We start from the raw sequence: 143,162 nt of genomic DNA, 5'->3' as shown, positions 1-143,162 counted from the left end.
AGGACTTTCCCTTTGCCGATTGCTTTCCGAAATCCCTGGTGTGATGAGTGTTTCTTTCTGGGGATTTTCCTCCATATCAGTATTTAGCATCTGCCACGCTATTGAAATGTGATTTCATTTCTCATCTATGTGATCTGGACATTAGTATTCTGCTTCAGTGCTGAAAAGTTCAGAATAAGCCAAGAGGTTCCTGGAACCCAACAGTTAATGAGGAAAAGTTGTCTTGGCAAGATAAATGGTCTCATAGGCTGGTTCGAATATATTAAAGGTGAAATGTTTTGCAGTGGGGAGGATGCTCTTTCCAGCCCGAGCTTTTAAGGTTGAATTTCCTGATTTGCATTCTTTTGAAAGCATAGATAAAAGCTTGGAGTCATTTCTGCTTCCTTTGCTATTTTGCAAAGTCCAGGGGCTAATGTGTAGATCCTGAGGGGTATACTTGGCACAAACACACACACACACACAAAAAGAGAGAGACACAGGAGGAAATTAAGATTTTGGGAGATTTTGTTCCTTGGATTTGAAGGCTAGTGACTTGCCACCAGTGTGAACATGCTCTCCTGTCTAGGACCTGTGCAATGGCATCAGCTGCAATGTTTCATCAGGGAAACATGAAACAACTGTTCTGTTCAGACCAATTGATATCAGGGGAAGAAGGCACCCTAGTGAGCTCCTGTTCATCTTGAATATCTCTTGGCTGTCTCCCTTGATGCATTTCATCTTCTTTTCACATCGGGCTGGTGCAGAGGACAGCAGACTGCCCATGCCTCAGCAAGCTGGGCATCACATCTTCAACAGTCTGCTCCAGTTTTTAAAGGAGATTTACTAGTAGGGCAGTCACTACCAGAAGAAGCAGCACCGCTTTAAATTATGGCCATTTACCTTGCAGCGTGAGAGTCCCTCCTGCCCATTTTCACACATTCATGGGGAGCACGATAAGTCATAATCATGCTTTCAAGCTGGCCTGTTTGGCTCCCTTCTCTCGGAGCAGCCGCTTGGCTGCTGCTTGCCTTTGAAGTGTATCCGAGCCCCGAGTAGCTATAAGATGACACTGAAGTTACACCTCTCCCGCATTCTTATCTCTGTCAGCGGTCTTTGAGTGGCTGACATGTTGGCAGCCCCGTGGCCCTTCTGGTGAGCGGGTTGTCCCTTGTGTGACCTTTGGGTTTCTGAAGAAGACACCTGAAACCCCAAATGGAAGGGATCAGAGGAAAGGGGAATCCCACCTCTTCTTCATCAGCTGCCAAAGTGCTGTCTCCCCTTCCACAGGAAACAGCATCTGTCTTATCTCTTTATTTGTCTCCCTTTTTTAAACTTTTCTTTAAGACATAGGACCTTTTGAAATCGCTACTTGTTTTTCCTTCTTTCCCAAAGCGTCTTTGAACCCACTCTCTCCTCCAAGTAAGTGTTACAAAAGGGAGGGCTGCTAGAGGGAGAGAGGTTGTGCTGCTGCTAGTGGTGCAGAATAAAGATGAAACCCCAGAAAACCTCTGAGTTTTTGGTCAGCTGCAAGAATTTGGAGTACAAACCAAGCAGCACTGATGCAGCAGAAGGCAGGTTTCCCCTCTTATTTCATAGTTCCTTTCATATCGGTGTGAATACCACTAAAAAGGAGCAGCATGCTAATACTTCTGTATAATGATTAAAATAAAACTTTAAAAAAAATCCTGCTCTGCTTTGGATAATGCTGTTGAACATCAAAGAGTGTCTGCCTCTCCCCGTCTAAGTCTTCATCTACACTTGTTTCTCATTTTTATCCCTATCCCGTTAAACTGATAATAAATCTGGACTTCATGAGCATGTAAGTTAGTTATTTTGTGATGTTGTCCAATATGACTGGAGCAGTCCCAGAAACAGTGCCAAGCCTGGTACCTCCTGCCAGAAAATCCTGCTACAGTTACTCGTAGTGGGATAAGCTGAAGTGTTGGTCTGATGGTACCTGCAGGATTTTACTCCCCGCATCCCAGACGTGGATTTGCTGAGTACCAATGGCAGAAGGTCCCCTGAGCAGTGAGGGACATCATGGGGCTCCTGTATTTGTCAGATAGTCTTGGGCAGCATTGTGCAAACCCACTGCTCGAGGCTTTCCTTGGCTCTATTACATGGGCAGAAAACCAGGGAGGTCCTCGTTTCTCTTCAGATGACCAACACGCTGTTGAAAATCTGCTGCCGCCATCATTACCTCTTCTCAACTCCCTGTTTCTTCCTCCTGTGCTACAGAGCCACAACTCCATTTACATTTATGCTTTTCAGCCACGTAACGAAGACCAGAAGGGCTGCTGTGATGGACAGAACTAGTTCAGCTCTTGCTGGATTTTGATGAAAGGCAATTTGATTTCCACAGCCAAGTTATTTAATGAGCCTCTAAAATTACAGCCACAAATTATGCACATACAAAACTATGCATTTGTGCACTGAAGAGGCAGGATTTCCAAAACAGGAAGCTATTGGTCTGCACTAAAAGAAAAACCCTGCCTGCGTAGCTGGTTCCCCATATCAATGCTTATAATTATTCAGTCTGCCCAGCTAACGCAGTGGATTGAATGCACAATGGCTCTGTAGGTACCTACCCTGCCATTTTCACATTACAGATGTCGCCTGCTGTGTTTATACACCCATTTGCTGCAACGGTGCGTGCAAATTTATGTCTGGAGCAAGGAAGGACACAGCTCCCATCACACAAAAAGTGTGTGCAGCATTTACTGGTGCTGAGTAGGGGGTAATGTTACTTTGACCCAACTCCCCCCTTCTTGCACTCTCAGGGATTCAACACCTGCTTAACCAACTCTTTGCAAGATGTCTGAGATGTCTGTAAGTCTGCAAAAGACACCAGCTGCCTTTGCACCCCATGCAGCTGTATGGGAAGGAAATGCATCCATAAACCATGTAGTAATTCCTTCATTCATTTACTCACATTGCTGCAGTGCTCCACAAGAAAGAATTCTCCAAGTCCCGGTTTGGAGTCTGGTCATGATTTGTCGAGATGAGATGGCAGAGGGATGGGGTGCTCCAGTGTAACATGCAAGTCAGGCTGTAGAAAAGGCAGAAGAAGAGAGGTGCATGTCCTCCAAATGAAATACTTTCAATCAATAAACCTCGTCTTCCACTCTTCCTTAGCAGTTAACACACATCTGCCATCAAGGAGGGGTTTAATTGCTCCTTGTTTTATCTCTCCATCTACTCACTTTCTTTTCGCTCAGCTCTAGAGGTCTGATTGGCCCTTAATTATAACATATCCTTTTTATCCTCTCAGTTTAAGTGGTTTAGAATTGTATTCTTTCCTTGTTCTTTTTTTTCTTCTGAGATTATCACAGAAGTCCACTGAACACTGACCTATTATTTTAAGCCTGTTGGTAACCTCACATCAGATCATTTTCCATCATATCTTGTGGCCTTCTCTTGTTTCATCCTTCGCATTTCCCTGACAGCAGCAAAATTTCGCTAAACTAAAGCAAGACTCTTTTATGTTTTCTCAAATCTCAACTGTCTTTTCCTGCTCTCAAAGAAATAGATGTTGGAATAGCTGTTAGATTTTTTTTTCCTAATTCCACAGAGCTCAAGAAACTCTCTAGGAACAGTGGGAAAATGGATCAGTTTTCTGTTCTCAAAGTATTTTTTACATCAGAGAAAAGAGGTGCTCAACAGCCAGACCTACAGATGACAACTGTCTTCTCCAGAAACCATACAAAGCATGACAAATACTACAGAGCAGCATATATTAATATTATCCTTACACGGCGCTGTCTCCCGCACACGTGCTCCAGTTCAGTTTCCAGAAACTGCAGAACTCTGAACCTTGAGGGTTTTTTTAACTCTTGCAAAATTCTCTGCAGCTCTGTGGAAACTATGGGAAGCTGGAAGCCTGATCTGCCCTGTTTTCTTTTTATTTTTTTTTCTGGTTTTCTCTTTCTTGAAGCAAGACCATTTTTTTGCCAATTCCTCTTAAAATGAGCATAATCTCAATGTTCGCTTTTAAGGACTCACACGGTTGCCATCAGTGTCCAAAAGCCAACTGCATTAAAGTGATCTCAATGCATAGTCAACTGCGGCATTAATTTATTTTTATTTCCTTCTGAGACAAAATTCATGTCTTTGTTTTTCATCACATATTCCCTAATCCAACCTAAGCTGTTATTTAAGCACAGGGTTTTTTTATCTTGAATAAGTTATTTATACAACCTGACCATTTACCTAGCTCTTATAGAATCAAAATTCCCCAGAATATAATGACAACTCCCAAAAATTGGAACTCCTGGGAAAGCAAACGAGCTTCAGAAATAAGAAGAGTTTCCTGTGCAGCAGGAAATGCCAACATGCACCTCCCTGGGCAGAGCATTATTGGCAGACCAACCCGACAAGGAGGTAACAGCAAAGCTAGAAAGGCTTAACATGGCTTTTCCTAAACTTAGCAATGTACAGAAATCAGAAGGGGGCAGCCTCAGAATAAAGCCAAGGCTTTTCAATGTAGCTATAATCTCAGTAGTTAATATATGGGACTGTGAGAGCTGGCAAGTCACTGAAAGGTTAGACAGAAAACTAGATGCTTTCCAAAATTGAAAAAAAAAAAAAAAAAAGAGGAATATACTGCAAGGAGGTCAGAGTATGGAAAGATTTTATCACCAGCAAAGAGGTTTGAGAATTCATCCTCTTCCAGCTCTTCTCTGGGTATCTAAATATTTGCGGGGTATGTGCACTGGTTGAGACATAATTCCAGCAGAAAGCGCTAAAAACCTACTGGTAAAGTTTGAGTGAGCTGCAAGATAAATAACAAATGCTCTTGAACTGCAGGAAGGGAAAATAAGACCCTACAGCAGGAGGGGGACTTGAGCCACATACCACAAGCCTTAGCCAAGGGGGACACGGTCATCACAGCTTGAGAAATGGAGCCAGGAGGGAGAACGTCTTCATGGAGGCGATTTTTAACACCCAGTTTAGGAACCAGCTGCTATTGCAACACGTGACTCTTGCCAAGCTGGACACAACAACCCGCAGCTGAACCTTGGAAATGTACAGCTGAGTATCTCCAAGAGAAATCTTTTAAAAAAGCCCCAGCAAAAGAAGCAGTAGACTTGGTTTCAACAGCGTCAAGCTGATGGAAACCACCGCAAAGGATGGAGAGAAGTGGAAGGGACAAGTTTCCACCCTGCATGCCAGCATTGGCCCAGGGAACATGTAACATAATGTAAAAATAATATGCTATTAAACATAATAGACAGGCTGACCCAGATGAGTCAAAGGAAGAAAATAAAAATTAAATGTTTCTATGGCATTAAATTAAAATGACTTGCCATTATTAAAAAGCAGGGGGAAAGCCAATATTCTACATCTCACCTTTTTGGAAGTTGTAAATTTCTCCCAAATTCCTGCATTTTACATATAATTTAGACAACATTCCAGTGTGGGTGGAAAACTGCTCCATCAAAAACTATCAGCCAGCTGCACCCAAAAAATTGTTCTTATGAGAATGACTATCATTGATTTGAAATGGACTTCGGGTCAGCATCTTACAGAGCAAAAACATTGCACAAAAATGCCTACATCCTACTCTGTTGTATTAATTTCAGCAATAGCATCCTTCCAAATATTGCTTGCTTGCCAGTGTCAGTCCATATTTAAAGCCAATTTCAAGGCTATACTAGAATCCTCCAGTCCCTAGATGTCTTACTGTGCACCTGTGGAAGGGGAAGAGAACCCTGTGTAAGTGTTTTGAAAGAACAAGGTGGAGCAGAATGTGTATGCCATGTGGGATGGTTATGACTGCAATGGGAAAAAATAAATAAAAAAAAAATAATAAAATAATTTAAGAAGTAGTTAAGGTACTAGCTAGTAAGTGTCAAATATTTACCACTATGTAACAAGAATGGGAGCAGATTTTATTTTGAAGGATGTCTGAGGCCATATTGAATGTTTCTGTAAATACAGAGAACCCAGAGGTTCAAGTGCTTCAGGATGTATAAAATATGGATTTTCCTCTCGTATAGTTGCTGTTTATAATGTGTGTTTATGGCTGTACCATACAGTCTGTCCTTAATATGAGGAAGGAAGAAGGTTTCACTTATTTCCAGAAAACTTGCCAGTTCCTAACAACTTTCTATTTCTTTTAACACTGAACTGAGAAACAATGGCCTCCAATTAACAATAGAGTCCAATTAAAAACAGCACAAAGGAGCTGAAGTTTGAAATAAGTTGATCCTATGGAGTGCCAAAAGATCAGACTTCTCCATGTTTAGTTGACAGCCATGCAGGTCTTCTAAACCCCCATTTTCAGTTGTTTCACAGAGACAATATTTAGCATCTTTGTTGCAAATTGCATCGCCAGAGCACTTGGGCACACACGACCCGGCTTAACCCTGAAAACAGCCCAATGTGGTTTGTGCTGGAAATATTGAGATTTTTGTTGAACAAGATCTAGGTTCTCACCTGCAGGTCAGAAAAAGGTTGCTTTTGCCATTCCTGGAAATTCAAACAAGAATTTGGGGAGAAAGGAGATCATCGCTACGTATCTCCAAACAGGAAAAAAGAAAAAAAGCTTCACTCCCTTTCTCCTCCCACCAGGGTGTTTTCCATGCATATTTAATTGCCATGGGGATAACTGCTCTTGTTTTCTTCTCCTTTCATTTCTAATCCTGCTTTTGCTGAACTCGGGTCACCAGCTTCCCTCTTTAACATGTCCAAAATGAAAAATTGTGGATGTATCTCCAAACATCACCATGCTGAGGCAGCATTTTCAATGGCTGGAATAGCATCACAACTCCATCATCGAAACTTTCATCCTTAGTATTTTTATATTTTTCAGGATGCAGCAGTCCCAGTTCTTGCAGCCCCTGTGATAGAAGAGAATAAGGCTCTGTCACATTTCAGTCGTGTTGGTTGTTTTGTTTTGTTTTTTTTTTAATTCCCCAGCCAAGCAGGCAAAGAGGGGGAAAAAATTATGTGGGATCTTGGTACATACAAAACATCTGAAACCAACTTTTTTGGAACGTCTTGATCGCAAATAAAGAAAGAGGTGATTTGAGATTTTAATATTTGCTTGCATCTTTGAGGATGTTTTCGGTCTTTCATCCCATTTTGAAGGCATGTCACGTAATTATGACTCTTTCATCCCTCTATTCCCTAGTCAGAACATGCCAATCCCTTTTACAGCAATTGATTATGACTTGGAGGTTTCCACATTCCAGCCAGTTCAGAGAGCTGGGATATTTGTGAATACCTGAATAAACTCCTTTAATCCAAAAACAAACTCCACCTGAAAGCGGTGGTATAAAAAGGCCATTCATAGGGTGTTTTCAAACTTACTGGTTCATGGTTTCTTTGGATTTGACTCGACTTCCTGTACTAATGGTCTCTGAATGCATTCCCAATTGTGGCTTATTGGTCTATAAGGTACCCAGCATTTACAGAGAAGAGGAAAAGGAGTTACACAGCAACTGCTTACAAAGAAAACTCTGCCTGAAAGAGCAAAAAATGGACCTGAAGTTAAAAGGAAATATAAAGTGTGCAAATGGCCGGCCCCTTCTGCTAAAATTTTTTAAACAAATATTCCCTTGATGTTGCTACTTTGAAAAGATCTTGGCTTCTTGTAGATGAAAAATACTTTTAAAATTACCACTACAATTGTCATTCCCAAGTGTGAGAATTGACACTTTGCTGATTAAGCTAGGAACGTGTTTAAGTAATCTGGTAACATAAGTGCAAATGTGTCGATGATCTCACGGCGTGGGGGGGGACAGCGGTGGGAGATCTCTGCTCCCGATAGCTGGGGACACGGCAAGATCACTGGAATCACAGGGATCTCGCCTACTGCCGAGATTGGACCAACCAAAGGAGATTAAAGTTCACAAACACACAATAATCACCTACAAGTAATATTTTTGGAGGTTGTGAGAGGATTTAGAGAGGTAGCATTACACATCTGCACTATAACACATTTTCTTTTGTATCCTCTATGGACCACTGCCAGAAGCACGACTCTGCTCTAGATGCTTCGTTCAGGCCTGGTATGATCAGGTCATTTAATTTGGCATCAAATACTTCATCAACTGGTGAAGGCAAGTCCTCCCAAACAAACTTCCTCAGGCTTGTGAGTTCCTACAAAAGTCAGTTAAACCTCCTCAAGGGTGTTCATCAATTTGGAGATGAGGCCAGTTTCAGTTGTAAAGCTGCATATGGGTTTTGGTGGCTAAATATTGGGTCCTACCTTCAAAAAGTCAGGCACTGAATTACAGAAATGTGTTAGTCAAAGCGCTCCAGCCCCCTTGGGTGAGATGGGAGATGCTTTCCCTTTGCAGCAGTCCTACTGGCCCCACCCGACCCTCTTCTCGACATTAATACCATAACACTGAGACTCAGCACACTCCTGATGATGGACTTGCACCCAAGAGCCCTTTTTTAAAAAGCTAGTTGCTTTTAAAAAACTTTTTCTTAATTATTGCACTTACCACCTTGTAAAGTTTTACAAGAGAACATGAAAACACAGGACCCACAGATAGGCACTTGTGTTTGAATTTCCATTATTTAGTGGCCTGAACAGTTCACGAACACACAAGGCCTTGATTTCAGTATCCTGTGAAAGGCAGGATCTAATGAGGCAGAGGAAAGAAGTGACAGATTTTGGCTTCCTGCAGTCCATCCTCTGAGATGGAAACTCCCGGTGTTGACTGACTGGCTTGGCTGAGCGATAAGCCAAAATGAGTTTGGGCACCGGGCCAAGACAGGGGTGGTTACTCCTTCAGGATAAGATTTACGAGTTTTGGGAAGGGGGACAGAGATTCGGGACTCGTCTTATACCTGATTTCCCCCCTTACAGTGGTGACACGCGTCTCGCTAGCGTGGGGTCTTTGTATCGCTTGCTTGGTTGCCATCTGACTCTGGATTGCTCAAGACGTGCCAAAAAAGTTTGTTCCCTGTAAAACAGACATTCCAGCTGGGACAACTTGGCAGTTCTCCTCCACATACAATATCCTTGGTAAAGGAGACTTTTTTGGAACCTATAGCTAACGCTGCTTGCTGGTAGTGGCTGTTTGCCTACAAAATAAACAGGATCAGAAAATGCCTCACTGCAGTCACACAGTGGGTTTTATTTTTCTCTGACATTTCAGGAGGTGGTGCAGAAAATGAGACTCTCTCTCCAGGGTGATTCACGTGGTGGCCAAAGAGGTCTCTGTGGCTGGCAGTAAACTGTGTGACCTACCCATTTCCCAGTAAGGATCCAGCGCCCGGCGCCAGCACGGGACAACGGCAAAAGAGGGGAGGGAAAGGCTCTTGGAGAGAGGTTTGGGTTGGAAACATCTCTGGGTGAATTTTGAAGGAAAATAAAAAAAAAAAAAGGAAATGAAGGCAAAGTTTGAAAAACACCAAAACAACTGAAACTCCTCAAACTGAAGCCAAGCTTTGATTCCTTCTCTGAAATGACATCATCACATACCCAGTGCAGCCACAAAGCATGACAGCCATCATGGGTCTGCCTTGGGAAGGATATATCACTTCCCCTTGAGAAATACGGAAGGTATTGTCTGTAATCGCAGCCTGCCCTAGGCTGGGCAGGGGGGCTCTTTTTTTTTTTGCAATTAGATCCCTCTGCAGCCTTTTTTTTATTTTTCCCTTGGTCTTTCACACAAATTTGACAACTCCCAGAGGTCAGAATGCCCTCCACAGCGGTTGTGAGCATCCACAGACATTAAGCAAGGAGGTTGGAAAGGAATGGAGTTGGCCTGAGAAGCCTGATTCATGCGAATGTGGCTGCTTGCAACCCTGAGGTGACTGCAATGTCCCCTGGTGCCATCTGTTGCTGGTGGCATTTGCTACTGAATGCTTTGATGCTTAACTCCATGTTTGCCAAGCTGTAATCACCTTCTCTTCTCCTTCTTCAGTGCTGAACCAGGAGAAGCACAAAGGGTCTTGTTCTGCAAAAGATATGGTTGTGAGACAAGGTGGCAGGGCTTTGTTAGATGCAAGTAGATACATAGGGGCTGTATTTGCAGGAATCATCTTGTCTTGATGTCAAAGCAGGCCATCACCGAGAATGGAGAGCTAAATCCCCAGGAGCATAAGATGACTTTGGTCCCATTTTTGCCGCAATGCATACCATAGGCAACAAGAATTTAACTATCTGTGACTGGAAGGGGAGAAACGGAGACTGAGGTTCCCCAGAGACTTGCTTGTGAATGGTCAAATGGTCTCCAAGAGTGTGTATGCATCTGCCTTTCAGAAGTTAAAGCTGGGTCAGGAGATCATTCCCAAGGGAGAGAGATCAGGGCTCTGTTTTGCTCCACAGGCTGCAGTCTGGCAAAAAGATGGACAAATACCATAGGAATCTGAGAGATGTATTATTAGGATATGTGTAGCTCATATTTCACTCTTCCAAATGTCTAGCTACATTAATGAAACCCATGTTTCATTGTTTTAGAGAATTTTAAGGCCAAAGGGACCATTAGATCATCTGGTTTGACCTGGGTAACAGAGGCTAGAGAATTTCATCCACAGAGACACATAATGTGTGTTTGATTAAGTTCAGTTAACACAATGTTTCACCAAAACAATAGAAATGGATGCACTTTCATGATCCATATTTTTAGGAAAGATCTTACCATTTACATTTTCCCTTTGGGAATAGGAGCTCAACTTTTATTGTTCTTTTAAATGGCAGCACTGCCCACACTGGTGGCCTGGCCACACTCCCATCGAGGGGGAGGATGGGGAACGGAAGCCACAGCCACATCACAGGGGACTGCACACCATCCCATGCGGTGACAGTGGGGCTGGAGCCCCATGAGCTCCCCCTGGGTCAGGTTCATGGGGCTGGTGGGGTCCATCCACAACACACCTTGACCTGCGAAGTGAACCCAACTATAGATCCTCCCTCCCTCTCCCAAAACCAGTGCTCAGACTGAATACAAGCTGAGGACTCTTCTGCAATTTGCCTTTTTTATCATTATTATTAGCAGAAATGCAGTGGAAGATACTCAGACATTCTGGCCATGAGCAGAGAAAGCAGCTTTGAAATAAAATATCATTATTATGGCTGCATATTTCAGCTGGCACCAGATGAAGACTGTTGCAATGAGCACTGCACAAGGAATTGCTGGAAGACACCATGAACAAATGGCAGGAGAAGACTGACTAGTGGCGAGAAAACCGAAATATCTTCAGAACCACTGGAAATCATTGAAGCTTTGACAACATTCTTCATGGCATTCCTCTCCTCTTTCATCAGCTGGGGAAATGATCAGCATTTTTTCTCATTCAAATTTTGACAAAAAGCTGCCTTTTGCATCCCACAAAAGAACACCCCATGTTCTTATTTCCTTTTCGCAAATTATTGAGTGACAAATGGAAGCACAAGGAGACTTTCCCAAGGTCACACAGGAAGCCTATGGAAAGGACCAGGAATCGAACCCTGAATTTCCGAGTCTGAGTGCCTGATTGCATTCAATAGAGGAAATGATTATAAACTTTTTTATTTGCTCTGATATACAATGCACATTCCTTAGCCTAAATAACGTACATTTCAGACAAGGGATGATTATAAAGTTAGGAAGAGCTGCAGCTAGCTATGAAAGTTTCCCAGCTACTGCCAGTGCTTGTACAGTACTTCAAACAGTTTAAATGAGAGGGGAAAGATTTGTCACAGACTGCAATCACTGCCACTTTGCATTTTTCTGATGAAACCCATGCAAATGGTTGTGATCCTGAAAGAGAGGTACCTGTGGGCATCATTTTTCACAATACTTTCCACTACCAAACTGGTACAGCTTATTTGAATGGAGCCTTTTGGTAACAGAGCTTTTAAAAATGTTCATAGCACATAGTGGAAAACACTGACTCTATTGTCTTTCCTCCTTTCTTTTTTAAGACTACTTCTTTTTTTTTTCATCTTGTGGTCCACATTACTCATGGACTGCAAATGACTCCCCAGAAAGCCACAATCAGTGGATTCTCCCTCTGTCTGTGAAAACAAGACTGGATCCGACCTGTCGTGAGGTCACTGTTAGCAGCCTGTTTTTTTGGCTGGAACCAAATCCTGAGACTGATTCACACACGCATGGCCACCCCTTGCGAGGTTGTCATCGCAGAGGACTATTACTAGTGCTCCCACAGGTGAGGCAGGTGGTCCTGGTCAGAGAATCAGAACTTCTTCGGTCACCCTGGTACCTCCCACACCAGCAAGAATAGATGGGGATTATGCTTTTAAAACAACGTGTGGTCTAAAATAATGAGAGTACATCAGAGGACTAATTAGTGGCAGGCTGTGGGGTGCCAGAGCAGCATCACGAGGGGCTCAGCACCTCTCGTGGTGCTGAGCTGCTCAGATGTGGCCGAGATAGAGCGATGGAAAAGGTTTCTCAACCAACTGTGGGCAAAGCACCATGGCAGCCCGGGATTATCTGGTTTCCAGTCTGAAACATCACCGTGACCTCAGCTCCATTCCCTGCACACTGAACCCAGCAAAGCTAATTTAGCACCAGCATCCTGGTTGGCAAAGTCAGCAGGGAGGCCACATACTAAAGCTCTCCTCCTCTTCCTCCTCCTCCTCCTCCCATGGGTCCTCAATGGAGATCTGAGTCACAGAGAGGGCTGGGAGATGAGTGGAGGAGGCAGCAAAAGGTGTCACTGGAAACAATCATCGTTTGTGCTACCTGCCGCTGGACACAATGGGACTTTGTTCTTCCACCAGTTTGCACCATCATGGGAGTGCCTCCTTCACCAAGCACATGTGTCCCCTTCGCCAAAGAGCAGTCTGAAGAAATTAGCCCTCTACCACCAGAAGTGCCTTAAAAAGTGGCAGGTTTTAGCTGTTCATAACCACATTAGAGGGGGGAATTAATTCTAAGTTATCACAAAAGGTGTCAGAGTTGTCTTGCTTATGAACTGCTGCTGATTCTGTGTGTACTGATCTGTCGAGGAGAAAAGAGCCAGAAGCCTTTATTGGCTTCGCCATGCCTAGCGAAAGTGTCTGCCCTCTTCCAGAAGATAAGTTCAGCCTTGTTTATTTTCATTGTAGCTATTCAGAAAGCTCCGTTATGTGCCGCACCAGACAATATCCCTGTGCCTTTAAAAAGGAAAGGAAGTGTGGTCCTGGCAAACATAACCAGAGCAATAAAATATAAATCTTTGTAATTGTTGTGGAGACAGAAAGCAAAACAAACTGTACTTAAGTACATTGTAAGAAAATGTCAGAGATTTGAGGGAATGGTCATTAGCATACGAAATCATTTATCTCCCATGAGTGAGTTGGACCGAGACCAACCCATTTAATTTTCAGTATTTTTCCTTTTGGGATTTCTTGGAATGTCAAAACTACTATTTTTTTTCCCTGCAGAAAAGAAGATTGACTTCAAGGCTGATGTTCAGAGACCACAGAAACAAGTTGAACACAGTGTCAGCTCCTTCAGCCACCCCCTGTACACGTGTGTAGCCAAGTGCTCAGCCACAGGTGCCAGTGCCCATGTGCCCAAAGCTCTTGCACAGGTGCCCCGCCTGCAACATGAGACCCCAGGACATGTTCCTGGGCACTGTCTGGCATTGCCATCCAGCTCCCAAGAGGGGTCACTGACTGCCTTCTGTATCATCACCCCCACCCGTGAGGGTGTCCCCAGGGTGTTAAAATTGCTCAAATGAAAATTACAGTTTCCTGTAGGTCTGCAAGCCCCATACCCGCTGCACAAAACCATCCCAAGAGCAGGAAGATCATTTTAGCATCAACCTCAAACCACCTGCTGTCCCTTCCATACTGTGAAGCTTTCCTGGAAGCCACTTTTCCAGACAGCCACATCTTTGCCATGTTTGATTCAGTGTCACCCCACCAACATCACATCTCCTTTCTTTATTTGATTGAAAGCTAAATTATGGAGGGGGAAAGCTATTGGGAAAAAGGTGACATGAAGTGTCTCCACCCAGCTGGCATCAGGTGATGGGTGAGGCATCCCAGAACCCTTCAGCCCCCACAGATGGTCCCTCTCCCAGGAGACCCAAGGGACAGGGATCGGTTGAATCCAATGGGGAGCCCCATGCCGTCACACTTGGTTACACAGCTGCTGAGCTGAAAGGCACGAAGTTATTTGAGACAGTTATGGAAACATTTGGGTACCCTGAACTTCTCCCGGCTGGATTCTTGTCCCAGATGGGAAGAAAATGAAGTTCAGATCTTCTGGGATTAATATAATCAGAGAATCTGAGAGGAAAAATCGTGAGTCGTTTTTCTCCTTTCTTTGATGAGAGGGGTGTCTCCAAAGTTAATGAACTGCATCCCTCACAGTCGGCAAAATGATATCACACATGTTTCAGAGCAGAGCAAGCTCGGAGGTACCATGGAAAAGGTTTATTCTTTTAATTATAGAACAGGAAAATCATGTTTCACCTCCCTAGTAAGACCGTTTCTAGCAAGAAAGTACTGAACAGTACCAAATGCAAATATCTTGCCTTTTTTTTTTTTTTTTTCTTAATAAGGTAGTCAAAAGGTCTAAGGGGAAGCAGGGATTTTGGAAGTATGCACAAAGTCAACAGTGCAGTTAGCAATGGGATAGTAAGATTTCACAGCTCAGCTTTGATCAGTATTTCAGAAAAGTGAAGCCATAGTACAGAACGTCCTCTGAACTGAAACCAAGGCAGGCTTTGTCTTTTATCTCAAATATCAGCTAAGAAAATTAGAATGATATGAAAATGCTGAACTCATTAAATTTTATTCGTGGTTTTGCAAAACTGCTCCAGCAAGGCATATGGTTTCTTAATGAAGGTAAAAATTTCTGGGACACTCTAAATTCTTTGTAGGGTCTATGTGTGAGCCAAAGAAGTCATCATCTCCCAAAATGCTTCACAATTTTAAGTTGCAGTCACTTATTAACTGTCCTTGATTTTTGGAGCATGCTGATGGTTTCACTTTCTTTTTAGAAAACACTCTGATGGTATAGCCATTAAAAAGCCATGTAGGAAGGGATCGATTGATTTTGCATTTCAACCTAATTAATTGTTTTCTCCTTCCTCACAGCTTTTTTAGTCCTTCTTCACATTTTTTCATCAATTCAAAAGTCCTTAAGGTGTTTGTTTGGACTAACATGCAAGCAAACATACCCATCCATAATTTGAAGAAGATGTAGTCCCAATACCAAAAGCTTGGATTGTACCTGAAGTTGAGTTGTGGACCTCTCTTCAGAAAATAATTACAGATGGATTTGGGGACATCTGGAGTTTTGGTGATTTCAGTGGATTTGGATCAGGCCTATAGTTGTACAACAGATACTCATTTTCTTCCTGACATAAAATGATGTTCACCACCTGCATTTTCACAGATAAGTGGAGAATGTCCTAAGTGAAAGAGAATGTAAGCAAGGTGAACCAAGCAAGATGTTAAGAGTTTTTGCTAGCACTTTTCTACCAATTATCTTCATTCTAAAGCATTATCTCCCTCTAGAAATAGTACTTATTAATAAATAATGAATTAGACCTCAGAAATGTTCTTTGCTTTCGCCTTGTTCTTGTCAACATGTGATTTCAGGCAACAAAAACTCCTGCCAAGCATCTTCTTATCAAAACAACTGGAGAACTACGAGTGGCCCAGAATCAAGTGAGACAATGTCAGTCCATGCCCCGGTGCTGGTCCTGATCCAGACCTCTCAGATGTAACAGGAGATTGGATGGAGCTGGAGATCAGGGACTATTTGTGTAATTATCCCATGTCTGTTGTTCTTAGCAAAACCACAAGACCTCACCAAAGCAGCCTCACCCAGGATGCTTCTAGCCTGCGGGGGTAACACAACAGAGTGAAGAGTTGTGTGAAATTTTGTTTTCTTTAAAGCAAGCAGAGACTTTTAAATCTTTTCTGAATTTCAGGCTCAGCATCATGTCGGTTTTTTTCTTTCCCAAACTGATCTGCAGATGAGCGACAAAACCAAAGCCACTCTGCGGGTTCAGCCTGTCTGTGGGGTGGGATGCAGGTGGCGAAGAAGGTCAGGACCATCTCCAACAATGGTACAGATAAAGCCAGGGAAAGAGTGTGCTCCTTCGTGCAATTTGGTTTTTAATTTGTAACTTTTATCAATACTTCTTCACATCAGTACTAGACCACACAATTAACAAGCACACTGTGGAAAATAAGAAATGAAGTAGAAGCAAACCAAATGTTGCTGTCCCAAGGATGAGGAGTTCTTCTTCCACATGACATGAAGAAACAAGGGAAGCGGTACTGGAAGTGATGTGGAATGGCAATGCCAGAGACCTTTGGCAAGTCTGAAGCAGGAGTGAAGCTTCATACATGGGTGACACCATCACTCTGAGTTTCCAGGGCTGCTCTGCTGTCACAAACAACAGCCTTGCTTTGAATTTCGCTGGAGAAAATGTCCATGGGGTGATGGCGTCTACATTACATCAGCACATTTTCAGAGAAATAAAATCGTTTGCTCTTAAGTGCAACTATTCACTCCAGAAATGCCGTACATTCATCCAGTTGAGCAACATGAACAGCTCCACTGTGCTTATCTGTCTGCAATCAGGATGCTCAGCAAAATACCTGAAGAAGTATTTCACCTAGTCTGCTCCAATGCATTTTGAGAGCATAGTAATTGGCCTTGCAATATTCCTGAACAGAAAAAGAGGTTAAAACTGTCCTATAAAAAAGAGCTGTTGGCAGTTGTTCACTGGTCTCTTGATAAGGTACATCCCCATGGAGAGGAGCAGGAGGTAGGCTGGTACAGGATGGGGCAGCAGGAATTCAAGAGCTGGTTTGCTCTATGCTATTCTCAGATACAACCTCAGGTCGTGGTCTTTTCTTCCACAGACCTTCCCCAGCTCTCCTGATCGAAGTGAGCTGTGGTTGCTCTCACAAATTGCCCACATCTTTCCTAGCATGGATTTTTCCAAGAGTTCCTAATTGACTTAAGGTCTTACTTTTAACTCCAAAACAAATCCTAGGGGGCCCCAGGGAGGTTGTTCCAGTCTGTCGCTGCACACGGGGTAGGACTGACAAACCAAGGAACAAAAAACACATCCATGTTTATTTTGGGATGCTCCGTTTGCTGGTGACTAACATCGTTAAACCTTCAGCTCCAGGATGCAGCTTGGCTCGGTTTTGATTTTTTGCAAGCTGGCAGGTGATGCTGCAGCACCACAACCCCCCTTTTCCCACTCCAGGACCTTTTTGTGCTGACACACATCACCACCCCACGGGGCTGGATGCTTGGTCAGCATGGAAAACCAGCTGTTCCCAGCCCCTGGCAGCACCTTGGTGGCTCCAGGTCCTGCCAAGGCACTAGTTCCACACTGCACATTTCCAGACATATCTCGGGACATGAGGCTTCTGGGACACCTTTGCCCGTGCTTCTTATTTAGGAGCTTCCTGCTGTATTTAAGGACTATTTCTACTCTTCACGTTCCTGATGTAATGAAGAGGCAACATCAGCTAGAATGAGGCTTTAAAGACCAAGACTCCTGACCACAGATGAAAGTTTTACAAAAATTGCTTTCTTTGGTTGGTGCCCCACCCTCAGTAGGCAAGCTATCAATGAAATCAGTGATCACTAAGGAACCATGTCATTTATTCAAATGTTAGTAAAATTGTGCATTGCTGTGCTCCTCTCTGGTGCAAATCCATGTGTTGATTCCCCATTCACAAGAGTCTAGCATTTTCTCTAGTCCAAACTAACTCTTGAAAATTTACTTCACTGTCATCAGTTTTTGTAAGGAAAAAAAAATAATTTAAAAAAAATTAAAGAGAGGGGGAAAATTCCCATGCAACAAAAAGTCCATGACAGCAGAATCCAGACAAACAAATAATAAAAAAATACCTCCTTTAGTTTTTGTTTGGTGCCATGGCTTTCCTGGCTTGGTTAAATTAGCTGAGAGCGAGAGTCCCCATGCAGTCCCATCCCGTTCCAGCCCATACAAACAGAGGAAGTGGTTTCCTGGGAACAAAACCCACATGAAAGTTTTGCTGATGGTGCTTCACTTCCCCTCATTTCCTCCTCTCTTCACATTTCACACGTAAACCCGATTGTAGGACAGAGCACCTGGTATCAGATTTATTGCCTCAGGCGAAAGAAGAAGGACACAACTCATCATCCATGCTGAGCAAATCCAGTCCCACCATGGTTCAGTTCAGTGCCTCCTAAAATGACAGAATGTTGTCACAGTTTTGCTCTGAACGGGTTCCATCATAGTGATTATTGGTGGGACAAGAAGAGCTAAAAATGGTTTTCTGCAGTCCATTATCTCCAATATGTATCTTTGTCATGACACCATGGCCATGTGGTCCTCAGGTCATATGGATGTTGTTTCTGCCCCTATTTCAAGTAATGGTGTTGCCATGGTTACTCTCATTTAAGAATTAAAAGGTGGTAATCTTAAGTTCATAATGCTTGAATTTAAAAACAAACAAACATCAATGGTGTTCAACTCATTTCTGTGGTCTCACCTGGCTGTAACCAAGGATCATGCAGATCCAATGGATGATACCCTATTTACAGTCTCTTGACCTACCCAATTCTTGCTGTATGATTAAGTATATTTAAGACCGTAGAAGGATTAAAGCCTGGTCCCTTCCAGAAGCACATTTCCCAAGTCACAGCAAAGATTAAAAGACTTTAACAGATTGAAACAGCTTTCTCTGGGGTCAGGATTTCATCCAGAATATTGACCGGACTGTCTCTTGAATGTGGCACAAACCACACAGAGCAGGGATGTGCCTTGTTTTTGAGGAATGGTGCATAAGTATGTGCTGTTTGTGAAACCGCGGGACATATAACGGAGAGAGGAATATAACGTGATAAGATGGACAAAGTAATCAGGCAGCTCACAGTCAAAAAAGTTCTGTTTCCAAATCAAAGCAATAATGGCTTTCATTGTAAAAATGAGATATTTTGTTATTTTGTTAATTACTTCATGTTAAATATTGAAAGTTTGCATTTTGTGGAACCATGAAGAACAAAACTAGGAAAGGTACTCTGCTGAACACCTTAAATGTTAACTATCTGCTGGTCTTACAGTGGTTTATGTCTTGAAAGTTAAGCCTTTAACATATGTTTCAAGATTCAAGCTTCAGCTGTTTCTGTTAATTAGAAGGCTTAAAAAATGCAGCTTAATGAATTCAGTACTTGTTTATGTTAAACTGTCAAGGAGTTAAGCAATGAAAAAGTGTGACTTGGGGAACATCTGATTGCAGCCCATGTGGAATTACATATGTCAGAGAAGCTGGAAAGCATTTTATTGAACCATTGTCTAGAATGTGAATCGATTTCCTACTAGTTCATAAAAAAATTTCTTAGTAGGGTTGACAAAGGATTTATCATAATTATTGCTCTGGCCTGGATCACGATTATAAATGATGCGTGGGTGTATTTTGTTTATAAAATTTGCAATTAAAACCACATATAATTTGCTCTTTCCCTGCTTTCACATCAGCGGCTGATCTAAAAATCTATCATTTGTTTTCAAAATTTATACCTGTCAAACTTTTCTTTTGCTCCATAGTGCCAGGAAAAGTGAAAAATAAGAAATATTTGAAAGATTTTAATAGAACAGGATTGGTACCAAGCTGGTATAGAATAATGATGCTTCAAATTTGTTATGACGAAAGCTGCAACCACTTTTCCATGTGTAGCTGTTTCACTACTCAAGAGCCAAATCAAACACCCTTAATTATGTCAAGTACTAGCAGTTGGTTTGATTTTAATGAAATCACTTCTGAGGTTCCTGAACTTGGTTTTTCTCTAAATTATCACTGAAAGTGTTTGTATGACTTTTTGTTGTAGGTGTGGACGTCACATGCAAGAAACGAATGTGTTAAATTAACAGGATTTAATGTACTTCTCCAGGAGGTGTTTGGATGCATTTCCAGTCGAGGAGAAGAAGCAGCATCACAGGATCTACCTGGCCAATATGTCTTGGTTGGTGAATATTGAGCAGTCATGCAGCATCAAGTAAAAATAACATGGTTGTATTAGGACATGAGTAGGTGAAGATAATCTGCTGTCCTGGCATGTTGTCCTGGGGAAACTACCAAGTTGCGTAGATGATCCTTCAAACCATGACGCTGTGTGCTCCAGTAATAAACATATACTAATCTAATCCAATCTGGGCACCTTGAGTCCTCTGTCTTTCCTCCTCTTTATGTCCATTGCCTGGGAGATTTCTTTTATATCCCAAAAGCTTGACCCAGTCTTTTCAGATGTGCAAGAGACTGGGTGAGGAACTGATTGATTTCAGATGCATCAGATCGATGTCTTTGGTTTTACAGCATTGCTGTTATTACTAAATCAGCTCATCTTTTAAATGTGGAAAACACTATTCTGAGTCTATCAAAATACTGACGGTAAAAGGAGTGACCTGAGTGTGGCTGAAAAGAAAATTTAGATAAAATTTAACCCTAAGTCATATTTTGAATACCAAAAAATAAATTTAAGCTCATATTTTCATTTTCTTAACAGTTTACAGTAGCTTTAAGTATTTTAAATCTACTTTTTTCGCTTTGATACCACCTATAAGGTTGCAACTAGAACCACAGCCACCCTGGGTTTCTTGACTGCTGTGAGAATAAACAATTCTGCAGACATCATCAAGCCTACCAGCCACTTCTGTCCCTTACGATTTGTATGAACCCACGGTCCACTCTCTTCTAAATTTTGTCTTAAATGTCGCTGCAAACACCGGTGGTATTGGATATACCCAAAGCCAATAGATGGTCCATTAAACATAGTAACTGCCTATGCAAAAGCTTTTTTCCCTCCCAGTAAATCAAGTTCCCGTTTTCCATTCACAAAACTTGTGTGTCTGTGTGTTGGTTTTGAAGTTGACTGTTTTGGATGATGTTCAAACATCAATACATTTTTATCACTTTTTTTTTTTCATATGAAAGTTGAAAGCCTAATGGGATCACTGCACAGAGACGGAATAGTTCCAGGGGAGGAAGTAATATATGATAAAAAGAAGGGTGTTTGATTTCAAAGACTTCTAATAGAAAGTTTCAGAAAATCATGAATGGAAAACACTTACACTAATACTGCCAGTCTACGTTATGTATATCAAATAAAAATTTAAAATTTAAAAAAAAAAAAAAGTTGTTTCTTTTTTTAACTCTTGGGGAAAATTAACATACTTGTACAGTAGAATATGCAATCTAAGTGAATGTTTTGTTTATGTTTAATACAATACAGGGAAAGTGCTTTTGAATTCACCAGAGCAAATCAAGCTGGATGTATTTTGGTGCCCTGGACTGAACATTGCAATGAACCCTGTGCTGGACTTTATCCTGAGCTTAGTCTGGGTGCCACCACACCGATTTCCCTAACTAATATCACCAGGGCATCAGACAAAACTCAGACGTTAAGTAAACCCCTTTTCATAATCTTAAATCTGTTTCATTTCATCTCACTCCTTTTTCGTGTTTGATGTGAAGTTTTCCAGTGTGTTTTTCCTTGGTTGGGTTCCTAATTTTTCCCCTGGGCACAGGATTGCATCCATCTTCCTGCGAACATTTCTTGCCAGTTCTCTATTTGTCCCAGTTCCATAAACACGTGAGTTCATAAACCTATTTTCAAAAGGCCAAGTTTTCTCTGAAAATATTTTTTTTTTACATATGATGAAAGTGATAAATAATAGCTATGTATGTGTAATGCAAGGTTTATGGAAGCTTTATCCAGCTACTGGAAGCCATGGAAATGTAAAATGGAGCTCTCAGTTTTATTTCTGCTTGATGACATGAGTAGGAACGCTTGGACCATCTGAACATGAGACCAATCTTTACCCTCGGTGCAAGCATCCCACAATGAAAGTCCGCTTCTGAATTCAGCCCAGAAAAGGTTTAGCAAATCTTGGTTCAACTCGTGATGCCAGCTTGCAGGCAAGCTTCAGAAATGCACTGATTCATTTTTCTTTTTTGCATTTCTTTCTGCGGGCAGTTCAGACACACAGGATGTTCTGCTGCACCACCGAGTTATCACAGAGCAGCATCAGCCACCCTGGGCATCGCAAGGTGAAAAGAAGGAAAGATGTGACTGGGTCCCAGAAAGCAGGATTTGTCCCTCATTCCATGGGAAGTGGAAGGACATTCATTTCAGCACATCCTACACACACATCCTAGCAAAGTGTATTCACAAACGTGCTTGCTGACTCTAATCTGCAGCTGGATTCAAGTATGTAAAACGGCTTTTCTTCACCATTTTTCTGCTAACAATGTTTGGTCAGTATTTATTTGTTTGAGTGTTTGAAGAGGACTTTTATTCATGTGAATATAGGTATTCATCATGTAAATGAATGTATTTATTCTGTAAAGGCTCACCCTGCCTCTGCTACACTCATGCAGTTACTTGATAGGAATGTGACAAGAGGAAATGGAATATAAAGTCTACTGGACAGCCTATAAATCAGGCTTATATCTTTCTCTCTACCTCAGACAGGAAGGAACCCAGCTATTTTTAAATCTATGATCCTTATAACTAACCAGAGCTATTTCTTCTGTTAGGAAAAAAAAAAAAAAAAAAAAAAAAAAAACCACTAACAAGATTTTAAATGTCCTACAATTCCTTAGATTTGCCTGTCTGTCCCCCAAGAGTTTTGCCTTCCCTTTCCCGAGGCTCACAACACGCTCACGGCACAGCCAAAATCCCTTCAAGGACCCAATGTCAAACCCAACATAAGGCGTATTCATCAGTCCTAACCAAGAGCTGGCTAAAAAATATATCAATAAAAATAGTTCTCGGACCGCTGCCAACACCGTGAGCCCAGGTCACGGTTCTGGAGCCATCCTGTCCCAGTCCTCTCTGCCAAGCAGGCTGTGGCACAGGTCTTTTCCAGTCAAATTTCTCCAGCTCAGAGCATTTTTGAGTCTGCAGAGCCGGTTACACACACATGACCTCCCAGGGCTGCCGGGTAGGAGTGATTCATTCCAAGCAATCCCCCAGTGTGAATCTTTGCTGATTAACATTTTCATTTGTCTTCCTTTAACAAGCAAGTTACTGCTGATGAGGAGATGAGGGATTCTTAAGTTTCCTAGAACTAAATTAACTATTCCTACTTGATTCACTCTGGCTGAACTTATATTATATTGCCCTCCAGGCTGCTAATTTGAAAAATGCTTTTGGATTTTTTTATTCTTTTTTTTTTTTTTTCAGTGTTCCTGATAGGAATCCAAGTGCTAATAAGGAGTTAAGTTACATTTCTTGGTAAGATTTCTTAATTGCCAATGCTGACTGAAACTTGAACAGTTCAGAGATTCTGTTGATTATGTCGGCCTGAATATTATTACATTGAAATCCCTTCAGAATAACTGCAGCTTTTGTTGTATCCATTGCATCATTTTCCTAATGTTGTTCAAACCCAGCACTATAGTAATTTTGTGAATTGGAAGGAAATTAACTGCATCCATAATGCTGTGCCTCTCAAATAAGCACTGCATTGTAACTGTCTTGTAAAAGTTTTTTGTTCGTGTTTGCTCCACCACCTGGGTGAATCTCCACAAGGATTTGAAGGAAATATTCATGAGTCTGTAATTCTTCACTCACATGGCTCAAATATTTTAGGACAGTATGGGAGAAGCTCCTGTGTCCATGAGCTCAGAAACAAGGGCTCCAGGAGAGTTAAAATTCACATTTGCTCCAGGGACACCCAATATGGGAAGGCAGGTCTGGTCTAATGGAGATGCCCAGGGCTGGGGAGATGGACACGTGGAGTGAGTCCATCCAAAAATAGATACTGAAGTACTTCTGCACAGATGCCAGTGACAGGACAAGAGGAAATGGACTCAGGTTGCTCCAGGGAAGGTTTAAATTGGATCTTGGGAACAGCTTCTTCCTGGAAAGGGCTGTTGGGCATTGGAACAGGCTGCCCAGGGCAGTGGTGGAGTCACCAACCCTGGGAGATGAGGTTCTCAGGAACATGGGTTAGTACCAGGGTTGGGTTAACGATTGGACTTGATGGTCTCCTCCAACCAAAATTATTCTATGATGCTATGACATGTCCCCAGACACGAAGTGATGCTCATCCCAAGGCAAGACATGAGAATCAGCCAGGACAGCAGCTCAACCTGTCTGCACAAGGTCCACAGTGCCTCAGCCATGTACCATTAAAGCTCATTTAAAAATATGCCATTTCTACACATGCACCTAAAAAAAAAAGCCTTCAGACATATCATCTGTTACTCCGAGTTGCCAGCAGCTTCAGAGGCCATTTGTTCAGTTTGAAAAATCACGTCTCTGAAGGTACAATATGAGCTTTAAGCTGCAGCTATCACTGTCTCATCCATCAGCTCATTAAGAACACGGCTCATCTCTTGGGGGCCGATGCAGAAGATAAGAGACATCAAGAATCAGCCCGTGACAGGAGCAGCACTGACCAGGATGATGAGACTCAGCTGTCCTTTCCTCCCCATCCCCAGCTCCAGGAGGAATTCACAGCTATAGCTTCTTATCATGGTTGCTTTTAGATCACTCTCACTCAAGTCACAGTGAGACTTCTTGTTTATTTTTTTATTCTCTTTTCAGGAAATGCATCATTTTCTTCCTCGCTGCTTGTAAAAATTGGCGTGCTCACAATGTGCCCTCTGCAAATTCAAATCCTTGTTCCACTGAGGAAATGTGTTTCTCGTTTTCCTGGTGTCATTTTCTCAGAAGTAATTTCTGTATAAACTTTCCACCCTTCTTCTCCTGCTGTTTTCTGTCTTGTGTTCAAAAGGCATTAAAACATGTCCATTTTCTGTTTCCTCCTATGGTACAACAATCTTTTTAGTAAATATGATAAGCATCTCTGTTGAAGATGCAAAAATAATCCACTGCTGTTGGCTGTATATTTTCCTCATGTTGGGAAGGCAGCAGGAATAAGCAGAAGATTACTTACAATCCACAAAGTCTGACTGGATGACTGACATGAATACAAACACTAGAAAAATATAATGAATGTCATTACAAATTTTCATTTATTCTGTATTTATATGTACTTGGTTATTTGCAGTATTTCGTAAACCCAGGAGGAATGGCACAAAACTTATGCTAAATGGAAACTTTACAGGTAATGAACACGAGCAGGATTAATAAGATATTTAAGAGTCTTGGGAATTTTTCTTCTGTAAAATTTGCTGTGGTTTCTTATGACCCCACTCCAAGAGGAAAAGTAGTTGTTGATGTTTCAAAGCACAAGAGCAGGGATGATTTTGTCACCCAGATTAATGAAATCAAGTTTTCAGCCATGGTTTCTGAACGCTGCCGCTGACTCACTGTATGGCCTTGGTTGAGTCATTTAATCTCCGCATCATCCGTTTTCCCATCCAACAATGAACTTGGGATGGTGTCACTGTTGCAACAAGAAGTAGGTTGAGACCACAACTAAGAAAAGATATGAAGCTGCAAGATATGAAAATGCTAATCTTTATTTGTTCTGCTAAATTTTGGTGGAAAAAACAAAAAACAAAACAAAACAAAAAACCCACACAAAACAAAACAAAACAAAACAGAGGAAGGAATTTTCCATGCAGGGAAAAGGAGAATTGTTTGCTATCCTGGTTATCCAGTACATTCACCATTTCATCCTCCAGCACATGGACTTTGCGATGTTCAGACCCTGCACCACAGTGCTCCCTCTGCTCAGGTGATGCTCTCACCTGAACAGCACATCTGTGCAACACAGTTTTCTCTTAAAGTGTGAACAGGTTCTTGCGAGGTGAAAAGTTCAGATCTAAATCCAAGCCCAACCTCCCTTCTATCAAAACTGATTGCCAGATTCCTATTGATATAAGTGAAAGCAGAATCAGCGCTCGCATAACAGCGAGCTTTGTTTTTTCATGGTTTATTATTACTACCAGTGACTCCTGTGTTACTGAGGGCTTATTCATGCTGGATATCTCTCTCTTCTCATATTCATTTTTCACTTCTTTGCAGTGTTCCTGGATGGGTGAATAAGATCACGGACCTGGCAGTGTTGTTTTTGGATGGACTCTTACCTTATCAGATGGGATCAGAGTGTCCCATCTATTTGATGCAGCTGCATAGCTGGTGAACTCTGTGTTTTGTAGCAGCTCAGTTATCAAAAACGGTGGGTTTTTTTACTGACATGAGCATCTATTTGGTGAGAAAGGCCCTGGTGAGCCCCATCTCCCCAGGGCTGGTTGGGGCAGCACCCTGGGAAGCAGCTCCAACACACTGGGTGAGAAACCCAGGAAATGGGGCAGAAAAAACAGCCGACCCTGAGAGCAAATGTGGCAGTAACTTCAGGGCGATGTTCTTCAGTCATCTGCTTTGCCATTCCCAAATGCTGTAAACTAGAGCTGCCCAGAAAAACAAGGCGAAAGAGCTTCTCTCTCTTTTTTTTACTTTTTCCATTTGGTCAGGATTGGAAATGTTAAGAAATCTTTTGCTGACTCTTCAAGTAATGCTTGATTCGCTGCTGTTCCCATATAAATGGGAGAATTTGGGAAAGTATCATATAACCCCGCAACTTCTTAAAACAAAACTCTTCTGAAGAATGAGAACCAAATAATTTCCCCCTTCCCTTGCCTTAAAAAAGATCACAACCCTCCAATGTGGACTGCATTTCAGCTTCCAGTGCAGTGCTTCGCAGAATGAAAGAGTCTATGGTGAGTGCTAAACAAATTTATTAGCACTAGGGCTGAGGAAACCGGGATAAGTATTTGGGAAGAGAGAAAGGAAAATGCAGGATAGTATAGAGGAAGATAGAAATCACAAAAAAATAAATGATTGTGACTGAACTTTTCATACCCTTTCATTGATGAGCACATTTTTTGGCAGTCTTCTGGCATCACATCCCACCTCAAGGGCTAAGCTTCCCTTGGGCTCACAAGCCAAATTTTCAATGGCACAAGCCTGTTTGGGGTCCTAATCTCCAGTTCAGGATCCACAACTGGGAAGGATACTCCAGGCAGATAAACAGCCTTTAATGCACACACAGACCCAAAATTTCCGTATATCAATGGGTAAAAATGGCAAGAGCTGATGTCAGTACCTACAAATTTTATTTCACTTAGCAAGGGAAACTTTTATCAGGTGAGAAGGTTTTGTGGCATTTCTGAAAACAGACAAGCTTTGAGTTCACCTGACACTCACCAGAAGCAAAGCTGATTTACTAGGAACAGCATGTCAAGGGATCAGCGAGGCAATGTGCTTAATCCCATCACTTCACCCAGCACCTCCAACTGGCATCACACCAAAAGGATTCAGCATTCAAAACATTCCTTTGTTTTTGTTTGGGATTTTTTTCATGCAATTTCTGCACTTCTGAAGTCCCAACCAAGAAGAGAAGAGCCATCAGAGAAGACAATTCACTCTCCACCAGCAACAAGGGGAGGAGATAATCAGAACACATTTTCAAACCAGATAAACCAGTTCCTAATATTTATCTTCTGTGATGCATCAGTTTCATTTTTGCTAAGTGAATAGCTCCTTCTTTCTTCAAAATCCACTTGCCAGAAAGAAGGCTGATTACATGAAGGAAAATCGAATATCGCCAGAGCCATTATCTAGTTAGCAGATGAACTATTGTCAATGGAAGGAAGCTAGAGGATGATTTCTAAGTCAGACCTTTACACAGAGAAAAAGAGGAGGGGCCGGGGAAGGTGGGGAATAGAGTTGATTTGTTTAGGAAAACTATCACATGAAGTGGTTGATTGTGCTTGGAGAAAATTTGTCTTTTCAATCCCTATTTTTTCCTCTCTACCAGCTGTGTAAAACACCCCTGCCATTTTCAGCACGATCTGCACCTTTTAAAGTAAAGCCTAAAACTTTCTCCAAAGAGACGTGATTTGTTTTTCATGTTGAAGCTTGCAAAAAACATGAACACATGCAAAATCAGGGATCCCATGATTTTTTCATGCACTATGCATGAAAACCAAGGCGTGTATAAATGAACAGCTCATGATTGCACCAGCCTCTCTCCTCAGAGGAGACTGAGGTTCCAGCTACACTGGGATGTAAATCTACTAAGGCAGACGTTATTGGCATGCCATGAGATAGTAGCCTGAGGAATTAATTGCCTATCTCTGGTTTCTTCTCTAGTATGTTGGTTTCTCAAGTGGAAGCAAAACATTTATAACCTTTAATATCCTCTTCTATTAAGGCAGGGAGGAAGAAATATGGGCACTGATGCTTCAGCTGCTGGTGGGGTCTCAGTTCCAAGCTTCAGTCACTCAGAAAAATCAGACTAAAATGATAATCCCTTAACTAAGTGTGAGCAAGAAGAGATGTATCGCTTCCAAGCATGGGGTCAGGGAAGCAGAAAACTGCTTTGAGTCCACAAGAGCATCCCTCTGCAAGCTGGATGAAGAGGGATGCAGGAGACCCCGCTCTTGGCCACTGAGTCAGACAGAGAGAGGAGCTCCAGCACACAAGTGCTGCAAGTCTAAAAGACCAAAGCAACCAAATCCAACATTGATTTATTTGCCTGACTTTCACAGGCACTAGATGAGCCTGGATCCAGCCCGTCCAGTCTGAGGACACAGATGTGCGGTCTCTGTTTTACCCACTGTCACCAAGAGAGGGATCCTTTTGCCTGTCCCTGGAGGCTCGCCTGACATTTCTTTTAAAAATTAAGAAAACAAAGCCGTGTGAGTTGAGTGAAAGTGCAATTGCACAACACTTTGAAGTGCCTTGCTAATCCTCTTGCTCCCCCGGGACATGAGGCACAGGTTTGCAGTGTGACAGCCACATCTCTTCATCCAAATGTTGATGCTGGCTCACAGCAAAGGCGGTGGAGAAACTGCTGCCTCAGGACAATGCCTGTGCACGTGGACATAAAGTGGCCCAAAAACCCTGTCTGGACAGGCAGTCTTTTGCTTCTACCATGAACAGAGAAGGAGGAGAAATCCCAGCAGAAGTTATAACCCCAGTGTGTGCAGATGTAGCCAGTACTGGTGATAATTATAAAATGATGCCAATCTAACCTCTTGAGGATGAAACCGAAGATGACTGTGCTAGGAATGCGGTCTCTATGCTATTTTAGGATACCTCGACACAGCCCTAAGGATGCTCTGCAGATGAAGTAAGGTCAGGTGGGGCTGGTGTGGACCCTGTCCTGCCTGTTGTCTTCTTCTTCACCCTGACACAGCTCCGAAAGGAGATTTGGTTTTACCTCCTGCCCTCCCAGCACCTCCTTCTGCGAGCCAAGAGATGCCCCAGCTGCAAAAAGAGCAGCAACCATTCCCACCTGCCCCCAGCACATTGGCAGAGACCTTTGCCTGGATCTATTTACACAGCGTTTAATGCTCTTGATGTCAGTGTGCAGATGTGTTAATAACACAATTAAACCATTCATCCAGCTGTGTCAAATCCGATCGCTTGAGGAAGGCTTGTGTGTTTTGCTTTGTAATTCTTGTACCACGTTACAGCATGCAGAAAGTAATGCCCTTGTGGCTGACACCTACCCCCAGCTCCTCATCGACACGATCGCATGCAATATTAGGCAGTGAAGTGTTAACATCTGAAGTTATCTGGTAGGAACAGCACCTGGACTAGCTGACCACTTCATCCCTGTCATGAGGATGGAGGCAAAGGCACGTAAGCACATGAGACCAAGCATGAAATTGGGCCGAAGGTGCTCAGGAGCAGTTTGTGGCCTTCTGAGATAGGAAAGAGCAATGCAAGACCTTGGCACGTGAGCTGCAAAGGGGACGGACTAAATACCAATGGCAAGGACATAGCATTGATGGCAGGAAAACCCAGCAGCTGTCACTGGCTGGTCACGGTATAGGGCATACGTGGCACTTACCATGTCAGCTGTGGCTCCGTGCAGGCAGCAGGATGAGGGCTCAGGTCTGCCCGAACATGCCCACGCACGACTGACACAACCATGTCTCTGCTTCCCCATACAGCAAAGGAAGGCAGGAATGTTTCCCTGCCCCACTCCATTGCTTGGGAGGTTCCAGCCGCTCCAGTCTGAAGGGCTCACAAGTCCAAGGCACTGTTTTGCTCAGGTGTTTGCCAGAAAAGACTGCCTATTGATGTCCCTCTACAATTATCCTTGACTGTCACCCTCTGGATGTGAATTACCTGTGAAGCACAACACGTGCAGGTATGTATGTGTCCCTATATATCCATATATGCAATAGATCTATGTATATATCTCAGTGTACAAATCACTCAACATTTGAGTGATGTGTTTTTTATTTCCTTTAGACTGATCTGACTTCCCTCTCTACTGATCCTAATCTGTGAGCTCTGAACGTCCTCAACACTGTCCCCTCAACTGCAAATTTAATAGAAGCTCTTCCTGAAGCAAAACAATTGAAAACTGTGTTATTTGGTCCCACTAGAAGAAAACATCTTCCCTCCAGACAATTCTTAAGCGTATACTTAACTGTAGGCATGTTTAACGCCAGCTGGTATCCACAGAGCTGAAAAATGCATCAATAAAGCTCAACAATTCACTTAAGGGCTGTTCTGAACAGGGACTGACTTAAGCATGTGCTTAAATATTTTCTTGACTCTAAGCCTGTATTAGTGGAAAAATCATTGTTCCGTACTAGATTTTTATATGTCTGTGACTTTAGGATAGTTTTAGTATTCTCAATAGATTGCTTCTTTGGATGGATTCCTCCACTCATCATTAATATTTGGCGTCAACTGTCTTTTTTTCTCATCCATTCCCAGAGACAAGGAAAAATTTTCCCTTCTTTCCACAGATGTATTTATGTTCCCCATGGAAATTCTTCTCTATGATATATGAGCTATTTTCAGAGAAGTTTAACAAAGCCTAAATCACAAAGGGGAAGAAAACCTCCTTGGCTTGAGTTCATAAGGGGAAAAGTTGGGATTGCAATGACCTATAGTGTGAATTTTTTCTTGAGTTTAATTGCTATTTCCATTCAAATCCCTTATATCCTTAACCATAAATAAGACTCCTGAACAATCCTTAATTTTTGCCCCCATATCTGCCTCCTGTAAAATTAGGAGAGAATATTTAGGGTCTGTCAAGATGACAAAGTGTCCTTTATGGTGGCCGAATAAAAGGAAGAATATAACTTTGGGAGAAAGCAACATGCTTTTCTTCAGCGTAGGATTTCCTCCACAGAGACATCATCACAGACTGTCAGAAGCTGGGCAACTCTCCAAAGGTTAGAGACAGGGCCAAAACTTATAATTTCTGCTTTACAGAGGACCATTTCTGTCTCTGAGATTTTAAATACTGTCTCACCGCAGCTGTGAAATTCAGAGCTCACAGATTGCAGCTAGCACAAGGCGTTCGCTCGCCAGCCTGGGATATTTCACATCTAAGGCTGTACAGGCTGTTTCTAGTAAACTGGCTGGAAATTAGTTTTAAAGTGTGAATGCCAGGACAGACGCAGCCTGATCTTGCAATCGCTGCAACCACCATGGGAAAGCTGAGCTCCATTGTCCTCCACCTCCCTCTCTCCACTGTGAGACACATGGACCTCTCCATGGAGTGCCCACACCAAACCACCCTCAAACCCACTTTCCCAAATAAAATAACCTCCACTCACCCTCTCCTTGCAGAGCCCAGTGTGGTCCGCTCACTAGGGAGGTACCTCCGTGATGGGGGAGCTGAGTCACCTAATTGTTGTTGGGGTGTTGTGCGCAGCCTGGGACACAGGACCCTTTGTGTGAGAGCTGTGTGGAGACACAGGAAGATGTGCGGTCTTGAATGTTTTACAATATGAAGTTTCCGTGGTCCATAAGGTCACCCTCTGGACTGGACATCAACTTGAGGCTCAACTCCTACGCCTGCCACTGTACCCAAGCCAGAGAGAGCTGATGAAGAGGAGTCAGGCTGTTCTCAGGCCACCCAGGAGAGATGCACCACTTACGGGACACAAACGATTCTCTCGTTAGCTAACGATGGGGACAGGAGGTAGTTGCCCTTGACTGAAGGTGTGGTGACTTCACCTTCAATGCCAGAGCAAGAATCCCTCTCAAAAGCAGGGGTCATCATTTGAATATATGGTCTTCACTGTATAAGACTAAATCTCTGTATCACATACTGTAGAGAGGGGTCTATGCAGCCATGACCTCAGTTTTGCATCTGAGCAGATTTCAATCAAAGTGACACAATCCAGTAAAAAGCTGAGCCTGGAAAAGGTCTTTGCAACCCTGCCCATCTCCCAGTGTCATCCTTTGGCCAAAACAGAGCTGCTGGTCTTGCTCTCATTGGGGCAAAGTGAGCCAGGATTTAGGGGTTCACAGATGCTTCGCACACAAAAATACGCACTCAGCAACCCCCAGTTTGTCAGCTTACAGATCCTAACAGATGCTAACAGCTGACCTGCTGTTTCCTGTTGATGCTCAAGCCATAAGTAAAATACCTTTGAAATAAGGTAAAAAAATAAAACTGGTCAATCAAAGGTTTTAAGAGATCCATCACACCAAAAGGAGTGCAGAGCAGCTAGGTGCCCTGGTTTAAGCTTTAACTTAGTCTGTTACTATTTAGTCTCATTAAACCCAGAGTAATCTGGCTTAATTTGGTTTGCCAGGAATTCACTTGAGTATAATTTAGAGTAAGATCACAGTCACCAGGTTTTTTTCCCCACCTTTTAGGACAGAAGATAATAATAGGGGAATTTTTTTTTCTGTGAAAGCATATGCAATTTCCATTATAGCCATCCAAAACAAATAATCAGGAGATTTCCCCATGTTTATAATGGGGCTTTCTACCAACCCTCCCTGCAGAGCACTTTAGGAGAAATCAATGAAAAATACTACATAAGAAGTGTTTCACAATTGCTGTTATTGTTACTTAGAATTCATGTAAGGTCTAATCTGAAACCAGACACAACAATTAAGGGCTTGTCTTTGTCCTTTTCATAGCAAAGCAATTATATTTAACAGTAGGTACAATTAAATTCGAATAAATCCAGTTTGTACACAGAGAAATTTCATGTTTATTAATAATCATTGTGTCCACAGTGTTTAGGTCAATTCCCAATTTAAAAATATATAAAATATAAATATAACTTTTTTCTCATCGGCATAATTGTGTCAACATGACTGACTTGGCTCTCCGACTTCTTTGAACACAACTGTAATTACATCAGTGCAAAACTGGACACATGAGCCTCAATTTGTAGCAAAGCAAAGGCAGACAAAAGCGAGGGTGGTGCTTTCAGATCTCCTGAGGAAAGAGATTTATTTGTCCCATAATTCAATGAGTCTTTGCAAATGTATTTCTCTCGTACCTCTGCTTGGAGAAGCAACTACTAGGCTACATTTAAGTCACATCACTAGTGGTCCATTTGGGAGTCCCTGCTCTAAATCCTTGTAGAAGGAAAGCAGTGATGTCTTACCTCCACTGCAACAAAAGAATGGAAAATAAAGGAGTAAAAAAAACCAAAAGGAACCTTTTGGGTGAGTTTTGAGAGGCTGTTGTTTAGGAAAAAAAATGCATTAGCCAAGGAAAAAGATTGTCCTTGTTCTGGAAAGCACAGACCTTATCCAGGCCTTCCATATATAATCAAAGGGTGATTTCACCCACCTTAAAGCTTGTATCACAGGTGGTTGGAAGCTCAGCCCTCCGAAGGTGTTTTTTGTCTTGGCAGATTCTGGAGATCATTTGGATGACCAGCTTAGACCAGGTATGGAGTTGTTAGATGACAAGTGTTGATTGAGATGAATCCCAGTCAAAGTGCCCTGCCCAGCTTTGCATGAATAGTGGTAGAGATGTAAAGAGATTTCTGGGAAACAGTATCCTCACCTCTGTGCTTTGATGTTTGGGAACCTGATTATGATATTTTTACACAATGTATACTGGGAGTTTGAGATCCACATTGCCTTCAGGACTCAGATGATTGTGATGGAAGCAAATAGGTCTACCTGAAGAGCTCATAAAAAACCCTGCTTGAGGATGCTGTCACATGACAGCACCTGGCAGATCACCCAGTCCCTGTTCCTGCAAAGACCTCCACGAAGATCCCACTCATGTGGAGTTTTTAGTGAGACAATGACAAAAAGGAGAGAGATTATTTTTCCAGTTATGGTTAATTGCTATGATATAAATTAAATGGGTTGAGACCTAATGTGACTCCTAACATGCCTTCTAGAAAAGAGACTTGGTCTGTTCTGTGAGGTGCTGGTACAGGAAAGCTCAACACTAAATCCCTCCTGTATTTAAGTTTCTACAGAACTAACCCTGTTATTACCATCAAAGCCGCTGCTGCACAGTTCAAAAGTACAGAGGAAGGTACAATAGGAAATAAGATACAACAAGGATGATGAAATATAACCTTTTGCTATTCTGTATATCTACCTTTAGGGAGGTGGATGCTGTTGGTTGTCTGCTTAGCATCTCACTGGTTTGGTCTCTGCTGCGCTGTTGGGTTTGTGTACGAGCAGCTGAGACAAGTGGAAAGACAACACCAGCTTTTGCAAGAGATGAAGAGCTCCTTACGCACTGCGAGATCGCAAATCCATCACATGAAGTCTAATGAGGCGGCTGAGCCAGTACAAATACAACAGTTTAACAGTTTGTTTTAACCATCCAATGAGAATGAAATAACTTAAAAGGCTTCACATTGCCAACAATCTTTTTTTTTTTTTCCCCTCCTCCCCTTCTTGCGTGGTATTTGTTAGAAATCAGGATTTTCCTTAACTGAATGTCTTGTGGTCTCCTTAGCTTTGTTTCTTAACAGGGTTGTCTTTATGTTAGTTTTCTTTGGCTTCCCAATAGAAGAGTAACAGATTTCTTTTGAAGTTTTTATTGATGAATGAGCTCCTATAAATAACTCTCTGTGGCAGCAGCTTGATCTCAGAGTTTACTCTGGAATAATAGTAGCAATGGGAATGGAGGAAATTTATGGCAGCATGACATGAAATAGTTTAATGGGCTTCATACTGTTTAACTTAATCTTTACAGATGTAAAAACAGAAATACAATTATTTTAACAACTATTATTACATATTGCTTTTCTAATGAAAACAGTGACTTAGTAAGCAATTGAAGATAGGTAGTGAAGAATTAAGGAGTCCACCCCACTGCAGATGCAGGAATTAGCATGTTGGGCTGGTGGATTTGCAAACCTTCATCTGCAGAGCCGAGGGGGATCCAAGGTGGCTGGGGAGGATGGTTCTACAGGTGTGACCTGGTGCTTGAGCGTAAAGCTGAGTCACAGCACTTTGGATCAGGCTGTAGATGTTTAAAGCTGCCTAAAACTGGCAGAAGCAGTGCATCCCTGTCTTTTGAAAAAAATGATAATAATAAAAAAATACCCTCAGTGTTTTCTTCTGTGCCTCCTTATTTCACCTGTCTGCTTGGTGAGAAGTTGACCCCAATGCCACCAAAGTGGGGGGACACTTGGCCACATCCCTTTTGTCTTGTAGCCCCATGAGCGGTACGGCTGTAATTTTCCCACCTCTAGGAGCAGAAACAGATATTACATTACACTGGCACCAACCAAGGCATGGAAAAGATGGCGGGAAATGATGAAAACCGAGCATTATCTCCAGGCTTCATCCCTCTGATACTGACCCAATAAAAGAGAATTTAGTTGCTTAGCATCACAAGTCTGCTCACCTTGGCTTGTTTCTCTAAGGCAAAGTTACTTAACATAAAAATGACCAAGATATGTCTCTTTTACTTGCATAAACTCAGGAAGGCGATGCTGAAAGAAAGGAAAAACTTAAAATCAAGTGTCTAAATGCTCAACTGGCAGGTGGGCTGGCACTGAATCCAGCTGAGGATCCGGCAACCAACATGCGAGATGTGGGTGTAAAATCCAGCATCATAATTGCTAGGAAGAGCACAGGACCTAATTCAAATGGAAGATTTCCTCTGTAGGGGTTTGTATGTGGCTTGTAGCCAACCCCAGCTCCGCTGCACTTTTTGGTGCTTTGCAAAAGAGCTCGAGTAAATATTGAAACATGTTGATGCGCTGCGTAAATTCTGTAACAATAGCTGACTGTTAATAGTGTTGTTTCCTCCTTAAGGGAGCATTATTTGAAATGAAATTGCAATGAAAGTTATTAGCATTGTGTTTTCAACTGTCTGTTTAGTGGGAAATTTGCATTACTCATAGTGCTTTCCAATCCACAGAAATCGCCCATGCAAGTAATAACTTGCAAATTCTTACTCGATTTCCAAAAATGTGGGAAAGTTTATTTATTTCTCTATGCATTCCTGATTTGCAATGTGCTCTCTAAAAATGTCTCTAAGATTTAGACTAACCAAGCTCATGCTAAATTTAGCAACTATATTTTAAATAAACATTCTTTATGCTTTACTGAACTGGCTTTGAAGCTGGCTTAAAACAGCTTGCCTTCACATGAACATTAACAACGTTTTACTTTGGACTAAGTGAACATCTGAATAAGTAATAATACATTATTCAGTATAATCTGAAAATGAGATTCAAGAGATCTTATTTAACCAATTTAGGAAAGATTTCTAGAAAAAATACAGAATCAGACCTGTATTTATTTCTGGGAGCGTCCATTCTGCTCTCCTTGACCACACAGAACTTTCTTCTGGTATCTTATTAAACACTGGAAGCTCCGAGCCGCGGTGAAATCAGCTGTGACTTAGCACGCATTGCGTTTGAGGAATCTGGCCCATTTTAAAGCACTTAACGATTTGTCTGGATAAAGCACTAAAAATATACTGTGGGGAGCAATTATGCGATGTCCAGACTGATGGATTGCGTAACCTCATAGACCTTTTCCATCTGTAACTTCTCTAATTCTGTGATCTTGTCTTCTCGCTCTTTCACTTAAAATCAAATATGTGATCTGTTTAATATCCAAAATGCTGTCTCCCAGGAGACCTATTTTCTGGGTGTGCAGCGCTATGAATCAAGTAATGAAGCAGATCCTTCTCCCTCTCTCGTTTCAGGAATTGGCTGCTCTCATGTGTTTAGGAGCAAATAGCAGGAGGCCAGTGGATTTTGGTGTGAAAAGGGATGCTCTCTCCATTATGTATCTTCCTTGATAAAGGATGGAAATAGAATTAACTATTAACGGCAAGAGGGGGAGTTCAAGCAATTAAAAAGTCCCTTTAATTATGTCACCTTGAATTTAGACATGGGCAGCCATGCACTTTGAGTGACAAGTCCTGCAAGTGGCTTCTGATCATGTGTAAATGCTTGATTATTTTTTTATATGCAATGGGACCAGCTTGAAGAGAGCACATACTGAGCATATTTAAAGACTGGAAGCTTCATTTATGAGAAATTTAATTCCCCAATTATTTTAATATGCCAAATTTTCAGTTCCTCTCATAGGAAACCTGTGTTTGGAGCAAAGCTGCTCCACAAACTGAAGGACTCTGCCGTGAGCCTATTCCACTATGTGCTCCTCTCTGCTCCTACGAGTTAAAATTGGCTGCAGACCTTGGAGACGTGAAACCTTGCTTGGTTGGGAGAGGTCATTCCTCTCCAGTGGAACGGAAAGGCATATATATCGCCCACACAAGAAGTATGCTGTTTATACTGCATCGTAGGCTATTTTCTACATTTCTTCGCAGTATTTCAGACTGGTGTTTATAGCCAAGCCCAAGAGGTTGGGAAAGCCAGGAGGGGGAAGATTCCAGGGATGAGTCAAATACCGGGTGGCAGTTTTGTGTTTGGCAGCTGCTTTTTTTGGGTTGTGAAACAGGTGTGAAACGATTGACATCCATTATTTGCAGCTTGTCAAGTCCTTTCTATTTGTACAATGTATTGTCTGTTTTGTACTGCACAGCACCAGAATTCACATGATGTATAGAGGGTTAAAGGATGCTCAGCTACATCCAAATGGCAGGTATGGGTATATTGACATACACACTTATTTCTCTGCACACTAAACTGCTTTTTTTTTTGTTGTACCATTACTACTTCTCCTCTCTATATAAACAGATTACGTACAAAAGCCGTGTGCTATTAGTCATTCTGCATGTTGGCAATAAGACCCTTTTTCTCGGTATGCATCCCCTGCAAGTTACAGCAATGGTACAATCAAATCCAAATTCCCACTTATAACTATTCACTCAGTTCTGATTTCATTCGAGTTAGTGTCATCTTTGTGCAGAGCATGTTAAGTTTACTAATTTTACTCTCTCAAGTGAAACCAAAATGGAGCCCAGTGCAGCTTTGAAACACTGCAGCTGTATTTTGTCCCACTCCACTATAACAAAACAAAAATAAAATCAAATGGCATCATGAGCAAAGCTTCACAAAAAAAAAAAAAAAAATTCCCATTCCGTAGAAAAAGTTCAATCTCCAAAAAATGTGTCTGTGATACAAATATACATTGTGATGTATCAAACTGCAATCCTAATGTGAGACTTATTGCTTCAGATTTTTTTTTTGACCAGGACTTGCCACTGAAAACTGCCCTTGTACAGAAAGGGCCCTGGGGTAGAGGGCAAGGAGGAAAGGAATAGAAGTCCCATTTGCAGGTCAAAAAAGGTACTTCGGGAGCTGGAATAGGAGCTGAGAGGTGCCAGAACTTGGGGGGCCACAGCTGGAGTGTCAAGTTTGGAGAAAGGGAAGCAGAGGACCCCAAAGACACAGGGCTGGATTTAGTGGATTTTCCTTTGTGTGGGGCTGTCCTCACACTCTGTGCATACAGAAGCAAGTGCTCACCCTCGCAGTCAGCAGCTGTTTTCCAGCACAGACACATGCAGACACCCAAGGGTGGGGATGCTGCTGAGTGCTGGTCCAAGCCCCGCACAGCTCTGCCCATGCCTGGTGGGGATGTACACAGGTCTCTCAGGGGAGTCTTTTCAAAGAAGCGAAAAAGGTTTTTCTAGGAATAAACCACCTTGTGACTGAGACCATAAATAATGACTTTCTGAGTGCAAAACGCTTCAGTGGGCCAGGTTGCAGTGAAAGCAGGGATGCAGGATCCCCACTTGTGGGATCCAGCTCTAGGACTTGATGGAGACCCAACTTCGCCCATCCTTGGGGACAGTGTTAAGCTCCCATTTTAAATATGTGCTCAGTTCTGGGCACCTGCAAGCAGCTGCTGCTGGAGGGATGATCTGGGGTCTCTGCTGGGCAAGAACTAAGCTGGTATTTTATTTAAATAAAGTCTGTTTTGCACATCTATATAAAAATCCCCTTCTCCTTTTTTATTCTCTTTTTTTTTGCACAGCGAGAAGCTGTAGCTCTGCCTATCCAGGGATCTGCCTGTGAGCATCTTTCTTTTGGAAACTCAACATCAGTTCCCACCTCTCAGAGGTTTTCTGTACTTCCCCATGTGCGAGCTCTTTACCTTGTGTTGAAAGAAGCCCCCCTGAGCTCCTCGTCCCAATGTCAAGGCAGTCTGATGCCAGCCATCCTCTGCAAAAGCTGAATTACAACTCACCTGAGAAATCCAGATTTCCAATAGTTCAGGCGCTACTTTAAGGACAGACTTTGCTGGTGAGATGAGGTGGTTGAACAGAGGGAAGAGAAAGAAAAACAGAATAATTTTGGGAATCATTATCTCAGCTGTGAGGAATGGGTAATGTCCCAGACCCCTATTTTCAGCCTTTGCCGCCTTTTCCCTCCTCCTGGCAGTGAGAGCATCATGCCATCACCAGGATATTTGCACCAGAGCTCACTGCAAGAGCCTGGCGGGGTTTACAACGCATCAGCCACAGTCCTGAACAAAATACTTTTATTGGATATAGGTTTGGTTTCATAATGAAAATCGAGAATATAAATCTTTTTATTCTAAAACGACGTTTATCCACTAATATACAGAAAGCCTCTATTTAGCATCAAAAAAAAAAAAAAAAAAGAAAGAAAGAAAAAATATTCCTGATTTCTTGTAATGTGTCTGGATTCTTCCTTCTTTAAGAAAAAAGAGAACGTTAGAAACACAGCTGATGTCTTTTTTTTTTCCTGGTAGTTGTCCGGGTTATTAACACAGCTCCTTCAAAAAAACAAGACCAGCCTCCACAACTCTGCCTCAGTCTTTTTTGGTCAGAAGCAACTGATCCCAGCAAGACATGGAAATCGGCCACATCTCCACATTCACAGCGTGTTTGCTTGTCCATCCCCCTCTTTCTGACCACATCAGTGAGACAGAAACACTATCGCGATACATGAGAAGCACAAGTGTGAGGCAGGAAAGTAGCTTGCGTTAATGTCATGAGTTATACATGGTGCTGAGTCAAAGCAAGGAGGATTGTGCAGAATTGAGGCTGGAGTCTTATTTCAGTGCCATTACTTGTCTTTTACCCACTCGGAGGACTGGGCCACAGAGCAATATCAGGAGTTATTATGTGCAGGCACCCGTGGGTATTAATGGCAAAACAAGTCTCAGACTCCTCCCCAAGCATGGAAGGGGCCTTTTGGTTTTCAAAATAAAATTAAATTAAAAAAAAAAAAAAAGGAGAAAACTGAACACCCGAAGGGCTTGGCAGAAACCAGGTCTAAGAAACATGAGGGATGCAAAGACTGAAGGTGCAGAACAAACCCGATGATGCTTGGAGGCCAGTGTGGGACCCCCTCGCTGCCTCTGTGCCTCGTCCAACCAGGGGAAAAGAAAACCGTTTTACCTTTAAAAGTCGATCTGGCAGGGGAAGTGGGAGGCAACCTCTAACGAGAGCTCCGCAGCAAGATGTGCCTTGAAAATGCCCTGAAATCCTGAGTCACCTTTAACATCGTATTTTTCGGTTTGGTTTTTTTTTGTCTTTACCCGCTTGGTGAGTTCTGAGTCCGGTCTCTCCCTCCCATCGCACCCCCCGGAGCAGCGACCGGAGGCGGGGGGGGGGGGGCAAGAGGAGGGATATATTATAATTATGGGGCAACTACTGAAAATTAAATACCGCCTCGGAGAAGTGGAGAGGGAAGCAGGAGAGGAAGGGGATGCCGATGTGGTAAAGCCTCCCGTGCACCTGAGAGTCGAGCATCAGGGAGGCATTGAGAGCCGGGCCGAAGCCACCGCTGGCGACTAAGGAGCCACCGAGGCAACCGACCGGGGTCTCCCGGGCCGCTTTGGGGGCTGTCCCGGGGGACTGCTGCCTTAGCCCCTGGGCGAGGATGCTCTCGATGCTGAAGCTGCGGCCCCTCGGGCCGCTCTTGTGCGGCGGGGCGGCGGCGGGGGCGGGCGGCCGGGGGACGGCGAGGGCCGGGGCGCCGCCGCAGCGGGGGGGACCCCCGGGAGGAGCCGCTTCCCCTCCACCCGGCCTAGGGATCCCCTCGTCGGCCGAGTCCGCCTCTGCGCTCCCTTTGGCCCTTTTGGGTTCGTCGGGGCGAGCGGCCGGCCCCGGCTGTTCGCCGTCCGGGGGGGCCGCGTCGCCCTTCGCCTCCGGTGGCCCCGGGGCTTTGGGCTTCCTCTTCCTCCGGCGGTAGTTGCCGTTCTCGAACATGTCCAAGCACCGGGGGTCCAGGGTCCAGTAGCTGCCCTTGCCCGGCCGTCCCTTCTCCCGCGGCACCTTGACGAAGCAGTCGTTGAGGGATAGGTTGTGGCGGATGCTGTTCTGCCATCCCTGCTTGTTGTCGTGATAGAAGGGGAAACGGTCCATGATGAACTGGTAGATGCCGCTGAGGGTCACCTTCTGCTCCGGAGCTTCTTTGATGGCCATGGCGATGAGGGCGATGTAGCTGTAGGGGGGTTTCTGCGGGGGGTCCTGCCGGGAGATCGCACCGCTGGGGGCGAAGCCCAGGGCGGCGGGGAGGTAGACCATGGAGGGGCTGCCCAGGGGGGAGAGGTGGCTGCCGTAGATGTGGCTCATCGCCGGTGGGCTCTTAGCTCCGGTTCTTCCCCCTCGGAGCCGTACGAAGGGACGGGGAAGAGCAGGAACTTGTGACGAGTCCACCGGGGAGCTATTTGTGCGAGCTCAGATCCCAACCCTGCCTGAAGGAGCTCGCTCTGCCTCTGTCCCTGCTTCATAGCTCTTAAAAAAAAAAAAAAAAAAAAAAGAAAAAAAAAAGTTAAATAATTGTTGTAAGTTTGCTATTATATGTTGACTTAGCACTGGAAAATAAATTGTCTCTGATAAACAGTCGTTTGTGTTCTCAGCCCACCCACATTAATTAAAATTTCATTGCTACAAAACTCCAAGCTCGCTCCACGTGTCTTGCTGGTACCAGCCAATGGTCTCCGGGTTATTCCTTCATTTGTTTATAGAATTAATCTGTTGATAAGTCTGCCCACCCAAGTCGAATCAAGCTGTGTTTATTTGGAAAAATTTCCGGGCACCCAATATATAAACGCACTGATCTGATGTTTGAAATATCACGTCCACCCTTTGACGCTGTAAGCACACACAGCAGAGCAGGATGTACACTGCTGGAGCTCGGGGAGGAGCGGGCAAGGATCCCCGCAGGAAAACTGGGGCATCCAACCACCAAAAAAATGACAAAAACTAAAAAAAGAAAGGAAGAAAAAGGGATGGGTGAGAGGAGAAGGCAGCGCTGCGACGGGGAGAGAGGGAAAGGGATTGTCTGGGATCCAGGTGTGGTGGGGTTCCTGCACCTCCCCATGCGGGGACCCGGCTCGAAGTGGTGGCCGGATCCGATCCTGTCCCCGCCGACTCTCCCGAGTCGTGACGGGCCACCCGGGAACGGATGGAGGAACCCCCGGACTCAGCCCCGGGCGGGCAGGGGGACACGGCCGGGGGCTGCAGCGAGCGAGCTTCATAAAAGGGGAATTTGGCAGGCATGGGGAGGAGGGTCAGTATTTGTGAATGCAGGCCTGTTGCTTTATATTATGTACTTTCCTGTTTATAACAAGGAGGGGGATTATAACAACTTTACAAGTGCACACAGCTGGCCGGTGCTTACATTAGGAATTTGTGATGCTCTTTTTCTGTATAAACGTCCAGGTTTGGGGTTGTGTTTTCTGTTGCTGGATTTTTTTATTTTATTTTTTTTTAAATTTACTGATGTAACTGCTTTAATCCCAGGCCCTGAGGGATTCCGATGCAGTTGGAGGTGTCGGCTGTCTCCCGAGCCTCCTCCCCACGGCTCAACTCCCGGGGAGACCCTGTTCCGTGGAGCATCATTTCTCCGGGGGAGGGAAGAGGAGGCCTGAAGAGAATCCCTTCCTCCCCCAGAGAGAAAGATCCAATCAGTGCAGATCCCACGACCGTGGTGGGACTTTCACTTGGCAGGGCAAGAGCAAAATCCCGGCCCAAGTGATGCCCCCCACCCCGGACCTTCCTGCAAGCTCCTCTTCATCTGTGGGGTTTCTCGCCCATTTCTGCTCCAATTCTGCTGTTCCCCCAGCAAATCATGGAGCGAATGGGCTTCATCCCCGAGGTAAAAACCAGTGCGATGGCTATAGAGCCTCAGATGAGCCCTAAAGGCTGCAAGTCGCCATTGCGAGCCTGCGAAATCCAGCCGCGGTGCGGAGGGAGGTGGCTTCTCGGGCAGTGGTGGGGGGAATCTCCTCGCTTACTGGCTGGTCCCACGCAGAGGAAGGGAAACCTTCCCCTCTAACACCTCCCTTGCGGAGAATGTCGCGTCTCTCCTCCGCGGTGCACACGCCCGCCACCCCCCGGGAGCGGCAGGACCCATCCAACGTGCCATAAATGCGATAAACTCCCAAATAAATAAAGAAGGGGAGGCAGAAGAAGGGTTTGGGGAGAGGGGGGATCCCTGCCCTCGACAGTGGGGACCACCCTCCCCGGTAGCATCCTTGCCGGGGAGGGATGGGGCAGAGCCCAGCTGCTCTCACCCTCCCGACGCATCCTCAGGGCAGTCTGTCGAGGACGAGGGTCCCCCCAACCCCCTCCTCTGCCCGCCTCGGGGAGTCCCCCGCTCCTTGGGACACTCCAATCACGGATTATTATTATAAAACAATAAATACTCGCGTGTACGGCAGGAATACAGGCACACGGTCTCATTCCCCGAGCTCCCTCCCCCAGTAAAATTCTTCCTTCCTCCGCGTTTTCCCAGTAGGAAATCCTTGGAGGCGGGGATGCGGCTTTTCTCTCTGCTCCTTCTTCCCAGCTCACGGTACTGCCTGCCGTCCCCCTTCTGCTCGCTCCGTCCTGCCGGCGGCATCCCTGGGGCTCCCTGCGTTATCCGCCCGGGAGCGTCTCCGACGGCTGCGGGGGGGTGCTGGGGAAGAGAGTGGCGCGGCGGAGAGGGGTTTTTTGTTGATGTTGTTATCGTCGCTCTTTCCCTGAACAGGGGGAAAAAAAAAAAAAAAAAAGAAAAAAACGCGAGCCGGCGATGGAGGCGCTCCTGGCCGTGTTTCCCCTCCTCTACAGCTGACAAGCCCCTTTTAAAGCAGCAGCGAGGAGTGCTCCCTTTCCGGGCCCCCTGGGGAGCGGGGCATAAATCAGTGCTCCCCACTCCTTGCTGTATCTCGGCCCGGGAGGAGCAAGGGGGGATAAATCAGTACTCCCCACTCCTTGCTGTACCCGGGTCTGGGGGGAGCAGGGGTGTAAACCCAGGCTCACCACTTCTGCTGCACTTCTGGACTGGGTTTCCTTAGACACAACTTCCTGGAGGGGTCCAGCAACCCCTGCCCACCCCTCACCATGCAGGGTGCTGTACAGTTGCAAGGTCACTCAATATTGACCCTGGGCTGGGGGTGTATTTCTTCCTCTCCCAGCCTTTCAGCCCCTGCTATGGACTTTCTGTAAAGTCCCCTCCAAAGGGACAGAAGAGCTAGTGACCCTCCCTGAAAACTCTCCTGTCCAGCATTTTCTCAAGGTGCATTGACGACCTCCATGGGAAGTGGGGTAGCTTGAGTGGGACCAGACAGCTCTGTGCCCAGGCTGTGCAGAGGCCTGGGTGGCTTCCTAAATGGAACGTGTTTTACCCAGGTCCTGCAGCACCAGGGAAACGCTCCCCCAGCTTGGCTGCAGGGCACCTTTGCGCAGGGACTTTCATGGCGGGGACAAGCTGGAAAACCTGTTCCTTCCCCTTCCAAAATTCGGAGCTGTTTGGGCTTTTGCACAATTTGCAAACCCACAGGTTAAAGGCAGTGCAGCAAGAAATAAATTAAAAAAAAAATCAAAAAAATCCCATCCACCAACTTCATCTGCTGTCCAAAACAGCGCTGGGCCCCAACACAGTGCAACTGGTCATGCAGCATCTTCAGCCACCCCCCTGGGGCCAAACTTGGCCCTCCTGATCTGGGACAGGGGAGGTTTATACTGGTCCTTCAGCTGTGAGGGCCTGAAGGGCCCAATCCAGCTGCTGCTGTCTGCAGGATCTACCCTGGGCCTTCCTCCTTCCTTCCTCTCCCTCTGCCTCTGCCGGGCTGAGGTCACCTGTCACGACAGACACCTATTGCATTCTCGACCCCACATCTCAGCTTTAAATAGGCTCCCGAAAAGGTCCCTTTGGTCTCACCTCGCTTGTGAAACCAGCCCACCAAAAGAACGCTCCCATCAGAAAGCCAGAGGGCACTGGGGCTTGAGGGATGGGGGCAAATGGGGACTGATACCCCCTCATGCCCCAGGATTGGGCACAGCAGAGGGACAATGTTCTCAGCCCCCAGACCCTACTCCCAAAATCCTGAAATTCTGCCACCTCCGAAGCTGAGGCACAGCAGGGTGGGGAGGGGGAGAGTGTCCCACCAGGACGGGGTGGTAAAACAAATATCAACGAGGGGTTGTGGGGGAAGAAGGGTCTCCTTAGCCCGGCTCAAGCCACGGCTCCCCCAGGAACTGTCCAGCAGCAGTGGGGGGATGGCAGAGCCCTGGGGGAACACCCCAGCCCCCAGTATCCCTGCCCACTGGTGAGGAGAAGGGTCCCCGTGTACCCAGTCGGCGTGGGTAGATGTGGGAGCAACAGTGACTCCGGGATTTCACGAAGCGTGTGGGAAAACCCACAGCGGCCACCTGACTTCAGGCACCTCCAAGAGGGGACAAGATCCACGAGGAAGGTGCCTGGGCCGGGTAAAGAATTCTTCCCACTTCATTTCTTTTTACCCTCGTACCCTACTTTTTTCTTTTTACCTTTCATCCTATTTATTTTCTCTCTTTAGAACAGCACCTTTGGGTTTGCTGCATTTAAAAAAAAACAAAAAGAAAAAAAAAAAAAGAAAACACACCCTCTGAGAGCCAGGAAAAAAGGCAAGAGTTTTACGAGAAGTTCCTTAAAATAAGGATCAAGTGAGGCTCAGACATTTTTTCTCATTTCAATCGAGAGTTTCAGTACCTGTTGCCAGCTTTGTAGCGCATGCAAAATGTACCCGAACAAAACCAGATTAATATAATCAATTTTAACAGTCTGCTACGGGTGTAACCGCTCCCTAGCCCTGCCAGGGCTACGAGGGGAATTGGGGGAGGCTGCAGGAGGTCGAAGTGGGGGCCACGGCCGGGAAATGTCTCGGGGAAATATTGGAGCCTCTGCGGCGCCTGGGAAGCTGGGAAAGAAGCGGGGCTCCAGCAAGCTGAGCTTAAGAAGTCCCAAAGAGCCTTCCTAAAGTCTGCTTCAGGCTTTACCGGCATTTCCATGCCTTTAGCACTGCAACCCCCCGCAATTCTGAGCTTAGCAAAGCCGCTTTAACAGGTTAAGGTTGATTTGGGGAAAAGGCGCAACATCCGTCAGTACCCGGCATTGCGAATAGGAAATCAAATAGGGATTTTTTTCTCTAAAGGTTAAAAATCAGCCAGATCTTCGCACGGCTGAGGATTTTAAAGCTTAAAATTATTCCGAAATGAACTTTCCGCCTTCTTCCGGACTCCGCAGTGAATCCGGGTTTAAACGATCGCTCTTATCACCCGCACCCACTCGTAGCCTTTCGAGCTTCCTTTAAAAATAAAAGGGGATGGGGTGTGGAATTTTATTTGTTTTCTGTGGTGGAAAGAGCCGGTTCCGGGAGCTCGGACCCGCGAACACCGCACAAGGCCCGCGCTTGCAGGGACGGGGCAGGGGACACAAAATTCCTCCTCCTTTTTCCCCCCCCGCCAACCCGTTCTCTCCATTAGAGGCCTGGAAATTTTCCCCAAATTTCAAGCTAGTCAAGGATTTGGGATTGAGGGAGAGAATCAATGCTAACACCCGGCCCCCCCACCGTGCCTTATTCGTTTCCCCCCGCAGTTGTATAAATTCGAGCTCTCCACGTGAACTAAACCTTTTATCAAACAAAATAATCATGATAAGAAACCTTCAGGCTTCAATAAAACGACTTTGTTTTAAAAACAAACAATTTCCTGCATGAAGGAAAGGTGAAGGGAGGAAAAAAAAACTGCAAAAAACACATATATACACAGACAAGCGCCAGACTTGGAGCAGAAAAAAACAGCATGGATTTATTTTAAGGTAAGTACAACAATTAGGACCACATAAGACAAACGAACTTTGAAGCAGGTTAAAGCAAATAGTCCTTAGGAATGGTCAAGATAAAATCTATTTTACAGAACATCACACGTCGTAAATAATAATAAAAAAGTATCAGATACTTTGTCTTTTTTTTTTTCTTTCAAAAAAAAAAATCCACCAGCAAAAAATAAATTATTTTCTCGTCTTGCGAAAAGAACAGCTCTAAAATGAAAGAAACTCTATTGCATAATTGTACACAGAAGAAGAAATCACTTGTCATTAATTTGGAAGTTAGGAATCGTTGGGCGAGACAAAAATAATCCAGTGAACTCAACTTTAAATATTATATTAATGGCTCTGAAAATCAGCCTGATTAGAAATCCACACATTTTTTACAGCACAACAGAGAACTTAAAAATACCCAGGACATATATTTATATATATATATATATACTTTTTTTTTTCTTTTAAAACGTATAGATGGTCGTTGTGATATTGGTCCATAACTTATTTTTCTGAGACCCCCTATACTTTAGCATATAAAATTTGCCACTTTAAGATAGACATATATATAGAGAGAGAATTATTGATTTTTTCATTATTTTTAATTTTTTTGTTTGATTGTTTTTAGGAGAGATCCCCTTTTTCAAGTAGAATTTACTCGCCTGGAATTTAAGAAAGCCAAAAACGAGGCTTGGGATCTACAAACTCTGTGGCTCCCAGGTCTATGGGGAAACTGTCAACTTTTTTTATTATTTTTCCTCCGTCTGAAGTGTTTGGTGTGTTTTTAATTCTCCTGATTTTTTTAATAATAATTATTATTAATAATTTTATATTTTTTTGGCAGATGGCCCTGGGCGGGAGTTTGGGGGGGTGGGGGTCGCGGCTACTCAATACTTAGTGCAGTCGTAGGAGTAGGGGGCGGCGTGGCGATATAGGGAGGGCGCGGATCTGTAGGGGATCTGACAGGCGGAGTTGCTGCTCACCTGATGCTCGCTGAGCGAAGCGCTCTCCATCCCCAGCCGGTGCGAGGTGAACATTTCCCGAACGTTGGGAAAAGTCTGCTGTTGGGACCCGAAAGCGTGGCCGGGCAGGTGGCTCAGCTCAGCCCCGTGGTTGAGGTACCAGGAGGCCGTGGGCTGCCCCCCCGCCGCCCCTCCGCCGTGGGGATGATGCCCGGTCCCCAGCGCACCCTCCTGCCCCGAGGGCAGGCTCAGGGTACCGAGGGGCGATGGGGCACCGGTGGGATGCTCGGGCAGCCCCTCCTCCAGCGCTGCGGGGGTCACGCACATGTGGCCCGGCCTCTCGCCGCTGTACAGGCTCATGGCCCGCATGCTGCAGTGGTAGCTCCCACTAGTGTCCAGGGCTTGGCTACACGCCGCGCTGTAGCCCGACGGTTGCCCTGGTGGGTAGCCCAGGGCCATCCCGGCACCCGTCCTGCCCGAGGCGGCACTCACCGGGCTGAGATCCCCCGCGGGGGAAGTCCGCAGGGTCATGATGCTCTCCACGCTGAAGCCCGGGAGCCCGTTCCCGGCGGGGTGATGCTCAGGCAGGGAACCCTCGGGGGAGGCGGCCGCGGGGGGTGAGGCGGCGCTGCGGGGGCTGTCCCGCATCGCCCCGCCGCTGGCCGGGCTCAGCGTCTCCACCTTGGTGATCACTGGCAGCTCGGGAGATGCCGTCTCGCTCTTGATCACCACCTTCTTCTCGGAGGCCGGCGCCGAGGCGGAGGAAGAGGAAGAGGAGGAGGAAGCTTCCTTGGGAAGGTCGGCGCCGGGCAGCCCGGGGGGCTTGGGCTGCTCCTTCAGCAGCCGTTCCCGGGCCTCCTCCTTCTCCTTGGAGACATCCTTCTTCTTGAAGCGTCTCCGGCGGCGCAGGAAGCTCCCGTTCTCGAACATGTTGTAGGAATCTGGGTCCAGGGTCCAGTAGCTGCCCTTGCCCGGCTTCTTGTCGTCACGGGGCACCTTGACGAAGCACTCGTTGAGGGACAGGTTGTGACGGATGCTGTTCTGCCAGCCCTGCTTGTTCTCGCGGTAGAAAGGGAAACGGTCCATGATGAACTGGTAAATCCCATTGAGCGTGATCTTCTTGTCGGGGGCGTTCTGGATGGCCATGGTGATGAGGGCGATGTAGCTGTAAGGTGGCTTCACCAGGTCCTTGGGGGCAGCGGGTTGATGGGGGTGGTAAGGTCCGTAGGAGCGCCCCATCCCCGCCGCGTATTGCTCGGCGTGGCCCGAATAAACGCTCATGGGGTTGCCCATGCCGCCGTACGTCCCCGCCGTCCGGTAGTAGTTCTGCTCGCTTAAATACGGCACCACTCCCAGAGCGTTAGGGTCCGAGACGGAGTAGCGAGCCTGCATCATGGAGAGGGGCTTCCCGCGGCCGGGGAGGAGAGGAAGAGGAGGAGGAATAGGGTGGAAGGGCTTCACCCCCGTCCGGGACCCCTCTGAGGAGGAGGAAGAGAGGAGAGAGCGGGAGAAGAGAGAGTCTCAAAGAGGAGCTAAATCCCAGCGTATCCTCTAGCAGCGGCACCGCAGCATCATCCTTCGGGTCGCCGGGGGCAGGGTGGTCTCTGGCGGCCTCTCCCTCCCTCTTTATGACTGTGATTCTTATATACACACCGCTCTCGCGGAGCGGGAGGTGAGGAGCGGGAACGGGGGGGGGAAGGCCTGTTCTCGCAGGAAAAGGGAATTATTGAAAAAAAAAAAAAAAAAGATAGTAATTGAAAAAAAAAAAAAAAAAAGCAGCCTTGCGGAAACCCAGTCCTTGTCACAATAACCGCTGGAAATCTTCTGGGGCCCCGCCGGCTCCTGGCGAGGGGTGCGCGGGGGTGCGCGGAGCCGCCGAGCTCCTCGGCCGCGTCCGCGGAGCTTCAAAACTCGCCCCGCGCCGCCGCCGCTCTTTTACTCCCCGCTGGCCCCGCCCTCTGCCGCCGCCCCCCGCCAATGGCGGAACGCGCACCCGCTACCGCAGCCAATAGGAGGGCGGCGGCGCCGGTGAGTGACACATGCAGGCACACGCCACACACACACGCCAGCGCTTTGCCTGGCTCTGAAATTATAGATACACACATAAAAAAATTATACCCATTCCTCCCCTCTATAATTTTAACGTTTTGGCCCCAAAAAAGAGCCGGCGCTGAACGGCTCTGGCCGGGGGCTCCGCTCACCCGCGACACCTTCCCTCACGCTTCATTAAAAAAGTGAAGTTTTAAGCATTTTTTTGTATTTTTTAAAAACCAGGTTGATCTCAAGGACGGCGGGAGTCGCGACACAGCGCTCGTACCCGCATCGCCCTGCGGTGCCGACATAACGGGTGCCCCTGTGCCGGGCAGGTCCTTTTTTTCCTCCTTTTCTAAATATATTTATTTTAAATCAAACGTTCCGGGGGTTCCTCCCCTGACTCCGGGAAAGGCCACCGGGTCCCAGCCCACGTTGCTCGCCCCGTGACGAGTGACATCCTGCCCCGCTTTGCCCCACGCACGCTGGGGGGCTGAGAGGTTTCTCTACCACTTTGGGGGGCTTTAAGGGTATTTAATTATTTTTATTTTTAAAAAAAGAAAACAATGATCGCACTTAAGGAACCTTTTTTTTTTTTTCGTTCCGGCCATCGAGGCGGATTTTCTTGTGCATGTGAAATCCGCCCCTCTGCTTTTTCTCTAATGATTTCATTAGAGGCAATCAGAGCGGGACAATTAGGGACGCATGGTGACCAAGTGTAAACCCAGGTATCAAGGAAAACTGCTGCGAACTGCCCTGCCGCAGACGGGAGAAGCGCCGATCTGCCCAGCGAAGAAATGAAGGTGGGAAACAGCGAATTCCCCCCATCCCCGCCGCGGAAAAAAAAAAAAAAAAGTCACCGCAAAATCGATTCGAGCCCGAAAAGATCAAGATAAGATCGAAATGAATTAGCTGTCACTTCGGCAGGGCTCCTTCCCGCCGCCTCCCCCAAACCCGGCTGCTCCTACTCCGATTTCTCAGCGGTGATTTTTTGGTTTCTTACACTGTAATTCTGCCTTTTCCTCCTTGCAATTTGTGGGGTTTCATAAGGCTTTAAATAAAGACTTTCCCCCTCCCTTTCCCCCCGAAGTCAGATTGTGATTCAGATTGTGATTTTTGCTGGCTGCTGGTACGAAGGATCCTTTTCCCTGTGCCCAGCCGGGGACCGCAAGCAGCTCCGGCCGTGGGAACTCGGCGGTGCTATTAATTACCGGAGATTTTCTTAATAAGAAAGGAAACAATTTTATGCGATAGTCGGGGAAAAAATTATAATAAAAAAGAGGCAGCTCCTCTACAATGAGGTATGGTTAAAAATCATCTGCAATGGGAAATTTGATTGAAAAGTTTCGCCGGACGCTTCGAAATTTTTATTTAATTTTGATGGAAATAAATGCAAACGTTCGGGGGGGGGTTTCATCAACCGAGAAAACGTCCGGTGGATTTTTTATGAAAACAAATAATAAATTCTCCGAGGACTGCTGATACTTTTCACGTAAATGCACAGCTATCGAGAAAACATTTTTTTCTTGAATAAATTGGGAACGACTTCACATTTTTATCTTCGGTTTTCAGAGAAATCACATTTCACATGAAAACTAGGGCGTTTTCTTAGCGTACATAAGCACACAGGATTTATTAAACGATATGTTTTAAAAGGCAGGAATTTTTTAATGGAAAAGTTTGACCGAAGCCACCCGTGCGGAGTCCTAGAGCTGTCGCTTCCTAGAAGCCTGGTATGCTCTCGAGAAACAACCTTGACTGAATCTTACCTCTGAAACTTTACCGAGATGAATTTCTACAGAAAAACCAAGAAGCAGCACTAGATCTTTGCTTGCTGCAGCTGGGGACTTAGCAGGGACAAAACCAACGGGCTCGGAAAAGCTCGAACTTCAAATTGCAGGAAGGAAAAAAAAATCGTAATTATGAAAAATAACCAGCTTCCAAACGGGCGACGGTAAAGAGAGGAGCCCGCACAAGGCGCGGAGGAACCGCGCTCTCCTCCCGGGCATCCCGAGTTTCCCTCTCGCTTCCCCCGCCGGGCTCCGGGAGCGGCGTTTGCCCGAGTTCCCGGTCACCCCCGGGCGGGGAGGCGGCGGTTTTCCCCCCCGCAGTTATTATTTGCCTTTCCCGAACACCATCCCGAAGGTTTCTCCTCCCCAGGGGATCCCCCCAAGCTGGTTCCCCGGGGCACCGGGCGGGCGGGTGTTCGGTGCAGCCGGTCCTGGTGCCCGGTGGCGGGTGCAGCGCTCACCTGCCCGGCCCGGGGGTTCCGTGCGGCGTGTGCTGCCCCCCAGGGGACACCGGGGGGTTTGCACCGGCCCACCGGCACCGCACCGGCAGCGGGGCCCCGGTTGTGCGAGAGGAGAGTGGGACAGGGCAAGGGAGAAGGAGAGATGGGGAGAAAGGAGGTGAGGTGAAAAATTAAAACGGGACAGAGGGTTAAAGGACAAGAGAGAGAGTGAGTGAGCAGGGAAGAAAGAGCACGAATTATGTGAAAGGGAAGGAGAACGGGGACGAGAGAAAGAGATCATGAGCGGCAGAAAGAGAGAGAGAGAAATAGAGAAAGGAAGAAAGAGAGAGAAAAAGAGGGAATGATAGAAGGAGAGAGAAAGAGGGAAAGAGAGAGTAGAAGAAAGAAGGAGAAACAGAGTAAGAAAGGGGGGAAGACAAGAAAGAACGAGGGAAAGAGAAGAGGAGGGGGGAGGGAAGGGAAGGGAAGGGAAGGGAAGGGAAGGGAAGGGAAGGGAAGGGAAGGGAAGGGAAGGGAAGGGAAGGGAAGGGAAGGGAAGGGAAGGGAAGGGAAGGGAAGGGAAGAAAGAAGAAAGAGAGGGAGGGAGGGAGGGAGGGAGGGAGGGAGGGAGGGAGGGAAGGAAGGAAGGAAGGAAGGAAGGAAGGAAGGAAGGAAGGAAGGAAGGAAGGAAGGAAGGAAGGAAGGAAGGAAGGAAGGAAGGAAGGAAGGAAGGAAGGAAGGAAGGAAGGAAGGCTACATCTTGGCAATGCGAATTGTGGCATCAGCCCAATAAAGATCCACCAACACACACAGTTTCTGCTTGTTCACCAGTCTAGCATTTGCACTGGTGACTGACCAAGGGCACCCACTGCTGGGGGCTGACACAAACCCCACACCCATTTCCCAAGTGGCAGGCGATGTTCTTGGGCTCAAACAGGTCAGCCCAAGCCAGCCCCACCTGCCCTAACGCGCCTCCTTTGCTGGGTTATTTTGTAAGCACAAGAATTTGGTCCAACATGGTTTACTAACACATGGAAATGCACTTCATCGTGTTCAGAAAGATGAGTTTCTAGCACCCAGCTAATACGCTGTATGAATGAAAACCTCGTTAAAAAATTGTTGTTTTTACAATTTGTAGCCTAGTTTTAATTTTCAATACCAAAAACCAAGCAGAGCGACCTCACTAGCTTAGCGCTCCTTCTTGTGTGCATTCCCTTTGTTTTCCATGGTTGTCCTCATGTGTTCAGCCTGCACTTCGGAAAAATTATTCCGGTAGCACAAGGAGTTTCCTTCTGTGTTGTTCACAGGGTCTGTACTAACCTGGCAGTCCATTTTTCTAGGTGTTTTCACAAAATGTGGATGTTTCAAGCAAGAGCTGCATTTTGTCTTCTGTATGAAATGCCAGGAACCTCTTTTAACCTCTTTCACTAGAGTATTTTATTCAGTTTGGTTCAGTTTATTCAGAAATTACTCAGGCACCTCTAACAGACTAATTGCATTTACAAGGGTGTTGGTGGCCCTGTCTGCTTCCCAATGAAAAAAGACATTTGCCAGGGGCATCTGTACCAGCCACATCAGGCTACTACAGCTAATGTAAAGGCTGTAGTATGCATGAACAGAAGAGACCCCAAAAAAGTAATTTGAAGCAAATTTCAGACCTGTAGAATCAAAGCAGAGAATTGAACGAGCAGATGAGATGCTACCTATTTGCAAATTCCTCATTAGCTTAAGGCAAAGCACCCAGATTTCTAAAAAGCCAGCTCAGGTCCTCTTCTTTTGGAAGCCAAATCCACGTAAGGAACAGCTTTACTGAGCATCTTGCATGGAGGTTGGAGGGAGTTGTAGGTGGTCTGGTAGGATTTCAGCCCCTCTTGACTGTTAATGTATTAATTAATGGCACTGTTGCTACCTCACTTGCTTTCCAGTCCTCACAGGAGAGGAGGAAGAGGGTGCGTTGGAGCAGAAATGAGCCCCACAAGCTGCAATGTGGTGATTTGGGGTGACAGCGGACAGACAGACAGTGCCGGAGCTCACGGCCCGAGAGCGCAAATCGCAACACTGAATTACATAGAGGTCATAAATTGTTCACTAAAGGCCCGATCCTGAACTCCCCGCAGAGATATCAAAGTCGCTGGGAGTTTTCCGTGAGTAGGAAGCGGAGGAATGAGCTTCAAACATTTAGGTCCAGCTCCACATGGGTGGTCTATTATGCCTGGACGGATTCCCACTGGCTCCAGCAGCAGTGAGGTAGCGAAAAGGCTCTTACTAAACGCACCCTGTTGCAGAACCTGGGTCTAAGTACTTTCTTTGAACGCTTACGAGGGGCTTTGGTGGAAAGGTGAATCTTCAGGCTCACCGCAGCATTTAGCCCCATATGTTGATATTAATCTGAGTTTGAAAAACACACAAAGTTGGAGGAAGAAAGACTCCTGAGCCCAGCGGAGACCTGGCCTTTGATTTGCACTATGAGAAAAAAAAAAAAAAAGGCAGCCAGTTCAGCAATCAACAGCAGCAGCAGAGAGAAAAGGCGTTTGCATCTGCCCAGCTACATCTGTAACTATTCAGAGAAGAGCATCCGAATTTGTTCCGCTTTTTGGTTGGCAGAGCAACAGTCGGCTCTGACGGTGGATGTGTATCGGTAGCATCCAAGCCAAGCAGCTTAGAAACCAAATTCAAAAGCCGTTCCCCCCCCCTCCTCTTCCCTGACACACTTTAAAATAAACCTCTGTTTCATTGTTCCCATGACCCCTCCATCCCACTCTGCTCAGGAATGTTGGGATTCTCAACGTCCTCTCTCTTCTTGGGGTAATCATCAAATACATTAATTCTATAAATAATAAATCATGCAAACAAATCATTGACTATCCTATTAAATGCAAATGAGAAACTTACTTGCTGAAAACTGGCAGACCTGAAAACCCACATAAAGGCTGAATAATGCTTTGTTCATGACCAATTTTAAATGGAAAAATAATTAATTTGGGAATTTTATTTGATTTAAAGTGGGGTGGATTCTCCTCCTCGCCCCCAGCTCTAACACACAATGAAAAGACCATGGTATTTCCCTAACCTCAGGGGGCAGTCTCATTTTTCAAACAGAACTTCTCGCTTTTGACATTCACGGTATGGCATATCACTTTGTATGTTTAAATCAAGCAAGAAAAGTGACACTGTGGCAGATTTGGGGGCTGCAGCCTCTCATATGTCTCATCCAGAGCCCAGTCGCAGAATCACAGACGGTTTGGGTTGAAGGGGTGTTCCCAGCTCCCCCAGTGCCACCCCTGCCATGAGCAGGGACATCTTCACCAGCTCAGGTTGCTCAGAGCCCCATCCAGCCTGGCCTGGGATGTCTCCAGGGATGGTTCATCCACCACCTCTATGGGCAACCTGGGCCAGGCTCTCACCACCCTCACTGTAAACAATTTCTTCCTCATGTCTAGTCTGAATCTCTCCTCCTTTAGTCTGAAACCATGACCCCTTAAACTGCCCCAGACTTGCAGTGGCCTTTGTAAAAAACAGGAGGAATTTCTGCACATCTCCTGGTTTTCCTGCAAGCCTCCTGGACAGGCTGTGCTGGTGATGTCTGGGAACATCCTGACACCGGGGCTGTGCCTGCATCCCGGGTACCCATCCCGAGTACCCATCCTTGCACTCCGGGTATCCATCCCTGCACCTCGCTGGCCCCAGGCAGCTCTGGTGAACAAGTGAGTGCAGCTGCGCCGAGTTTTAGTGGGTTTTTGGCAACTGGGGACCCCCTTCCCCAGAAGCTCTTCTCGGGCCAGCGGACATGGGCCAAGGACGACCTTTTTCCGCGGCTAAGAGACGCCCCCATAGCCGACATGCCCACTTCTCACCCTTCTCTTCGCCTTCGAGGTTTTTGACCCCTCCGCGCCACCGTAGTCACGTGCGGGAGAGGGGCGGAGCCAACGCGGAGGCTCTCTCCCGGTGGCGCCGCCATGGAGGGGGGCGTGCGGCTGCGCGCGGGTGAGCGGGCGGGGTCGTCTGTGGGGTGGACGGGGTGGCGGCGGCGGTGGCGGCGGCGGCGGTGGCGGTCGTGGTCGTTAGGGCGCGACCGTTGGCGTGAGGGGAGCGCGATGGCGGCGCCTGGCCCGGCGGTCGCGGCACTTCCCCCGTGAGGCGCCGGGCCGGCCCCTCAGCTCTACGCTCCCGCAGGTGCCACCAAGTGGGACGTCCGGCAGAAGGTATGGGACCACCTGGAGGCCAGCGGCCTGGCCGATTTCCCGCGGCCGGTGCACCGCCGCATCCCCAACTTCAAGGTACGGCGACCCAGTTGTGGGTCTGGGCCGCGGCCTTTTTCTTCCCCCCACAACCTCGGGCTCTGTAGCCCTGAGAGGCAGCGCCCCCCCTGCAGCTCCCCCGGTCGTGCCAGCCCTCAGCTGCGAACCGCATACTCCTGCGGTTGGTGAGCGACGGTAGAGGGTGGTAGAGCTCTGAGAAACACCATACAAACAGCACACGTGTATAATCTACAGCGAGTAAAGAAGCGCAGGTATCTGCACATGACAAGATGTGCCAGGTGCATGTTGTCTTTTAATCAATGGATACAAAACTTCTAGGGAGGTGAACGTCCCCCTGTACTTGGTGCTTGTGAGGCTGCATCTCAAATCCTGGGGTCAGTTTTGGGCCTCTCACATCAAGAAAGCGCTTAAGGTGCTGGAGTGAGTTGAGAGAAGGGAACAGAGCTGGGGAAGGGGCTGGAGCACAAGTGTGATGGGAGCAGCCGAGGGGCCTTGGGGGTTCAGCCTGGAGAACAGGAACTGAGGGGAGACCTTCTGATCTCTGAACTGCCTGAAAGGAGCTTGGAGCCAGGGGGGGTCGGGCTCTGCTTCCAAGGAACAAGCACCAGGACGAGAGGAAACAGCCTCAAGTTGCACCAGGGGAGGTTGAGGTTGGATCTTGGGAACAATTTCTTCCCCAAAGGGCCATCGGACATTGGAACAGGCTGCCCAGGGCAGTGGTGGAGTCACCATTCCTAGAGAGGTTTAAAGCACATATAGATGAGGCTCTTAGGGACATGGTTTAGTGCTAGATTTAGGTTATATTTGGACTTGATGATCTTAAGAGTCTCTTCCAACCGAAATAATTCTGTGATCCTATGGAAACCACCTTGTGAATGAGGTAGATGTATTTACGGGTGGGGAAACTGAGGCACGTAGAAGTGGATTTCATTCCCTAGGGCATTCAGCACATCCATTGGGATGGAAAGCTGAGGTCACACATCTTGTAGGACTTAGCCGAGGAACATACAGTGTGCTGCTAAAATGTGACTGGTGACCAAGTGATTGCTGACAAAGTGTTTGTGGGAGAACGCTTCCTCCTGCTCTGGCTTTGTTGTGTCCTTAGTTTGATGGGTGGGAGGAAGAAGTAAGAGGACTTTCAAGTATTGAGGCCACCACTTTATCATCTGCCTGTTTTAATCCAAGCTTAAGGTGTGCAGCCATGTATCTGCCATGTATTGAAGAAATTATGACCAAAGTAGCGTGGGGATGTGCTGAGTGTTTTAGCCCATGAGCAGCATTAGGAGATGGACTCTGATGCTTTTGCTCAAGGGACTGGCAGAAACATTCTGCCTTAGTTTGACACTGAAGCAGGTAGAGGAAGCCTGAGACTCTATCGTGCCTTTAAAAAAGGGGATATCAGAAGTGAAATTACAAGGGGAGTGTGTACTCTGCTGAGGTTGAGCACCTTAGTTGAGAAGTGAATCTTCTGAGTTCAGTGTAGTCTCTGTAAAGGAGAGCCTGGTCCAGATAGTTTTCATCTGAAAGAGTCTCTGACCATGGCTTGTGTTTAAAGGAATCTATTTGTATTCATTGACAAAAAAGGGAAATTGGTCTCTGGCTTTCAGATAGATATGAATGAGGGTGAAGACAGGTAAAGTGAGTGTACTTGGATCCCCTCTTTTTCTGAGGCCTGCAAGATGTTAGTCAGTCTCTCAGGATCTGTTGATATGTGAGGGTTTCCCATAGGGAATATCGCAAAATTATTAATATGTCACTCACTTTTAAAATCTGGATAAATCAGCCTCTCTACAGGATGAAAGATTGTAAATTGCCCATTTCTACTGTGAACTCCTTGGTGATTCACTGATATCTTACAAAAACAGGGTTCCTCCCATGCTGCGACAAGGCTTCTGGGTTTACAGGAGTTCAAAGCTGCCAATACTGTAAAAATAAATCCCGATGCTCCCCAGAAGAACGCTCGCTTTCTAACACTGGAAGTAAGTCAATGTATTCTCTTCTTGATTCCTTTCTTCACGCAGGGGTCTCACCAAACTTGCTGCTCTATTAAAGAGCTGGATGTGTTCAACAGAGCACGTGAGATTAAAGTGGATCCTGACAAACCTCTAGAAGGTGTTCGGCTGGCTGCACTGCAGGTAACGGCACCTTTGCACCCCTGAGGAGGAGGGTGGGACAGCAGTGCAGCGCTCGATGGCATCTTATGTCAGCACCTGCCGTTTCTCTGGCGGGAACCTTGTGAGGCCTCTTGTATAACGATGTCTTTGCCTTTTTGGCTCTGTAGCAAGTAAGACAATTGATCACACAGAGACCTGTGAAACAGTAAAAATAATTCATTAATAGCCTACCTCCTCCTAATGTGATCACTTATTTTGTCACACAGGCAAGGAAGACTTTGTTGGTTCCTACACCACGTCTGAGAACTGGACTGTTCAATAAGATCATTCCACCTCCAGGTGCAACTAAGGAGATCCTGCGAATATGTGCTACATCTCAAGTAGGAATGAAAAATGGGGGAGGTCTGAATTAACTTGTAGAGGAGTGTGGTGTTATGATAGTCCTAGAAGGTGAAAAATCAGATGCTACCTGAAATACCGTTCTGCTGGGATGTTATTCCTGGTTTTGTGCACACATACACCATTAATATTTTTTTGTTTGTACTTAAATAACAAAGAAATTTAATGTTTTCACGGTAATTAATGAAATTGTATCACTACTTTCTGAATGCTTTTTGGAACGTTTTGAGTAGCTTTCATAGGTAAGTTAGATCTTTAGGTTTCTAATGCGTAGTCGTATAGTCTTCTGCAGTTTTGAGCTAATGAACCCTATGAGGAATATTTTAGTGTTTACAGTTTTTGCATAATCTGGTCGATAGAATAGTAGGTGTTACTAAATGGGAAAGATCAGTTCTTTTAGAATCCTAAATCTAAAGAAACATTAATTCTGTCATTTGCATCAACTGAGCTACAAGAGTGTGTAACGTTTTCCTTCGAAGAGTGGTATGTTGCTGCCCTCTGGTGTTAAAATATCATATTGTACTGCTAAAGTCATATGGCAGAGAAACCTACGTTATTTACATGCATCTTTACTTGACATGAAAACTTGTATGAAATGAATAGACGAGCTATATATGTTTTATTTCTTTTTTTATATTCCACGAAAGGCGATAAAGTTTTACAGTAATCCTCTATATAACGGCGGGTTGTAAATGGACAGTAATTAGTAGCGTCTTTGTTTGTTGGAACTTGTATTAAAGTCATTAACTAATTAAGCTTTTCAGGGTTGAAGAGCACTTTTAAAGGAGACCTTTCTCTTGACCTGCTTCAGGCCTCATATCTGATCTCTGATTTTATCACCGTATGTCTGGTTTTTCCCCCAACCAGGCATACGAATAAATAAATACTATTAGCAGTTTATGTTTACAAAGCACTGTGCAAACAATTCTTACCACACTGCTGTGAAGTGGATAATGAGCGTTATTACTGATACTCACAAATGACCCATGTTTTTGGTTTTGTGCTCTACACGTCAAATAATTGGCTTTTTATTGTGAGGATTAACTTAGCACAAAGTTGAACTGGTGTGATTTACGTTATGCTGTACATATGTATTAAGGATGAATGAATCATAAGATATCTTTCTAAAAGTTTTAAACCTCTGATGTTTGAAAGCCCAAGTAAACACCAGTTTTAATTTCTGCAGCTCTGTACAGCATTTTATTAGGATATGTTCTTTACAGAGGAGCCTGAAAAGGGATTGGTGGAACTGAGAGGGGAGGGAGGGGAAGGAAAAAAGGGTTATAGAACTGTGCAAGGTTTTTCTTCTCACTTGTCAGGAACAATGAGTTTTTCTGTTCATTAGTATCTTAGATAAAACATTTCAGTCAAGATAGCTTAATTTGGCAGTGGCACATCCTGAGTGATGATCGCACAGCAAGATGTTGAGGAATGTAGGCAGCTTTGGAAGATATTTAAAGATAGAGGTGTGGAGTAGCTGGCAGTGCAGGGATTGTGGTGTGAAATGGAGTGTGATCCAGCTTGGGTACCTGATTGTGCTTCAGTAAAGCATTTTGTGTGACTCAGACAAGCAGCTTAACATCTTTATGCTATAGCTGTCTGTATCTAACTTTGAGAATTAATTGAAGAATTCATAGCACTCTGATATTTCTCATGGGTATTAAATTTACATATCATGACTTTAAGGTACTAGTAGTGTAGGAAGTGTCATTTGACCTCATTTTTAGAAAGAGATGCCCAATAAAGGGTTTAAAAAAAAAAGAATTTTTGATCCTAAATAAGTAACCTTGCTTAGTAAAGTGTCTACCTCCCTTAGCTCTCCTTGAAGTGTGCCAAAATTCTTGTCGCTGTAGTAGGGAATATATTCTAGGATCCCCTAGAGGATAGCTTTCCAGACATGTACAGCTTGGCTATACATGGAAGAAACACTTGGAAACGTGGGGAGTTACTTGGATTTATCAAAACATTCTGGATTCCTTACTTGCTGGTTGGAAGAGTCTGCACTCTGCAAACCTAAAATTATGTTTTTCTTACAGGGTATAAAAGAATACAGTGTGCCTGTAGGTCTCGATGGGAAAGCACGAGTGGACTTGGTTGTTGTAGGATCAGTGGCTGTCTCTGAAAAAGGTAAGATAAAGCCATGTAAGCTTTTCAGAAGGATTCTAAGTCACGATTCACAATCTCACTGAGCTACACTACGTGTTCCTTTTGGCAGATATGAATGTGTCTTTGGAACTGAATTACGGGCTTGAGTTCTGTCTCTTCTTTGTGACAAGTCACTGGTCCCAATTCAACTAGGAAGAATCAACTCCTGCTTTGCGACAATGCTGCCAGGACTTAGTGGGTAGACAGCACTGTGGTTTAGAGCATGGGGGCCAGTGTTTTGACCATCAGTAGAACTATTCAGACAAGAAATTTTTTATTTTGTTTCTTTATTTTAAAAGCATCAGAGGGCTCCCTGTTCTCACAGTGTGCGAAAGGACATGTGTTACAGCTGTTGATTCTGTACCTATTCAGGAATCAGATTTTGCATTTTACACTATTTTGAAGACCTGCTGGTGGTGTAACATTTTCTGCTGATTTTATCCCTTGCCTAAAAATAACATGCTCTTTGTGTGTGACCCAGACTTTCCGAAGTTTGACATGAGTAGAGGGTTCATAATTACAATGGATAAATAGGCTTCTACATTACTGGACCAAATTTGATTCACTCTGAATGAGAGGCTTCTGGGATCCTTGAGGTATTAATTGAAACTAACGTTTTATTTTAATTTCAGTGCTGATTCCAAGGAAAGTTGCATTCTCTGAGAGAAACTGATCTGAATTTTTCCCAAGTGAAAACTCTCTGCTTGGTTTATCTGTTGCAGGCTGCTTAGTTTAATTGCATGTTTTTCACAGTTACCAGCACTTCCACTCTGCTGTTTCTGTGTTTACTGTCACCATTTGCTTGTGTGTATTTTAGGATGGAGAATTGGAAAAGGAGAAGGTTATGCAGACATGGAATATGCAATGATGGTGTCAATGGGTGCAGTGCAGGAGGATACACCTGTAGTTACTATTGTACATGACTGTCAGGTAAGTTAAAATATCCATTCTGAAGCAGTGAGTCAGAACTGTGTGATACTGAATGTTCTGTCTGGAGAAGAGACTTGGAATGATGTTAGTGCAGCATCCTTACTTCATTTCCACTGTCACTGACAGACTTGCACATGTTGCGAGACATCAGGAACAGTGCATCTTTTTGGTGAGTTTGCTTTTACTATTTACCTAATCTCTTGTTCCTTGTAGGTGCTTGACATAGCAGAAGAGCTTCTTGATGATCATGATGTAACTGTGGATTATATACTCACTCCAACTAGAACTATCAAGACTGATTGCAAACGACCAAAACCGCAGGGGATATTATGGCATAAGGTAAGTTACCTGTGTTAACAGTGGCTTATTGGTACCTACATTCTGTTGATAAGTCCCCCATTTTTACATATAAACACATTTGTTGTCTTAAAAACACATTTTGTTTGTTTTTTGGGTGTTTGTTTTTTGGATGAAACAAAACAACAATATATGTGTGTGTGTGTGTTCTGTGTTTTTAAAGTGATGATGGTGAGGAGGAGAAATACATTAGTGAAACTGCAGTTGCTGTTTAAGATGGATTATATAGTGAGAATCACTGGAAACATTTGTGAATTTTTAAGATAGATGTTGTAGTTCTTGGCTGTATAACAGTCATGTAAGTCGACAGGCTTCTCCACCTTCAGTGTTTTATTTCTCGGTGCTCATTGAAATGGTCTCTTCCTTTTCTGGAGGCAGCACCACAGAGAGAACTTTATGGCCTTAGACTGCGTGGAATGGGCGGAATATGTGCTGTTCTGGTTGTGAAAAAAATGTGACCTAATGGCTGGTACGTTGCTTTTTACATAGTGGATGTATGGGATTAGTTTCAAAGGGCAGATGAATTTGTGCCTGTAACTTGTTTTCAGGTGAGGAGTAGTGACTTTCTACTGTTTTAAGTAATGAATCATTATTGATAATCATTGTTGTATGAGTTTGGCTCACACCACCCCAAAATTGCCAAAAACTTTAGCAGCTTCACAGATAGTTTCAGAAAAGCATTTACTGAATTGTTTTAATGGAAATTCGTGCTGGGAAAACTTTGTCTCATTAGATTTTCATTCCTAAAATCATCCAGTTAGGGAGCAGACACAATCCCGCATGACTGAATAACAGTAGGAACCCTGAAATGAGGAATAGCATACCAATGTCTTGCAGAAACCACGGAGGAATTAATTCCTAGTGAATACTTCTAGGGAAATCAAGAGTTGTTTGTTGACCACTTTCCAGCCAGCAAAAAGCATTAAATTTGTTAAGGTGATGTATCTACAACAAACAATTCTAGCCATTGCTATTTTTATTCCTATAGTGGGAGAGTATTTTACCCTGCCTGTGGTTGAGGATTTGGGGTTATAAATAAATAAAAGCTCTGTCTGTACTGGTGCATTTTTTCCATTGAATTATTTTTGAAACATAATTTTTTTAGGATATTATTGAATGTAATTGTTTTGAAGGCCTACCCCTTGTGGTCCATCCATCTTGCCAGCATACTTTTGATCACAGTCTGTCTTAGTGTCAGACTTCAGGCTCAGTAAGTGGCCTTGCTAACACTTTTTTCTGCCTGATTCCCATTTTTCTGTCTGATTCCCTTTAGCAGTGACATTTTTCAAAGGTCTGAGGAATGCAGCCTCTTAGAGGGGCTGTTGAATTTTTGTGGAACTTTTGCCACTCATGAAAAATCAGTCGGTCCCAAACGATGTATCAAATTTGATGTTGCCTCTGCAGTTCTTTGCTTTCCAGAGGGAAAAAAAAAATCAAGATCCGTATTATAATTTATGCCTCATAAACTAATCAAGTGTCTGGCACAACTGCATTAGTGGTGTTGCCTGAAAAATGCAACTCTCACTGAATTTTCTACAACTTTCACTGAGAATGGAGCACATCACATGATTGAGCCTTTATTTGAATATTTAGATGTTGTTTTAACACTAAAGCTGCTTTTGTCTGTTCTTCAGAGCGTATGTTTATTAAATAAGAATAATGGGGGATAATGGGATAATACTAGTCAGAGCAGGGATGATCATTACGTTTCAATTGTTTTGGGACAAGAACAAAATGTCCTGTCTATATGAAGAAGAAAGAAATTAGCACTATTCTTTCACAGGGAGCTGAACCACTCGTGTATGTTTTGTTTGTGGTGGCAACTGTACGATGAGCTGTTGTACAGAGAGAGTCTTGGAGGTGGGAGGTCTAGTTGACCAACAGGGTGTTTAAAAATGCAGGATTTGATACAGGTTATTTAAGTGTTTATCCTTTGACTTGTCCTGGCTGCTTCTACATCCTTTTCTCTACATTCTTTTCTCCTTCAAATCCTGGCTTTACTGGTGCATTGCCATTCCTCAGAGCAAAACTAAATGAACCAAGAGGGAGTGAGTAAATAAATAACCCACTTCCAGATAGGGTGTTTTGTCAACAGAAGGTAGCTTAACTGTATTGTTAAGATGTGTAATGCGTAAAATACCTTGCAAAAGAGTTTGCCCTCAGGAACATGGCTGGATCAAGCAAAGATGCTGATTTAGGAGCTTGAATTAAAGGTGTTTGCAAACATGGAATTACAGCTAAGCATTGTTGTAAAGGGTGTGTTTTTCTGAAGCTGTTAGGATAAATAGCCATAATACACACACTCTGTTTGCAGCTCCAAACATTCTGTTTCAGCTCCAAAGAGGTAAGAAGGTACTTAAGCAGCAAACAAAATTCATGTCTCTGGGCTAGATTTCTGTGCTCAAAGAGGTGCTGCATTTTCCTGGAACATTTTTGTTTGTTCTGTGCTGTGTAGGAAGGAAATGGTGTGTCAGATACAGGGTAAATAGGTGTTCCTCTGTGAGTAAATGATTCGTATCTTGAAGTAATTGGCATGACTTGCTCTCAGTTGTCTCCTATCAGTTCTTCTCAGTGCAGAATTTCCAGCTGAGCTAGTTCTTGCTGTCAAGGTAGTATGTTTTTCCAAACAGGAAAAACGTGAATTACTTGCTGGGACTTACGTCACAGAAATGCTGATTTAAAGCCTTCCAAGAAAGTATAAGTTCTAGAATATTATTAATACCAAAAAGCAATATCAACATCGGTGCTAGGTGCTCTAGAAATCCTTCTAAATACACAGACAGTGCTGGAGTGTGTTTATGGGTAAGTTTTCTGCATCTGAATTCAGGGTTTTGAAAAATCAGTTATGTGCTCTTGGAGGACAGCAAGAGCTGCTCAGAGTGCTCTGGAAAACTTTATTTGGATGCCAGTGGAGCATTATTTGGCTTCATCTGTCTTGAAAATCTAACCCATTGTTTCTGGGAACTCTAAATTCACGAAACAAGTTATTTCTCATTTAGTATTTTGTATGGGTAGCTGTGATCTTTATCTGTGACACTGGCTATTATATTTGTCACAATTACGAAGTTATTTGTGCTGTGCTTATTTTAAATTGAAACTATACAGACCAATTAAAATACTTGGGGTCATGAAGAGGGAAATGAGAAGAGCTGGTGGAAAAATCACTAGATTTTTACCAAGCATTTCCTTCTGTTTCTTTAATATTTTTTTTTTCTGAGAATTTTGTAGATGTGGGAAAAGTTTTTTCCCAAAATGAAATGAACTGAAGGGAATCCCTGGGTCTGGTGTTGAATGAGCAGTGGCAGAGATGGAAGCTTTTGGTTTGGGTCTGTGATAGAGAATTTCAAAAGTAAAATGAGGTTTTAAAGCTCAAAAATTTCACACATTCAAGCTAGCAAAACCTTTAGCAGGGACACAGCATTGCCATCAGAAGAAGGCTGCTGTTAGTTTAGCCAGGGTTTGGTTTTGTTTTGTTTTTTTGGAGGGATAGTGTGAGCAGGGCATGCTTCCACACATGGTTAAATGTCTCAACACCTTTGCAAATCTGACCCTTGCTGCAGAGTCCGTGTAATCAGTTTTTGCTGATGGATTCCAAATGTGGGTTGCATAAGTTTCTCCTGAGGGACACTAGCAGACTTTGTGGGCTGCCAGCTCCCAGAAATATGCCCTCAGATTGCGTGCACATATTTGGACATTTTGTGCAAATGAATGATAAAATGTTCAACTGTGCTGGCCTGTCCTAGCTGTTCTGGCTTTGTCTGTGCTTTAAACCCCTGTGAGCTCAGTGCTCCTTGAAACAAGCAACCAATTAAGGAGACAAGAAGTAGGCTCAGTCCTGGAGGCCTTTATGAGGAGTCTGGGATCAGACAACCCTCAGGGTGGGCAAAGACAAATCTTTCAAACACCTTCTGCCTATCAGCCTCGGTACTGGAAAGGGCTGGTGAATTTCCTCTACTAAGGAGTGTTTGATCTTGCTCACAGCTTTCTAGGGCAGCAGCATCTGTCTCCATCTTGAGCCACATCAGTTGATGTGCAAAGCAGAATTAAATAGCAGACGTAGCATGCTCTCCAATCTATAGCTGTCCTTCCCTCGTCTGCCGTACATCAGAACTGCACCGCCTCCACTGCCAGGGAAATCAAAGTGATGTTTGGCTTGGCCCGCACTGTATCAGGGGTCAGCATTACTCATTCTGTCACAGAACAAACACATCTTTCATTTTCCCGAGCATAATATTGAAAGTGGCTATGTTCACTGTTCTGGAATAACAGAGGTTGAAGAGGGCTCTGATGTTGCAGCAGAGACATTGCAGAATCCATCTGCTGGTACGTTGTTTGGGGACCAAACCAGGTGTCATAAGAGTGGACGCTCAGGGTTAAGTGCTGTAAGGTTTGTATTGGCAATCGGCGGTCAGGACTGTTTTCTTCAAGTTTTGGTCAGAAAGGGGCCACATTTCCCTTCTCAGCTCCTTTCCCATAGCCTGGTCATTGTGTGCCAGAAGAATTCATCTACCCTGCTGTCCTCTTTCCCCAAGGCTCTCCCAGGCATGGCAGGGAGTAGGAAGGATTGTTAAATGATTAATTGCCTTTGGTGGAGTTATTTTTAACCTGAATCGCTTCAGCTACTGAGTTTATAGACCCATAAGCACTTCTGTTGGCCAACCCCAGAGGGCTGAAGTATGGAACTGGCCTGAGAATTGGTCAAGGGATAATAGGAAACTTCTCAGCTGGCTTCACTGCCAAAGCCAATCCTTCAGCTAAATCCCAACACTCAAGACAAAGTTTACAAACATCAATAAATGGTTTGGCCTTGACTTTATAGTGATGAGAGAAGCAAGGGAAGAAGCTTCTGGCACTGGCTTTGCCCAGGTCCGCATAACTGGGTCAACTAGACTTGGAGTAGAACACAAGTCCCTGCATCCTGGCTTAGTGTAAAGCAGTAGGCCAGGCTGGGGAGGAGTGACCAGCCAGCACAGGACCAAGAAACGTGCAGCTTGTTTGAAGGAGAGGAGGAGTATCTCTGGCCTCTCTCCACATGGAAATAAATCACTGCAGTCCTCCACAGCTCACAACACAAAAGAAACTTTTTGCATGATCATAATTAGCAACACATTGTACTACCACAGAGTTCTTTTGTTTGCTATTTTGCAAGAGCAGAGCAAGATCTTTCGTCTTTTCTGCCACCCACTGCCCCCTTTGCCCCTTTGGCTCTCACCCCCTGCACCCCAAAAAAGGTAACAAGTTGGTTTGTTGAATTGAAACTCTGAAATCTCAAACTGAGTTTCTGCCTTTCCTTGATATGAAAGTGGGGAAAAATAGGGAAGGATTTGAAAGCTTTGGTCCAGCTGAAAGATTCTCCTAGACCCCAGGGAAAACAGCCCTGAAGGTAAATCCTGTCTCTCTTTTGTGGCAGAAGGATGTCAGTTGACAGTGTCAGAACTTGTCTAATGTAGAGTTTTTACAGTATGTTTTCAATTACAAACAAATCTGAGTGTCAAATCAACTGCCTTTGTTGCTTCTGTACTGTTATCATTACCTTACATTCAGCCCTCTGTAGAGATAAGTTTCCCTTGTGGGGTGGTGGTTGATGATCAGAACTTCAGCTTTTATAGAAAACTAGTTTGTAGCCCTTATGAAGATACCTGTGCTGTTGTAACTGCATCTTCCTGAGTTTGCACGGAGCCTGAAACGGTAGCTCAAAGAGCTCTGGTCAGATGCCAAAAACCACTCGTCGCTCAAGTGAGAATTGAAGTCTCTTAGAGAATTTGCTGGTCCTTGGATCATCAAAATCCTCTCCTTGATTTGTCCTTGAATGATTCTGAGTTCCAGAGCTCATCCTCTCCATGCCCAACTCTTTGATTCCCTTAAGCTACAAAACAATGAGGGTTTGCCCTTGGTAGCATTGATCTTTCTAACTAAACATTCAGTCCGTGCCTTGGGAAACTGCATTTAATTTCAGTGTGAACGGAACTGTACATACACTTGGTAATAGGTTGAGGTTGTGCTTTGGGCTCAGGAGTGATTAGTTGCATGAGAACAGAAAAATGTTTTTCCTGTTTGGTTTAATTAGCATAGAGCTTAAATTTCACATAGAAATTTGACAGGGGAAAACAAATATTCCTAATTGTTGGCCAGTAAAAATAAAGTAAGATGGCTTCAGCCATCGTTTTGATGTTGTATTGCCTAGGGAAGGGGAGTTTGCTGTCAAACACAACAATCTGAGTTCTTGGCTGAGAAAAACAAATCAGTCCAAGAACTCACAGAGCAATAATTCCTTAAAATCTGAAAATGGCATGTACCTTTCAGAGCATGGAGGCTCCCAGAGCCCCAGAGGAAATCCTTCCCTCCCTGTGCTGGTTGCCAGATCGGACCAGATTTGTTCAGAAATTGTTCAAAGGGCCTTATCCCAAACACCTTGATTCTGAGTCTGCAGTGTGGCAGAATGGAGGTGACTTCCGCCCATACTGGGTAGTCCTATTCTGCTTTTTGATATTATACTATATTAACAAGGTAGAGCTAGGACAGGTTTTATGTAAATTATATTTTTATTTAGTTTTGGCCTGAAATAAAACTTGCTTGTTGGCTCCTCAGAAGAGGAGTCCTATGAACATTTAAGAGACTTCTGTTGACCAGCTTTCATGTACCTAAGCCTAACCTTGTTCCCACCCTGCCTTTTTTTTCCACTCGAGTCACTTCAGGGCTGTGCTACTCTCCCTACAGATAGGTACATTTTAGACTTTATGTGGCCAAATCCAGACCTACTGTGACTGTAATTGTAGAAGAAGGAATTCTCTGAGATGAGAGAGATCTGAGCTGGGTGATCTGCAGGCATATTTGAGCCAGGATATGCTGGTGCTAGTCTAGTAAAGCCTGCTGAGTGGCTCTTAAGCTTGGGCTCAGTACCCTGCTACAGTGGCTTGCTCACACTGTGTGGGCTACTAGTTTGGGTCTCTGCTCACTCAGACATCGCTTCCCTAGGCTCTGTTTTGCTCCCTAAATTTAAGAATTGAATCTTGTGTTGATGGATGTTCTGCTTGTCCAGCAGCCAAGTATGAATTATTCCTCCTCCCAAGTGCAGTCTGCAAGCCAAGAGCCAGACCACATGAGCTGGGGAACCACTGGGTTTCCTGCCAGTCACTGAGTGCAGCCTGGGGCATTTCATGCCTGAGATGGATACGGTTCAGCTGTGGGGAGGAAAAGCCCTTCCAGAAAAACTGCTTGTGAACTGGGAGTGGATGTAGGGGGTAAAGGCTTCACAGTTTTGAAGTGCAGCATCCGGGTGCCTTTCTGTTCTGTGATCCAACCCAGCAGACCAATGTGGGATCTGATGAGTAGCTGTGGGTGGTGTATGAGGTTGGATGACAAGAGGGAGGTTGTGGTGATGGGCCACAACCAGAGAACGTGCCTCCAGCTGGGCCCACACTTGGAGGAGCCCTGCTACAAGGCACGCTCCCCAGCTGCAAACCTAACACTGCCGTCCCTCCCCATTGTGGGACCCAGCCTACAGGATATCCTGTTTTGGGGGAAAAAGAGCACAAGGAGGTCTGCAGAATGAAAGTCCCTGATGGTCTGATGAGCTGTAGGCATGTGACATTCTGCCAGAGCAGGAGCACAAGCCCTCGGTCAAAGCAAATATTAAGGGATAACAATAAAGATGTGAATCTGAAAGCACCCTGATAAATAAGTGTCAAATCTAATAGTTCTGAGTTTGGTTTTGATTTTCCTGCTGGATCTACATTGTGCTGCTTGCTTGAAGAGTACCTAATGCTTATTTTTGTCTTGCAATGTGTATTTAGGGAGCAACTTCAGAATCGGGCCAGCAATTAGTAACATTTTGAATGCTCTGGCACTCTGAATGGTAGCAATATAATAAGGTTCCTCTCTTTTTATGGCACAAATGGGTCCTGATGGTCTTCTCCTTTTTCTGGGAGGAGAGAAATCTCATGATTGTATCTGTTTTCCTCCTTTTTAGGTCAGCTATGAGATGCTGGAAAAAATCCCCATCCTAAAAAGTCTTCGATACAGAGAGAAGCAGGCTGGCAAGGATGTTACCCTCCAAGACGAACATTCGGATTTGGCAAATGCCAACACACCAGCAGTATCAAATGAGAAGGCGACAGCTGAAAGCACAATACCAAAGACTGCAATAGTCTTAGCTCAAACAGGACAACATCATGTTGAAAGTGATTCTTTAAGTCCCAGATTAGAGGAATCTAACATGATTACTACTGTGTATGTGGGGAACATACCTCCCAGCGTAAGAGTGAGCGAGCTGAAATGTGCTTTAAGGGAATTCCAGGCAACTCCTTTACGACTGAATTGGCAAGGAGCACAGCACAAGGCTTTTCTCGAGTACAAGGATAAAGCGACCGCAGAGAGCGCCGTATCTTCTTTGAAAGGCTTGAGCCTTGGGGGTAAGATGTTGCGAGTTGAGCTGGCCAAGAATCAGAGAAGCAAAGGGTATGGAGAAATCAAAAGTCATAAACTAATATGAATAGAGAGGGGAAAAAGAGAAGCCAACCTAAGTTTTCGAGGATGTTAGCATATCCTCTGATTTCTGCAGGCTAAACAAGGAAATTCAAGGCCAACTTTGAGTAAATGAGGCGTACATCTCACAGCTGACTTCCCTGCCTCATTCCTGCAGTTGTGCAAGCCAAGTGGATTTGTCCAGACAGATGACAGAGGGGCCTTTTCTCTAAAGGGTAATCCATGAAGTACTCACGCTCTGTTTTTTTTGTTTTTCATTGGGTTGGTTTGCTCTTTGGTGTGTACATTTGTTGGGCCTGGATCAAAAATCTGCCCTTTGGTAGCTGTGTGCGAGGTGGTTGTGTTCTGTCATCTAAAGGTTGTACCTGCAAATTGGTACTTGTGAGATTAAAAGCCAGCTGCAGAAAATCTGTCTTAAGGGTTACAGTTCTGTTTACTAAAAAAAATGGGGTTTTCCTGTTGGGAGTTTTCAACATGTTTTTCATAAAAGTGGCTGAAGGGAGAGATTGCTCTTTTTGTTTTGTGCTCTTGAAGAACAGCTGTGGAAATGCTGGCTCAGCCACCAAGTTCTAGTAATAGCTGTTAACATCAGGTGTAAGGGATGGTAGCCCCTTTCTCAGCTTTCTTTTGTTAATTCAGCCCTTTGTAAACCTTGTATTTTTTATTTCTATCTAGCAGAGGAGAGATGAGTTTTCTCCTCTGCTTTTTCCCCAAAACACTTCAGGTGCCTTTTTCATGGATGCAGGTAATTATAAAACAGATGTTTTTTGCTATTATCTTGTCTCTTATAATTTGGTGTGATTCCATTGTCTCTGTGCAATTACATTAATATTAATCATTGTAGTGGGAACGAAAAGCAGACAGACCACAGTCAAAACTTGTGGGTGACTGGTCTGGTGTGGAGTTTTTGGAAGAGTTGCTGGACATTGTAGCACAGCCTGTTCCTCCTGTGCCTTTGTCAGCACCAGTGTGGTCTTCCTGCACCTACAACATCAGGCAGTGCTGAGGGTCAGACAACTTTTCATTGTGAAAGTGTTGTCAAGTACTAGCTTGAACAGTAAGAATTGCACACACATGAACACTCAGTTACAGTGTAAAAGAGAATGATGATTTATTTGGTATGGCTTTTATTACATTTTTTTCCCCTTTGGTTTCCTATTCCTGAAAAACAAGTTGAATTTTGGCTGAACCATCCTTTCTAAACAGAAGCACTTTTGCCATTGATGCTGGGCACATAGTCAAAGTAAGCAGCTAAATGGATATTTTTTTAGGTATGAGGTGGAAACTTTTTTTAGCCAGAGGGTGCTGTTAAGTATATTTTAAGCACATAATTCTGCCTCAAGGGTCAGACATTTCATACAGTATTAAGTAAAAAGTTCTCATAATTATCATGTTCTCTGTACAGAGGTGCTCAAGAAGAGCATTGCTTCAACTTCTTGTAAGGTAAGCAAAGAAAAGTTTCTGGAAAAAAATTAGTGCTGAGCTCTAAAATGCTCTCTTTTTCTCCAGCTCAAAGTTATTTTCCATATCACTTAGTCTGAATTAAAACATAAGCACTACAAACTCCTCTGCATCTTATTTCAGTAGCTGTGCACTTCAAGGGTAAGAGTCAGGAGTTATGTTACTACTTAAACGTACTCATTACATCATGAGCTTAGAAAGCAGAGGAAAGGAAAGAAAAAAAAAATTATACATTACTGCCTTCCACTCCCAAATAACAGTAAGTTAAGTAACATGATCATTTGATGTTCTTTTTGACTCTTGCAATACTGCTTGCTGTGCTGAAGATGCCCAAGTGACCTTAGCAGTTAAAAAGCAGTTATTCTGCCAATGAAAACTTCCAGCATTGAAAATTATTGCATAAGAGATGGAAACAGGGTTTTTTGGTCAAATTGGTAGGAGTTTCATCCTCTACCATCTTTCCCTTCTTAACATCTGAAGTTTCGGTGCAGACACATTTCTATGTTATGTGACACATAAATGTTTGCTTGCTTTGCTCTCAGCCCTGTGTGCAGTCAGTGTCTGGTGAGGGTTTTTTTGATAAACACATCTAGATATTTTTTTGTTTGTAGCTGTGGTTTTGAGTGTAATCCCTGGGGTGAGCTGGGCAGATTGCTGCAGTTCTCTTTGAGCCTGTTGCTTTTTTCCTGTCGTGTATTGTGAGGTCTCATTTCGCCACACTACCTAATATCTCATTACCTTCCAATAGGCAATTAACAATGCAACTGCACTGTGGAGAAGCTGTTAACTAGACCAAGGTATGAAACTGTAGTTAGGCTCAGAGAAGAAAAATAATTACTGTAAGCTTAAGTAAGCATTTTGAATGGACTGGAGTAATAATGTTTATGCTATGATAACTGTATTTCCAGCTTCAGTATTAATTTTTGATCCAGGTTATTAATAAACAGCAGGGTATTTTGGGCCTTGCTATCTTAAAGTCATCAAAGAGGGTTTTTAATTCCAGGTAGCAGCAGCTCCACATGGGTTTGCAACAAGCTGCCAAACTCTCACCAGCAGCTTCAGCAGATCAGTAGCAACTGAAGTGCAGGTAGAAGTGTCATTTGTGCCATCTCTGCTTCAAGAGCAACAACCTGGGGGAAAGGAATGAGTCCAGGCAGCTCTTGAAATTGGAGCCTGAAGCTGCAGAAGGCTCACCAGGGTTCAGAGCTGCTGCAGAGATTTAGTAGTTAGAGGTTAGATAGAGGCAAAACAAAGTCCTCAGAAATCACCTTTGTATTGCTGTAGGATTCTCACAGGGAAAACAAGAGCTTGTGTATTTAGGTTCTGGGGAAAAAAAAAAATTCTCCATGACTTGCAGGAAAGCTGTTCTATAAGCTTACCTGTGCAGAGAAGGCTTTCTGAAATGTGTCATGTAGCAACACAGCAGGAGTTGGAGCCTCTGGACTCTGAAATGGATGCAATTTCTGTCTTGGACAGCACAGGAGGCAGTGACGAGGATGGAGTCCTTGCTGCTGCTTGGGAAGATGCTCATCTTCAGCTCAAAGATGTTTCAATGTAAGATGCTAAATTGCTATTTAATTAAATAACGCAAGACTGCCCAAGGCACACGCCTACATGGCCTTCTGGTGTCTTTAGCTGTATGATGTGGATTTTTTCTTGTGGGCTGACCAAGTTCCTACTTGAGGAAACAGCAGATTTTGAAGAAAAAGTGAATGGGACAGCCTGGATCTCTTAGATCTATTGTTCCAGGCTCTCTGCATGCTCAAGAAGACTTCAGTTACAGATGAGTCACTTCTGACTTTTCCCTAAATCCACAAAACTCTGAAATGGAATACATTTTAGTGAATCCTTGGGCTCTGATCTCAATGAAATCCAAGGAACTGCAGCCTGCTTATGTTGTACTTCAGCTCAGACCAAGAGTATGCAAGATATCTTACTGACAATCAAACCACAAAGTCTGGGCCCTGAAGAATTTACAGTCTGAATGACCAGGCTTTAAAGATGAGAACCTTTACTCAAGCAATAATTCATGTTGTACCTGTTGTAGTTGTAGCCTTGCTGTTAGCACATAGGTTGATTTAGGTTACCTCTATGTAGATGTGCCTCATTTTGGGTGGATACCAGCCCTTGCATCCCCTCTTTATTGCTGCGACTGAAGCACCAGTCCAGGACTCCAAAGTCCTGAATCTTCAAGCCTGTCCTCTGTAATAACATTTTTATGCCCAGAACAATGGGGAGAAGATGTCTTTAAGCACATAACTCCCATTTTCTTTCTGTAGGGACAGGAGGACATCCTTGCTTCATAAGACTCTCATGATAAAAACATCCACAATGCCAAAGTGCCTGGATGCTGCAGAAAAGTTTGAAATGCTGGTGATGGATGGGTAGTCTGCTTTTAATAGGAAATGAAGTGATCCCTAACACAGTCTTGATTTTCCTTCACTTGCAGCAGCAGAGGAGCCAGCATCTCACTGCTGTGCGATGAGAAGAAAAGTTCAGCAGTACAATGGGAACTTTACTGAGCCAACTTTGTTCAGAATTAATTAAAAATGAAGTCTTTCTATTCTCTGTGCAGCCCGATGTCCTTGCTTGTCATGTGGTTCAGTGCATTCTTTCCAGCTCCTTTCATGGCACAAACAAGTTGGGATGTTGTTCCTGCACGCCTCTCTTTTGGAGGGTTCGGTGGGGAAAGACGCTGAACAACTCTGGAGACTGGTCAGTGTGAGCAAACCCAGCTCCGCTCTGATGGCAGCTGAGAGGGTGTGGGATCCAGCAGTGACCACCCGAGGTGCTACATCATGGACTTGAACTTCCCAGGGTGATTCTCCTGCTCTTCCCATCCTCGCTTGGGGGAGAGATGCAGAGAAAAAAAAACAGGATCGGATGAATGAAGCCTCTACCAGATCCATTCGGCTGGAGAACACGAGTCATTTCGGAGGGGATTTTCTTTTGTTGAATGATATTAGTCACAGCGTGGTGTGTGGCATAGCAGCGAGGCAACATTGCGATCTGCTAACAATAAAAGCGAGGTGGCTAACTGCCACTCGGCGCTGAAAACTATACAATTCGTCGGGTTTTCCTCCAGACAGCTCTGTCCATGCGTTGCCTGGAATGAGGACAAGGCCACACAGCTTCAATCCACTGAAAACAGCCAGTAAACAAGCCATGTTGCTATGTAGTCTTACTCTCTGACTCTTGTCACACAGAGATTTGTTTCTATCGAGAGAAAAAGGAAATTATATTTAATAAAAAAAAAAAAAAAAACAACCACCTCACTATCAGTGTGGGAAGGGAGTAAATTCCTCTCCTGCATCCCACAACCAGGTCCTCATCCAGCCCTCTGGCATCTCTGCACATCAGTCCCCGGCCCCTTCCCAGAAGCCAATCTGGCTTTAGTTCAGTATCATTGGAGACTAATAAAATATCTCAGAAAATGGATGGTTAAATACTGTCTTCAAATCATGCCTTTTTTTTGTAATTTCATCCTCTTCTACTGCTCCAAAGAGACGAACATTTTTAAGGGAATGTTTCCATTGAAAAAAAAAATCTACTACTGGGCCTTAGTTTTTCTCCACAACTGCAGCAAGGGATGAGGAGAGGGAGGAAGAGCGTGTGCTGGGATTTCTCTCATTCCGGTTCCTCAGAAGGAACAGCCCTGTGCAGCAGTTCTGGCTCTGGAGGAAACATCTGTGACTGTGGCCACATTACTCGGGCAAACACACCCCTTAGTGAGGTAGCCTGTTGTGTACAAATGCTTTTATTTCCTCATTGCCATCTATTAAAGATTATCTCCCTCCAAGAAAAGGGCACCATTTCCCATGTTTTCGTGTATAATGTCCGTGATGTCTGCTATAAACATCATGAAGCGTTTCCCCGCCCCTACACTGACATAGGTAGAAAAGCCACTGCTTTTCATCTTTGAAAGGGCTGCAGAAATGTTTAGGGTCATGTATCCTGCCATTGTTCTGGGCTGAGCATCCCACTGAAGTCACGGGGAGAAATGAGTTCAGGATACGGACCTATCTAGTCAAATCTTTACAGTGGCCCCAGCAACATCCCCATTTTACGAGTGGGAAAATGAGGAATGCAGAGGTGGCTCCTGATAGACGAGATGCGACTGGTAATTCCTACCACTTTGGAAAACAACTGGAGAGAACAGACTAGAAACTCATCAAAAGCTCTCTCTCTGAAACAAAAAAACCACAGTGTGATAGCCTTTGCACTTTTCTATGTGATGGGTACCTGATGTCCCAGATGGGCATCTTGTTGCCTCCCAAGGAAGAGCTGCCATGTCGCGGTCCCTGGTTCCATGTTCCTGCCAGAGCCACCGGCCAGCCCTGCTGTACGATCCTCCTGCTCCAGGTACCCAACACCAGCCTCTCTTCAGACCAGGGACAAACCACAGCTCTCTTGCCCTGTGACAAATGAGACAGAAATCAATATCCTTTTCCCCAAAACGTCCCTCCTCCAAAGGTCTAGCAAGTCACAGAAGTGTGTTACAGTCCACACACCCCATGCAGGAGCACACAGAACTAAACCAGGGTGATTATTCTTTCTTTGAGGACTAAGGCAAACACACAGGACTGTTAGATGGGAAAGGGAAAAAAAAAAAAAGGCAGGGAAAATAAGGGAAACATTCATGAAATGCTGCAAAAGCTTCTACATTTCTAGTCATTAGTGTATCCATTGCTGCCACTCCTTAGTATTTTTGAGTGAATAATTGTTCAGACAAGCAATACTTGCAGTTTTTCCAGAGGGATATCATGTTTTCAGAGTGTTTCCAGGCACCTGCGCTGCTCAGACTCCAAAGCATGGCGTTTCCATCTCTCTGAAGGAGGCGATCACTCCGCAGTGATTTTTCTTCACCACCACAGAGCAACACAATTGCTGTAGCAACTTCTGTTCCAAGTGAACTTTGGTACCATAAGTCCCTGCAAAACTTTCCAGGTCCTGTCATCTTGCTTTCCCAGGTGTGTTTGCTTATTTTTTTAGTAATTAGCCTGAAGCTGAGCTGAGCCTCAGAATTGCACTTTCTGTACCATTCTGGGTCTTTCAACTTCTGCTGCTTTAAATAAACAACTACGTTTAGGCCCATGTATTTATTAATACACCAGTGTAAGAACTGCTGAAGGAACGCAGCACTGCCAGCATCCCCACATCTCTTCCCATGATTAAATAGAGATGGTTTGATCTCTAAGACTGTCACTTGCTGTCTGATGCTTGTACCAGGCTCCTTGGCATCACTTGGAGGACTTGTGAGAACTGTCCAAGCAGACGAAATTCATGATTACAACACAATGATCCACCTCTAGTGAATTTTTCTGAAGGATCTGTGTTTCCCTTACAAACGTTTAGCTCATTTTAAGAGTGGCTTTAAAACATTAATCAGAAGTTTGATGAATCAGAGCAACCCGTGATAACTGGAACTGGTTTCAAAAAACCTGTGCAGATAGACAGGTCTCCAGCCCAGGTGCTAAATAACAGTAAGGTTCACTCCTGTTATCTTTCCTTAATAATATTCTGATTTTTAGTTCCTTACCAAGCAAGATGAACACTGGCAGTGAAAATTATTTAGAAAAATCAACTGAGCCACATGCCTTTCCTCACTTGTTGAGCTGATCTGACAACTTTCTATGAATAACATCAGTTCATGATTGCAGAGCTGCTGCTGACACTTGGGGACATCTGCTCATCAGGGGGTCTCATCAGCCAAACACACACTCGCCTGCATCAGGTATTTCGTTCCTGAGGACAACTCCCAGTGGCAAAGATTTCGTGGCAGGGATCTGCAAATGTGCAGCCCGCGGGAGCACCCGAGCACTGTCTTTTCCTGCAGAGCAGCAGCCGTGCTTGTAAATATGCAAGGGAACAAATGTTCAGGTGTGCTCTTGCAAAAAGCATTTCAGTGACACAGAAATCAAAGTCTCCTCTTCTAGAGTGACAAGAACTGTGGCTCAAATCCCCCAAGGTCCCAAACTTCTGGGTTTCAAGGGAGAAATCAGGAACAGAATTGTTCTGATGGATCTGAGCCTTTACCTGCTGACAAGTTGGTACCAAACTCAGAACTTTGCCTTCCAAATACCTGTTTAAGATTCAAGATTCTCACCAGTAAAGTCTCCAACGTACCCAGTTTTTTGCTAGTCTGGGTCATCAGCCCCATCCGAGAACATCATGTGCTGAGTTTCTGTATTCATGGGCTACTTCATGATATCTCATGCCAAGTATCGCCATCTCTCCCATCTGGGCACAGAACAGGCCTGGTCCAGAAGTGACCCAGAAACGAGTTTCACCTGGCAAGTTCAACCACTAACATTGTGATGCTAAATCTGAAATAAAAGGGACATTTTCCTTCAGAGCTCTAGATACCAGAAAGAAAAAAGGAGGGGAAAAAAAAAAAAAAAAAAAAAAAAGCAGCAAGCGTTTTACACTCACCCCCGTGGAGAAAATGTCAGAAGCCGCCGGAACCAGCGGGTTTTAAACCGAATTTGGGGAAAATCGCGTCAGGGGCGAGGCGCGGGTGGTGCCGGTTCGCTGCCAGCAGGTGGCGCTGCCGCCACGGGAACGGCGCCGGCCGCCCCTGTCACCCCTCGATACTCCCCAGAACCTCCCGGCTTCCCCCCTCAACCGGCACCGCAACCCTCGGCAGGAATCCATCCAAATCCACCCATTCACCGAAACGCTCCTCATCGGCATCCCTGTCACCTGCCACCCCCCTGCAAAGAACGACAGGTCACTCCGAGGGTCCCCCACTAAATGTGGGTGTCCCCCACTAAATGTGGGTGTCCCCCACTAAATGTGGGTGTCCCCCACGGGGGACCCAGCCTCACGTCCCCTTTTGCAGGGGCTCCACAATGCGAGTCGCCGCTTTGGGATCCCTGCGTGAACCCACCCTCACTCAAGCTGTGCCACACATGGGACCATGCGCCCCCCATAAGCACCCCAGGGGACACATGGGCCAGGTGACAGCAGTAAAAGTGGCTCCATGGTGGCCCTACAAGGATGGTGGGAAGCACAAAGAAGCATCGAGGCTGTCAACTCGCCTCACCATCCTAATCCTTGTTGTGGCAGCACACAGGCCTGGGGGGTGGCTCACCCGGGGACCCCCCTAGATCTCCTGAGCCAGGGGTACATCTTGTGCCAAACCCAGGTGGAGACACCAAGGCCTGTTTCTCATCATGCTCCAAAATTTCAGCCCTGTATAAAGCTCATGGGCCTGCACAGGGTATCTGCAATAAGAAACTCTTTCCTATAGCAGAAATAAAAATGAAAGAAAGAAAGAAAGAAAGACAGAAAGAAAGAAAGACAGACAGAAAGAAAGAAAGACAGACAGAAAGAAAGAAAGACAGACAGAAAGAAAGAAAGACAGACAGAAAGAAAGAAAGACAGACAGAAAGAAAGAAAGACAGACAGAAAGAAAGAAAGACAGACAGAAAGAAAGAAAGACAGACAGAAAGAAAGACAGAAAGAAAGAAAGAAAGACAGAAAGAAAGAAAGAAAGACAGAAAGAAAGAAAGAAAGACAGAAAGAAAGAAAGACAGAGAAAGACAGAGAAAGACAGAGAAAGACAGAAAGACAGAAAGACAGAAAGACAGAAAGACAGAAAGACAGAAAGACAGAAAGACAGAAAGACAGAAAGACAGAAAACTGTGTTGTTTTATCCCATACAAGTTGTACAAGTTGGGAAGCGGGTGACGAGGAGCAGCAGGCAGATCACTGATACCAAACCACGATCAGATCTGGGCCCTTACGTGAGCAAATACCACATTTCTGAGCAAGCCTATGTCTCATCTGCTCCTACAAGGCTCCAACAGAGTTTCTGAGCAAACTTCTTTCTCCTCACCTCCTACCAGCTCCCAAACGATCCTGCAAACATACAAGCAGAGCTTGTACAAATGGAATACTTGTGATAGCAGCTAGATTTTTTTTTTCTCTCCGTTCCCCTGGGACAATAAGCGTGGGGGAAAAGGCATGTGTATCTTGTGCAGAAGAAGGGCTGTGGGGTTTCATCCTCTCCTCCCTGCTGTAGGTGTCTGAGATGGAGACCTGTCTGTTTAGACTGTGCTCAGTGGCTTGAGGAATATGTGGCGTCCACGGAATGTGGTGGTTCTGTTTTTCCAGGTTGGAAAACCGGCGGGAGGGAGAAAAGTAAATCATGTAAACCTTTGTTGGGGACCAGATATCAAATCCCTTTCAAGCTGGACCTGAGGCTTGCAAGGTTCCAGCCTGCCAAGCTGTGAAGGCATCAGCACCGCAGGCAAAGAAGAAAGTCCAAAATTAATCTGAAGGACGAAAATGAATCTTAGAAGTGACAGTGAGATTTCAAGGAAGGAAGAATCACTTGGCAGAGACCAAACTCCTAACCCTGGGCCTTTATCTCAGCCACACCTAGCAGAGATATGTGCTTCAGGAGCAAAAAAAACCCTCAGTTTTCAGCTTGTATATAAAAAAGATGAGAACAACGCGACTCACCTCCAACAGGGATGGGCAGCGGTGCAGACTGTGGATGGAAAGATCACCCCAGAAAAGCATAATAATAGGGAAACCCCAATAAATGCTGTGGGTTGCTTGCTCTTAACTTAAACAGATCTGCTCACAAAAAGAAGAAAACAACTCCCCCCACCCAAAAAAAACTCTTAGGGAAAAAAAAAAAAAAACCACAAAACAAAACTAAACCCAAACAACAAACCTTCTTCCTAAGAAAGGCCTCCACCAACTCTAATAAAGCCTTTCCCACCTGCCTTAATTAAAAGAATAATTAAGCTTTTTCTTTTTTTTTTTTTTTTGTTAACAGCTAACTTTGCTTTTAATTAAGCTGATTACCCACAGCTTGGCTAATTAGTATTCAGTAACTTAATTTCCCTGTATAAGGACAGAAACACACAACCAATAATCAGATCAGTTCGCATGCACCTATTTTTTAATGTGTGTCTATATTCCTGCTATGAGCGTTGATATAGACATATTGCCCCACAGATTAAAGCAAAATTTTCTGGATATGCTAGTATTCTCAATTAGACCAAATAAACCCCAGCTTCACAGAAAAAGACCTCTTAATGCAGATGAGCCGGGCTTGTGTTACCTCGCTGCGGATTTAGCGCAGGATGGTGGTGGTACGGGAGTTCATCTGCTTTATTTTTATTATTAATATTTTTTCTCCCACTTTTTCACGCGAGAACTTTTAGCGTATTTCTCGCCGTCCCCAGCGGAGGCTCCGGCTGCCCCAGAAATGCCCGTGTGTCCCTCCCGGGGTGGAGGAGGAGAGAAAAGGAGCCGCGGGTGCATCCCTGAGTTGTCTCCGAGCGAGAGGCAACGAGCTGTCAAACACCGCCTTTCACCTTCTCCTTGGGATAATAATAATAATAATAATAATAGTAATAATAATAGTAATAATAATAATACCTCAGGATTTCCTCCCTCCTCGTTTCATTATCCGTATTTTAAATATGTCTGCACAGCGAAAGAGGGGGACCCGTGAGCCCTCGGAAGCCGCAGCCAAACCCCAAAAAGGCCCTTTCGAGATGGGGAATTTTTGCACGAAACGTATGAAGATTTGCAGCGACCGGACCGGGCGCTCCGCGGCCTTTCCGCCCACTGCGGAGCGCTCCGCGGAGCCCGGCGGAAGCCACAGACTCCTCAGATATAATTAGGCGTGCTACACCGCGTGCTCGTTTATTTGCTGCTCATACAATCGTGAAGCCCATGTACAAATAACATACGTGTTTTATTTGGGTTCGATTTTTTTTTTTTCTTTAGGGGACAAAACGTACACAAAAGGGCAAGGCGAAAAAAAAAATAAACCAACAATGACAACACATAATTACAATTTTATACAGTGCAGAAAGAATTAAAATAGGTGTCACCGAACTGTACAAAGTCAGGGCGAAAAAAAAATATAGAGGGGGAGGGAGGGGAATAATCCTTCATTATATATATATTTCTATAAAAACATATGGAGGATTGTCTTTACACAGAGACCATGATCGGTTTAAAATTTACAAAGGTTAACTAAAAAACAAAAAATCTATATGGCAAATATTGCCAACAGAGATTCACCGATTTAATACTGATCAGCTGAGACTACTCGTGTCTCGATTATTAGCAACAACAACAAGTAGAATAAATAACAGAATGAGCATGGCTGTCTCTTTTCAAAGTGCCTTATTCTCTCTGCATAGGGTCTGATCCTGCAGGCAAAAAAACCCAAAAAATAGCTAAAATTTAAAAAAAAAAATCCCTCTGAGAGATTTTTTTTTTTGCCCGCTGGGTATTGGCCGAAACGAAGGAAAAAAAAAAAAAAGTAAAAAAAAAGTATCTGAAAAAGGGTCTCGAAGTGACACGGGACCGAAGGGGCTGGGGCGGGGGGACCCGGGCAGTGACTCCGCTGCTCCCCGCGGTGCAGCGCGGAGGGGCCGCGGGATGCGCTGGCTTTAAAGTCCGGTCCTTTCCAACCACCTCAGCCCGATCCGACTCTGCGTCTGCCAGCCGGGATGGTGGCATCGCTCAATGCCAATTACAAACTGAATTAGTAATTTTTTAAATATTTTTTTTAAGAAGCATCATAACCTCATTTGTCAAACCCTCAACCCAAACTCGCAGTCGGGTTTTTTTAGGGGGGAGGAAGGAGGACTGTTTTTCGCTTTCCTCTCAACCCAACCCCAAGCGCAGAAGCAGAAGAAGGCAGAGACCGTCGGTGATTAAAGACCCGCGTTGGAGGCCGGGTCGGGCCGATGCTCCGGTGCTCCTGTTTATCCCTCCTGAACAAAGCCAGTCTGCAGAGATCCCCCCCTTCCACCGAGAGGGTCCTGGGGGTGGGGGGCTTGATGGCCTGGTCAGGCCTCGCCCTCCCCAGGAGGTGGTTTTTTTCCGCCCCGTATCACATAACGCACGGCTTGATGTCCTGGTATGTCACTTGTTGGTGGTAATAGGAGCCGCTGCCCGCTGAATGCATGGAGGAGGAGGCCATGGCGTTGAAAGAGAAGACGAATTCCTTTCTGTCGCACATGCTCGGAGACTGAGAGTGATACCGCGGGATGCCTGCGGGATGGAGAGGGAGAAAGATTGTCAACCATCGGAATTATATTTAGTAGAGGAGGTTGAGCGCGAGGGGGGAAAGACGCCGTCTGGGACTAACAAAATTTTTAAAAGACAAAAAAGCCCACCAGACTCTCCACAGCCCCCGGGTGTCAGCTCGAAATTGGGGGTATTTTTGCATGCACACAAATACACGGGCAGTTTCGGTGCTCCGCGGGCGCGGACAGGTGCGGCGGAGGAAACCTCCGCGGGCCTGGGACAGTGTGGCCCAAAGACGATTCGAGGAAATGTGATTTACTTAGGGGTGGGTTTAGTTTTTTTCCCCCATTTTGCCTCCTTGAAGGCGCGGGGTGATTTTCCCATCTCCTCCTCCTGTGCGGAATGTCCGTGGGGTGCGGAGCGGGGACAACATATTCACCCAGCGGGGCCGGTGGCAGAGACCGGGCAGAGAGGCCGAAAGCGAAACGCCACCGAAAGCCGGGCTGTTCCTGCCCTTTCTGCCTCTACTTCGGGATAAAAAAACGCCCTGTGAATTTGGGGTGCTCTGGGGAGAAGCGCCCGGCCGGGGCCCCCGCTCCCCGTAGCTGTTAATTTGGGTGTTAATTCGGAGCGTTTCCGTTAAGGCCGCGGGAAGGCCCGGTGGCTCCTCGGGACGGATTTTTGCTGTTTTCCAGCGGATCCGGGTGCGCTCACCCCGAGCGGGGACCGATCCGGGTGCCCGCAGGCGGGCGCTGCTCCCGGCACGGTGCTGTGCCCGGGCTCGGCCACTCCGTACCGGCCCGGTTGATGTTTTTTTCCCCGCTTTGCTTCGTGTTTCTGACTCGCTAATGCTCTTTTTCACACCCATTTCTGCCAGGGACTTCCCCCTCCCCCGAAGGCCCCCCCAAAACTTGCCCCTTCACTCGACCACGGCTCTCAAGACTCCCCCGTGCCCCAAAAGGCCAATCCCAACCCCGAGGTGAATTTGGGCCGCATGATGAAGCCCAGCGCTGGTCCCGTCCCTCCCAAGGCCTCTTCCCAGCCAAAATATCATCTTCCCCCCTTCCCCAGGAGTGAGGGCAGATCTAGCCCCGGCAGCTCCATCCTGAGGCCGGGGCGAGGCCTGGCCGGGGCTGCGGGGAGCGGGGGACCCGAGCCACCGACTTCCGCATGGGCGGAGGAGCGGAGGGAGGCGATGGGCCTGGAAAACACAACCCCGAGAGGAGCTGATAGCTGGGGACGGGAGGGGGGAGGATGGTGGACACGTCGGTGGAGAAATCCCCCATTTTTTCCCTCCGCAGACCTCTAGGTCTCGATGGAGGCGGAAGACCCTTCGGGTTCATCCCCGACGTTGCATTCCCGCAGCTCCCTGCCTGCCTGCGCCCATCGGTTCTAGGCCTGGGGTGGCAGAGCAGCCGCCCGGGGGAGCGGAGCCTTGGCCCGGCGGCTCCCAATCCCGTAGAGCGGGTCCCACATCGGGGCGAGCCCCGACGGCTGCCCGGTTACCCCTGGGAAGGGAAGGCGAGGAGCGGGGGGGACGACAGTCTCCTCCCCAGCATTAACACTGTCCATGAAGCTCGGAATTCACGCGTGGCTGCGGAGCGCTCCCGCACCACCGGCATCCCCCGTGTCTCTCCCATACATGTCCGAGCCTTACCTTGCAACTCGGCGGTATTGTGGCTGTTTTGGTGCAGGTAGGACTGGTCGAGGGAGTGCGTGGAAAGGCTGGAGGAGAGCGGGTTTGCCGTGGGGTTGCAGGGCGAGAGGGGCTGCTGCTTGATGTAGGATGTGCCGGTGTTCAGGGCCGCCGAGGCGGACGGTGCCCACGCTGAGGCCGAGCTGGAATAAACCGAGTGGGGTTCCATCACTCCCCCGCCGGCGAGCAGCGGGGAGGCGGGCACGGAGCTCTCGTGGTGCGGGTAATCCCCCGCCGAGGAGCCGGTACAGCTGCCCATGTAGGAGTGCCCACCGTTAGCGGGCAGGTGGGGCACGGAGTGTCCGGCGAGGCCCATCCCCTCCACGTTGCTGGACAAATGCCCGTTCATCATCCCCAAGCCCCCTTCGAGGGAAAGGCTGTTGGGGGGGCAGGACAGCCCACCGGCCGAGCCCTGGAAGCCGTAGCTCTCGGGGAGGTGGTTGAAGCTGAGCCCGTTCATCATGCTGTACATGGGCTTCAGCGCCTGGCATTTCCTCCTAAAACCGCGGGGTCGGCGGCGAAACGAGCCCTCCTCGAACATGAACTCGCTGGCCGGGTCGATGGTCCAGTAGTGGCCCTTGCCCGGGCGTCCGAGCCCCTTGGGCAGCTTGATAAAGCACTCGTTGAGCGAGAGGTTGTGGCGCACCGAGTTTTTCCAGCCCTGGTAGGAGCCTCGGAAGAAAGGGAAGCGGCTCTGTAAGAACTGGTAGATCTCGCTGAGGGTCAGGCGTTTGGAGGGTGAGCTCTGGATGGCCATGACGATGAGGGCGATGTAGGAATAAGGCGGTTTCTCCGGCCGCCGGATCCCCGCGTTGGTTTTCTTCGCCTTAGGACCGCCGCTGCCCGGGTTGCCGCCGCTGCCCGGAGCGCTGCCGGTCGCCCCGCCGGGCGCCGCGGAGGCGGCGTCCATGGCCGAGCTCTGCGGCTGCTTCTCGGCCACGGAGGACATGGGGCCGTAGCTGCTCTGCACCGGAGGAGGAGGGGGCTGAGAGGACAGAGCTTGCTGCGCTTCTGCAGTCATCTACGGCCAGGTCCGCGGCGGCCAGCCCCGGCCCTCCTCCGCCACCCTCCCCTACGCGCCCCCCCAAAAAAAGGCCACGCTGCTGGGGGCTCCGCCGCCACTCACTCCCCCACCCCCGGCCTCCTCCCGGCCCGCCGGCGGGGTTTCTTTCCACCGGGAGACTTCACCCCTCCGTGGATAAACAAATGGAAGCGACGACACGACACCCCCCCTCCTCCTCTCCCTCCTCCTCCCACTTTATCCCTAAATCCGAGCCCGGCTGCAGAAGGCGAGCGAGAGGCGGAGGGTCGGGGGGGCCGCAGGGAGGCGGGATGGGGGGGCGGGTGGAAGCTATCGGAGCTCGGCTGCTGCGAGAAAAGAAGCCGGTGGCCGCCGCCTCCGCCTGCCCCGCTGTCCTTCGGCGGGCCGGGCTCCCGGGGCCGCCGCCGTCCCTCCCTCGCCCAGGCTCTAGCTGGGCCGGTGCTGCGTGGAGCTGCTTCCCATCGCGGTGGCTGTCAAGTCTGCCCCCGGCCCCGCCGCTCGCCTTTTACTTTATCTCTTGCAGCGGCGTCTGCTGCTTCTTGACAGACGTAAGAGCAGAGAGGAGATCCCCGCCCCGACCCTCTCCCCCACGCCCTCCCGGGCGGCCCTCTCTGCCGTCCTGTCCCGGCCCCCCTACGCTCCCCGTTCCCAGCTGGTGGGCAGTTTTTAAAGAGCCATTTCCACGCCGCCCTACCCGACCCGGGGGTTCCGCGACGCATCCCTGCCCACCCCGGGTGTGCCGCATGTATGGGGGGGGTGAAGTGGGGCGGGTTGTGCCACGCGTGTTCGCGGCGCTTGCGTGGGGCGGTGTCATCTTCCCCCCCTCCCCCCCCCCCCCATTCCGTTCTACCCTCCTCCCCTCTGCTGGAAATCACGGGAGAGGGTGGGAAGCGCCCCACGCGGGCCGTGGAAGGGGCCGAGGCGCGTCAGCTCGGGCCTGCCGGGCAGCGCGGAGCTTTCGCGGGCAGCGGAGGCGCTACTGAACCGCGGCCTCCGCGCAGCGCGGAGCTTCACCCACTTTAAACCCCCTCTTCGTGCTCTCTTTTAAGCCCGGCGGGCCCGGGCAGGATGTTTATACTGCGCAATGTAAACACGGGATCGGGGGTGCTTTAATAAAAAGAAATCGACGAAAACTTTTGCTGCCTCTCGAAATGCCCTTTTCTGCCTCCGCCGTCGGTCCGGGCTTCGGACCCGCCGGCTGCTCCGAGGCTGCTTTAGGGATAAGGGTGTGTTTTATATATATATATACTTTTTTTTTTTTTTTTTTTTTGAGGTGTGTGCGGGGGGGTGTTTAAATCTGTGCTGAACGTTTGCAGTGAAATGCCAGGAGCCTGATGCTCCGCTCCGGCGGATGCCACGGGCACACACAAGGGGTGGGGGGACGCAGAATAGGAAGGAAGGGGGTCAGAGACCCCTTTTTCTCGCCCACTCCCCAAAGAAAAAAACCCTTCGAGCATCGCTCCACCAGGAGACCTGTCACTCACTCATCAGGGTAAGTCACTTGAAAACTTTTGTCACATTCTTGCGCACTCCTCGTGAAAACCTGCGCTGCGGTGGGAGCGGGGGTGGCAGGAGCCTGGGCTCCCAGGGCTGCTGGCTGGGAGCGGAGCAGATGTGCTGGCTGCTGCAGCGTGCTCGCTTTCAAGATTGGGGAAAGGAAGAGAGAAAGGAAAGGGAAAAAAAAAATTAAAAAGAAGAAAAAAACTTCCCGAATTTGCAGGCCGCACCGCAGTGCTGTGGGTCTATCCCTCTGCACAGAGAGAGAGGGACCCCCCTCCCCCACAGGCCCCCATCTTCCATATTCGTTTTTAAAGCTTTTAATGATAATTTAATACCTTTTAAAATAAAGAGAGATACCGATCGGGTTCCCAAACTCTCCCCGCGTTATTCGCGAGCAGTTGTGAGCAGCCTTCGGGGCGCCTGTCACATCTGTGATACAACCAAGAGGGATTTCACATCAGGGGCTTTTCTTCTTTCCTTTTTTTTTTTTCACTTTCCCTCCCGTCTCTTCTTCCCCTTCCATCGTCTGCCCCCTTTACGAAAAATAAATCCTCTCGTAGAAAACACCGGCCCTCCTGTTCCCGGGGGGAAAGGGAGAGCTTCGGGGACAGGTAGGGAGAGCCCTAGGCAAACCCCAGGCTGGGGACAGGTACCCGGGGAGCGGATGCGAGCGGTGAACAGTTATTTTTGGAGCTTTTCCCTTCAGGAGGAGGAGAAGGGTCCGCTCCGGCTGCCCGGGGAGGCGGCGGACGCTCTTTCCTCCCGTCTGGGGCGACCCGGAGCGACAGCTCCGGGAGGGGGAAAAAAACCATCCCCAAAATCCATTTTTCGGGAAGCGATCACCTTCTCCGGGTATTTACAGCCCCGGGACGGATGGTGCAGAATAAACTATTCTCGCTTCTCGCTGCATTTATTTTTATTTTTGCGGGGGAACCGCATCGTTGACTCTGAGCTTTGCTCCGCATCGAGTGTCCCCGCCTCGGGCCGCAAAAAGGTTGGTTTTCTTTACTTTTACATCTCTCTGCGACTGAATCTTCCCCACCTGCCCATAGAACACACGGGAACTGAGCTCGAAAAGCAACACAAAGAGCTCGTGTAAAACTCACGCTCAAAACCGTCACACCAGCAGCGTTTCCACTAGGAAATAAAATATATCCCGGGAAAAAAAAAAAAAAACAAAAAACAACAAACCCACAACAACAAACCAAACCAAACCAAAAAACAAACAAACAAAAACCTTCCAAAAATCAATCCATTCCCCTTAAAATAATATCAGTGTCTCCACGAGCACCCTTTCTCCCTCTCGCAGTATCTTTTCTGGGTGCAAAGATTTGGTTTCCGATGTATTTATTGCAAACAGCGAATGTTAAAAACGGAAATAAATCGCCCCGAGTTTTATGGGCCTCTCCGTGGGAACAGCAGAAACGTTGGAAGGTTTTAAACCGAGAACTGGGGAAAGAAGAGTTTTGGGGAGGAAAAGCCGAGTCTGATGTACGAGGGGGATGATGGTGTCCGGGGCTGGAGGGACCGTGCCGGCCTTGGAGGGATGGAGGGGAGAGGAACTCGGATAGGGGTTGGTGGTGACGCTTTATTGCTAATAAAAGCTCCGCACAGGTCCCAGAAGCACTTTCAGATTCAAGATGGGCCTCGGATGAATGTTTGGCGGGGAGAGGACGGGAAAATTTCTGGGTTGAAGAGGAGAATTTGCCCCCGCGGATGATCGGGGCTCTCTTTTGCTTTTGTTTGTTGCTGGTTTGGGTGTTTTAATCAGGTTTACCCACAGGCTCTGACGGGGGATAGATACAGGGAAGAGGAAAAAGTACATAAGAAAAAAAAAATCTAGAGCAATTAGCCCTGCTAATCCCGGCACTGTTCGGGGCCCGTTTTGCTGTCCCAGCCCCGCATATTCTCCGCGAACACCCCCGGCCCCGCTGCGCTTCCCAACCGGCTCCTGCCCAAACCCTCTCCCCTTCCCTCCCCCGTCCCGAAACTCGGCAGTGTTTTGTGTAAAAACAGACAAATCCGAGCATTCTTCCTTTTCCTGCGCCGAAGGTATTTTTACTAGCTAATTGCTTAAGTGAAGTCAACTTTGCAACCAGGCCGGGTGTAATCCGAGTATGGAAATGTATATAGGTGGTATTGTTATAGGCGGGCTGGGTGCTGCTCGGAGAGGGGCCGGGGTGTTCCTGCGAGCCCGGACCACCCAGGGCGAGGGGAGTGACCGCCTCGTGTCCCCCTCCCCGCTGCCCCTGCTTTGCATTAACACCACCCGCAGGACTCCCCTTCCCCCCCGCCTTTTCCTCAGCACCAGCCCTTTTCCCTCGGCTGTTTAATTTTTTTTATTATTTTTTTTTCCAGTCGTGGCCATCCCCGTGGCCGCTGGCCCCAAATCCGCGGCAAATTGATCCCTAAACGTTTATTTAAGACCGAGAGGGTGCGTTGTAAACGAGGGGCTTAAGGCTGGGGATAAGGAGAGAGGACCTGGGCTCGAGGGAAAGGTGGTATTTGGGTGGACACACGCACCCCCTCCAACCATTTTTGCGGGTCCATCACACGGCAAAGCTTTGCCTCACGCGTGTGTGTGTACCTTGTTGTGGACCGGGCCCTTTCTCGGTGGCACCCAGAGCCCGGCCCCTCGCATCCCCGGGACTCAATGCGGGCACAGCCCCGTCTTCAGGACCAAGCGGGACCCGGAGGAGGTTTTGGGAAGGAAAAAGCCGAAATTGCGAGTGGGTGCGAAGCGGAGCGCCTAAGGCGGCTGCGGGCTGCCTGGCAGCCGCTGCGTCTCAGGCAGAAGTTCAGGTTTTGGTCAGAAAATGAAAAAAAAAAAAAAAAGAAAATCTTACACTTCCCCACTTTCGTCTCCCTTTTCACCCCTCTGCCAGTCACGACCCGCTCCCCCCCGCCAAGCCCACATTTTCCATGACGTCCTTCGATGAAATATTGCAGCACAGGAATTTACAGCCTGCTTCAGCGCAGAATTTTTTAGTTTTCTGGCAGGACCCAGTCCCCGCAATACAAATCGGTTCCAGCGATAACAAGCTCCAAGCGCTACCACTTAGACACAATCGCTTCCCACAGAGATCTTCAAAATATCTCCGGGTATTTATATCCATGCTGAGGGACGGATAGCTAGAATACTTTCCCGGAGAGATTATGCTTTTTGGCTGGCTGGGATTCAGAACCGAAGACCTGGGTACCGAGAGAAAAAGCGGGGCTGAGCTGGGACCTGGCGAGCGGTGCTCCCGGCCACCCCTCGGCAAAAAAGTTCGTCCTTAAAAGCGACCCGAATTGTAAATCCAGGTGTAAATCCAGGCTGGCGTTGTTGAGACATTCCTACTTTATCTGACAAATTTTCTTCCCTGGGGGAGCTCTTCTAGCGATGGGCTCCGGTGCTGGGATTGTCCCCAAACCAAACAGGACCCTCTGGAAGGGATGCCCCCCCTCTACCAGCTCCTTGTCAGAGCAGACAAAATGGGGAACCAGTTGCAGGTTTCCTAGCCCAAAATTGCGGCGACTTAGTGGTAAAATGGGGACAGCGGTGCCGGAGAAACGTTACGATCCGCTCAGCTATTGGGGTCGTGAACCGCCTCCAGCTCCCGATATTATGAGAGAAAAGTCCGGCCGGGCCGGGAACTCCCCACCAAATGGGGAGGACAAGGGGCTTCCCAGGGGCTCAGCCTTGTTTCCAAGCTTATTGAATTATTTTCGTTGCTTTCACCCCAACTTTAAACCCAAACCAAGTCTAAATCACACCGGTGAGCCGGTGCTGGCGGAGGGGGGACATTTTTAGAGTCAGGCGAGTGAGCACCATCAGTCCCTCGTTTCGGGGTATCACACAAAATCCGTCTGCACGAAGAACTGAGAGAAGTTACAACGGAATAGCACAAATCAAGGAAGAAAGAATTATTTTCTTGCGCGGGTACTGAAAGCCGCGGGGACGGTTTATTGTCAGGCTAAGTCACAGTGAAGCTGGCGGCCTCGTCTATGCTGAAATACTGAGAGATGCAGAAAACAAACCCGACGGGTTTTGAGAGGTATCGACCTCCCTGTGCTGCCCTTCGGTGCGCACTGCCTGGGGCAGCAGCGCCTGGTCCCCTGCGCTGGGAGTGCGGGTTCCTAAGTGGAAAACTCGGGGAAAATTGGGGGGCTCGAATCGGTCCGCGGTGCTACGGGTCCGGGTGCACTCCTGGGGGGAGAAAGGTCTCTGTGCATCATGATCCTTCCTGGGACCACCGAGGCAGGAAGCACCAAAATCCGGGCGCTCTCCAGGGTAAATATCCTTGGAGTCTCCAGCATCGGGGTCCCCCGACAGCCACCACCCGTTGTCACCTGTCGAGCAGGAAGAGGGGTTGTGGAAGCAGAACCATCCACGCAGGATGTGGCTGTCGCCCGTGGGGAGGGATGCGACAAAAATAGCGGCTGCCAGCGGAGAATGCTGAGGGTAGAGCGGGGACAGCCTGGCACCATCTCCGGGTGGGGACAGCGACCTGCCGGGAGGTACCGACCTCCGCAGGTATCTGGAAAGCCCCCGGTGTGCAAGAGAGTCCCTGGTGCAGCAGAGGGGCTTTGTCCCTCTGGTCTCTGCCCACGGAGATGCCACATTGTCTTGGGACCAACCAAGCACCACACCCCCGCCTTTTTACAAAAGCGACTTTTGCTGGAGGGAGCCCCGGAGCATCCCTGTGGTGGGATAAACACCCGTGGGCCGTTTCTCCAGGTTCTTTGCTGCAGGGAGAGGGACTGGGCTGCAGAGCGGCCTGGCAGACCCCAGGCAAAGGGACATCGCATGGAAGGAGGGGGATGGGGGGCTGCACTGGCCAAGGCCAAGGCCCAGGTCGGAGGGACTGCAGACGCCTTTGGCTGCCCGTCCCGGGGACACCCCCTGTCCGGATCCAGGTCACCCCGCACAGCCAGGGCAACCTCCTGATTTTTTAGACCTTGTTTCTGTAATAAATCCCCATTTAAACTCCCTTCCCCACCTTCCCCGACTCAAAGGTGGAGTTTTGGGACTCATGTTCACAAACAACGTGAAAAATCCCCGCTGTAAATAACTGCGATTCCCCTCTCCCCGCTTCCCTCTTTGCAGAGAACCGGGGAGGGCTTTCCTTGGAAGCTCTCCCGGCAAAACTGTTTTCTAGCATCATTATTATTACTTTTAAATGACTAAATTCCCAACTAATGATGTATCATTTAATTGGTGGGCTCTGACAGCCCTGCGGTGCACCAGCGGGCTCTGGAGCCACACTACGGGGTGCTGCAGGTTCGAACCCCACCTTGCTTCTCAGTAACCAGCGCAGAGACTTAAGAGACACCAAAAACAAATCTATTATTCATCTTTCCTGTCTTCTTAGTAAAACGGAAAAGCGCATCGTAAAATGAGCCGTTTTGCACCGCGGGTCCCTAGCTAAATATTATAAGCGTTTTTTTTTTTTTTTTTTTCTTTTTTTTTGGGGGGGGCGGGGGCGGGGGGGCGGGCGGGGGGGCTTTAAAAATGTGTTGCAGGGAATAACATTCTCTGTTGGCATTCCCGGGAAAGATGCTCAGTGGATACTTGAAGTGCTCAGCCCCAGGTGCAAAGGCTTTCCACAGCACTGGCTATTATGCCCCGAAATTAACCGATTTCTGCAGCAAAGCTCTTTGTAAGAATCAAGCAGATAACGGGAGCGGGTCCATCCATTCACCCGCATTTGGGTTTCTTGGGGAACGGGATGCGTGTGTGTGAAAGTCGAGGAGGAAAGGGGAAAAACCTGTAAAAAAAGCCACTCAAACTGGCGCAAAACTCACTACACATTCGAATGACGAGCCCAGAAATGGTTTTGCTTTTCCTGTTCTCAGAATCTCTCGCTGAAGTAAAAAACCGCACCAGCACGGTTTGCAGAGCACCCTCAGCTCCGCGCTCTTAATCTCCCTTAAATCCCACTTTTACAAACATACAAAATAATTTTGAATCTAACCCTTTGCAATCGGTGTATGAGGGAATTTCTGCCTGGTCGCCAAGGCACTGGAAAAAAATATCCCTCTCTTGGGCAGATTTTGCGGGCTACCTGCGGGCAAAGATGCTGCCCGAGGGCTTAGGTTGCAGCATAATTATTTTTTTTACGGGATTATTCGTTTCTCCTTTGCGAACGATCGAATTTGAATGCTGCATTGAAATCACTACGGGCTCAAGGAGTTTTCTCCCCCCGCAGCGTTTTTTCCCCCACCGAAGGGGACGGGACCGGGGGAGTAGAGAGACACTGTACTGGAGGAGAGAGAAGGAAACAGAGGGAGGAAAAAGAAAGACAGCAGACAGAACGACATACAGAACTATGTGCATACCTGCGTAAAGAAAGAAGAAAAGAAGGGAGAGAGAAAGAACGGGAACTAGAAAGACAGTATGAAAAAGAAACAAAGAGAAAGGAGAAAGCAAAAGAGAAATTGAGACTGGGAAATTAAGAAGAGAGTGAGAAAGGGTGAAAGAAACAGAGAAACAGGAAAATAGCGAAGAAAAAAGAGGGAAACAAAAAAATAAGAAAGACAAAGAGAAAAGTAGAAAAAGAAAAAAAAAGAGAGAGAAAGAGGAAAAGCAGGGGAAAAAAGAAAAGGAAAAAAGGGGAGAGAAAAAGACAAACAAATAAGGGAGAAAGAAGGAGACAGGAGAAGGAGACAGCAAAAGAGAAAGAAAGGTTAAGAGAAAGACAGAGAGAAAGAGAGAGAAAGGGGAAAAGGGAGAACGAGAAAAAAAGAAAAGGAAAAAAGGAAAGAAGGAAAGAAAAAAGGAAGAAGGGAAAAGAAAAGGAAAGCAGTAAAGAAAGAAATGGAAGGGAGAAAGAGAGAAAGGTAGAGAGAAAACAAGAAAAAGAAATAAAAGAAAAAGTTGATAAGAGAAATATTAAACCAGTAAAACAAAAGAAAGAAAAGACAAAGGCAGAAAAGGGGAGAATGAGAAAGCATGAAAGAAAACAAAAACAAAAAGACAAAACCAAATTTAAACAAACCAAAACAACCAACCAACCAACCAAAAAACAAGCAAGAAAGCAAGTACGAAAAGGGAAAATAATTTCCTGCAAAACCCATAACAAGACATAGAAAATATAATTTTTTCCCTGGAACACGGGCTGCGGCCACCGCGGTACCTGCCGCCCGCTCCGTGAACCGCGGCCCTGGACCCGCCAAACGTGGGGAGGAAAAACAAACTCCCCGGGTTTAGGTTTGGGTAGGAGGGATTTGGGTAGAGGTTTTATTGTTTCCCTAATCTTTTCCCGGAGAGGGGAATTAGCGGTGGGTACCTTGCAACCCCCCGGGGCAGGGACACGAACGAGAACTCGGGTTTAACATCGATTTTTCTTGTGGGTTTTCCACGCAGCTCCTCCCCCGCGGTTCCCCGGGATGCGCGGCCGCTCCGCGCCCGTTAAACCCGGCTTAACCCCCGCGTTGCGACGGGCTCCGCATTTGCTTCACTGGCTTAGTAGGTGGCCGTGTGTATTTTTGTTGAAGTAGTGTTTATGTTAATGAAAAAGGCTGAGATTACAAACAGACCACTGAATGCCCGGGATATTGCTGCCGGATTGGTCTAAGCTGTGTACTTCAAACCTAATCAATTTTTGGGAGCGAAAAAAAGCTTTCTTTCTTTTTTTTTTTTTTTAAATAATTATTTTTAGCAGAAAGGCACTTGGGATTTTTGGGGACCACGGTGCTGCTCTGTCCCCCCGGTGTCGGGGTTGCATTTCCCGGTGTTGCGGGCAGGGATGGAAGAGCGTTGCAGGGAAAAGCATCTTCAATAATTACCCATAAAAATCAACGAAAACGAGCCCCGGGCTCCTGGAGGCGGGCAGGGGAAGGAGGGGTTCAACTCGACCTCCCCGAGTCCCCCCGGACCCCACAGAGGGGTTTCCGTGTCCCGGTGGTAAACGGCTGCGTGTCCCCCAAAACCTCAGCTGCATGGGGGAACCGCAGGCGCGGTGGGGATACGATGTGTTCAGGGGGGGGTTGCCGGGTGGAATTAGGCGAAACCTGAAATCTGCTCAAAAAAGCCCGGTAATTTACCCATTTAAGATGGTACCAAAAACAACAAAAAAATTGCGGTCCTTATATATGCTAACTAAACAGGAATTAATCAATCGATTTACACAAAAATAAAAATAACGAAGTTTTTTTGGAGGGGAGCAGCAATAGTCACCCTGTTACTTTGATTGCAGTGTCTGACTTTGGGGTCGGTCTCATTCTGGTTTTCTTAACTAAAATCCGTCTCTACAAAATCATTCCTGCCTGCCCCCCTCCCAACTCCTTCTATCCCCGTGTTCATTTGCATGCTTGAACTATTGATTGGTGATAGTTTAAAAAATTAGATTTTTATAGACTTTTCCCCCACTTAATAGTTTTCCAGCATGGAGGGATCCACTTTGGGTCCCAGCAAGTGGATTTCTCCCCCCACCAGGAGCTCTGTGAACAAACGTGCGCACAGCGTTTGGCATCTTGCTCCTTTTCAACACTTTCCTTTTGTGGGCAAAAGCTCTCAACAGAGCAGCCTCTCCGGCAGAACCAGGCAGACCTGGAGGATTTGTACGTTCAGATTGTTTTACTACTGTTATGATTCCTCAGTGAGTAAAGCTCAAAGAAAATCGGAGTGTGAATAAGTCGCCGTTTGAAGGGGATGTGAACAAAATTTGGGGTGAGCGGAACTTCAGCAGGGAAGGGATTCAAGAAACCAAGGGGAAAAAAAGGGAAAATTAGGAAATCCTACCTAAAGTTTTCCCTATCCAAAGTTTCCCACAGTGCCACGGCTGTGCTGCACTAGAGCTGCAGGGGGAATTTCCCCCAGGTTTGTGGGGGCTAAGGAGTGCTCTGAAAATAACTTTTTCTCTCTTAAAATATCATTAGGTGGTCAAACCATCTCCCTGTGGAAAGGGGAGATTTCCAGCATGGGGCTTAGCATAACCACAAAGGAGTTCCTTTGTTCTCTTCTTGCACCTGGAATTAGCCTTCATTCCATTATGTTATTATTTCTTTTTTTCATCTTACTTCTTTTTTTTTTTTTCTTTGGGGGGTGGGGGGGAAGGGGCAAAACATCGTCTTTTTTGCAGTGACATTAAGTGACTTACTAGGTCAGGCAAAAAAACCCCTCAAAGCCAGTAGAGCAGATACCTTTGGAGTAAATGTCACCAAATTAAGCCTGTGCTGTTGGAGTCAGGTAGGCCCTGAAGAGGTGCTGGGAGTAGGGGGTGGCCAGGTGGGGGGGTCCAGTGGTCTCCCAAAATACACAATCCCTGGCTGGTACCTGCCCTGGAGCAGGGACAGTCCTTGTGCTGGTCACAGTGGGCAACCCCTGCATGGGGACCAGCTAAAGGATGGGCACAAAGGGCTGTCCCCTACCCCAACACACACGCATGCACACACATGTACACACACACGCAGACATCCCCCCACTCCTTAAACCCCCACACCCGACTGTGCTGCTCTCTAGAAGCACTAATGATGCCGCAGACCGGCTATGCGGTGTGAGGCAAAAGCAGATGAAAGTGATGTCACATTAATGTCAGCTCACAACTCGAGCCCACACAGCCTTGATTGCTCTTATTAATCTTGCCAATTTGTCTGTCAGCACTTGGCTAATCCCTAAATAGCCTCCCAACAGGTGCTTTATGCTTCCGCCACATCCCTGCTCTCTGGCACCCCGCGGGAGCCCCGCTCGCCCTCCCTGGTGACACCGGCTTTCTCCTGTCCATCTGGGACCGTCTCTTTTCCCCTGGGAGGGCTGGAGGGGAGAAAGGCGACTTTGCAGATGTTGTTTAGTCTGTTCAAAGAGGGGCCGGAGTTTTGGGCTTCCCAAAACGAAGCAATGACCGAGGGAGGAGAGGAGATGCTGGAGAAAGCAGGGTGGGTGGTAGAGGGGGATTACCTGGTGGTAACAGGGGGGTGAGCCCCGTATCACAGTCAAAAAATGTACTTACAGCACATATTTTCTATCACATGACATCAAGCCGCCTTGCTTTCACTTGTAGTGGGTTTGGTGGGTTTATTGAGAGAGAGACAGAAGATTAAAACAAAAGGTCTGAACTGAAGGTGCAGTGGACAAGCCACAGTGCACCCTGAGCAGTTGTATCCTGCAGTTAAGCTGAGGGTTGATTATTTGCATTACTACAGTATCAGAAAATCTGCTGGCTTATTATAGCATATATTTAGCCATAAAGTACCCACCATGTGTTGAGTAGAAGACTAGAATTATTGTGTCACAAGGCTTAATCTTCCTAACATCGTTATTTAGCACAGTAGTCCTAATCACAAAACATAGATTTTGTGTTTAAGACTATTAATTGCTAAACCCAATTAACTGCTAAACCCTATTACTGCTAAAGCAGAGTCCAGGCTGCTTTCCTCTCTCTGCATTAAGAGAAAAACACCCCATGTTTTATTTCTATTTGGCAACTGTGCTGCATTAAATGGTTTGCACACAGATTACAAGCTCTGTGCATTGCAATGATCTCCTCCCGTGATTCATCTGGGAGATGCTCTGGTTTGAAGGAAAAGCTGCCAAACCTGCTTTTGGTGGAGTAGGCTCCTATTTTATATCCGAAGTTGGCTCGGGTTATTTCCAACCCTGCGCTCAGCACAGCAGGAAGGAAGAGCTTTCAGGACCCTCTTCAACCATTTCTCTGAGAGCCTGGTCCAAAGCGGTCCAAGTCACCGAGGGAAGTATCTCCACTAATTGAGCTCCGGGCTGTTCATCATTAACCCTTGGGTGCTTCAGAGAAGGTCCTAAAAGCTCTCTAAAAATACCGACCACAACTGCAAGCTGCTTCACTCCATCCTGACCTGGATTTATTATCAGGAGATAGATTTTTTTTTTCTTTCTCCCCAAGCCATTTATTTCATCCAATAAGACTATCCATCACAACGCGCTGGAACCGACCTACGATCCAGGGATATTCTTAGATATGCAGCATGTCAGGAAACGGCTAGCAGCCCTGCGTGATGCAAATATTTGGACGACCGAGAGGTAGGAAGGATTGTCCAAATGTTTACTAAAGGCTGTTGATAGCCTAAGGATTTATAACTGGTGTATAATGTCTGCCCCCACACAGCTCCTCTAGCAGGTGCATCCAGTTTCAACATGACACATGGTATGTGTGTGCTCTGGGAAAGGGAACGCAGGAGAAAGCCTATTTCACAGGTCTTGGGCTCCCTTTTCCCAGCTTTGTTAAGCTGTTTCCTGGTTTGGAGCCCAGGGAGCAGCAAGACAGGAGCCCAGGATCCACTCCAATGATGTGCACCCTTGATAGCAATTCAAACCATTCCTAGCACTTAGAAAGAAAACACAAACATCGAGCATGTTTAGTTGGAATTTCCTAAGTGAAACCAATGCTCTGAATTATTTAGACCCATCAAAATACTTCGTGTCACACTGCTTTGGTGCTGTGGTAGAGGAAATTCATTACATTGTTCTAGCTATTGTTCTTGGCATTTTGCTTCCTAATTTCCACCACCCGGATTTGATCTCTTCTGTCTCACAGTAAGCCTTAATTGTTACTACAGTCATGTCAGAAGTGTTAACGATTGGTTTTAACCATTTCTGGTGTTCAAATAGCTGCAGCTTTACAGCGTTGGTGCAGACTCCGCTGGAAATGCCTCACATCTATTGCCAAGTAGCATCTTCCTCTGTCCTTCCAACCAAAAGATGGGTGTATATCCAATATAGACCAAGCTGACTGACTAGAGCTGCAAATATAGTCAAGGGAAGATTTAGTACCTTGCCCAAAGCCAGTTTGGATGCCTTGGTACCCCATGCTGTAACCTGCTGTTCCAATGTCACAGCCTCAGCAGGCATCTGCATGATCCAGAGAGACCTCAGAGAGCTCCAGCCCAGCCTCCTGCTCAAAGCAGGTCCATGGGGTCAGCCATGGCTTTGTTTGGCTGAACCTTGAAAACCTCCAAGGGCAGAGCCCAAGAACTGTGAATATTGATAATCTAGGCAGCAGAAGAGCTGCCAGTGCACCTGTGTCCATCCAACCAGGTTGTCAAGCTCTGCTACCAAAGCAGCAGCCATTTTGGCTGGAAGCATCCCTACTACCATGTGCTTGAGAAACAGTATCCTACGGGACAGGAGAAATCACTATAGAGTTGACTCACCCAAGTCTGGTAATCACCTTCCCCTCTACTATTTTGCAAGTTTTGACTATGCTGGGAACATGAATGCGTGCATTTAACGTGCCGCAGACACACAGAAAATGTGCTTTTCTTAGTAACTAACAGCAATTGTATCTGCTGCAGAGAAGCCTTTAATTCGTTACAGCCCCAGACTAGTAGAGTTTACCGACTGCTCAGATGGGGAATACAATGGGCCTATTGTTTCGTCAAGGGAAGATTTCTCAGTTACATGCTGTTGTGTAAACTGTATGTTTTCTATTTGTTACCTGATTCATTTCCATGAGCTTCCTTAGATAGGGTTAAGAACATCTGCTGTCCCACGCTGAAGCAATGAAAGAAACTGTCGCAGGCTGTGGACCAGATTATTAGTACTACCTCTCTAAGTTTGTTTAAAAAAACATGAGAACTGAGTGTTCTTCTAGGGAGAAGAAGTTGCGTAATAGAATATATGGGAAAAAAAGAAATAAGTGCTCAAATTCCAAAGTCATCTGTTGTACTCGATGAAGTTTTTTTATATATTAGAGGAATTCAGTCCTGGTTTTGATGTCACATTCTCAGTGTGACCTTAGATGTGGAGTCATAACTCAGACTAATCTGGACATCTCTCTGCTTGAACGTATTTCTCAACAATCACCCACCAGTGCTGGAAATGCCTTTCCTAGGCAAGGATCTTGAGCCATCATCTGAGTCCAACCCAGAAGGATGAAGGGAACAACCAGTCACATCTGGTAAAGTGGTTGGTTGGTAGCTCCAAGTTCTCACTGAGGATGGCAACATCTGAACCAGGTGTCCCAGGGGCCAGCATTGCACTGCCATAGTGACTGTTTCTGCAGATGCATGTGCATTGTTGAAGTCCTGACCCTTCCCAAGCCCTGAAGTTTAAACATCTCACACAAGCTCTTCTCACTCGAAAGCGCTGCTGCCCTTTGTCTCGCCTTTGTTACTGAAGTCCAACCAGGAGAACGTTTCAAAACCAGTAGGATTTGGCCCAGAGTTAACCAAGGCAGAAATAAATGAGCTCAGTCCCTGGTATATTGCAGAGCGTTTGGGCTTGTAGGCTGTGAGTGATGGCTTGTGGTCCAGACCAACATGGCGTTTTTAGCTGTATATAATTACATGTTTTTCTAAAGAAAACCATTATCGGCAGATTTAAAGGTTTTCATTCTACAGGATTTTTCCTGCCTCATCTGCCAGGGAACATGCAGGACTCACTCAAACTTCGCTTTGCTGGAGTAAATCACGGTGTGGGGCTGCCTTATCTCAACCACAGCAAGAGGAATGTTGCACTGTCCAGCCCTTGGGCCACCCACCCCTGATCCCAGGCATCAGCATCTGCTCCAGGCTCAAGCTTTGACCCTGCAAAGACATATTTTTGCAAGGTCAGGAGGTTGGATGGTAAAAGGGGAGTGGGGAATAACAGTGAGACAGTTGGGGCTGGTTCTGCCGGGAGATTTCAGGGGGATGTTTACACTGGCCATTAAGTGCAGACTTGAGCCTGTTCTCTCCAGATTTGCCACCCATCTGTGTTGTGAGCACGTAATCATGCATCAGGCACAGACATGGATTTAAAGTCTTCTGGATGAGCGTGGTCCATGCATGTCCTGCACCTTTGGTCATGCAGTTTGGGCCAAGAGGACCAAGGCAGGACTGGGTAGGGCAGCTAGTCTTGCTAGGCATCATCTTATTCTTGGTTCCTTCACAGGGCAACAAGGACGCTTCTAGCGTGAGTTGCAACTGAGATACTGTGGTATAACCAAAGGGAAGTATAAATCAGAAAAAAGCCATCCAGCAGTGGGACACATAGGAGAAGGGGAGAAACAGCTCTGTCAGATGCAAGTGGATGGGTGTCCACCTCAACTGGATGGGGATACAGCTCTGTGTGTTCCTTTCATCCATCACAGAGCATATGTGTTTGTGTCATGTTGTGAGGATTCACCACCTGCTCGCTTGTCAGAGGAAGGGGTGACAGAAAATACCATTGCACTGAATAGCTTAGGGTCCATTTTGTACACATTGACAAATCATTCCCCCTCATGTGGAAATGGTGTTCTTTGGAATCAGGTCAGAAAATTATTTCATGTGACATTTTCCTGTGAAATTTCTATTTGCATTTGTCTGGAAGGGCCAACTAATTGTCTTCATCCAAGAAATAACAGTGAAAGAGGTCTCTGAACATGTTCTGACTGCCCATCAGGAACAGGGAGAGACTGTTTCTATGTCCATCACATCACTTTCCCAGAAGATATTTCGATACAGACAGAAAGAGAGGGGAAATAAGAGAGCGCTCCAAGCCAAATTCTTATATTCTTAAACTGCTAAACTGAAAATGGGTTATTTATTTATTTACTTACTTATTTTTCCACAACCGCTTGTGTATAAATCCTGAACAAAGGAGAAAAGATAATTTTCTTTTCTCTAAGGTCTGATCTCAAGAGAGGAGATGAAGATAAATCCATTGCTCAGAGAAATAAGGATCCACTGTCCAGTATAGAGGGTTGCATGGTGAATTCTTCCCTAACTACTCATTAAAATAAGCTACCTCAACTCCTACAGAGACTTCTGAGTGGCTCATTTTCAGAAACGAAATACTAAGCCTGAAGTCTTGGGAGTCATCCCTGCCCATCAGCCCCCCATGATCCTGCCCCATTTTCCGCTGAACATCCTCGGGGTAGAGCCACCCACCGCATCATCCCTGAATTCAATTCCTGTTCCAGGCCTCGCTTTCCTTCATGGCAGAGCATGGGATTCTCCATCCCTCTCTCCCTCCCTCCCTTCCTCCCTCCCTCTCTCACTGTGCAGCTGCTCGGCTCTGTGAGTGAAAGGTTCCCAGATGTGCTCGGAAGGGAACGGGCAGAGTCCTGAATTCCACTCTGTGCCGGGTGGACTCTTTGTATATTTTGTTTTAAGGAGGAAATACGTAGAGAGTCCTCGGAGAAAGGCTGGGGACCAGGCACGTCCCTGTGAGCACACAGGGCTAGGAGGTCCTGCAACTCATCTGCCCTTGGCTTGCCTTAGCCTGCAAGATGGATTGGCAGCTGATGGGCAGCTCTCGGCATCATCGGCAGCTGAAGTCCATCTGCAGCACATAACAGGTCCCTAAACCCTTTCCTGGAGATGGCTCAAGGCAACCAGACCTTTTGAGAAAATGGAGCTTTACTCAAAAGCCAGTGAAGGTTGCAACATCTAAACACCCACGTTTGGTATTTTGGGTATTTTTGGCTCATAAATGATGTGCCATACCAGATCAATAAATACTCACACATTCGTGTTTTACAGAGCTGGTTTTGTTGCATTTTAGTTGTGGTACTTGGTAGCTACTTGATTATTGCGTGAGACAATACATTTATGAAGTGTTGGCCTTCATTTAGTTAATCGCTTCACTGATGTGTAATACAAAAATGGTATGAAACTAATTGTTTCCATGGAAACAGGAACCCAGCAAGTGATTTCATATCACAGCTTGGCAAAAGAAAAAGAAGAAACTTCTGTAATTGTTCCCATTAACCAAGCGCAAAGGATTCATGCTCAATCTCTACTGCACTCTGCTTCACTTCTGCTGTGAATTATGGGACAAAAAGTCAGCACAGAACCACATAAAAAAGCACTGAAACAAGCTGTGCTTTATTGAGTATTTGTAGTTCAGCCACCAAATCCATTTTCTTTCTGCTTTACAGGTTTCTGGCCAGCAACACCAGTGACTGTCATGGCCAACCCATTAATTTGGAGATGTCGCGCACAGGGGCTTTAACCATGCACGAGCCATGTGCGTGCAGGAGAAGGGAGAACAACCCTGACCATGCTGCAGGATGGAGCTGTGGGTTGGAAACAGGACAACCCTCAGCTAAAGGGTGAGTGCACATCAAGCATAGGCAAAGCTGACTTTTGGAGCAAGCAATTGGAACAGCTGTCCACCAGCCCCAGGCTGGGCTACGATGCAAATTAGACTGTGTGTGCACAAAACAACCCAAGCCTCATCTTTACTGAGGTTTTCCCTCTTCTTCTGTAGGGTGTACTCGTGGTTGGGTCACCTCAAGGGCTTTGTTGCTTTAGAAAACCCCCAGTATCACTGTACTACAGGGACTCATATTCTCCAGTTCTCCAAATTTCCCATCAGCCTGAGATTTCCCCACCTCAGGCAGCCCAGTGAGGAGCAGCAGATCCTTGCAAGGTGCTTTATGGTCATGGACCACCTCATGCAAGATCAGCCTGGCCAGTTTTAGTGAGACCAATGGCTCTAAATGCTCTAAATGCTGTGGGGTGGCCTGCCTGTGCACCTGTGTGGAGGTGTGAGCCTTCCAATCACTCTCCCACCCCAGGGTGGAGGCACCTCCACCATCCCCCCATTTTTCTGGAGGTTCTGCCCCTAATCCCAGCCCCATCACCCACAACAACATGATGGAACTGGCAACACAAAACTCATCCTGTGGCTACCAGGCCAATGGCCACCCAACCCCACCAGCTTCTCTGGAGGGACCAGGAGACACGGACCTGCAGGTTTCTCACTAGGCTAATTACTGCTAATTGTGCCACTTTGCTATCTCGCCAGCCTTGCCCCAAGTGGGGTTGATAGGGTATCAGTCAGATAAGGAGCACTCAACACAGGTAACTGGGAAATGTTGTCAGACCTGCGGTGGGATGAGCTGCCTTCTGGAGGGGTTATTTGTCCTGCTGAAAGTCCCAGCCACCGAAGTCCTGAGGGACACTGTGGTCCTAAGGACACATGGAGGGCAGCTGTGACCAGCATGCTCCTCAAAGCTTCTTAGGAGGTGCTGTAAAGGATTTTGGTGACTCAGTATTTGCAAACACAAGAAAAGCAAGCTGGCATTCATTTTATAGTAATTCTTTTAAATTTACTTAACATGCAGTTTATTCTTTTTGAGTGGTTTTTGCTGTTGTTAATTTAACACTGTGGAAACGAAGGTTTCATCTTTTCTCACTTTTTTTTCCCCTCACAGAGAAATAAATTCTGTTATTTTAACAAACATTGTATCACTCAGATCTTTTGTTATTTTTCACCATCTCTGCTGACCTATATAGAGTAATTGAATTCCTACACTGGCCTGAGCACTAGGTAGGAATTATTAACACCTGCTTACCAAAGTGGAAATTTGGACAAGGTGTCATTGTTCAGCAACATTTTTTGAAAATTACTTGCAATAGAATACTTGAAAATTTTGCAGCCAACTCCGAGAAAAGTCTTGTGTGTAAATGTAGCTTCTGGCTGTGTGTATAACCACACATCACACCTGGCAGGTAAAACACACTGGAATGCAATTCCTGGCTGCATCAGTTCCTACATGTTGTCTGGTACTTGGGTATCTTGGTGTTTGTTGTATAACTAAGAGAGCATCACTACTTCATGAGTCAACAGAGCTTGCTCACAGCTGTCAAAATCAAGAGGGGGCAACTCATGCACCTGAGAAACCTGCTGGGTCCTCCCAAGATTTGTCATGTCAAGTATCTCCACACATAAGAGCAACATAGAAGAGAAGGACAGACAGACAGACAGACCGACCAACCACTTTCTTCTGTGAAGTACCTCAATCATCTGCCTTCCCTTTTACTCCACAAGCCCAGTTTGCTTTCAGTTAGGTTTAACTTACCGAAGTTTCTCAGCTTCTCACAGTAAAGCTCATAACAAAGTCTGTGGCCAGCTCTTTCTCTGATAATTCCTTTCCCCCTATTTGTTTATCTCAAGTACTGAGCTTTGTTCCAGGCCCAAAACCAAAAGCCTTTCTACCCTGTTCTCTTCTTGACTTGTTGCAGATGTAACAAAATAAATCTTTAGCAAGAACAAATCTTCACTTCCTCTCTCCCCTCTGATTCAGTCACAAACCCCAGGAAAGAAAAATAAATCACAATGTGAGCTCGCCCAGTCTCGAAGGAGACCACGTCTAGTCCTGCAGGCCACCATTCAAATTGGACATGTCTATACCTCAGAGAAGTCAGTGAACGCGGCGACTGAATCAGCAGCATCAGCTCAGGTTATTACGTCAAACCAGCTGTGCAAAACAAAGCCCTGTGCATTGCTCTGAGCACATCTTACCCACTCTGCCCAATTCTCCACGTTATTTTTTCCCCTCCATGGTCTGACAATGTGGAAAAGATCCGATAACCATGAAATCCTGATTTTGAGCATGACCAAAGCCAAGGATGAACAAAATCCTTGGACAAGAAGTATATTGTGATTGGTCTGAATTGAGGTTTATGTGATGGTCAGTTGTAGTCAGGAGATCGACTGAGCTCTTGGTACCTTCCCAGAACCTGTCACTCTGCCACTGAAGTGCAACGTGCATTTTTGACTTCTCTCATAGCCCCACCAGCAGCTCTGCCCCTGTCATGTCTCTTCTGCCACTCACATAATGTGTTTTAAACTGTAATCAGAAAAATCAGCTGCAGGATATGTTTACTTTTCTAAACTGACCATAGCAAAGAGGTAGAAATGTATCTCCAAATAGATGATTTCCCCCTCCTAAGAGTTGTCTCCACATGAAAGCTGTGTTGCTCTTCTATTGACCACTAAAAACAATCTCAAATGCAGCCCAGTTATGGTGGCTCACCAAACTGCTGTTTTCAGGTAACGTGCCAGAGATCCCACACACACCCTTCTACCCTGCCCCAGCTCCAGGACAAAATGCACCAGCCTGAAGGCCTTTCCAGTGCCCACTTCACTTTACAATACCCACTTCACATTACCCTGGACTAGGAACAGGCAACCAGTCACGACGTCCCCACCACAGTGATTGCACCTGAAGTGGGGTACAACTTCTTAAAATGGGGTTGCCTACATTTGCCTAATCATGTCTTCAGTTGACGTAGGTCTAAGTTGAAGACAGACCCGGCTTTAAGCTGGGGAATATTGGAATTGTATAAAAGGGATAATACATATTTACAACAGGTATTATCTGGCTTGTTGGTTTTATTCTTTCAAGGGTACCTGGGGGGAAGATGAACAGAACCATGAAGAATGCTGAAATCAGAAGATATTTGGGTTATGTCTTTAGTCCCAGATCTTCACTCTAGAGGGATGAACTGAGGGTTTTCTTTTTTTAACTTAAACAAGAGGTCTTTGCACATTTGAAGCAATCCATACAGTTAGCATTGAAGAAAGTGTAATTAGACACTTTGAGAACTGGAAGAAATTAACTCCAACCACAGACCGTCACTCAGACTATTACTTAGTAATACTTCCCAAATGTGCAAAGTACTTAGTTTTAGAATAACAGGAAAGAAGTATAACTCCTCACCAAAAGAGAAGGCTTTGGCCCAGGAAGTGTGCATGGAAAAGTTGAAAGCCACCAAGCTCCAAAGACAGAAGATGTTTGCCAACTCCTGCCACCTGAGGGGTACCAGGACACCGGACAAACCTTCTTGGCCATGGTGCTGGGCTGTGAAGGATGCAATTCACGATCCCCAGCCCCATAGAGCCTGAATGGTTGGAATAGAGTCAACGGGAGTGACCAGCCTGAGGTGCAATGAGCTGTGCGCAAGAAGATCACCTTCAGTTTCCAACATGCCAAGGAAACCGCGAGAAATTGCTCTTTTCCTTCTTCTCCAGTACCAGGCAGAGCCCGTTGACTCACCCTGTGCTCCAGAAGCCTGGCTAGAAAGAGATTATTGTGATTTCTGCCCGTTTCTTTCCTCACTACAAAAGGCCCCATTCATCTGGGCTAATTTTGAAGGGCGAGTAAGGGGTATCAGTAGCATGAACTGTATCTGAGCGTCTCGACCACATTTCAGCAAGCCATGCTCGTTGGCCAGTCCAACCCAGTGAAATAGATACCTTGCATTTGAAGCTTTTTTAGTGGATCGTTTATCTGATTTTAAACAGAGGTATCTTTTCTGGCCGTGGCAAATCTGAAAAGTACTGACGAAGCAGGGACAGCCATTTTCACAGCAAAAACAAGAGGCCATTCAAGAAGTGGAGGAAAAAAAGTTGTTCTTGCGGCAGATACGTGCTTCTGTTGCTACAATCAATGTACCCACGTTTGCCTACCTAAATGTACCTCACATATATGCAATAAGGCCGTATCCAGAACAGTGAATCTCTTTCCTTCTTTCAAAGTGATGAAAAAAAAATAGATTAAAAAAAAATACATATACGATGCCTTATAAGTTTAACCACCAGTCTTTGTGGAGCACAACTGGGACTGCCTGTGTGTGTGGGAAGAGCTACGACATAATTGCTTTCAGCAGAATATCACTGTAGTCTGTAATTAAAATATATGAGGTTGCCAGTTTCAAAATTTTTAAGTGATTTCATCTGTATTCGGTGATTATGTCTCTCTGAGCGGCTCATTTAAAATGATACTTCTATTTTCAGCACACAAAATGGTTGCTGGGCAAAAGAGAAAGATAATTTTTGTCCTTTCCTTCTTGCAGTCTCCAAGAAAGCATCTAGGGAAGCCTGGAGAGACAGAGCTCAGAATTCAGCAACATGCCCCATCACTGTGGAAATCCTTGGTGAAAGTTGCTTGTGCATTGCCATTCCAGAGAGGGAGTAGAAGGTGTCAAGAAAGAAAAAAAAACAGTAACAGAAAAATCTGCCACCTCTTAAATCACAGTGACAATTTCAGCATGGTGTTTATACAGCGTAGTAAAAATAAATTGCCCGAGGCTGATTATACCCACATGCCACTTGCCAGGCAACAGGGATGTCCTGTGGTACTGGAACCCAAACACAAGGGGACACGTGCCAGCATGACAGTATTGAGGCCAGGACCGCTTTCTCCTCAACCTCAATAAATGGAAACATCAATAGGAAGAGGGATGTGACATTCTTGTCACTCAGACATTATCATGTGAAGGGTGTTTTTTGAGGTCACCACTGATGAGGAGTCCTGTAAGGACCATGGGCAAAAGAGCAAAGGGGTTTTAGGGTATCCTCAAGCTTTGATAAATTAAGCTTGTGTATTCATGAAGCTCCTCTGCTGGGACTTTTGGGATCAGCTGGGGAGTCAGTGACTCCGTCCCTGGTCCTCTCTGAAAGTCCTTATGGTCCCACCCAGTTTGTAGCCAGACCTACCCTGAACCTCATGGAAAAATGAAGGGACCTCAGCTGCATCCTCTCTTAATTGGGAGTAACAGTAGGGGAATATCCTGACCCCTTAATAAGGCTAACTCAGAGCATGTCTGCCTTTAACATATAACCCACAAAGCATCCCAGAGTACCATGGATAGGAAGTGGCCCTTTTCTCATCCCCATCGTAGTGTCCCTAAAAGCTTTTCTCTCATTTCTGGTCTTTCTCCAAGGTACCTTCTGTCTTTAAGAAGAGGTCCTATCCCAGGAGGCTGGATGGCTTCTCACAGCCCCATGGTGTCAAGCATGGCCAATTTTAGTGGGATTCATCTCCCCAGAAAGCTTAAAACTCTGATGTTATCCTTTACTGGGGACTGTCATGGTATCAGTTATCTGCTGGGCTGCAGTGTCCCCACAGAAGGCAGTGAATGAGCTCCATCTCTTGTCTAAAAACATTGCATATGGTGACATAACAAAGGGAGTCAAAATATGGAGATAAAAACCCCTCAACACAGTTAACATTTGTGACTGTGTACAACAATGAGGGCTCTGTGTAGCGGCTACTTCATCTGGTGGCAGGACCAGAGGAGGCCGTGCAGACACTGAGATACCTTATCAGGGCTCTGTGTTCTTCAAAGAAAGGAGAAAGAAAGACAGAAGGAGAAAGAGCAAGGGATGAACCTTCCAGAAGACAGTTTTGAGCAAGAGAGGACAGTACAAATGTGCTGACTGCAACATGCGACACCTTTCAGGACATCATAATGACATGGACACATCCAGAAATAATTCTGTGCATATTCCACTCACTCATGGGCTTTGGAAATGTCTGGACTTTGTGGCTTTCGGCAGAGCAATAAAGCAGCTAGAGATGCGCTTGGTTCCATTTGATGGATGCCAAGACCAGCCGTGCCTCAGTGCTGATGGGGAGCATCCTCAGATATGTGCTCACAAGCTGCTAAAAGTATGTGTGGCACGCAGCAGTTTTGATCAAAAAATGAATAATATAAGAAGGCAAAGATGATAGCATCGTTGTTATAACTGTAATGAGTCACAAATGCTATTTTGATGGTTTTCTTTGAAAGAAATACATAAAACCCAAGCGATTTAATTAAAGATCTCCAAGGCTTTGTAATCAGCATGGCCGCATATTAAGGCAAGTCTACTTTCATGTGGCAGAATATGAGTGATTTTCCCATTAAAATTGAAAAAAAAAAAAAAAGGAGAAAAAGATATTTTAAGGAGTTTTGTTTATAATGACACTATGACATGACATGAAGGACCTATATCCTCCATGTGAAAGACTGTTATTAGCTTAGATAAAGCACAAAGGGTTTGGGGTTTTTTTTAATGGTTTATGAATACATGCATTACATTATATGTCTGTTTAACACTAAGCACATCTCCAAGGAGTTCTTTGGCAAATCCATTTGAGAATAAGAAAAGGAACAAACTCCCAGGGAGTCAAAGATGTCAACACGTAGCTGTAAATATTCACTCAGCTCGATTTCTGAAGCTCACTCTGAGCTTTTTCAGAACAAAAGCCCAAAGCCCAGAACACAGAAGCAGCCTTTGAAGCTGCTGAGATCTCTAAACCAATGAAATAGGATGGGTCACTCAGCAAACATTCTTTTTTTTTTGGCAAGCAAACATGGAGAAAGTGAGTGTTTTTGACCTAAGTGTGCACTGGGCTCTGATCACCTGGGACTGATCTGCTTGGAGGAGCAGGAAACACTGTGGGGTTTGACCTGATAGAAATAGCTCCCATTTCCTTTGCATTGCCTCCCCACCGTGCCTGCGAGGTACGCGGCATTCCACATGCATCCAAGATTTGCTACAAAACATCAGGGAAATGGTGAGAGGGAAGATTAATCCCGTTTATGCTGAAGAAGCCCATGATTAATGCAACTTGGATGGTGCTGTAGGAAAGGGGATGGCTTACAGAGATGGAAGGAAGTCTGTGGCTGTCCTTAGTTGATACTATATATGGTATTTGGTCAGTTCTGCTTTAGAAGCTGCAGCCAGAATCACATTTTTATTGTATTTCTTTTTAAAGCAGAAAAAAAGCCAAATAACTTCACAGTCCTCAAAGAGCCCTAGGTGATGGATAGTGCTGTCCCCCCATTCTCTGCCAAACCAGTGAGACCTTAGACTGGGTGGTCTGTCTGCTTCTACTCCCTCATGAAGGGGTGATGGTTTTAAACTAAAGGAGGGAGATTCAGGCTAGACCTAAGGAAGAAATTCTTTACACTGATGGTGGTGAAACACTGGTCCAGGTTGCCCAGAGAGGTATTAGATGTCCCATCCCTGGAGACATCCCAGGCCAGGCTGGACGGGGCTCTGAGCTCATGGCAGGGGTGGCACTGGGGGAGCTTTGAATATCCATTCAACTCAAACTATTCTATGATTCTATGGCTCCCCCAGACCAAATTTTGACCCATGTGGACTGGATCATTGGGGAACTGTGTTGGGCTTGACCAGAGCTGCAGTGTCTGTGGAGGGAACAGCCATGGGCTGGCAGGAGCCAGGGCTCTGAGGAAGAAAAGGGTCTTTCTTTTGCTTTTATTAATTTCCATCACATGAATGATGCCAGGACAGTGCAAGGCACTGTATGGACAGCAATTATAGATGTTTCAGCCAATCAAAGAGGTTACTCATAGGTGATGAGATAACTGATGGCCACAGACCTACAGAGGAACATCATGTGGGACAAGAGGTCAATCAGCAGAAGCAAGTCTCTGTCTACCTCAGAGATGGCCCAGAGGATCACAGCTTCTTCCCTGTCCCATCCCACTGCCAAGAAAGCCAACAGCTTACCTTTATCCTCAGCCCCTCAAAATATCAGTGCTCCTCTCAGCCTGATAGCTCAGGTTCATTTAATGGGACAGGGATTTACTAACAGGACAGGTCCACCGTTTATTCCCACTATGCAATGACCACCCCAGAAGGCTGATTTCTCAGGGTTGAGGGCCATCTGGTCGACCCACCTTCTCTCCAACAGCCCTCGGTTTGAGTCCAAAGCCTGACTGCCCTTTCCCTCTCTGATCCAACAGGCACCAATAGCCAGTGCTGCCGAAAGTGCAGGAACATCCCCCCTTCCCTTCACTCCCCTTTTACATCTGCTCTACATTTGCATCTCAGAAATTAGAGAACTTAGTTATGCGGAATTACATAGCTTGGGCTGGAGTATGGAACTGATTGGGTATTCAAGCTAAATAAGACAAGTTTAAAGATCTTTCCAGGAAATTGAGTGGAACACCCAAACTGACATTTGGTATTAAATATTATATTTGTGCAGTTGCGCTTTATAGCTCGTTGGCATTGAACATCTGGGAGCACAATTTATAACATACAGAAACTGAATACCTGCTCAAAATTATGCTCATCAGAGCTCAGAAATTAAAATATTACTGTGTACACTCCAAGACAGTCCATTCCTAAAAGGTAGGGCTATTAAAATATGATTAGTTGAGCCATATCTGGTCTCAGAAATGTCATACACCATTACAACTGAAAAGGCCTTGATGCAATACTATTGGCATAGTCCCTTGTTTGATCAGCAGCAGGATGCCAAAGAATGAACCTTGCAAATACTTGCTGCAGCACCAGGAGGAAAAATAAAAAGGGAAGAGGGGGTCTCAGAGCTCTCGGTTGTACAGATTGGGGTGGCTTTGGGCTCCTCCTTAGGGCAGGCAAGAGCCGAAAGTTTGCATTTTTAAAATTTTTTTCTGATGTGGGAAGAGATCTGCTGCCTCAAGCACACATTGCCTCTTCATCTTCACCCAGGACAGAGGTGGGGATCATCCCCTGCCACAGCCCCGTCCCATTCCTCAGCGATCAAAACTCTTCATCCTGGTCCCCAGTGATCACAGCTCCCTGTCCCCGTCACGTTTGCGTTTCCAAGAGCTCCGCGCACTCCATGGGTGGTCGGGATTGCATTTTCCCCCCTTGCTGGGGAATAAAATCCAAACAACAACCGCAGAAAACCTGCAGGGACTAGGCTCAGGTTGGGGTAATTATGATCTTCTTCCGCTTCTTGCAACACAGTAAGACATATATATATATATATATATATTAGTATATATATATATATATAAGCTCCTTTGCAATATATGATTAGTCCAAGGCACTAATCATCAGTGTAATTACAACAGCAACAAAATCCTCCAGAGCCAGCCCTTGTTCCCTGCAGTTAAAGATATTTGCCATTGGTGGGTGGCTTTTTTTTTTTCCAAGCAACCAGACATCCAAGTAAGATGTAGTTTTGCAAAAACAAGGCAGAAATGTGGTTATTTTTTTTCTTAAGGCCTTAGGGCTGAGGCCAGATGAGGTCCCAGCCCCAGTGCCCCCACTTTGCTGCTCTCTGCCCCCCATAACCTGCAGAAATCTCCTCAAAGTGCAGGCATGTCCTGCTTGCCCCGGCCCGGCGGGGAGCTGCCGCTCCCTGGCTTTGTCAGGGCTTATTACTCCATGTTTTCACACTTATCCCCAAGGTGTTGAACTCGCCCTGAAGGTTAATTAGTAATTTATTGTGCTGTCATCAGTTCCAGGCTACTAATGGCTTCAATTTAGCCCCAGGGCTTTTGGTTTTCTATTTTTTCTTGCCTTATTTTTTCCCCCTTTCTTTCCTCCTGCCCGCTTTGGAGGAGCTGGGAGTTGCAGTATCTACTCACAAAAGCACCTGGAAATAAGGTCCAAAGGGGCAGCTGAAGATGTCCCCTCCCCAGCTCAGGGACTGAACTCTCCAATGGTCCCGTGTCGCTGACCTGGTTTGCAAAGAAACAATTTAAAGCAATTTACGTAGAATCGCAAAGCTGAGGGTATTCCGGAGGTGCTCCTAAATGCCCAGTTTGAAGCCATGTCCAAAGGACAGCTGTTTCCAAGGAGAGGTGATCACAGAGCATGGACCTTGGGCCAAATGATTCTGTATGAGCTGTGTCTATATTTAGCAGAATTTAGTTCCGCCCTTGCAAAACACAAAATCACCTCAGCTGGAAAAACCTAAACTAGCTTCACTCATCTGTGAGAAGGCAAAGGGCAGCCCGCGAGTGGGATGCACTGAGTCCATCACCCCGACGTCTGGGCACCTGGTTTTTGCCTGCACAGCTGCAGGCTTTGGCTGGCTTAGCAAAGAGCTACGGTTTGCTCCAGCAAAGTCTGGGACTAGAGGACACTGGGGAACAGAGAGATTCTGTCCTTCCCATAATGCCCTTCCAGTGTGCCTCAGTTTCCCCATTTATTTATACAGTGGATGTGCAACTCTCCTTGCACACACAGCCCACTGAATAGCAAACTACCACCGCCCTCCAAACCCCACCCACCTGGCCCCAAATCCTCCACCCACCCAGGTGGGACTGAGATGCTCTCACATCAGCAACCCCTCTTCTTCCCACCCCCAGCTGCTTCCCAGTGGCTTTTGTGGCCCCCCCCTCCCATCACAGGGATGCTAAGCAGAGCCCTGAGGACATCACAGGAGCTGTGTCCCCTCCATGTCCCCATTAGTCCTGTCTTGCCTGATGAAACACCTCTTGCAAAACAGCTGCATACACTTTTTTTTTTTTAAATAACCATGTTTCCTGTGTTTACACAGACTGTTAGGTAAACCAGGGGACGCGGGGGACACCAAGCTGGGGAAATGGGCGATTCTGGGTGCCAGGCTCCCAGGGCATCCTCACCAGGGGTTCATGGAGGAGAGTGATTGCAAGAAGGGGAAGTGGGGGATTTTAGGGAAAAAGGCAGAAAATAGATCTCATCAAGAATATGAGGGAGTTCTTTAACTGCAATAAATCCCTCGCAATGTGCTTGGGGACTGATCTGGCGGCAGAGGCCAGATCTGGGGAGGAAGGTGGAAAAGGTGCATTTCTCAAAACCTTGTGACCAAACTGGCAGCCGGAAAGGAAGAAGGTACAGATATTTCTTTGGATTCTGATTTAAAAAGAAAAAAAAACCACCCTTCTATTTAGCTTTCACCTTCACACATAACACGTGGATTCCTAGAGTAACATCTGCTATTCCCCTCCCCTGTTTAATTTATGGCCGTTAACTTTAGGGCTAAGGACAGTTTATGGAAAAAAACACCTGCTTTCCCCTACTCCCAGGGCAAGGGTGGAATTTTCTCTGACTCTGCATCCTAAATAAAGCTCCGTTCCAGGCACCGATGATTCATCACAGGGCTCACGCACACATGCCTTATGTTAGGAGGCCCTGTCAAGATGCTCATGCCCCTTTTTGAGCGCGAGGACTCCAGCACAGGCTTTGCAAAAAGCTCATTTATACATATCACTGGGGTTTTCTGCAGAGCTTGGAGAAAACCTGCACTGTGGGGTTGGTTGTGCTGGTTTTGGCCGTGCTATGTGCCAGCCTCTTGCAGAAAGGCACAGGGAGCTGTGTTTACATCAGGGACACTGGGACCCCAGTAAAGCCACCCAGTTCTAGCCTGATTTTGCCACATCCCACACCTATCCCGGTGGTTTCCATCCTTCACATCTCTTCTCCAAATGCACCTTATACTTGCACCAAGTTCGGGCCACTCCTCGGTCTGTTTTCTCATATCAAGGGCAGCATCTCAGTCCTTGGACACAGATCCCCGGCTCTGCTGCTGTCATTATAAAAGATTGTCTTTCCGTGATGGGGCTTTCACTCACAGATACTTGTCAAGAGAAAAAAAAAATAAAGGAAAAAAAAAAAAAGAGAGTTGTTGGCAGCGAATGGAAGATAAAACCTGGACACTCATCCAAGTTTGTACTTGAAAACTGATAGGCGGCACGCAAAGACCCCCCATGCAGCAACCCCCCCCCCCACCCCGGTCCCTGATTCCATGCAGGGCTGGAGCCCCAGGGAGGCTTCGCCCGCCCGACATCCTCGCCGTGCACCCCAACATCAGGGCAAGGGGGTTTTTTTGCTGGTTCCTCTGCATTTTTCAAAGGGGGAGCAAAGCAAGGTGGTGCTGGATGGGGAGGAGAAGCCTCTGACTAATCTTGTAACCTTTCCTTTTAGTGTTTAAGAGAACCTAAGTCTGTTTACAATAAAACCGAGTGATATTTTTCATCCTTCCAAATGGAACAAGGGTTATATAAACAGAGTAACCTCAGACACAGCAAACACCTGTTGAAGGGAACCGGCTTGAAAAGACATGCAAAAAAAAAAAAAAATCTGTCTGTCTATCAAGGCCTCCTGTTGACTTGTGGTCAAGTTCAAGTTGAAGTGCACAGCAGAGATCTGCTGATGGGGGAAGGCTGAGATAAGGAAAAGCATTAGAAAACACCCATGGCTTTTTGCTCAGGAGCTTAGCAAGGGGGCAAGGAAGCAGCTTTCTACCTCTTGAAACCAAGGAGTTCAGCTCTGCATGTTCCTAGATAATTTCTCAACTGGATTGGAGCAGTTGTTTCTGTTCTCTGGTATCTCACTTCCAAGAAGAAACCCTAAATTGGGAAGTTATGGAATAACCTGTCACAAATCTCCCTTGTCTTCCTTCTACCCTTTGGCTCAGGTTCTAGTCCTGCACCAAAACCTGTAGGCTTTCATTTCATCCAAACTGCTGTGGTTTTGATTTTTTCCCAAACAAACAAAATTGAACGCAACCATGTTCACGTAATCCTGCAGGCTGGGTTTGAAATAATTAAGTCCTTTGGCTTCAGCAGTGTCTTCTGGTGGCAAGTTCCACGGATTAATTATGCATTTCTTGTCACACTATAGGGCTACCTTTAGTAACTACCAACCTAAGGTCACATTCTTTTATTTTGCATGTTTTTTTTCCACAAAGGTTTGTCAAAACCATCCAGCCCCTTGAGCAGAACCATGCCAGGAAAGTCCTACATCTTTGAGCCAGACATGGTTTTAGGACAAGCTCTGAAGCAATGCAGAGATGAAAAATACGCAAATTCTGGTTCGGTCTCTTGTTCTGGCAGCTCCTCTAAACATTCCTTGTCTTGGCAGCCTGCTGGAAGGATGCACCAGGAAATGCATTGGGTTTCAGCCTCTCCAGTGGCAAGATCAGCATTGGAGCTGTAGAAGACCACCTGCCTGCAGTCCAGCCCTCAGATCAAGTCCACAGTCTGGGGTGATCAGCAGTTGGATGTTTTATTAGGGTGTGAAGTGCAGAAGACACCAGCAGCAGGTATGCTCGATGACTTGTTTTATTGTGTCATTGGATTGGAATTGAAGAAATGAGGGCAGACTTTTCCAAAACGGAACTGGAGGAAGGTGTGTCATCCTCTCTTGCCTGAGAAGCAATATTCCCCGTGAGCTGTGAGAATAGGAATTTCCAAAGCTATTGTTCAAAACCATGAAAATTTCATCCTTGTTATAATCCTTTTCCTTTTCCCATCCCTCCAAGAGCAAGGCAAAGTGATATTATCTATGCATCACACTGTGAAGCAGATTTCTCAGCTGACATCAATCAGGATGACAATCATGGACTTAGGCCAACTCACACCTATTCAGGAATCTGCTCTCCTATTTTGTATCTTGGATTTCAGCAGGCTTCCCTGGCCGAGGATGAGGAAGGTTCTACCAAAGTACAAACTACCTGTTTATCCAACATCCCATCCCAGCAAAAAAACCCACATCACAGGACCACGCGCATCGGAAACACAGCTGAAACAGCTCAATGAAAAATGTCATCTTCCGCTGTGCACACGCAGTTGTATTTCTTCCGAAAGCTTTGCTTAAAAAACATTTTTCCACCTGTAATGAGAGAGACTGTCTTGCTTTGCCTGGGCTCTGGAAGCGTGTGTTGACAGGCTGTGTGTAATGTCATCTCTCTGCTCCAAACCTGATTCCAAGCTCGGAAAGCTAGTGGGCTGGATGGACGGCTGCTCCAGTGGAAGGTAGAGGAAAGTTATTTTATTTCTTTAAGTTAAGTTTTTTAAGGTGGTTGGTTTTGGTCCTAACCTAACAAACAGGTTAACACAGATGATTAATAATCAACATGATTTAAACTCAAGTTGTCTGGCAGACCAGTAAATAAATATCTGTGGTCACCTGGTGACCAGTTCACCATCTACCCACAGCAATGTCTGCATTAGTTTCACAGAAACAACATCCAAGCTTGTGCTTCATACGTATCTGTATTTTATATATATAATCAAATTAATTAACACTCACAGCCTATTTGGTTCCAAAAATAGCGGGAATGAAAGGCTAGGAAATATGTGTGATATGTTTTCTCTCTGAAGCATCCTCTCCGTGCTAAGGAAATGTGCTCCCAGAGGATGCTCGCTGACTGCTGAGCCCCACACAGGGGCTGCTGTGTTGTACCAGACCCTCCAAGCACATTTTGCCAACTGTGTTGTTGCCACCAAGTCCTGTTTTCCAGCAAACACAAGTCTGAATCAATGGGAATAAGGACACATAGTGTTCTCACTGTTGTGAGATGGTCCTTTAGTAACTTCCACTATGAATCTATAAGCCTTTAGGGTCTCAGCTCTTTCCAGTTACACCACCTACATTGGAATGGTCTTTTGCAGTGCTTTGCATGATCTTTCTGCTTGGTTTCACACATTCTCCATCCATTCGTATGATACAGTAAACCTCTTCACCTTCCCTGTTTCTGTACCTTTTTCTAGACCACAACAAAGAGATAGGCTTCTTCCAAAATACACCTTTTCAGCCTTTCCAGGCCCTGCTCCACCTCACAGGCTTTGCATGAGGTTGCACCATGGTTCATCTTGCCCATCATCACTACCAATCAACTCTGTGCACTGTGCACAGGACTGAAACACAGTATTTCACCATCACCATGTGCTACCTAGCCTTGGCCACAAATGCCCCTTCTTAATTTGTACTTATCACTCTTATTTACCAAGACAACAGTATCTAATCAGCAAATAATGGTAATTTAGTTTACTGGCACTGTAAGTGGGACAGACTTTCTACCCTGTTACTTGAGGCTTCTTTTTCTGGTTTATCAGTCCTTTCCTGTGAAACTGTTCATGTTGGAAAGGTGGCAGCCACAGAGCTATTAACATTTTCTCTATGGAGAAACATGGCATTTAATCTTCAAATAATTATTCAACTTGTTCCTCAAATATTGTCTTAATATAGCTGCTCTACAGTGTTCCAGGCAGTATCTCATCATAGCGATACATCTTCTTATCCAGGACTATACATATTCCTTACAAAAACACACAACTGAGCACTCTTAAATATTTATCTCACCCCCAAAAGAGAGATAGGACTGATATCAGTAGATCTGAGCCAAGGCTCAAATCCAGGTTTGGAGCCAAAGTTCTCAGTTCACCGTGTGTTTTCTGGAAGGGTCAAATCTAAGCGTTGAAAGCTGGGCTCTTGGCTTGGCTTAGAGGTCTTCATGCTGTTTCCTGCATGGCAGTGGAGAAGCAATCCCATCCTGTCTTGGGGATTTCACTTGGATTAATTGAACAGAGCAATGAAACAAGGGGAATCCAGCACACCCTTTGTAGGTTCAATCCCATGAGAGGTTCTCACAGGGTGAGAGGATGACTGGGTGCCCCATGGTCCAACATCTCAGAACCAGTGAGAGGGAACACAACCACAAGTTCAGCTTTGAGTTTCTAACATGATGTAGTAGAATTGACTCGCTATAGATCAGGCTGGACCAAATTCTGATCCCACTTCCACTGATTTTGCAACATTGCAAAAAGTGCTGATGTTAGCCAAGTCGTTCCCATATAAACAAGCACAAAATCAAGTGGATGAAACTTGGATCTGGACAAGGGTGTTCAGCTCCAACTTGTTGGCTTGAGCTTTCCCGTAACTAACGTCCAACTTGGGCAACGAAAGCAGCAGAGTAGAACTTGCATGATTTTCTCTCCTTTCCCAGCCTGTCCAAGGAGTCATCGTTGTCCCAGGCAACGACCATAATTTCTAACACTCAGTGCTTTCTGTATTTACGCATACACACTCACTCAAGGTCACCTTTTGGCTGATTCTTCTCCACCTCCTGGAATCCAGCATTATCTTTGCTGATTGTTTCCAATTATAATATATTCTTGATTTTTTTGATTTTTCAGATAATATTGAAACTTCTTCCAAGCTACTTTGTGCTCCTGCCAGTACCTTTGCAAGCTGATGGGAGATGCATGTATCTTGTATCTCTCAAGACTGGCTTCTCACTCAAGGCATGTGGGCACAATACCATAGTGCCATAGAGTTATGTATAACACAAAATTGGATTAATACAAAGGCAGCTTTAAATTAATTGCCATTCAAAATATATCAATACATTCCATTTGATTACTAGTCTGTTGGAAATCCAAACTGAAGATACAAACCAAGGAAACAAAAACAATCACAATCCAGCACAAGATAACATCTCCCCAAACTGCTTCATACAAGTTCCTGCTGGATAGGTTGGCTACCTTGTGATGGAGCTCCATAGCTTGGTGTCAATCACTGGTTTCCATGGACTAAGCAAGAAACCAGCCATTGTAACCCAAGTTCAAGTATTAAGGGCAGATGATATGCCCCTACCCAGGTGGTTCTACCAAAAGCTCTGCAGAATCACAAATCTGGACCAGCTCTAGTTGAGCAGCTACGACTGTTTTTTTCATGTCAACCCAACCATAACCCTGTCCATTACCTCATGGCTTCACCTTTCTCCTCAATTTCTCCTCCCATCACAACAGCAGCAAGAGCCCAGCTTGGCTCTAGTTCCTGAGCCCTTGGACCACAACATGCAGCTTTGACTAAGCTGATGAGAAATCTTGAATTGCTTTTCAGTAATCCCAACTCCATCAAGGCCAGTGTGTCAGGTCCTTGGTGGCTGCACGTCCCACCAAAGCCAACAGAGCTGTGCTGGAACAACCTGACTCACTTGACTTGAAACCTTTGATTATTGACTTCAAGGAGAAGAAACTCAGGCCTCCATGACTTTTTGCTGACCCCAGAAGAGTTTAAGCAATAAGCTGTTCTCTTGTCATGTCCAGCTCCCACAGGATCTGTCCATCGTGCAGACCACAAACATTTGCAAGGTGAGCAGCCCAGTGTTTGGAGAGTACAATGACGACAACACGGCTGAGAATGTTAGTTGTTCTCCATCTCCCTCAGTGATTTTCACATTTCATAATTCCTCCCCTGGCTGACAGCTGGATTCTTCCCTAATTAGAAGCCAGTTGTAGTTGAAAAATCAGACATTTCCTGGAATTTAAATAACCCATTTTCTACCAGTCAGCATCCAACAACACAATCCTACAGTTTTGTCCTAAGCACATCGGAAAAAATCATAGGAGCAGGCTGGATAAGTAGAGAAAAAAGGGATTTTGATGACTTCATACATTCAAATACACCATTCCAGGATCTTTGTATTTCAGCTAATTTTGTAACTTTCGGTTTTAAGACAGACCTAATACCATTCATTGACAAACCACAATTCAATGTTTTTAACAGTCATCATGTTCTTAAATACTGTGAATAAATATTTTAAAAACAAAGTTAGCATCTAACTACAGAATTATTCATCTCTGCCTTAGGAAACATCAGTTTTCCTCAATTGATTGCCACATGATTTGTTCTTTTTCTCTCTGCAGCAAATTGTTATGATGGTGAGGAATAGTTCCAATCTCCCAAGTCTCAGGCGATTGAGAAGACAAAAGGAAAAGCCCTTGGACAGCTGCTGGCCTCCAGGAGACTCCATGAATGGAGACTTATGGTGCTGCATCCTAATTACATCCTCGGGGAACAGCAGAGAAGACAGATACCCAAACACACTGGTGGAAGCAATGACAGCAACACCATTTGACAGCACATCTCAGCTACTATTTTTTGTTCCAGAACCCACAATTTCAGGCTAGTTTGTTTGTTTTTTTTTCTCTATTCCAAATCAGTCTCTATCTCTTGTGGTCATGGGAAAGAAATAACCCTTCAGCTGTAGCTGATTAAAGAGGTTGGTGCTTGAGTTTGCAAGTAGCCTGAAACAAGACCTGATAGATTTGAAGACTCCGCTTGTCCCGGTGAACTGTGTGCCATGACTTCCTGAATAGACGTCACTTAACTGAGTCTTTGCCTTAGCTAATGGAAGACAACTGCAAATAGAGAAAAAAAACATTGCATACTCAGAATGACCTTTGAAGCTGTGACTACATACAATATCTGCCCTGGATTGGAAACCCTGAGGCAAGAGCTCAGAAGTTATTGCATCTGGGGCATCTATGTACTGAGTACTTTCCAGAGGAAGCTATTTTATTTTTTTTATTTGGGAAAGAAATTATTTTTGCAATGGAACTCAAAGAATGTATATATTTTACATTGTGGGTTGGTTTGGCGTTTTGGGTTTTTTTTTTTACGCCATTGGGAGTAGCTGGGTTTTTCCCCAGAGTATCCCATTCTCATAGTCTTGTCTATTACAGTTCAGCATCACCTCTGTTTCACTTGCTTTGTCTTGACGGTGAGGGCTCCATAGACAGCCCAGGCTCTTCCATCCTCAACCTCCCTCTACCCGTAGCATGATGCTGAGCTCCAGACACACACTCAGGAAGGACAGTGGAGAAGCCAACAAGTATTTGCATATGTGGGCACATCAAGTCAAACCAGAGGCAGCTTAGGACCACTACTAAGCTCAGAGTGTTTGCAGAGCTGAGCCTAGGAGGGTAAGATGCAATTGGGACTGTACAGCATGGCCCTTTCCCCAGCTCATTTAAAGAACAAGTGAGGAGCTGTGGAAAATGCTCTGGAAACAACACAACTTATCATACGATATAATTTGCCCCTAGATAGCGTGTTAGCCAGTATACAGTTTGCCAAAGGCATTTAAAGAGTTTCTTTGGTCTTCAGCAAGGACAACCAAAGAAGAACACCTGCTTTAAAGAATAGGAACAATTCTGGAGAGCACACGCAGAGGCTTCCATAGGGGTTTTAAACTGGACTCGTCAAGCAACTTAAATGGAATCACTATTCCTAAAGTTATATTCTAAGATTTGTGCATATTTAACCCATAAACTCACAGCAAACAGACACTAAAAGCCCCAAAGGTAAGTAGAAATAACTAATCCTGTGTAGACGACCATAGTTGCGCTGCAGGAAATCTTTTTGGAAAAAGGCTGTTTGACTCATTTTCAACCTTTCTGACAGTGCTCGGGTGCATATAGCACGTGGGAGAATATATTTAATCTAGTTAAATTCTGCTTAGTGAGGGTATTGAAGCCCATGGAGCAAAATCAATGAAGCCAGGCTGAATCTTACCCCATTTATTACTGCTTGAAAAGTATACAAAGATTTTTAATAATAAGGAATGCTAAACAGAGATGTCTGTTTTTCATAATTGCACAGTGCTCCCAAGACAGCTGTTCAGCCATCTTGAAAATCAATGTTTTGATGCCCTTTGAACCTTCTTTTCCTGTTGAGTGTCTCTCCTACAGGTTGCTCCCCAGGATGAAAACAATAAAAGCAAATATATAACAGTAAAGGCCTGAGGTTAATGTCTTTAACAAGATAATGTTACTTAAGGGAACTGTAAACCAAATAATTCCTAAATTCCATTTGTTCTTTGCAATCTAGGATATATTATGAAACCATATGTGTGCATATAGATGTGTACATAGTGTGCAAGATTTTTTTATGGCAATATGACTGTGTTTTCACATTGCATATCACAATATTCCCATATTACATAGTTTGCTGAGAATTACCATTATTCTAACCATTAATCCTTTTATTAATAACTTACTATTGCAGCTGTGCAATAAAGGATCACGTCATAATATAGCTGGCTGTGAGTCTGATGTGCAAGATCTAAAAAATCTTGCACCAGGTCATTTTACCAAGCAGAATTTCTTTCTTTGGATTTAGTATCAAAAGGTAATTCATTCCAACAAACTGGCACATGCCTTTAATATTTTTTAATTTTCACCAGAGAAGAACTTGCTAAAATTACTTCAAGCTGCATTCCTTGTGTATATATGAACTTAAAGGAAAAAAGAAAACATGAAAGGATAAATAGTCTTCTGATGCACACATACTGCATTTTATACTCACTGAAAGTTCATCTCAAGACATATTCAGGTTACTCTCTCCAGAAGTTACTTTCACAGCATTCTTAGATATTCCCTACAATTCGATTAACTTTGGGGAAATCTAATATGAAATAAGACTCTGACCCTATGTGTGTGTTTTTTCTTCATTTTCATGGAAACGATAGATATAAAAATAAGTGCAAACCAAAGGACCGAGACTAGTTTATTTAACTTTCTACTATCTACAATACTATAAAACCTGGAAATAAAACAGAAATGTAATCCTACCAAAATATTTTGGAGGTTTTCCAGGAAAAAAAAAAATATCTAAGGACACTTGTTTCTACTGATGCCTACATCACTGGACTCATTCCTATTAACACAAGTGAATGGAAATCCCTGTCAGTGGGAATCGCAGAAGATCATAATCACTCTATAATGACCAAGTCTCAGCTGCTTGTGCCTTCAAACTGCAAACCCCTGCAGATGCTGAGGCAAAAGATACGAGAACTGAGGCTACGGTTGTCATGAAAAATCCCCGAAAGTTTGGAAAATGTTGTCCTGAATCCAATGCTTTATCTCTTCTTTCTGCTCCTGAGTCTAAGTCTTGGTCCTGCCCAAAAGTAACTCTTGGGTGTCAGAGGAAAACTAATATTTGGCATGAGGTCTGCCATACATAGGGTATTTTACTGTGAATTAAGAATCTCTACAAGTGATCAATATGGAAAAGAAAAAGCTCTCCAACACTATTTATAGAAGAAACAGGCTTGAACATCCCTTACTAATTATCAACACCTAGGAACCATCACAGCTCTCTGAAGAGCATCATGGTGTCTTGTGGTATGGTATTATTTGTACAGCCACACAAACTGAAGGCTTTAGAGGAGTCCATGGATGAGCATGACCAGACTACAGGGTTCTGCCCAAGAGAATTTCCTTCTGGGATCGAGAATAGCAACACATGGAAACCAGAGCGAATTGCCCAAGGCCACCCAGCAGCTGAGTGGTGAAGCCAAAGACCCATCTCTTTTGCACCCTTCCATGTGATAATTGAGTTTCTTATTAGTCTAACAAGCTTCAGCAATTACTTTCTCATCTATTATTTGTGGAAGAGCAACAGCCTTAAGTGTTAGTCCAACCTGTCCGCCCCATGACGGGCACCCATCATCTATCAGCAAATCTTACAAGACACAACAGAATGACTCATGGTCAGGAGGAGACCTCCCTCCCCAAAGGCAGGAGGTCACAGATGCTGTTTTGGCATGAGCCACATGTCTGGTGTCAGCACACACCACAACCTGCACCGGCAATAAAGCCATGGTGCTCCAAAAAGCTCAGGTTTAACAGGATTTGTGCAGGTTTTTACTACTGCTCTGTAAATTTCCTTCCATTACTGGAAATGTTATTCCTTTCTTCTTGCACAGATTACAGGTTTTCACACTGAAACCTATTTTTAGATGGGTTCCAAGTGTTTCACTTGCTCTCCTAATATTAATTATAGATGAGCCCAACCTCATCATGTCATCGCAGCTGCTGGTTTAACACAACCCTGGGGCGATGTACATGTTTATGTTATTAATTGTCAAAATGCTTTTTTTTCTGTGTCATCAGCAGAAGCATCATCCCACAGTTCAGAGTGGAAAGGACAAACCAGCACCTTTCAGTCACCCTTCCCAGGATGCAACTACACTTTTCCCAACCCAAATTACACATCTTCATCCATGCAGTATCTACAACAGGATAGGAAAGAGATGCTGTTTAGACCAGCAGACATTTTCATAACCACCTATTAAAAGAAGCAGATGAGCAAAGTGACAGATTTTCCTGATACTAAAGATATTCCTAGAGCTGAATTTCTTCTTAAAGAAAGATCCTATTGTATGAATAAATTAAAGAACAGCAGACAAAATTCACTGTCATCTTAAATTTCTACACTTAGAGAAAAACCTGAATTATAGCTTGGGAAAAGAGAAAGCTGAAAGGAGAGGAAGAAGATTTGGCAGACAATTATGTGTCGCAGACAAAGGGCATAAGGAACACTTGCTTGCTATTTCTCAGAAGCTGGAAACGTCAAATCAGATGATCAGGTAGTAACACTGAAACAAACTATTAATATTTTTTTATATACCTCACCATCTTATGCTGCAAAAAAAAAAATTGCCTTAAGGATGTTTAGGGAACCAGATATATAAATTAGTCCAATAATCCACTGTCCTCTCTGCTACTACTATGAAAAGTTACAAATTTGAGTACAGACAGGTAGTGTGAATAAAATCAGCATGTATATATCTAAAAGCTTTTTAAAACTTTTGGATCTCAGCTTTGTTTCCACTGATTTAAAGTTCCTCATGTTGTGCAATTGATTTTTGAAAGAGAACAAATACATCAGCTTTGCACTGCACATTTACCAGTGTAACATTTTCATTCTGGAAAAAGGAACTTCATTAGCATGAAATTCAGGATCCCTGGAGGTGGAGACACATGTATTTCTAACATTTATGCCAGAAAGACAAACTGACACTCTCTATATTAATAAACATATTCTGAAACAACTGCAAAAAACCATGTTTACCTCGACCTCCCACTAACAGGTTATTTTTAGATTTCTTTTTTTTATTAAAAAAAAAAAAAAGACACAAAAAGCCCCCAAAATCTTTTAATCTAATCTTGGCTATATTTTTCCCCTTCAATGCCTAAGGGATACAAGATTATTTATAACAGGAAACCTTTGATTTCTGAGCTTTTATGTTTTTTCGCAGTGTTCCAACTTAGCAAAAAAAAAAAAAAGTGCATTGATTCTTAAGCAAAAAGCAAATTGCAGCATGAGCCCAGGGCTAATTCTCCCAGTTGCTGGAGCTACCTCCTGCTACCATGAGCAGAATTAGGTCCGTATAAAGGGTTTTGATAGTCCCACCCTTAACGCAACCTCAAGAGGATGCAAACACATCGGAGAGCAGCAACTTTTTCCGTGCCTTACGGGAACAGATGGGGGACAGCGGTGACAGACGTGTTAAGGACCCCCCTAGGCATTTGCCTTCCCGTTAGTGCGGCCAATATGAGGTTTGCGCATAGGTCAAGGCGGGGACTGAACATCCCCCTGACGACAGCACGGCTGGCAGGGCCTCCCCCGGTCTTCCCGAGGTGGGTGGAAAGTTTCCCACTGACTTCAGAGGTTGGAATTAGGGCCATGAGAAGCATGTGGATGGCACTAACCCATTTTTTCCACATTGCACAACATGTATGTATGTGACTGGAAGTGTAAAATCCAGCTCTGCTTCTTGGAGAGGAGCCTCATCTCATCGTTGTCCCATCTTCTCCAGCCCCATCCAACAGGAATAACTCTGGAATAATGGGAATAAGCACTGGAATAATTCTCTTTTAGACCTACCAGTCTTCTTTTTAAGATGATCTTACTCCACTTCTTTGCCCACCAAGATGTCCTCACTTCTTATACCTTTAGCTAAACATGCCCAGTCCCAAGAGAAGCCACTGCCTTTGAGTGACAGATGTCAGACAGAGTGGCCACAGGGCTTTGATCGTGTTCGGTGATTTATGCAAACACAGGTACACTCATACAAATTGTTATTGTATTATTTTCAGTAAAACTATCCCTACAGGACACAATCCAATGGAAAAACTGCTGCTGACGAAATTTCAGCTGGATGGGACCCATTCAATGGAAACAATTTCAGGATTAGTTGTATTATCATCTCCCTGTGGTTTGCTTTTAAAGTTAAAAAAAAAAAAAGCCTTTTTACTGCCTTGACCCTTAAGAAGGTTCAGGATGTTTATTATGAGATATTAATTATATTTTCTTGGAAATTTCTGCTTTGGTTTGTGCAACAAAAGCAAAACCAGGGCAAGAAGCTGCTCTATGGATAAGATTTTATTACTAGGTCCTGTCACTTCCATCCACAGTTTCTTTCTAGTGATATAATATACATTGAACAACATGAATAAAATGGAATGGGAATATGTGTGTAAAGAGAGGGTTCAGCATCACAGTCTTAGTGATTACAGACCTGGAGAAGTTAAAAAAAAAAAAAATAATTCATGTGGTGATACATTTCCTGCAAGCTTCTATGCCCAGAAAAACAGGGAAGTTCCTTTGCACGTTTTAAAGAAATATATATATGCATATAAACTTAGGTCTTTGGAGATTGTAAAATGTCAATGTCAGCTTATGGGGGCTAAATCAGATTTTTGCACACAGAAGCTTTCCTTTTCCTGCATATGCAGGTTAAGTGAGATTTTAATAAAGGCATTTGATCAGACCCCATGTAACTTCAAGAGCTTCACATGATCCCTTTTAATCTCACCTTAATTATGGCTATGAAGAACGTGATAACGGTTTTTCTTTTGCGGGCAAGCTGAGAAAACCCATCTTGCTGCTGGCTTTGCCAGGTCCTTTTCCAGGCAGATGGGCTGAGCCTGGTGCCACATGTGGTCTGAAGTTGGTCCATCTCCTGCCTTCCTCACAGAGGTGATGAGGATGGACCCAGGAGGCTGCAGAGGTGACACTGCAGCGTATCCCTGGCTACACCAACCAAAATCCCATCTCTGACGCTATCACTCTTTTTCTGATTGTTTCTTCACCCCTATTCACACATTAAAAAAAAAAATCCAGTGGCTTCTTTCCACCACAACAGAAAAGGGAACCATCACGCATGTCCAGAAGAGAGCTCGCTGATGCAGGAGAAAAACTTGCTTGATCCAGTTGAATTAAAAAAATATATATGTATATTATTAGGACAGGAATTTACTCCTCAAGCCTGGATAAAGAGCTTTTCAGGTGGCAAAGAAAAGATGTGACAGAGGCTTTACAGGTGGTGATGTCATTTTCCCCAGTCTGTCAAACTTACAACCAGGGCAACTGCACGGACTGGTCCGCACATGGGTAGAGGTTTGATCCAGTCTGGTTTTCTCGTGTTTCAGAGGTGGTCAGCTATCAGCTAGGAATCCAAAACCACAGACTAAAAGTGATCTTCTAAGATTTATTCTAACTCACAGCAGTTAGAATAATAATAAAATTAAAAAGGCTGCACTGAGCTCTGGCAAAACCATTCCTTTTAAAAGTTTAATTCTTTTCTCTCCCCATGGAAAATGATGGTTCCTCCTGCCTTTTCTCTGCTTTTAATCCCAGCAATGCTGCATTTATTCTAGTTGACCATGTACTTACCTTCTCCTCACCCTCCCTCTTGCACCAGAGCATTAATGAATGAGAACATTTTTCTTACTTTCAGAGGTATTGCAAAAGGTTTCAAAGTAAATTCTCCGGAAGCCCAACAAGAGCCCATGCTTCCCGCTGTAGCCTGTTCGTGGCAAGGAACCCAGTGAGGAGAAATCACCGTGACCCTATCCCTCCCCAGGAAAAATAAATAAGTTTTCTCCCATCTGAGCTGCAATTCTGCGTGGAACAATTTAAGCCTTTCCTGTCGCCTCTGGGCACTGAGGTTGGTAATTGAAATCCTGAGGAACAGAATTGGCCAGAAAAAACCCAAGAAACTGTCATCCTTTTGCATCTACTTTACTTTTGGATTATTTAACTGGCCAGTTGATCTTTGCTTTTCATTAATATTTAATCTTTTCGCCCTTCCTCCTGAGCAGGACAAGGTGCTCTGGATGTTACTCTTTGGAACCAGGAATGGAAGCTTCAATCCACCATGTCTCTGTTGAGCTGATTCCAAACCCAGCCTGGAGAGCTTGCTTTGGGGCGATTAGTGAAACCATCTGGCTTTCTGGGATGCTGAAAGTGCTCAACCTTTCAACCAGAAATCTCTGATCGCAGCCAGCTCTAACAGAAGGCTTTCCAGTGTGATGCCTGCCTATAAAAATATTAGATGGACCTGGGTAACCTCATGCAACTCCAAAGCTGGTTCTGCTTTGACAGCCCAGAAGACCTTCAGAAGTGCCTTCCAACCTAAATTATTCTGTTCTTTGCCATAGGAGTCTCAGTGTTCGTAAGATGATAAAGCCCAGAGGCAGGCTCAGATTTGCAATGGTCCAGGCCAAAACAGAGTCAATATGTTGCAAAAAACTATTTACAAGTGAACCTTGAATCAGAAAAGTGGGGAGATGGAGTCTGTGGGGAACCATCTATCTGGACTCTAGAAATCTGGAGGCATTGAGGTCCAAACCTCCAGCACCCACATGTTTTCTAGAGTCCTTCCAAACACCCCTCATGCCTGAAAGGAACCAAAAATCCCTTCAAAGGACACCCACGTCTAAACACAAGAGGCTGGCAGGTACCAGCAGGGCTCCAGTAAATTCTTACAGACCTCCTGGTTTATTTACGAGGCGTCTTAGGCACTATAAACAGCTTTATTTTGTGTGTGTGAGTTGTACCAGGAAAGGAGCAGTGGAGCGGGACAAAAGCAAGGAAACTTGGCTTCAGAAAACACCCAAACACGTCAAAATGAAGAAACTACAGTGCCTGGAGCTCCCCCTTGGAGAGAACCGGGCTCCCCAGCATGTCAGGGCTGGAAACAAAAAGTGTCATTACCATCCATTGTTATTTACCTTAGATTCCTGCTGATGCTACAAAAGGCTCCTCATGCCCCTACTCGAGGTCACCCTGACATAAACGTCTAAGGAACATAAGCCAGTGATATCCCAATTAAAACTAGCTGGAAAGTATTCAACACACACTTTTCCCCCTTTCCAAAAGAACAAGGTCTTGACAAACCAAAGGTATTTGGGAGAAGTCATTTGCTTTCCTGGGCATGGATTTTTATTGAGATTTTTTCCCCTTCTTTTTATTGATGGAGAAAAATGAGATGTCCAGATAATTCCTACAGCACAGTTTCTCTGTCTTTTGGCTTTATCCATCCTTTATTTTCATTTTTAACCAGTCTGGGGCTGATTTTTTATTTATTTATTTATTTTTTTTTTAAGAGTGAAAGCATCCCTCAAAAATACAAGCAACAAAATAGGAATAAAAGAAAAAGCCTGTGGGTATGAGCAAACTAGAAAGCTCAACTGGCATCAAAAGATGCTTTGAGGTCCAGCCTATGGGTTCATCTGCAGTTTGCACACACAAGAAGATACTCTAACCCAAACATTTACATGTTCTCCAATCTGTGTGCTCTGTTTTACCCTTGGAGCAAGAAACAACCCTTGTTGACACCTGTGCATATCTACAGACATCCCAGCCCTTGAACTGCTCTTAATTAGGGTGTAGTCAACTTTTTAATGAATAATGTCAGTGGCAGAAGATATCCAGTTTGTCATAGCACATCACAGGAAACTTGGGAGGAAAAAAACTAAATTTAAAAAAACAATAATCAAGATGTACTGGATAGAGAGAGCTTATTTTGGCCTTCCCAGCTTTCTTTTCTAGTTCTGAAGTTCCTTGTTTTACTGCCTTAGACTCTAAGAGCTTTGATGCCATTTTAGGAAAAAAAAAAACCACCACCAAACTATATACGCACATTTTAAAAAATATGAGAAGACTATCATCTTGCTGCACTGTATATTCTACCCCGATGAGCACTTCAACAAATGTAAATAAAAACAGCTTTTCCTCTTCTGACTTGTCCCATGAAGCTTTAGTTGGGCCTCTACATAATCCATGGGATTTCTGAAGCTTTTACTTTTAACGGAGTAATTTGTACGGCTGCTCGAAATGCTTCCAAATGCGCGGTAACTTAATTTTGGTGTGCTCCCAACCACCTAATTTAAGCCATGGAATAAAATAATTTGGCTTAGGTGATTTTTAATTTCTTTCCTCCTCCTCTTATTTTTTTAGTCAAAAGAAATCTTCTGGGTCACATATCTAGGGGATTATTCTGAACAGCCCTTTGGAAAGGGTACACGCTGGAAATCCTGTATAGCAATGGAGAGTTGTCACATGTGTAGAGCTCGGTTGGACCAAATGCCAGAGGGTTAAGTACACACGGGGGGAAAAAAATAAAAAAATCAAATTACTTGTGATTCTTCTCTTGCTGCAGCATCCCTTTTGGAACGACGTTATGAGGAAAATAAGATTTCGCCCCCGAGAAACATGAGCAACAATATGCAAAAAGCTTTCCCCACAACAGACACAATCTCTTTGGGAACAGCAGCCTGAGAACAAGAAATGGCTTTTCTCCTTTTCACATCGATGTGGCCAACAATCGAGATCTGTGTGTTGTAATTGTTCGGTGCAATAACACACAGATTGAAGTTTGGGTTTCGCGGTATCTGGCTTGGCATGTCAACCTGATGTGGATCAAAGGCTACATGGTAGAATTAAGCAAATATAATCAGTGTAATGTGATTCATTCTTGTCCTGCTGAGCAGATGTTTGAACAGATGTCAGGTAAAAAAAATGTGCTGGGGAGTTAGTGCATTATTTTAAATTAGTGCATTTAAGAGAAGGGAGTATCTTTATTAATCCCATTTAAGGTGAAAGCAAGTATTTATGGCTTTGGTTACTAGGAAATTATCCTCCCTTTGCCTTTTAGCAGCCAGCAATCACTGGTTCCCCTATCAGAAACATGACAGGGCTGGTGGGTACTAAGATTCTTGCCTATCAAAATACCCATCACCTTGGGAAGCAACTTTTAACACACTAAGTAAAAAGAAGAATAAAATTTGAGTCATTGCTAGTCTGTTTTCTGGGGAAAATATTCAGTTTGGATTGTATTACACATTGGCTATAATTATATTGATGGGAGCTTCTGTACTGTGGTTTGTTTGTTTGTTTGTTTCTGTCTTGTTTCCCCCTACCCCCCCCAGCATTTCTAAACTCTAAAATTGAGGCAGTCCTACTATGCATCTGATTAGTCACATAATTATAGTAACTGGATGGAAATCTGGTAATTATTGAAGCAACGGGAAGCTAAACACTCATTTAATTGTTTATCTGCAGACTTAGTAGCCACCCAGACATTCCACCACCCAATTTAAAGTCCATGGGCATGACTGGAGCAGAACCTGAGCCTCCACACTTTGCTTAGCCAAGACAATTTCTGCAGTTTAAAAGTTGTGCCTCCTCTGTTAATCAAAACTCTACAAACCCTAAAAAAGAACTTGTAGCAAATAAAGAGCTCCTTGGAACTGTGCCTGGAGATGACTAACCCATCTCAAATTCTAGATATTTTGAAGAAAATCGCCTGGCCAGCCAGAGAAGTAGTGCAGGGCAGGTTGGTGGAGCTGGGAAGTGAGTTTCTTACATGTTAAATGAGATTCTTGTTTGGTTATATTTTACATTTTAAACAGCTGACGGGAAAACTTCAGGTTATGGGTGGCCTTTGCTTACGAGTTCTATTGGTCAGAGTGCCGATGTACTCCAGTAACTCCTTTAAAAAGGAGAACACACCAAAACAAATAAATTGGAAAGTCTGGGGTGACTTTGCGCCCCCACTCAGCATTTTTGTATCACAAAGGAACATCAAGCCGTTCATCCTTGAGGGTCATTAATTTCTTGAGGGTTCCTGGATGGTTTCCCTATGAATCTCTATGGAGACGATTCTTTTTATAACTATCTCACATCACTAGGGAAAGTTTCTCCAGCCAGCACATTCACTCAGCCACCAATGACTCCTGGCGTTTACCCTGTGATGTGGCTTTGTTAACTTTGTCTGGCTACAAAGAGGCACCCACATAAGGTCATTCTTTGCAGGAACAAACAATTCCACAGCCATATAATATTAAGGCATCAACACTTGGAAAGCCATGCTTCAACAAAGTTGATTTACTACTCATTACCCTTCACATTAATTTGGATGTTTTTCTCCCATTTTATTCTCTATCCCTGTTTTCTTTGCCATCAGAATATATTAAACCTCTGTCCGCTGCACACAGAAGTTCACATTTTGGAAACCTTTCAACTAGTGAACACAGATGTGAACCTGAAACACAAACCTGTGGTCTTCTTACAAGGGTGCGAATCCTGCTTTGGCTACAGGGCTTGTGAGTTCAACCAGAAGAGTCTGTAACAGGAGGCAGCACCAGTTTGACGGCTGAAACGCTTCCTAATTCACATTTCCTCTGCTACCGACTCACTTGGTGACCCTCATGCTGTCACTTAACCTCCACATGCACCCAGTCCCTTTCCATTCATTTATTCCACCTATTCCAGAGTCTGATCCTATAGTCAAACTGGCTAGATATTGGATCCAGATCCAAAAGCTCCTACCTGGGCTCATTTCCAGCAGTATATTTGTAAAAGGGCTTTGCTGAAGAAACCTTTCAAAGAGAGGCTGGAGAAACAAATGCCCCCACCTTGCTGTATTTTGGAGCAATCTGAAATGATCCCTCCTGTTATCTGGTCACTGACTTCTATCCTGCAAGTCCCATGACTTGTATCATAACACTGCTGGTTGATGTGGACCACAGTGATTATTTTAATTTTTCAAAACCAAAAGAGACAGAAAAGAAACGCTCCAGGCAAAATCCTTACCCACAAAGTACTCTAGCCCTAAAGGTGTGATGAAAGCATAATCCTGCACATAACCCTTAGTTCTGCTGCCTAAAATAATACTCCAGGATGCTGGCAGGGGAATACTATGCTTCCTGTGAGTGTTTCAGTTCACATTCTCCCAAAAATAACACAGCGACTGTTAACACCTGCACTTTTCAACGTTTCCTTGCTAACAACAAGGAGATTAATGGGTTCCATTCAAAAAGACCTTTTTGACCTCATTTATGATGTTGAGAAACTCAGGAAATTGCTTGCTAATCCAAACCTTGATAATCCCAGTTTTCTTTTAAAAAAAAAAAAAAAAAAGCTACTTGAAGTATATGGCAGGAGAGTTGTTTTATCAAGGTGGGACAGGATCCACAGGGTGTCAACAGTGGTGGATCTCTGCATGAAACAGAGCTGAAGAACAGGCTGGGGATGCAGAAATAGAGGTTTCCCAGCCTTCCCAGTGCTGCTGACCATATGCACAGCTTCATTTGATCAAGATTCAGCTCCCATTTTGGAAGGCCTGCAAAAAAAATGGGAGTCCGGGGGGATTCCAGCAGGTCTCCAGGGTTTCCAGTGCTCTCTGGCAGGATCAAACCAGGCTGATTATACAGATGGATCACCAAGGGACCAGAGATTCCTGATCCAGCAGCTCCTGATGGCTCAATGCCACAGCAGCTGGGGAACTGGCAGGAGAAGCAGGAGCTGCAGGTTGGCCACTGCTGGACTAGTTCAATCAGGCAGATGGCATCACTTCACGCAGGACCTCAGCCTGTGATTTCCAGAGGAAGTTTTCTTCCAGTTTTTCATATACAGTTCCAGCCTTCTGCTTTCAATATTTCAAATAACTGGAGTTTTTTTTTTCTTTTTTTTAATTGTAAACAGAAAATAGACCCAAACTACAAGAGGCTGCCAAAGAGGTCCAGTCCTGAGCAAACAGCCTTCTCCAACCCTTGCGAAGTACAAGTCTAGCAGCACCTTTACCTTTCTCTGCTTAAAGCAGCATTCATCCAGTTGCTCAAACGACACCTCAATTTATAAGCTTTGCTAAACACACACACACAAGCCAGGAGAAGTGTGGAGGTCACGATCTGTGAAACTCCTCCACAACAGGAGGGAAAAGAAAAACAAAACCCACTCCCTGGGTTCAGCACAGGATGGTCGGGAACATCAGGGTGGCAGCTGTTCACTTGTCACTTTCTAAAGGACATGCCGAGGATGCTCATAGAGAAGGACCAGCTTCAAATAAGGGAGGTTTGTACAGAACAGAGTCACTTCTATCCTCTCTGATATTTTTCTGCAATCCTGTGGCTCATCAGCAAATCAAGATCAGCCACCAATTAACCTAGAGGTGTACAGCTAATTAGACACATGCCTCTCCAGGGAAGGAGATGGGTATTTCCCATTGGCTGGAGGTAGATATCAGGGTGCTGAGCTGTAATATCCTCCTTTTCCCCAGCAAAAAGCAAGTTGTTTCTATAAGATAGAGAAAACTGGTTTCTTCTGAAAATCCTTAGTGGGGAAGGTTGTTGAAAAGGGACAAGGCAAAGAGCAGCAGGCAGATGCAATGGCTCAGACTTACTTGAGTAAAGCTGTTAGGGAATTACTGTATCGCTGCACCATCAGGGAAGAACAACACATCCAGAGGATGAACTCCAGCACAAAGAGGTCCTAAAACTTCAAGTTTCCAAACCTAGGCAATACAGTCTTTTTCTCTGATGTCTTTGCTTTCAATCCCATCACCTTAAAGGACCATTTCACATCCCTGTCTCACCTCCAAACTCCATTCAGCCCAACTAGCAGTCTTAATAAAGCTTAAAAATTATTTTCTCCCACTCAACATGAGGCTCAAAATCATCAGGTGTGCAAGCAGGAAATAACAATGTACCACCATTGTAGAAACTTTTACAAATTGTACTGATTGAGTTGTTTTGCAGATACCAAGCAGGTGGAGAGAGGGAAACCAATGTGGTCATTTTAATCCATTTGCTCAATAGGAAGTTTTCAGGCAGTTTCGAACAATTGGGGCTGAGAAAGTACAGCTGATGTTGTGTGTGTACGAAGCGACTCACAGCAGAAATGTAGAGAGGTCAGATCACTGAGGGCCAAGAGCTGGAGCCCATTGTTTGGGAGGCTGAGGTCCCCATGGACCTGCAGGAAGCACAGGGCAAAGCTGAGGTTCCCCTTGCCAAAATTTCTGCAAATATTTTCCCAAGGCACACTCTTGCAAAGTAGAAAAAGGGGTATTGCAAACACGTCAATAGACACAGGAGAAAAAATATTTTCCAACAATGAAATGTGTATATGTTTTCCAAATGATGATATTGTGCATAATATAGAGGTCTTGGTAGGGTCATCTGATGGGGGTCCGATCCTGTCAGAGATTCTAATGTCTGTGCAAAGGTGGTCTCCATGGGTATAAGCATCTTCAAATCTATCTAATGGAAGATTTCAGCTGGGAAACTTTGCAATTCATGCATTTTCAGAAGAGTGAGAGGGATTTTATTTCACTTGGTTGTACCATCCCCCCATATACCACTTTCTGGATTGGCCAGATTGAAATGCAGAGAAATTTGGACAAAAGTGTGTGTGGACTTTGCTGTGTTCATCTGATAGTTGTTTTCTCTCAAGAAAAAGTTGAACAACAAGCCCTTTAAAGCTCATCCTCAAGTCACTGTCTTATGCCTTTTTTCCATGTTGTTCAGTCATTCTGTGTTTCCAGGGTTAGCTTTATGTGGGGTAAGTGAGCAGACTACAGAAACATTTATCAACAGGTATTTGAAAAGCTTTTATTGGGCTTTGGACTTAAGCTGCTGTAAGTAATTGTTGGACCTGCTGACTTGTCAGTGTTTTTATCTGACCATTCTCCAAAAGAAAAGGCCTCAGTTCTCTTAAAACATGAGCTACATGCCTCTGTCACAGCAAATAATACTGAATGTGGTTAGAAAGCTTGAAATAGTCTTTCAGGATAAGACTTCTTAATGTTTTTCAGGTTCCCACCATAAGACCATCAGAAAATTCATGTGTACAACTCCCTCAGTTGTGATATCACCAGGTTTCTTCAATTCCAGTGGTTAATAGTTGCAATAGCATAAATTTCTCAGTTAAATGGTAAACTGGTGGATATGAAAAATGTGGAAAAGAAAAAAGTCTAGAAAATAGTGCAGGAAGTTAATTTTGAGCAGAAAAAGCAAAGTTAGCACTTTCATCCTAGAAGGATATCAAATAAAGAAATCCTATGTCCAGGCTCCCTGTTTATGAGAGAGGGAACAGGATCCTAGGAGGGAGTGGAAGGATAGGAAAGTGCTGTAAGAAAAATTAAAGGATAACATCATAAAACCTGCACATGAGGTTTTCTTCAGTGTGATTGCCTGGTATACGCACTTACTGCCTTCTATCTCAATAACAGTGCTTTCCCAAAGCTGAGCACGTGTTTTCGTTCAGGCTCCAGAGCCAGCTGCAAAGTCACCAGCAAAGCATATCATGATCTCAGACCCTGCACAAGCCTGTGTTTCAGCATAACATACAAGAATTTGTGCTTCACTGAACTGCAGTAAATATCGTTCAAAATTGAAAAAAGATGGGGAGAAACCACCACATTTCAAAAGCTGGAAATACTTTGCCCTTCAAGAGCAATGAACAAAATATGAAGAGAGATGTAGAGGCTGGACCAATACATTACTTCAACTTTATGTAAGTTTTTGAAGTGTGGAACAATCCAACATTGATTTGAGAGTCTCAGGTTTCCCTTCATAAGAAGAAGATGATTACATTCGAGGAAATCTTCATATTTTGATGGTCCTAATCTTGCATTTACTCCAACTGATATTAATTGCGTAGCCTGAAGATTATTGCAGGTACAGGAGTAATTTCTAAAGAGTACGAGGACAGTGAACCATCTTAAATTTGGTATCTAAAACCTTTTTCCAATGGTGAGAAAAGTAGCATATGAAAATCTCCCTCAAAAGTTATATCCTGATAAATCACTGGGAAACACACTGAATTGAATGATGGATTCCTGATTTAACCCAGGATAGAAGGATTAGGCTCAGGTAGCTCAAAATCCAACAAGTCTTTCTGAGACGGGTGGAAAAAAAAGGCAAAACACTGATGGGTTTCAAATGCAAGAAGGGCCAGACTGCAGCAATAGCTCCACCCTACCATGAGTAATTAAATACCTTTCAGTTATTCTAAGAAATGAGATAGTTGATTCAGAGATCACATTCCACTTGCAATCCACACAGGAGAGAGAAATTTTTCCTTTGCTCATCCAGCCTCCTCTCTGGGCTTCTTGTTTTCTACATTGCCTGGATGCCAAGCCAAACATATTCCAAGGAACAGGAGGGATTTAAAAAAACCTGCCCTGGTTTCAAGCAGAATAACCATAAAGCTGTTCCTAGACATGCACAGATCATTTTGTGCTAATCAGAGAGTAAACTCCTCTGCAAAATATTATTCATGGGACTGAACATCTGCCAACTGCAAAAAACATTTTCTTAGCTTGTGGATAAACAGTTGCACAGTATCTGCTTAAGACAGAAAGGCCTCCACCACCTCCCAGCATTAATGTAATTTCACACTTTACCAAATAAAATGCCCAGAGGTTCCCAAGCTGCATGCAGGGAAATTGCAGCAAATTAAAACACGCAGCAATTCAGTTTTGTCTAAACTGCTCTGGTCTTTGTTTCAATTTCTTTGCCCGATTTGAACTGAGTTTCTGAATTAGGAACAGTGAATCTGGGATATTTTTTTTTTTTTTTTTTGAGACACAGTTATAGAGGAGAGTGTTATTTAGAGAGCACAGGGCAGGGAAAGAGGCTGAGCAAGGTCAACAGAAAAAAAAATTCACCAAGTAGGAATAAAATACGGAGACAGAGTAAACCCAAGAGACACCAGATTAATCCTGTCTGCACCCACCTGCCATCTCATGTTTGGATCTAAGACACAAGGGCCAGCGACTTCAGACCAGAAATGGAGCCTTTGAAGAAATGTGAATGTTCACACTCGGTATCAGGAGTAATTCAATTTCTACCACCACATAGATGAGTTTTTGACCCAGCACTCGATGAACAAGGTCACATTGCCTTTTCAAAAAGCTAATTAATATCTTACCAGCCACAAAGAAAGGAAGTAAAAACTCTGCCTTGGACACAAAGGACTTTATTCAGCCAGAACCCCAACACAAGTCATTGGTTGATTCTCCAGTTTTAGCTCAGCACTCGCCTCCCCATGAAGCTGAGCATGGTTCCTCTTGCTGCACTGACCCTGGAAGAGGAGCCCAAAATCCTTCCCCAACTTTACTAAGACCCTGTGCAAACCCAAAGCTGTGAGTCAGATCTGAGCACCATCACATTTCAGGGCTGCTGGAATGAGACCTTTTAATCCCTGTCCATCCCAGAGATAAGGAACATCTTGAAGGTCTGCTGGACATATTCCAGCCCATTTTTCATACTGCTTTTGACATTTCAATGAGTTAGACACCTCAAGCCTTAGAACATTTAATTATAGCTCATGCCATCATTTACCTTGTCCACTAAGCCTTTGATTATATTAGGCAAGAATGAAAGTTTCATCTATATTATCCAGTTATTCCTAGCATGGTCCTGAGGCTGAAAATAAAACTAAAATTAGCTAGAAAGAGATGATATTTTTCTTCAAGACAGCTGAAGGAAGTATGAAAACTGCTGTCCAGGATATCCGGAACTTGGCTGGTTCTTTTCTCTTCCCTGATTTTGCTCACCAAATGATTTTTGTTTATTTTAATAAAAGTCTGTTCCTCTTTGACAGGTGTCCTATAGGCAGAAAATGTGTCTTGGCTAGAGACACAGGAGGGAATTAGTTCTGGGTTTCTTCTAGGGAGTAGTGGGAGTTTTCTGCTAAGGGTCTGTGCACGGGCAGCAATATTCCTTTCTACGTTTAACATAATGTGGTGCATTCAGGAACAGAACTTCAGGAGTGATAAAACTATCAAGAATTGAAAGACTACAATAAAAACGGAAGTGACCTTGCCATGGCAGATTAAATAGGACCTTCGGAACTGTGAATTAACCTGAAAACAAAAGTGAGGTTTGCAAAGGTTTGGCAACTTTGGAAAGCAGCTTTGCACAATCAAAAGTCTCAACTAAAAACCCAAGAGAGACCAGGAGTGGTATAAGGCTATTGCCCCCACTTGTCCTTAAACCCAGCTTACATGCTCATGTAAGTCTACAATGAAATCCAAGCCCTAAAAAAAACCCACAGAGACAAGCCCAAGGGCCAACAGAAGGGAAGAGTTATGGGTAACACACCATAGGAACAGAAGAACAGGACCACAGCAGCAGTGGAAGAAATCATTGTAGTGTTTAACTGTACCTACAGTATTTTGACACTAGGTTGCCATCACTGAAATAATTTCTGATTTTGCTGCCTGTTACTGCAATGTCATCCAAGCCACTTTATCATTATACAGAAACTCAATGCTTAATCCTCCTTTTAAAGGAAAAAATCTTAACAGGAGTTAATGTTTCCTAAATGGTAAAAGCCAATGAGCCAGAATTGTTTCTTTTTTTTCCACAGAGAAAACTCAGGGAAGAAACAGCAGAGAAATAAATCAGCAAGGGCTGGGAAAGGGTATCAGATTAATAACACGAGTAAAGGGAGGACAGAGAGTAGCCGTACACATCCTCCGCATAAGCGTAGCCCACAAAACTCAATATAACAAAGCACCAAGAGTCATGCTTAACTTTAAACATGTGGCCCACTCAGTCAGTTGCTTAATCACACTAATGAACACAAACGGTCTATTAAATACAAGTGCCCTAGAAGCAACACTGCCAGCTGAACAGACCCCTTTGCACTCAGAAGTAGGGGTCAATCAGCATTTCCAAGAAGTTTTGTAACAGACAATTCAAACCTTGTGTAGAGATACCAGAATCCTCTATGAAAATGTTTGTACCTTTTTTGTCATCTTCACTGTCAAGCTGCCTGCTTGGAAGCCTTGTTTTGAAAGCAAATGAGGAAAAAGAACTTTGTTAAACAGATTTTGCAAATAACAGGTTTCATTGATTTGAGGAATGAAACAAATTTGAATTTCAACTGGCAACACTTTTCGTAGGTCCCTGGTGCTGCAGAACTAAGACTTTTCATGAGCCTTTCTAATTGGGGTGGTGACTAATAGGCGATGTGCTTTATTTTTTCTAACAAAGTTTCTTTTACCACTACAAACTGCATAGAACATAAAACTCAGAGGAGCTGTCACCAATTTATGTGAAGATCTACTCCCTGGGACCCACCAGCCTACATCATGGTCGCCTTTGGAGCCTAAGATATCAGAAGGAAATTCTTTAATGTGGAAGGGAAGTTTTAGGGATAGATGAAATGAGTGAACCAGAGCTCAGCCAGCCTTTTAAAGTGTCTTTAGCATATTTTAGCAAGAGTTTTCATGCTATCCAATGTGCATCAAGTCATCCTCTTGGCCTGGCGAGCATCCAGGCAGTGGTTCCCCCTCTTCCCTCCACAAATAGAGAAAAGAGAAGGAGTTAGAGAGTGACATGGCAAATCTCCAGTCCTCTCTAAATATATTTTACTAATATGGCAATTAATATCATGAACCAGTGCCTACTTCATAAAAGCAAATTCAATATGTCCGTAAGAATGTAGAACACAAGTGATTTAAAAACTACTATTTCTTGGACAAGGGCATACTTAAAAAGCATGATCTCGTAAATCTGTGGTTTCTTCGCATTTTTAGGCTGTGTATATGAGCACTCCCACACCAGATAACAGGACATGTAACATTCTTAACTCCATGAACCCCAGTCACATGACAGTAATTACTGAAGACCTTGAAACAAAAAGACTAATAAATTCAGCATTAAGAGCACAGCTCCTGTTCAGTTACTCATAGTACAAGGCTGAATTTGGCCAGAGCCCCTGTCTGGAATGGTCTTATCCTTTAAAACATCTTGATTTTTCAAGATGATGATCATTTGTATACTTCAGTCTAGATGTTGAGCAAAAGACAGTCCACCCAAGTGTCTTTGAAGAGTCCAAAGCATCTAACCCAGCTGGTGCTGGCTGTTAATTCCCTTGGCATCCTCAGAAACTCAGCAGCAGCAGCTTTGGGAGGGAGGAATTACAATGAAATCCAGCTCAGTGGTGTTTTGCTAGGCAAATATAGAGGTTCTTTAAAACACAGAGTATCCTAGACAGACTTAAGAAATATGGGATCACTTATGTCCTAGGGAAGATGGACCACACGTATTCTGGTGATGGGAAAACTGCTTGAAATAAGGAAGCTTGCAAATTGGTCATAAAGAGGTAACAAGCACACAAAAGAAGAGAGAACAGTAGAAACAGGAGTATTCACCACCAGGAGCAGCAGATGAGAAGCACCCACAGTTTAGCATCATCCCAAATCAAACTCCTACAGACAAATGAAAACTTTGTACAAAAACTTCCACAGCCTCCTCTTTCCAGAGCCATCAACAGAAATTACTAAAAAGGAAGACAAAATATATTCTTCCCTTCGCTGTGGGTCTCTCCTTCAATCCCTGGTGTGGTCTGTTCATGCCTGGTGTTGTGACTCATTAGCAGAACAGAGCACAGCTTGCCCCAATTTCCACCCTTCTGCCAGCTCTTTGAAGGAGATAATAGGTCCCACCGCTTGGCCAGGGCAAATTGGCACCTCTCCATTCTGTGAGAGATTTACATATGTGTTTTTAAAAATAAAGCAGTCATTAAAATGCTGCTTCACTCTGATAATTGCAATTATCCCATTCTTTCAGTGGCCCATTGTAAACAGAGAGTTCAGTGTCTTGTCTTTCGCTCCAGCAATGGAGTCATCTCTATCCCAGGACTTCCTCTTTGGCAACAGGCGATCCCATCTGAATCACCACCCAGCTCTTGCTTCATCCCATGGACTCTGATGGTCTGATAACATTTATTCAGGACTGCGAGCAACTAAAACCAAGATGACACATTAAAACAACCTCAATTGAGAATCCATGTTTAAATGATTATTTAGAGCTGATTGGGAAATGGAAT

The 143,162-nt window shown here is 45.2% G+C and overlaps 4 protein-coding genes and 1 long non-coding RNA gene across 7 annotated transcripts; 2 read left to right on the top strand and 3 right to left on the bottom strand.

Moving 5' to 3' along the window:
- Nucleotides 1-40,534: 40,534 nt before the first annotated feature.
- Nucleotides 40,535-44,022, bottom strand: FOXL1 (forkhead box L1). The gene is made up of 2 exons (XM_065847971.2): nucleotides 43,641-44,022; nucleotides 40,535-41,724 (listed from the first exon to the last, which is right to left on the bottom strand). The coding sequence occupies exon 2, from the start codon at nucleotides 41,560-41,562 to the stop codon at nucleotides 40,636-40,638; it is 927 nt and encodes a 308-aa protein (XP_065704043.1). The 5' UTR covers nucleotides 41,563-41,724; nucleotides 43,641-44,022; the 3' UTR covers nucleotides 40,535-40,635.
- A 2,998-nt stretch (nucleotides 44,023-47,020) lies between these two features.
- FOXC2 (forkhead box C2) lies at nucleotides 47,021-49,934 on the bottom strand. Its single transcript, XM_065847965.2, has one exon. It carries the CDS (start codon nucleotides 49,414-49,416, stop codon nucleotides 47,947-47,949), a length of 1,470 nt encoding a protein of 489 aa, XP_065704037.1. The 5' UTR covers nucleotides 49,417-49,934; the 3' UTR covers nucleotides 47,021-47,946.
- Nucleotides 49,935-56,196: 6,262 nt separating this feature from the next.
- Nucleotides 56,197-71,378, top strand: MTHFSD (methenyltetrahydrofolate synthetase domain containing). Of its 2 annotated transcripts, none has more exons than XM_065847968.2 (8): nucleotides 56,197-56,266; nucleotides 56,456-56,559; nucleotides 58,563-58,676; nucleotides 58,922-59,035; nucleotides 61,091-61,181; nucleotides 62,017-62,129; nucleotides 62,343-62,468; nucleotides 70,456-71,378. In XM_065847968.2, exons 1-8 carry the CDS (start codon nucleotides 56,239-56,241, stop codon nucleotides 70,975-70,977), a joined length of 1,212 nt encoding a protein of 403 aa, XP_065704040.1. In that variant the 5' UTR covers nucleotides 56,197-56,238; the 3' UTR covers nucleotides 70,978-71,378. The 2 variants fall into 2 exon arrangements, with proteins under 2 accessions (XP_065704040.1, XP_065704041.1); XM_065847969.2 differs by lacking the exon at nucleotides 58,563-58,676 and adding an exon at nucleotides 58,407-58,520.
- A 10,755-nt stretch (nucleotides 71,379-82,133) lies between these two features.
- FOXF1 (forkhead box F1) lies at nucleotides 82,134-86,757 on the bottom strand. Its single transcript, XM_065847967.2, has 2 exons — nucleotides 85,099-86,757; nucleotides 82,134-83,465 (listed from the first exon to the last, which is right to left on the bottom strand). The coding sequence occupies exons 1-2, from the start codon at nucleotides 86,156-86,158 to the stop codon at nucleotides 83,305-83,307; spliced, it is 1,221 nt and encodes a 406-aa protein (XP_065704039.1). The 5' UTR covers nucleotides 86,159-86,757; the 3' UTR covers nucleotides 82,134-83,304.
- A 582-nt stretch (nucleotides 86,758-87,339) lies between these two features.
- On the top strand, nucleotides 87,340-122,096 carry LOC136107336 (uncharacterized). Of its 2 annotated transcripts, XR_010652269.2 has the most exons (4): nucleotides 87,340-87,671; nucleotides 103,480-103,653; nucleotides 116,584-117,649; nucleotides 121,328-122,096. It is a non-coding gene; the product is annotated as an uncharacterized lncRNA (long non-coding RNA). The 2 variants fall into 2 exon arrangements; XR_011741200.1 differs by lacking the exons at nucleotides 116,584-117,649; nucleotides 121,328-122,096 and adding an exon at nucleotides 108,188-110,001.
- The last annotated feature ends 21,066 nt before the right edge of the window (nucleotides 122,097-143,162 follow it).

Source organism: Patagioenas fasciata, chromosome 13 (assembly GCF_037038585.1).
Source record: "Patagioenas fasciata isolate bPatFas1 chromosome 13, bPatFas1.hap1, whole genome shotgun sequence".
NCBI classification, from domain to species: domain Eukaryota; kingdom Metazoa; phylum Chordata; class Aves; order Columbiformes; family Columbidae; genus Patagioenas; species Patagioenas fasciata.
The sequence above is the reverse complement of the archived record's forward strand: the minus strand, read 5'-3'. Positions and strand labels throughout refer to the sequence as shown.

Bases quoted from the DNA above. Each gene is read 5' to 3' on its own strand.
- FOXL1 (XM_065847971.2), bottom strand. From the start codon at position 41,562: ATGAGCCACATCTACGGCAGCCACCTCTCCCCCCTGGGCAGCCCCTCC.
- FOXF1 (XM_065847967.2), bottom strand. From the start codon at position 86,158: ATGACTGCAGAAGCGCAGCAAGCTCTGTCCTCTCAGCCCCCTCCTCCT. The intron at 83,466-85,098 runs GTAAGGCTCGGA...TCCATCCCGCAG, and splicing joins CAATACCGCCGAGTTGCAAG to GCATCCCGCGGTATCACTCT.
- MTHFSD (XM_065847968.2), top strand. From the start codon at position 56,239: ATGGAGGGGGGCGTGCGGCTGCGCGCGG. The intron at 56,560-58,562 runs GTACGGCGACCC...TTCTTCACGCAG, and splicing joins GCCGCATCCCCAACTTCAAG to GGGTCTCACCAAACTTGCTG. The intron at 59,036-61,090 runs GTAGGAATGAAA...TTTTTCTTACAG, and splicing joins GAATATGTGCTACATCTCAA to GGTATAAAAGAATACAGTGT.
- FOXC2 (XM_065847965.2), bottom strand. From the start codon at position 49,416: ATGATGCAGGCTCGCTACTCCGTCTCGGACCCTAACGCTCTGGGAGTG.